Genomic DNA, 144179 nt, shown 5'->3' with positions numbered 1-144179 from the left:
GAGAGAGAGAGGAGAGAGAGAGAGCAGATAGAGAGCGAGGAGAAGATAGAGAGAGAGCAGAGAGAGAGGACGAGATCGAGAGAGAGAGAGAGAGAGAGATAGAAGAGATAGCTAGAAGAGAGAGCAGCGAGGAGCTCCTCTCTCTCTCTCTCTCTCTCCCTCTCTCTCCCGCTCTCTCCCTCTCTCTCTCTCTCTCTCTCTCTCTCTCTCTCTCTCTTCCCCCACCCCCCCCCCCCCCCCCCCTCTTAACCTGGGACCTCTCCTCCATCCCGCAATGATCCCCATTCCGCCCTCTATTCAATCCTCACTGACATCCCCTGGGCTCCCCTCTCCATCTACCCCCCCAATCTATTCATCCTGCGTTGATCACCCTATCCACCTCGCATTGATTCTCCTGCCACCCATCCATCCATCCTACACTAGTCCCCCAATTCATCCTGTACTTACCCTCCTTCCCATCCATCATGCACTTCTCCTCCATTCATCCTGTACTGATCCTCTCATTCATCCTGTAGTGATCTCCCATTCATCTTGCACAGACCCTCCGATCCACACTGTACTGACCACCCACCCCCATTCATCCTGTACTGATTCCCCCATTCGTGAAGAATGGTGGGAGCAGTCTGAAGAAGGGTCTCGACCCGAAACATTGCCTATTATCTTCGATCCATAGATGCTGCCTCACCCGCTGAGTTTCCCCAGCATATTTCTCTACTCCCATTGATCCTGTACGGACCTCCCCATTCATCCTGTACTGACCCCCCCCCCCCCATCCATCCCGTACTGATCCCCCCCATTCAACACCACTGACACCACCCGTGCTCTCCCCTCACAATTTTACATACTCCAACCAACACGTACTAATTCACCTGCCTCAATCCATCCATACCACATCGATTGCCTTCTCAACCCAACTTTCTCTGCAACTTAGTTGCTGAAACCCAGGCAACATTCTAGTAAATCTCCTCTGTACTCTCTCTATTTTGTTGACATCTTTCCTATAATTTGGCAACCAAAATTGTACACCATACTCCAGAATTGACCTCACCAATGACTTGTACAATTTGAACATTACATCCCAACTTCTATACTGAATGCTCTGTTTTATAAAGGCCAGCATACCAAAAACTTTCTTTACCACCCTATCCACATGAGATTCCACCTTCAGGGAACTATGCACAGTTATTCCTAGATCCCTCTGTTCAACTGCCTTCCTCAATTTGCAATCATTTACCATGTATGTCCTATTTTGATTTCTCCTGCCAAGATGTAGCACCTCACACTTATCAGCATTAAACTCCATCTGCCATCTTTCAGCCCACTCTTCCAAATGGCCTAAATCTCTCTGTAGACTTTGAAAATCTACTTCATTATCCACAACACCACCTATCTTACTATCATCTGCATAGTTACTAATCCAATTTACCACACCATCATCCAGATCATTGATGTACATGACAAACAACAGTGGACCCAACATAGATCCCTGAGGCACCCCACCAGTCACCGGCCTCCAACCTGACAAACAGCCATCCACCATTACTCTCTGGCATCTCCCATTCAGCCACTCTTGAATCCATCTTGCTACTCCACCATTAATACCCAACAATTGAACCTTCTTAAACAACTTTCCATGTGGAACCTTGTCAAAGGCCTTACTGAACTCCATATAGACAACACCCACCGCTTTACCCTCATCAATTTCCCTAGTAACCTCTTCAAAAAATTCAAGAAGATTAGTCAAACATGACCTTCCAGGCACAAATCCATGTTGACTGTTCCTAATCAGACCCTGTTTATCCAGATGCTTATATATTTATCTCTAAGTATTCTTTCTGTTAATTTGCCCACCACTGACCTCAAACTAACAGGTCTATAATTGCTAGGTTTACTCTTAGAACCCTTTTTAAACAATGGAAGAACATGCGCAGTACGCCAATCCTCAGGCACCATTCCCGTTTCTAATGACATTTGAAATATTTCTGTCATAGCCCCTGCTATTTCTACACTAACTTCCCTCAATGTCCTAGGGAATATCCTGTCAGGACCTGGAGACTTATCCACTTTTATATTTTTCAAAAGTGTCAGTACTTTCTCTTCTTTGAATCTCAAAGTTTTCATAGCTACTCTACTTGTTTCCCTTACCTCACATTATTCAAAATCCTTCTCCTTGGCGAATACCGAAGAAAATATCTCCCCAATCTCTTTTGGCTCTGCAGATAGCTGTCCACTCTGACTATCTAATGGACCAATTTTATCCCTCGTTATCCTTTTGCTATTAATATAGTTGTAGAAACCCTTTGGATTTACTTTCACCTTACTTGCCAAATCAACTTCTTTTAGCTTTTCTAATTTCTTTAAGATTCTTTTTACATTCTTGATACTCCTCAAGCACCTCATTTACTCCATGCTGCCTATAATTATTGTAGATCTCTCTCTTTTTCAGAACCAAGTGTCCAATTTCCATCGAAAACCATGGCTCTTTCCAATTATTACTATTTCCTTTCAACCGAACAGGGACATAAAGATTCTGCACTCTTAAAATGTCATCTTTAAATGTCCTCCATTTCTCTTCTACATCCTTCCCACAAAACAAAATGTCCCAATTCACTCATTTAAAATCCTTTATACCCATCTGACAGGTAATGTTTAACCTGTCAGATGGGTATAGTCGGTTTTAACAGCTATTATCATAAAATGCCTTTAGAAATTTCCTTGTAACCTGTCTATTTTGTTATGGATAAATTATGTAGGAAGCGAGAATGTTTCTGTACCAATAGCAATAACGACCCATGCTATGGCCATGTCATGGTAATTTTCGGTCCTTCACAGTAAACATGCTTGCATCAATCTGTAGTATGCATGGTTAAGCATATGTTACCATGGCCCAGGATTTATTGACCCAGGTTGATCATACGCTGAATAATCCAACCACATTTTTGTTTGGAAGTGGAAAGAACTAATAGAAATTGCATAAATTGCAATGTGTAAAAAGAGTTGAGATATTGTATTATAATTTTGATGCATGTCATTGTGGTATATATCATGTCTTCATTGGTGAATATGTTTAGTTTGTGACTTTATTTGAAGCAGAAATAATATGTGAATGCTTCATTGAGCATAATTCCGTCTGGTAACTACGCACTTCATCGAAGCACATTATCGTACGTATCATGCAAACTGTCTTAAAGCTGTCTTAAACTCTCCAAGCTGGTAGGGGGCGCTGCTCTGGCAGCAGCCATGTCAGCAGCTTGTCAGTTTTTCAACCTTTTTTTATTTTTTTAGTATGTTTTAAAGTCTGTATTTAATGTTTCTTTGTGTGTCTTATGTGGGGGGTGGTGTGGGGGATAAGGGGGAAACCGCTTCGGTCGCCTCCTCCACGGAGAGGCGAGTTTTTCCAGGTCGCCTCCCCCATGGCCTAACATCAAGGATCGACGCGGCCTTTCCCGGAGACGCGCCCGGGGCTTCAGCGGCGGGCGCAGCCTGGACTCTCGGCGTGGAGCGGGTGAGCCCTCGCTGGAGGGGAGCGCTCCGTTTCGCTGGCCCGGGGCAGCCGGCAGCCTGAAGCCGCGGTCTGCAGAGCTCCAGCTGGTGCGGCGTCTACAGCCCGGGATCTCACGTTGGGGACCCGGGGGAAGAAGAAGCCATCACTGCCGGCCCGCGGCCAACTTCTACCGCGGGGCCGGCATGGACTTACCATCACCCCTGGTGGGGAGCTTCGACCGCCGGGCCCTGCAGTCTACGGTGCTTCTGGCTGCGGCGGGGACTTTAATTTTCGACCGCCGGCCTGCGGCCTACAACAACTTAAAGCCGCGGTCTCCGGTGAGGAAGAGCCGATCCTGGACTGACTCTGGACTCTGGTCCTGACCACGGGGGGGAAATGGAGGAGGACTGGCCAAATTTTGTGCCTTCCACCACAGTGATGAATGTTGTGGTGGATGTTTGTGTTACAGTTTTATTGTGGTTGTGTGTTCTTTATTATTGTATGCTGCAGACAACCCAAATTTCCACCAGCCTGGCTGTGTGGCAATAAATTATATCTAATCTAATCTATCTAATCTAATATCTAAATGACCACCTAAACTCATTTGGCAACCTAAAAAAGCTGCCAATGTTGGCTACAGGGAAAAAAAGTTAAGTGAGAGCCCTGTTCCTTGAAGGTCGCGTCGCAGGTAGATAAGGTGGTCAAAAAGACTTTAGGCACATTGGCCTTCATCAGTCAGAGTATTGAGCATAGAAGTTGGGAGGTCATGTTGTAGTTGTATAAAACGTTGGTGAGACCGCATTTAGAATATTGTTTTCAGTTCTGGGCACCATGTTATAGGAAAGATATTGTCAAGCTCGAAAGGGTTCAGAAAACATTTACAAGGATGTTGCCAGGACTAGAGGGTGTGAGGTATAGGGAGAGGTTGAATAGGCTGGGTCTATATTCCATGGGGTGCAGGAGGATAAGGGGGGGGGTCTTGTAGAGGTGTACAAAATCATGAGGGGAATAGATCACGTAGATGCACAGTCTTTTGCCCAGAGTAGGGGAATCGAGGACCAGAGGACATAGGTTCAAGATGAAGGGGAAAAGATTTTATCCGAGGGATAACATTTTCACACAAAGGGTGGCGGGTGTATGGGACAAGCTGCCAGAGGAGGCTGAGACTATCCCGTAGTTTAAGAGACAGGTTTGGAGGGAGATGGACCTGGCGCAGGCAACTGGAACTAATGTAGCTGGGACATTGTTGGCATGTTGGGCCGAAGGGCCTGTTTCCACACTGTATCAGTCTAGGATTCTAAAAAAGCTTTTGGCACATTGGCCTTCATCGGTAAGACGATGTTGGGAGTTCATGTTGCAGTTATATAAGACGTTGGTGAGGCGACATTTAGAGCATTGTGTTCAGTTCTGGGCAACATGTTATTGGAAAGATGTTGGTAAGTTGAAAAGGGTACAGAGAAGATTTACAAGGATATTGCCAGGACTCGAGGGTCTGAGCTATTGGGAGACGTTGAGCAAGCTGGGACTCTATTCCCAAGAGAGCAGGATGATGAGGGGTGATCTTATAGAGGTGTACAAGATCATGAGAGGAATAGATCGGGCAGACGCACAGAGTCTTTTTCCCAGAGTTGGGGACTCGAGAACTGGAGGGCATTGATTAAAGGTGAAGGATTTGATGGGAATCTGAGGGGTGACATTTTCACACAAAGGATGGTGGCTGTATGGAACGAGCTGCCAGAGATGGAAGTTGAAGCAGGGGTTATCACAATGTTTAAGAAGCAATTGGGCGGGTACATGGATAGGACTGGTATGGAGGAATATGGGCCAAATGCAGGCATTAGAACTAGTATAGATGGGACTTGTTGGTTTGTGTGGACAAGTTGAGCCGAAGGACTTGATTTCGCACACTGTGACCGACTCTATCATTCTATCTTTCCCTGTAAATAAATTCATTTGTCACAGTTTATCCATTGCACAATTAATCGCATTGCTGTTCACTGTTTAAAATGTAATCTATCTTTGAATCAATGGTGATCTCGTAATTGCCACTTTCCATCTCATAATTTGCTTAAATACACCCCATCACAAATCCTTGCACGATACTATCAGTTGCATACTGCCAATTTCTACCTCTGCAGATTATCAGTCAATCAATATGCCTTCAATTACTCGGTTATTTCTTAAAATACCTTTTGCAGTCAAGACATACAATCTGCCTTCCATAACTGATCAACATTGTGCTGAACTGTATGGGGTGTGGTGTGGCCTGGAACTTTGAATATCTGATGTTCTGCCATTAAAATCCAAACCTCCAGCAAGTATCCTACCCCGAGGACTGTAGTTGCTGGTGGTCCAGATTGTGTAGTTCAGTGTACTGACTGAGATATTCATTCTAATCCAAACTCTCCAGACTAGTACAGTGATTATTGTAATTTGAGTAAAGATTATGCATGCACTTACCTTTAATTGTGATCCAATGAAGGATGGCACCTAGAAGCACAATGTTACAGATATGCAGGACAAGTAGCCAATGTTTGATCCTCTTCATAGCTACAGAGAAACAATGAAGAACATTCAGAATGTGAAATCCATGCACACAGTTATCGGAGAAACTATTGCTGGTATTGAAGATGGACTATAATAATAATAATACATTTTATTTATGGGCGCCTTTCAAGAGTCTCAAGGACACCTTACAAAAATTTAGCAGGTAGAGGAAAAACATGTAAGGGGAATGAAATAAATAATAGAGACATGACTAGTACACAAAGTAAAGACAGAATTCAATTAAAAACACAATATGAGGCAAATTAATGCACAGATGAAAAGGGAGGGGGACGTGGGGCTAAGGATAGGCAGAGGTGAAGAGATGGGTCTTGAGGCGGGACTGGAAGATGGTGAGGGACACGGAATTGCGGATCAGTTGGGGGAGGGAGTTCCAGAGCCTGGGAGCTGCCCTGGAGAAGGCTCTGTCCCCAAAACTGCGGAGGTTGGACTTGTGGATGGAGAGGAGACCGGCTGATGTGGATCTGAGGGACCGTGAGGGTTGGTAGGGGGAGAGGAGGTCAGTGAGATATGGGGGGCCAGATGGTGGAGGGCTTTGTAGGTGAGGACCAGGATTTTGTAGGTGATCCGGTGGGAGATGGGAAGCCAGTGAAGTTGTTTGAGGACCAGAGTGATGTGATGCCAGGATTTGGTGAGGGTGATGAGTCGGGCGACTGCGTTCTGGACCAGTTGGAGTCGGTTGATGTAGGTGGAGCTGATGCCAAGGAGAAGTGAGTTGCAATAGTCCAGTCGGGAGGAGATGAATGCATGGATGAGTCTTTCAGCAGCGGGAGGTGTGAGAGAGGGTCTGAGTTTGGCGATGTTGCGGAGATGAAAGAAGGAGGTTTTAATGACATGGCGGATGCGAGGCTCAAGGGAGAGGGTGGAATCAAAGATCACGCCAAGGTTGTGGGCCTGGGGAGATGGGGAGACAGTGGTGCCGTCGATGGTGAGAGTGGGGTTATTGATTTTGCTGAGTGTGGCTTTGGAGCCTATGAGAAGGAATTCTGTCTTATCGCTGTTGAGTTTGACTATGGGTTGGTCAGGCTGCTGAGTCACCGAATGCTTAAATCAGGGGACATCCTGTCATTCCAGAAATTGAGTAGGCACCAGAGCACTGGATGTAAGAGGTTCAGAGAGCTCAGACTCTGGCAGCAAGAAGAGAGACAGGGAAAAAAAACACCATAGGAAAATATTTCCATTTGATATCAACTTCTGGCTGTGGGCATGGAACTAGCAGGCCAGAGCCTACCATGAATCAGGCCAGTGTGTTATGCTCATGATCTAGTGAGGGGTGACTGACATGGTCTTGCTAGTGGTGACAATCACCCAGGGCAGCAACAAGGTTACTGTTCAGCCCTGAAGCATGTTGTGATGTCAAGAATTGGAACATCACTGCCCCCAGATGCTCGCGGGCACTAGGCAATGATCTGGTCCGGGATGGAAACTTTGACCATGGTGCAGGCTGATCTGTCTTCATGCAGGTACACTTAATATTAAAAGAGTAGTTGCCCAGGGAGTCGAGTGGTAAACAGTGACTCAGATGCAAGGAGCCCATCATGCACATCTGCTTTGCCAGGTGTCTCTTGGTTCATTCACTTGTCACTGGTGGGTCCAGCATTTATTGTTCATCTTCAATTCTGCAAGAAGATTGTGGTGAGCTTCCCCACCCATATTCCCACCCTCTTCAATCTCACCCCTGCAAAGGTTATTCCCTCAAATCACTTCCTATGACATTTTCAAATTCCATCCATGTATCCACATTTAAATCACATCACCCTCCTCCCTCTGGCAACACATTCCATATACCCACCACTATGTGTGCCCCTATTAAATCTTTCCCTTCTCACCTTAAACCTGTGACATCTGGTTCTTGATTTTCCTACTCTGGGTAAAGGTTTGTGCATCTACCATATCTATTCTCCGAAGCTAGACACAAAGCTGGAGTAACTCAGCGAGACAGGCAGCATCTCTGAAGAGAAGGAATGAGTGAAGTTTTGGGTCGAGTCCCTTCTTCAGACTGGTTAGGGATTATGGAAACGAAAAATATAGACAGTGATGTAGAGAGATATAAAGAACAATGAATAAAAGATATGCAAAAAAGTAATGATGATAAAGGAAACAGGCCATTGTTTGTTGGGTGAAAACGAGAAGCTAGTGCAAGAAGGGATAGAGAGAGAGAGAGAGAGGGAATGCCGGGGCTACCTGAAGCGAGAAAAATCAATATTCACACCACTGGGCTCTATGCTGCCCAAGCTAAATATGAGATGCTGTTCCTCTAATTTGTGTTTAACCTCACTCTGACAATGGAGGAGATCTAGAACAGAGATTGTGTGGGAATGGGAAGGAGAATTAAAGTGTTTAGCAACTGTGAGATCGGGTAGGTTCAGGCGGCCTGACCAAATGTGTTCAGCGAAACGATCGCCCAGTCTACGTTCGGTCTCGCCGCTGCATAAGAGCCCACATCTTGAACAACGGATACAGTAGATGGTTGGAGGTGTGCAAGTGAACCTCTGCCTAACCTGAAAGGGCTGTCGGGGTCCCTGGACAGAGTCGACAGGTGTTGATTCATCTGGGGAGGGGTGGTTTGGGTGGGAAGGGATGAGTTAACCAGGGAGTTGCGGAGGAAATTGTGTCTGCTGAAGGTGGAAAGGGGTGGAGATGGGAAAATGTGGCTCTTGGCGGGATTCCGTTGGAGGTGGCGGATGTTTTGGAGGACTATGTGTTGTATGCGTCATCTGAAGGGTTGGAAGGCAAGGACTATGAGGACTCAGCCACTGTTGCGACTAGGGTGAGGGGGAGCAAGGGCACAGCATCTAGGAGACACGAGTGAGGGCCTCATCTACAATGGGATAGGGGAACCCCTCACCCTGAAGAATGAGGACATCTCAGATGTCCCATATATTCTCCTCATGATCTTATACATCTCTATAAGATTATCCCTCATCCTCTTACACTTTAAGGAATAAAGTCCTAGCCTGCCCAACCTCTCCCTTTGACTTAGGCCCTCGTGTCTTGGCAACATTCTCGCAAATCTTCCCTGCATTCTTTCCAGTTTAACAATATCTTTCTTTTGTGACTCATTCTGAACAATACTCCAAATGTAGCCTCACCGACATCTTGCTCAAATGTAACATAACATCCCAACTTCTATACCTGATATGTTTATGAAGGAACTGCAGATGCTGGTTTACACCGAAGATGGACACAAATTACCGGAGTAACTCAGTGATGCAGGCAGCATCTTTAGAGAGAAGTAATGGGTGATGTTTTGAGCTGAGACCCTTGAGGACTGATGAAGGCTAATGAGCCGGAAGCCTCCTTGACCGCCCCATCTACTTTAGACAACATACAATAACAGATACCTTTGTTCAATTTAGTCTTCCGGCAGTGCTGAGACAGGCAGGCAATTAAATATGCTGAATAAATCACCAGGTTTGTGATCGAAAGTATAACAATTGTGATATCCAGACGGGGAAAGGCTGCAATTAAAAGTAAATTGAAGTTATGTATCAGCGTATCAGAAATATATGTGCAAAAGCTGACAATTCCCGTAGGAAGTAAACTGCTTCCCTATCTGCTGCTGCGACATGAATGTACCAACTCCTGCAGTCTTATCAACGTGTAACTTAAGGCCTGTATGTTCCCTCCAACATGGGTCAACGAGACTGAATAATTTATGGATGATTCACAGCACCAAATCCAATGTTGTGGATGATACAAAACTTGGGAGGTGTGCCGAATGGAAAGCAGGATAATAAAAGCAGTTAAGATGTAGACAAGCTGCTGGAATAGGCATATCCGTGGCAGATAATTGTAATGTAGCGCAATGTGGAGTCTTACATTATGATAGGAATAATACGATGCAATGAAAACCAGAGTGAATTGGGGAGAACAGCCAGATATGGAATGTACAAGTATAAGATTCATTGGAAGTGGCAGAGCACATTGAAACCACATAGGTTCCAGCGTACATAATTGGAGGCACAGAACACCAGATGAACTAAGTCATGATGAACCTTTGGGAAACAAAATGCTGGAGTTTAGGACAAAAAGAAAGGCTTTGGAAGAGGGAATCAGAGAGATTTACCATAATGATTCCTGGAATGAGATGTCTTGGTAATGTGGACAGATTGGAGAGACCAAGGTTGTTCTTCGAACAGAGGAAGTTGAGAAGTTCCAATGGAGGTATTTAAACAACTGTTATGGACCGAGTAGATAGAGAGGGTAAAGAACAAGAGGACAAAGATTGAGGAATTGTCAGGAGAATCAAAGCTGGTTAGGGTTAGGTCAGCTTTACCAGGGGTCATTGTGGAGATTTATTGAATTGGACCATTTGGAGAGCTGGATAAGTGTCTGGAAAAAATATTGTCGGGCAGTGGGGAAAGGGCAGAGGAGAGGGACTGGCTGGATTTCACAGGCTAGGCCAACATAGACCAGATTGACCAAGTTTGGTTGACTGAATGTGTTGCATTATTTCTCTGAAGTCTAATTTTCCTCGAGCTTTTCTCATCAGCAGTGTTGACAGATTGCTTTCTAAAGCTCACCAATAGCAGATGATGACAACATTTAACCTGTGAATGTCATCCATAAACGAAGCTCACCGTGAATAATCAGTGTGTAATTTTTCTGGATGCGGCTGACGGGATTGGTTGCGACACAGGTGTATGTTCCACAGTCACGTCTTGAAGCTCCTGGAATCACAAGATTCCTGTTCTGATCTATTAGCTGGTGATGCCGGGAGATTTCCCTTCCATCTTTCCACCACTGATACTCGTCAACATTTCCACTGACATTACAGGTGAGCTGGATGGTGGAACCCAGGGAGGTGGAGTTGGTCGATATCAAAGCTTCGGACAGCTTATCTGAAGAGGGAGATGGTGATTAATGAACTGTAATTACTTGCAATGAACAAAACACAAAATATTGCTGTAAATTAGCAGGATTATTTCCAGTTTCAAACTCCCCTTGGAAAATCAAGCTCACTCCCTTCTCTTCCCCCAACCTTTCATCAGGTTCTGCTGCACCATGATGACCCGTAGACTTTGAGATTGACTTCCTCAGCAAGATCTTTCTCTGAGATTCGTGGAGAGATACAGCTCTGAGACAGGCCCTTCAACCCATCATTCATGAGTTTGACATCACTGATGCAGCACCGTTTATTGGTGGAGATTAGTGTTTTGGGAGTGATATGAATAATTACACATTGATTCAGTACAAAAGGAATCTTTGAGAGGTAGCTTTATAATCCACTTGATCTCTGTTCTGGAGCACTCTCCAGGCTCTACCATTTACTGTGCAAGTCCTGGTCTAGAGTCTAAAGACCAATACCTCACACTTGTTAGAATTACATTTAATTTGCCATTCCTTGGCTCATCATCCTAACTGATTTGGATCTTGTTGCAAACTTAGACATCCTTTCTTACTGTCTCGTATAACCCCAATTTTTAAGTAATCTGCAGATATTCTAACAATTTACCACACTGTCTTTGAAATTGCTAATGTTTTTTAACAAGCCACTGTGGCACACCTCTGATCACAGGACTCCAATCAGGTCCAACACAAGTTCATGGGACATCACATCAACTGCCATCTGGTCAGGTTGCAACTTTCTGCACTCAATATTGCCTTCTCCAACTTTAGATAATATGCTTTGTCTTCAAATGCAAGAATCAGTTCCCCTGCCATCCATTTTTGTTCGGTGAACAGTCCAGTTAATCCAACAGGAAACTGTACCTGAACTCCTAGATCCCTCTCCTTTACAACACTCCCCAGGACCCTACCATTCATTGTGAAAATCCTGCCCTGGTTTGACTTCCCAATATATAACACAGCATTATTATCTGCATTAATCTTCATTAGCTATTGTTCAGCCCACTTGCCCAGCTGATTAAAATCTTGCTCTAATTTTGATAACCACTTAATGATCTCCAAGACCACCTACTTTATTGTCAAGTTCAAGTTACATTTATTGTCGCATACACCAATTGGTGCAGTGAAATTTGAGTTACCATGCAGCCACACAAATAAAATAAAATGAACCCAACACTATAGAATTTAACATGAACATCCGCCACAGCGGAATAAATGTTTCCCACTGTGAGGGAAGGCAATAAAGTTCAGTCATCTTCCTCTTGTTCACCCGTGGTCAGGGCCTATTGAACCCTCCGCAGTCGCTGCTACGGGCGGCCCGATGTTCAGGCCCTCTCGCTGAGATGATCGCAGTACCGGTGTCGGAATGGAAGAACACTCTCAGCGGCTTGGAGTTCCGAATCGGCCACTTCTTACCGGAGACCACAGCTTCCGAAATCCACAGGCCAAGCTGGGTAGAGCTCCAACACTGGCGTTCCTCGGCAAAAGATCCCAGGCCTCTGCAATCTTAAAGTCAGCGCCGTCCGCGGCTGTAAGCTCCACAGCCCACAGCTCTACAGTGTTAAAGTTGGCAGGCCGTCCGGCGCTCCAGCACGGTGATCCCCCGTAAAGCATCGCCCGCTCTGCGATGGAATTCAGTGCTGCGCCCCTGGTGAAGCTCTGGCCGGTCTCCGGCAGGAAAGGCCGTTAACCACCTGGAGGGCGGCGGCACCGGGAGCCCGTGGGTCCCTGCTGGGAGACCGCTTTTCGGGGCTTCCGCAACGGCGACTTCTCCCGCCCGAGTTGCGGGGTTGAAGAGCACCTGGAGCGGGGCTTTACATCACCGCCCCGCGCGGCTTGGAATGGCCGCGGGACTTTGCGAGCGCACGCCGGGGGCTCTAACAACAAGATCCGGTGTGCGACCTTGCATCACCCGGCGTGGCTTTAATGGCCGCGGGACAATCGCAATTGCCATCGCCAGCCGGGGGCTTTGACTTTGACTTTGACATCGGGGGGGAGGGGGGAGTGCAGTGGAGAGATAAGTTTTTTTGCCTTCCATCACAGCGATGTGATGGATGTTTGTGTAAACTGTGTTGTGTCTCGGGTCTTTTTTGTTTTGTAATGTATGGCTGCAGAAACGTCATTTCGTTTGAACCTCAAGGGGTCCAAATGACAAATAAATTGTATTGTATTGTAACTTGCTTATCATGCCTTGCACATTGTCATCTGATTGTTGATTTAACCATGAACAGCAATTGGGCCCTGCACCAATCTCTGAGGCACACCACTAGTCACAGGCCTCTAGTTTGATAAACAATCCACCACCACCATTCTCTGCTTCCTTCCATGAATCAAATTCTGTATCCAGGGGCAGCTAGCTCTCTATGGATGCCATACGATCTAACCTTCTAGAGCAGCTTACCATGCAGAACCTTATCAAAGGCCTTTCCCAAGTCCATATAGAAAACATCCACAGTCTCGCTCTTGTCAACCTTGTTACTTCAAAAAATGTAATCAAAGTCGTGAGACACGATCTCGTTAATGTTGACTATCCCTAATCAGCTTCTGTCTATCCAAATGCTAAAATGTTTCATCCACCTAATCCTCTCCAGTAATTCACCTACCACAGATATTGAGTCCACTGGTCTGTAGTTCCCAGGCTTTTCCTTGCAGCTCGTCTTAAATAGTGGCACAACATTAGCCTGTCCTTATCTATAACTATGTTGAAGCTAATAGAATTGTGATTGCTGGTCCCAAAACATTTGATCACTCATACTTCAGTCACTTGCCTTTCCTAAGAGTATGCCAATCTTTGCACACTCCTCGTAGGGCCCTCTATATATTGGCTAAGGAAACTTAGCCAAATACATTTGGTATATTCCACTGTGCCCTTGGAACTATGGCAGTCCCAATATACATTGGGAAAGTTAAAATCCACAACTTTGACCACTGTTTTGCAGTCCTCCAGCATATTTATTCTTCTAATTCCCCTTGACTATTTGGGACCTTTAGTACACACCCAAAGAGGTGATCATCCCCATTTTTTTCCCTCAGCTCCACCTCTACAGCTTCACTGGATGAACCATCAGGAATGTCATCTCAGACAATTGCTGTGCCATTTTCCTTAATCAGTGAAGTAACTCTCCCTCCTGTATCTCACCTGCCACACCTGTACCCTGTTGCCAGTCCTATTCCTTCCTTACCCAGGTTTCCTTAACAGTAATTCCCAGTCACATGTACCATCCATGCAGAGTTCATCCTCCTACCCCCATCAGTTAATTCTACAGTCCTTCCTCACTGCCCACTGTGCTCCTGTCTATCCTACTGAGGGATTGGTTTCATCAAATTTCAGCCCTTCACCTGCCTCACTCCTGCTTTGGATCCCACCTCCTGCCCTCTAGATTCAATGATCCCGATTAGCACTGGCAAACCTTCCTACCAGGCCATTGGTTCCTTCCAGTTCAGGTACAACCCTTTGGTACAGGTCACTTCTGCCCCAGAGGAGATCCCAATGTTCTAAAATTCTGAATCCCTGTCCCTTACACTAACTCCTCAGTCACGCATTCACCTTCCTATTCCTACCCTCAGTAGCACATTTGGTACCTGGACGTGGCGGCGACAGACATGAAGCCGAAGCAAAGAAGTCGAAGCCAAAGAACCGAATGGAAACAAGGCCGAAACGCCAATAAACCGAAAGAGTCCGATGACAAAACGCCCACTAACCGATAGGATGGGACGCCTAAATGCAAACTAACCAAAAGGGCGGGACGCCTAAAAGCAAACTAACCGAAAAGCCACGTCGCCTAAAAGCAAACTTACCGAATGGTCGCTCTGTCGAAACGCAGACTACCCGAAAGGCGGCGTCGCCTACAGGCCAAAGGACCGACTGCCACTCAACAGAAAAGTCCAATAACGGACATGACGTTGTCGGGGGGCGGGACTTGTCAGCGATTGGTCCAGACCCCTGCGTCCATCACATCACTGTGAAGGCATGAACATTGTCCCAAACATCAGCTCCACCCGACCCACAGCCCACGGAGGGTGGCCATGGGAGAGTGGGGGCTGCACATCTTAGGCCGCTTTCAACTTGGTGCTTGGGTTCAGATTGTCCAGTCACCTATGGCTTGTGTGGGAAAATGAACCCCACGCTCCCGTCTCTCCTTCTCTCTCTCCCCTCTCTCTTCCTCTCTCTCCCCTTCTCTCTCCTCCTTCTGTCTCTTCCTCTCCTTTCTCTGCTTTTCCTCTCCCTCTCCTTCTCTCTCTCCTCCGTCTCCACCCGCGGGAGCATCCCACAGTCACTGACCGCGATGCACCGCCATCGGACCCCAACCTCAACATCAGGGTGATGCCCACGCACAAAACAGGAGTTTCCCACTGTGAGGGAAGGCAATGGAAAGCAGGAATATGAAAGCTGTTAAGATGTAGACAAGCTGCTGGAATAGGCATATCCGTGGCAGATAATTGTAATGTAGCGCAATGTGGAGTCTTACATTATGATAGGATTAATAAGATGCAATGAAAACCAGAGTGAATTGGGGAGAACAGCCAGATCTGGAATGTACAAGTATAAGATTCATTGGAAGTGGCAGAGCACATTGAAACCACATAGGTTCCAGCGTACATAATTGGAGGCACAGAACACCAGATGAACTAAGTCATGATGAACCTTTGGGAAACAAAATGCTGGAGATTAGGACAAAAAAAGACTTTGGAAGAGAGAATCAGAGAGATTTACCATAATGATTCCTGGAATGAGATGTCTTGGTTATGTGGACAGATTGGAGAGGCCAAGGTTGTTCTTCGAACAGGGAAGTTGAGTAGGTCCAATGGAGGTATTTAAACATCTATTATGTTGTCTATTATGTTGATGTTCAGGTAGATAGAGAGGGTAAAGAACAGGACAAAGATTGAGGAATTGTCAGAAGAATTAAAGCTGGTTAGGGTTAGGTCAGCAGGGGTCATTGTGGAGATTTATTGAATTGTAACATTTGGAGAGCTGTATAAATATCTGGAAGAAACATTGTCTGGCAGTGGGGAAAGGGCAGAGGAGAGGGACTGGCTGGATTTCACAGGTTAGGCCAGCATAGACCAAACCAAGCTAGGTTTACTGAATGTGTCGCATTATTTCTCTGAAGTCTAATTTTCCTCCAGGTTTTCTCAGCAGCAGTGTTGACAGATTGCTTTCTAAAGTTCACCAATAGCAGATGATGACAACATTTAACCTGTGAATGTCATCCATAAACGAAGCTCACCGTGAATAATTAGTGTGTAATTTTTCTGGATGCGGCTGACGGGATTGGTTGCGACACAGGTGTATGTTCCGCTGTCACGTCTTGAAGCTCCTGGAATCACAAGATTCCTGTGCTGAGCTATTAGCTGGTGATGCCGGGAGATTTCCCTTCCATCTTTCCACCACTGATACTCGTCAACATTTCCACTGACATTACAGGTGAGCTGGATGGTGGAACCCAGGGAGGTGGAGTTTGTCGATATCAAAGCTTCTGACAGCTTATCTGTAGAGGGAGATGGTGATTAATGAACTGTAATTACTTGCAATGAATCAAAACACAAAATGTTGCTGTAAATTAGCAGGATTATTTCCAGTTTCAAACTCCCCTTGGAAAATCAAGCTCACTCCGTCCTCTTCCCCCAACCTTTCATCAGGCTCTGTTGCACCATGATGACCCGTAGACTTTGAGAATGACTTCCTCAGCAAGATCTTTCTCTGAGATTCGTGGAGAGATACAGCTCTGAGACAGGCCCTTCAACCCATCATTCATGAGCTTGACATCACTGATGCAGCACCGTTTATTGGTGGAGATTAGTGTTTTGGGAGTGATATGAATAATTACACATTGATCACTCATACTTCAGTCACTTGCCTTACCTAAGAGTATGCCAATCTTTGCCCACTCCTTGTAGGGCCCTCTATATATTGGCTAAGGAAACTTAGCCAAATACATTTGGCATATTCCACTTTGCACCTGGACTATGGCAGTTAAAAGTTAAAATCCACAACTTTGACCACAGTTTTGCAGTCCCCCAGCATATTTATTCTTCTAATTCCCCTTGACTTTTTGGGACCTTTAGTACACACCCAAAGAGGTGATCATCCCCGTTTTTTTCTTTGACTCCACCTCTACAGCTTCACTGGATGAACCATCAGTAATGTAATCTCAGACGATTGCTGTGACATTTTCCTTAATCAATGAAGTAACTCCCCCTCCTGGATCTCACCTGCCACACCTGTACCCTGTTGCCAGTCCTATTCCTTCCTTACCCAGGTTTCCTTAACAGTAATTCCCAGTCACATGTATTATCCATGCAGAGTTCATCCTCCTACCCCCATCAGTTAATTCTACAGTCCTTCCTCACTGCCCAATGTGCTCCTGTCTATCCTGCTGAGGGATTGCTTTCATCAACCGCCAGCCTTTCACCTGCCTCACTCCTGCTTTGGATCCCAGCTCCTGCCCTCTAGATTCAATGATCTCGATTAGCACTAGCAAACCAGTCTACCAGGCCATTGGTTCCTTCCAGTTCAGGTGCAACCCGTCCCTCTGGTACAGGTCACTTCTGCCCCAGAGGAGATCCCAATGTTCTAAAAATCTTAATCCCTGTCCCTTACACTAACCCGTCAGTCACGCATTCACCTTCCTATTCCTACCTTCACTAGCACATAGCACTAGGACAATCCAGAGATCACTCCCCTAAAGATCCTGTTAGTTCACCTTCTGCCCAATTCCCTGCATCCACTCCAATGGGTGGACCTCATTCCTTTTCCTACCTATCTCATTTGTACCAATGTGCACACAGACATCCAGCTGATCACCCTCCCGCTTGAAAATGTTTTGGAGACACCCTGGGCCCTGTCAACAGGGGGTAACATTACATCCTGGAGTCTCATTTGCTGCTATAGAATCTCCTGCCTCTCCCCCTCACTAACGGGTCTCCTATCAAGATTGCTCTGCCTTACGTCACCCTTCCCGCTGTGCTTCAGAGTCAAGCCCAATGCCTCAGACCCGACTGCTGCTGTTCCTTCACCCTCCCAGTCAGCAGTTTCCAAAGAGATGTGTCTATTGTCAGGGGTAATGACCACAGAGGAATCCAGCACTCTCTGCCTACTCCCTTTACTGGTGATCACACAACTACTTTCTGCCCGAACCCTAGGCGTGACCTCAATGTAACCTCTATCTATGAGCTCAGTTAGCGTTCCCTGGATTTTCTGACTATTTCAGATTCAAACATGGGTGCTAGGAGGCTGCAAGGTAACTTGGATAGGCTGGGTGAGTGGGCAAATGCTTGGCAGATTCAGTATAACATGGATAAATGTGAGGTTATCCACTTTGCTACAGGAAAGTAGACTATTATCTATATGGTGGCCGATTAGGAAAAGGGGAGATGCAACGAGACATGGGTGTCATGGTACACCAATCATTGAAAGTAGGCATGCAGGTGCAGCAGGCAGTGAAGAAAGCGAATGGTATGTTTTCATTCATAGCAAAGGGATTTGAGTATAGGAGCAGGGAGGTTCTACTGCACTACAAACCCACTGACTCACATGGCTATCTGGACTACACGTCTTCCCACCCTGCCCCCTGTAAAGACTCCATCCCGTACTCCCAATTCCTCCGCCTACGCCGCATCTGCTCCCAGGATGAGACGTTCCACACCAGGGCATCGGAAATGTCCTCGTTCTTCAGGGAACGGGGATTCCCCTCCTCCACCATAGATGAGGCTCGCACCTGGGTCTCATCCATACCCCACAACACTGCTCTCTCTCCCCATCCCCGCACTCGCAACAAGGGCAGAGTCCCCCTAGTCCTCACCTTTCACCCCACCAGCCGGCAAATACAACACATAATCCTCCGCCACTTCTGCCACCTCCAACGTGACCCCACCACTCGTCACATCTTCCCATCCCCCCCTATGTCTGCCTTCCGCAAAGACCGCTCCCTCCGCAACTCCCTTGTCAATTCTTCCCTTCCCTCCCGTACCACCCCCTCCCCGGGCACTTTCCGTTGCAACCGCAAGAAATGCAACACCTGTCCCTTCACCTCCCCCCTCGACTCCATTCAAGGACCCAAGCAGTCGTTCCAGGTGCGACAAAGGTTCACCTGCACCTCCTCCAACCTCATCTACTGCATCCGCTGCTCTAGATGTCAGCTGATTTACATCGGGGAGACCAAGCGGAGGTTGGGTGATCGTTTCGCCGAACACCTCCGCTCAGTCCGCAATAACCTACCTGAACTCCCGGTGGCTCAGCACTTCAACTCCCCCTCCCATTCCCAATCCGACCTCTCTGTCCTGGGTCTCCTCCATTGCCAGAGTGATCAACAACGGAAATTGGAGGAACAGCACCTCATATTCCGCCTGGGGAGTCTGCATCCTGGGGGCATGAACATTGAATTCTCCCAGTTTTGCTAGCCCTTGCTGTCTCCTCCCCTTCCTTAACCCTCGGGCTGTCTCCTCCCATCCCACCGCCCTCGGGCTCCTCCTCCTCGCCTTTTCCTTCCTTCTCCCCCCCCCCCTACCCCCTATCAGTCTGAAGAAGGGTTTCGGCCCGAAACGTTGCCTATTTCCTTCGCTCCATAGATGCTGCTGTACCCACTGAGTTTCTCCCGCCTTTTGTGTACCTTCGAGGTTCTACTGCAGTTGTACAGGGTATTGGTGAGACCACACCTGGAGTATTGTGTGCAGTTTTGGTCTCCAAATCTGAGGAAAGACATTCTTGCCATAGAGGGAGTACAGAGAAGGTTCACCAGACTGATTCCTGGGATGTCAGGACTTTCATATGAAGAAAGACTGGATAGACTCGGCTTGTACTCGCTAGAATTTAGAAGATTGAGGGGGGATCTTATAGAATCTTACGAAATTCTTAAGGGGTTGGACAGGCTAGATGCAGGAAGATTGTTCCCGATGTTGGAGAAGTCCAGGACAAGGGGTCACAGTTTAAGGATAAGGGGGAACTCCTTTAGGACCGAGATAAGAAAAACATTTTTTACACAGAGAGTGGTGAATCTCTGGAATTCTCTGCCACAGAAGGTAGTTGAGGCCAGTTCATTGGCTATATTTAAGAGGGAGTTATATGTGGCCCTTGTGGCTAAAGGGATCAGGGGGTATGGAGAGAAGGCAGGTACAGGATACTGAGTTGGATGATCAGCCATGATCATATTGAATGGCGGTGCAGGCTCGAAGGGCCGAATGGCCTACTCCTGCAACTATTTTCTATGTTTCTAAGCATCTGAGATTCTTTTCCAATTTTCACCAACTGCAGGATCTGCCACGTTTATGTGCAATGGATCATTCATTAACATCATCACAAACAAGTGAAACTACTCACCAAAGAGGTACAACTGTATGATTTTCACCACTTGGTCATTGATTGTGAGTCTGTATTCTCCTTGGTCTTCGAGTCCTAATCCGTTTAGCATTAGAGAGGTATTTGAATGAGTATACTGTAATCGGGACTTGAAATTAGCACTTGGTTCCTCCAACCCCACACCTGGGATATGATGCAAAATGGGGATAGCACTTCTGTCGGCAGGGATGAACTCCCAAATAATGTCCGTTTTGCTGTCGTCCGTTTTAACTTTGGGATCCAGTAAAACTGATGAACCCAGAATTCCATCCACGTGTTCCCAATTGACTGAAAGGAAAGTGTAAATATTTAGTGGTGATACACTGAATTGCAGCATCAAGTCAGAAAAACTAGCAACCCAGTACTAATTACATGATCAGATGCATTTTATCCACCAACATGTCCTCCTGGAGACCAGCCGGAAATTTACCAAAACAATACTTACCCTGACTTGAAGGTAGAAACAAAATGCTGGAGTAGCTCAGCGGGACAGACAGCATTTCTGGATAGAAGGAATGGGTATCGTTTCGGGTCGAGACCGTGATTCAGGCTGAAGAAGGGTCTCGACCTGAAGCGTCACACATTCCTTCTCTCCAGAGGTGCTGCCTGTCCCGCTGAGTGATTCCAGCATTTTGTGTCAACCTTCGATTTAAACCAGCATCTGCAGTTCTTTCCTACACTCTGTCTTCACTAAGGAAGACATAAATAATCTGACGGAAATAGCAGGTGACCGCGGGTCAAAGGAGATGGAGGAACTGAGTGAAATCCAGGTTAGTCGGGAAGTGGTGTTGGGTAAATTGAATGGATTAAAGGCCGATAAATCCCCAGGGCCAGATAAGCTGCATCCCAGAGTACTTAAGGAAGTAGCTCCAGAAATAGTGGATGCATTGGTGATAATTTTTCAAAACTCTTTAGATTCTGCAGTAGTTCCTGAGGATTGGAGGGTAGCTAATGTAACCACACTTTTTAAACAGGGAGGGAGAGAGAAAACGCGGAATTACAGACCAGTTAGTCTAACATCGGTAGTGGGGAAACTGCTAGTCAGTTATTAAAGATGGGATAGCAGCACATTTGGAAAGTGGTGAAATCATTGGACAAAGTCAGCATGGATTTACGAAAGGTAAATCATGTCTGACGAATCTTATAGACTTTTTCCAAGGATGTAACTAGTAGAGTGGATAGGGGAGAACCAGTGGATGTGTTGTATCTTGACTTTCAGAAGGCTTTCGACAAGGTCCCACATAAGAGATTAGTATACAAACTTAAAGCACACGGTATTGGGGGTTCAGTATTGATGTGGATAGAGAACTGGCTGGCAAACAGGAAGCAAAGAGTAGAAGTAAACGGGTCCTTTTCACAATGGCAGGCAGTGACTAGTGGGGTACCGCAAGGCTCAGTGCTGGGACCCCAGCTATTTACAATATATATTAATGATTTGGACGAGGGAATTGAATGCAACATCTCCAAGTTTGCGGATGACACTTAGCTGGGGGGCAGTGTTAGCTGTGAGGAGGATGCTAGGAGGCTGCAAGGTGACTTGGATAGGCTGGGTGAGTGGGCAAATGTATGGCAGATGCTTTATAATGTGGATAAATGTGAGGTTATCCACTTTGGTGGCAAAAACAGGAAAGCAGACTATTATCTAAATGGTGGCCGATTAGGAAAAGGGGAGATGCAACGAGACCTGGGTGTCATGGTACACCAGTCATTGAAAGTAGGCATGCAGGTGCAGCAGGCAGTGAAGAAAGCAAATGGTATGTTAGCATTCATAGCAAAAGGATTTGAGTATAGGAGCAGGGAGGTTCTACTGCAGTTGTACAGGGTCTTGGTGAGACCACACCTGGAGTATTGCGTACAGTTTTGGCTGCCAAATTTGAGGAAGGACATTCTTGCCATAGAGGGAGTACAGAGAAGGTTCACCAGACTGATTCCTGGGATGTCAGGACTTTCATATGAAGAAAGACTGGATAGACTCGGCTTATACTCACTAGAATTTAGGAGATTGAGGGGGGATCTTATAGAAACTTACGAAATTCTTAAGGGGTTGGACAGGCTAGATGCAGGAAGATTGTTCCCGATGTTGGGGAATTCCAGGACAAGGGGTCACAGCTTAAGGATAAGGGGGAAATCCTTTAAGACCGAGATGAGAAAAACATTTTTCACACAGAGAGTGGGGAATCTCTGGAACTCTCAAGGGCCACAGAAGGTAGTTGAGGCCAGTTCATTGGCTGTATTTAAGAGGGAGTTAGATGTGGCCCTTGTGGCTAAAGGGATCAGGGGGTATGGAGAGAAGGCAGGTACAGGATGCTGAGTTGGATGATCAGCCATGATCATATTGAATGGCGGTGCAGGCTTGAAGGGCCGAATGGCCTACTCCTGCACCTATTTTCTATGTATCTATGTATCTAACCCTGACTCAGTGGGCAAGATTCTCCCTCATATTCATGCCACACATTTACCTCTGGGATTGCTCAGAGCAGCTCAAAGTGTAACATGTCACGAGGTACAGTGAAAAGCTTTTGGTGTGTTCGAACAACTCAGTGGAATGATAATACATTGAATATAAAGGTGGGGAGTAGTACATCTCCTGTATATTGGCGAGACCAAGCGCAGGCTCGGCGATTGTTTAGCCGAACACCTCCGCTCGGTCCGCATAAACCTACTTGTTCTCCAGGTTGCTCAACACTTGAACTCCCCCTCCCATTGCCACACTGACCTTTCTGTCTTGGGCCTCCTCCATTGTCAAAGTGAGACCCAGCGCCAATTGGAGGAACAGCACCTCATATTTCACTTGGGTAGCTTACACCCCAGCGGCATGAACATTGACTTCTCCAACTGCAAATAGCCCTTGCTTTCCCTCTGTCTCCATCCCCTCCCCCTTTCCAGTTCTCCTACCAGTCTTACTGTCTCTGACTACATTCTATGCCCATTCTCCTGACATCAGTCTGAAGAAGGGTCTCGACTCGAAATGTCACCCATTCCTTCTCTCCAGAGATGTTGCAGCAGTTACTCCAGCATTTTGTGTCTACATACAATACAAGGTTTAACATGAACTGTGGGCCACCAAGCAATGAAGGTCGAACACCAATTTTCCAGCACCGCTAGTTCCAGAACCTTCCCATGTTATCAGTTTTCCCAGATCAGAGGCCACGTAATAATAATTAGATTATTTTTACATAATCCACAAAATAAACCCTTCTCGAGCCTCTACACCTCTGGTCCACTAAATATACTCTTGCACCGTCTGTAAAGCACTATGGGCTGCTAGAAGCTCGAATAAAACAATTAAGTGCAAATTAATTTTAGACCAGTTAACCAGTTGCCTTTGGAAGTCCCAATGCTAGTGGGATTGAGTATAGAAGTTGGGATGTAATGATAAAATTGTACAAGGCATTGGTGAGGCCAAATCTGGAGTATGGGGTACAATTTTGGTCGTCTAATTATAGGAAGGATGTCAACAAAATGGAGAGAGTACAGAGGAAATTTACTAGAATGTTGCCTGGGTTTCAACAACTAAGTTACAGAGAAAGGTTGAACAAGTTAGGGCTTTATTCTTTGGAGCGCAGAAGGTTAAGGGGGGACTTGATAGAGGTCTTTAAAATGATGAGAGGGATAGACAGAGTTGACGTGGATAAGCTTTTCCCACTGAGAGTAGGGAAGATTCAAACAAGGGGACATGACTTCAGAATTAAGGGACAGAAGTTTAGGGGTAACATGAGGGGGAACTTCTTTATTCAGAGAGTGGTGGCTGTGTGGAATGAGCTTCCAGTGAAGGTGGTGGAGGCAGGTTCGTTTTTATAATTTAAAAATAAATTGGGTAGTTATATGGACGGGAAAGGAATGGAGGGTTATGGTCTGAGCGCAGGTAGATGGGACTAGGGGAGAATACGTGTTCGGCACTGACTAGAAGGGTCGAGATGGCCTGTTTCCGTGCTGTAATTGTTATATGGTTATATGGGATTGACGGGGCCAAGTCACCGCTTTCGCAGCTGGACAACCAGGCCAAATCTTGCCATAATTTTTCCAAATCTGTTGAAAATGCAGTAGGCCGGGCATGCCCCTCGCCACTGCTATCCAACAAGGGCCTCCAAGGGCTGTGCAACGGTACTGGAACAGTCCACCCACACTGGCGAGGAGCCAAGATACCAGCCCCCATAGTCGTCCTTGGAAGTCGGCTATGGGAACGGATCTGCCAGCTCCAGCCGAGCCCGAGTTCCAGAGCCCCGACAGTAGGCAACAAATTCAAGTGCGTTCTGGTGATTTTGTCCAGATTAGAGGAGTGGCCGGACCACCAGTTGCCAGAAAATCAATGTTCGACCTACTGACAGATGATCACCGAACGGATGTAAGGAAGTCCCCACCTCTCCTCCCACAAAGACCCACCCTCACCCCAATTCATATAATAAACTGTCCACCTTTTACTGCTTCATCTATTCCCATGACACTGCATCCATTCTGCATCTGCTTATTTGACCAGCATTACCAACTCTCTGCACCGGATCCTCCTACTTCAATTGTTTGAGGGCAGGCGACCGCTTCGAGAGGAGGGGTGGTGAATACAGAACTGAAGGTGTTGCACATTTACCCAGTTGTCCAGTACAGAGAGTTGTGAATTGCTGGTGAATGGACACAGATAACATCTTACGAGACTCTTTCGAGTTGGTGGACTGGTCCATATTCAGGGATTCTGCAGCAAACCTGAATGAGAAAACCGTTGCCGTGAATGACTTCATCAGCAAGAAGACTGCCGGCAATGTCAATCCGAGTGTTCCCCAAACGGAAACCATGGTACATTTGCAGGTTCAGGCCAGGTCCGCTGCTTACAAGTCAAACGATCCAGAACCGCTCTGATCTCAGCAAAGCCATCAAGGATACCAAGAGACTATACCGGGACAAACTTGAGTCCCAGTATAATCACTCGGACACACGGAGAATGTGGCACGGTCTAAATAAGATAAATGGTTGCAAAGCACAGTCTAGCGACATCATTGGTGACAGTGCGACCCTACCCGATGACCTGAATGCTTTCTTTGCTCGCTTTGATCAGAAGGCCAACAGGGCAGTGACACCTGGCCCTTCAGACTCAAGCTTGCCACTCCCCAGGGTGACTGTAGCAGAGGTTAGATCGGCCTTCCTGCGGGTAAACCCACAGAAAGCAACTGGCTCAGTCAGAGTGCCTGGCCGTGTTCTTAGTAGCTGCACGGACCAGCTAGCGGAGATATCCTTAATCTCTCCCTACTCCGTTCTGAAGTACCTACCTGCTTCAAGAAGACCACTACCATACATACCAGTGCCAAAGAAAATCAAGACCTCATGTCTTACTAGAATGTTGCCTGGGTTTCAACACCTAAGTTACAGAGATAGGTTGAATAAGTTAGGTTTTTATTCTCTGGAGCGCAGAAGGTTAAGGGGGGGACTTGATAGAGGTCTTTAAAATGATGAGAGGGATAGACAGAGTTGATGTGGACAAGCTTTTCCCTTTGAGAATAGGGAAGATTCAAACAAGAGGGCATGACTTCAGAATTAAGGGACAGAAGTTTAGGGGTAACATGAGGGGGAACTTCTTTACTCAGAGAGTGGTAGCGGTGTGGAATGAGCTTCCAGTGGAAGTGGTGGCGGCAGGTTTGTTGGTATCATTTAAAAATAAATTGGATAGGCATATGGATGAGAAGGGAATGGAGGGTTATGGTACGAGTGCAGGCAGGTGGGACTAAGGGAAAAAAGTTGTTCGGCACGGACTTGTAGGGCCGAGATGGCCTGTTTCCGTGCTGTAATTGTTATATGGTTATATGGTTATATGTCTCAACGTCTACTGGCAATTTGCCTACCGCCACAACAGGTGCAGTACAATGTCAATGCCCTAGCCTTACAATCATCCCTAGAACACCTGAATAACAGAGACACCTACGTCAGGCTCCTATTCATAGACTGCAGCTCTGCCTTTAATACCATTATACCATCCAAGCTTATCACCAAACTCGCGGGACTTGGTGTCAGCACTCATCTCTGCAATTGGATCCTCAACGTCCTGAACAACAGATCCCAATCAGTGATGACAGGGAACATATCATCCTCTATGATAATCCTCAACACTGGGGCTCCGTACGGATGCGTTCTCAGCCTCCTCCTTTATAGCCGCATATCAAATAATGAGATGGCGTATGGGAAGGAGATCGAGAACCTTGTGTCCTGTTGTCGAGACCACAACCTTTCTCTCAATGTCAGCAGTACAAAGAATCTAGTGTTGGAAGCAAAGCGGTAACACATACCCCAGTTTACATTGACGATGCCGAAGTAGAGAAGATCGAAAACATCAAATTCCTCAGAGTGAATATCACTAACAACTTCTCCCGGACAACCAATATTGAAGCAATGACAAAGAAAGCACACCAACACCTCTACTTCCTTAGAAGGCTTAGGAAGTTTGGCATTTCCCCACAACTCTCACCAACTTCTACAGATGCACCATAGAAAGCATTTTATCAGGATGCATCACAGCTTGGTTTGGGAACAGCTCCACCCAGGATCGTAAGAAATTGCAGCGAATTGTGGACTCAGCCCAGACCATCACACAAACCAACCTTCCTTCTATTGATTCCATTTCCACCTCATGGTGCCTCGACAATGCCAGCAGCATAATCAAGGATGAAGTGGCCATTGCTGCTTCACCCCTCAGGCAAGAGGGTACAGAAGTGTAAAAACGCACACCACCAGATTCAGGGACAGTTTCTTCCCAGCTGTTAGCAGGCAACTGAATAATCCTACCACAACCAGAGAGGAGTGCTGAACTACTATCTACCTCTTTGATGTCCCTCAGACTATCCATGACCGGACTTTGCTGGCTTTACCTTGCACTAAACATTCCCTTACACTTACCATACACAAATTAAATTGATTGTAATCATGTATTGTCTTTCTGCTAACTGGTTGGCACGCAACAAGCAGCTTTTCACTGTACCTCGGTACACGTGACAATAAACTGCACTGTTGGTAAGGAATAAAATCCAATTCTTAGTAATAAATAACATAGGATGTACAATCCTTGTGAGTAAAGTTAAGAAATTGTAAGGGTAAAAAGCATGCCTGTGGAGTCAAAACCCAAAACACCTGACTCTGACTACTTGATTCCCTCAGTACCCGACTCTGATCCTGACCCCTAGGTATAATAAGTTATTTTTGTGATCAAAATTCAATAAGCGAGTTTGGTATTCCGAAAAACACAAGGAATCATGGGATTTGCCAAAGGTCACTCACGATAAACACCCCCCGGCAACCTTGCCGTCACATCGCACAGACCCGTGCCCAATCCACAGCCAGGATCGAACCCGGGCCTCCGGCAACGCAGCGCTGCTGAACCGCCACTGGACAGTCCCCCCCCCCCCCCCCTCCGAGCACCCCATCCCTGTCCGGGGGTGCAGAATACGCCCAAGGTGACCCCGGTGACTGCAAGCCCGGACCGCCACTCCAACGGGCCAGCCCAGTGCTGCCGCCAAACCTCCCCGGTCGCCCCTGGACATGGATGGGACACTCGGGAGGAGACGGGACGCCCCAGCAGCAACTCTGCAGCGCCGGAGACCCGTGCCAGATCCCGACCACGGACGAAAAGCAGGTCTGCACCCACGCAGCAGCACAGCCGCCGAGATGTTTATCGCGAGTGACCCATAATTGCTCACAATACTCCACATGAAGCTTTACCGAGCATAATTATATGATTGTATGTGCTGAAGTTCTCTCTCTCTCACTTTCTCTCTCTCTCTCTCTCTCTCTCTCGCTGCTTTGCAGCAACAGGATTTTATCGGCATGGCAATGTATAAGATTAGACGGCAGATGTTTGGCAGAGGTTGTGCATATTTTAAAGATGTCATCATTTGTGGGGTTGTTGGTGGTGATGGTGTCATTGGCATTTTTTTTTTTTTTTTTTTTCAAGTTCAAGTTCAAGTGAGTTTATTGTCATGTGTCCCTGTAGAGGACAATGAAATTCTTGCTTTGCTTAAGCACACAGAAAATAGTAGGCATTTACTACAAAACAGATAAATGTGTCCATATACCGTGATATAAATATATACACACATGAATAAATAAACTGGTAGTGAAAATAACAGAAAGTGGTTGCTAATAATCAGAGTTTTGTCCGAGCCAGGTTTAATAGCCTGATGGCTGAGGGGAAGTAGCTATTCCTGAACCTGGTTGTTGCAGTCTTCAGGCTCCTGTACCTTCTACCTGAAGGTAGCAGGGAGAAGAGTGTGTGGCCAGGATGGTGTGGGTCTTTGATGATACTGCCAGCCTTATTGAGGCAGCGACTACGATAAATCCCCTCGATGGAAGGAAGGTCAGAGCCGATGATGGACTGGGCAGTGTTTACTACTTTTTGTAATCTTTTCCTCTCCAGGGCGCTCAAATTGCCAAACCAAGCCACGATGCAACCGGTCAGCATGCTCTCGACTGTGCACCTGTAGAAGTTAGAGAGAGTCTTCCTTGACAATCCGACTCTCCGTAATCTTCTCAGGAAGTAGAGGCGCTGATGAGCTTTTTTGATAATTGCGTTAGTGTTCTCGGACCAGGAAAGATCTTCAGAGATGTGCACGCCCAGGAATTTGAAGTTCTTGACCCTTTCAACCATCGACCCGTTGATATAAATGGGGCTGTGGGTCCCCCTCCTACTCCTTCCAAAGTCCACAATCAGTTCCTTGGTTTTGCTGGTGTTGAGGGCCAGGTTATTGCGCTGGCACCATATGGACAGTTGCTCGATCTCTCTTCTGTACTCTGACTCATCCCCATCAGTGATACGCCCCACAATAGTGGTGTCGTCAGCGAACTTGATGATGGAGTTCGCACTGTGGTTCGCTACGCAGTCATGGGTAGCGAACCACAGGATCCACCACTAACTAACAGGATGCAGATTTCACTGCTGAGGTTTAGTGTTATGTAAGGGTGAAAGCTGGAGGCTTCTTCCCCCGATCATCCTTACTGAACTAACTGGGTTTTGTAAAGTTTCCGGTAGTTCAATTCAGTTTTAATTTATGTGTAGGAAGGAACTGCAGATGCTGGTTTAAACTGTAGATACAGTGGTTTGCAAAAGTATTCATACCCCTTGAACTTTTCCACATTTTGTCACGTTACAACCACAAACGTAAATGTATTTTATTGGGATTTTATGTGATAGACCAACACAAAGTGGCGCATAATTGTGAAGTGGAAGGGAAATGATACATGTATTTCAAATTTTTTTACAAATAAAAAACTGAAAAATGAGGCGTGCAAAAGTATTCAGCCTCCTTTACTCTGATACCCGTAAATAAAATCCAGTACAACCAATTGCCTTCAGAAGTCACCTAATTAGTAAATAGAGTCCACTTGTGTGTAATCTAATCTCTGTATAAATACAGCTGTTCTATGAAGGCCTCAGAGGTTTGTTAGAGAACATTAGTGAACAAACAGCATCATGAAGCCCAAGGAACATACCAGACAGGTCAGGGATAAAGTTGTGGAGAAGTTTAAAGCAGGGTTAGGTTATAAAAAAATATCCGAAAATGGAAAGAGTATGGCACAACTGCAAACCTACCAAGACATGGCCGTCCAACTAAACTGACAGGCCGGGCAAGGAGAGTATTGATCAGAGAAGCAGCCAAGAGGCCCATGGTAACTCTGGAGGAGCTGCAGAGATCCACAGCTAAGGTGGGAGAATCTGTCCACAGGACAACTATTAGTCGTGCACTCCACAAATCGGGCCTGTATGGAAGAGTGGCAAGAAGAAAGCCATTGTTGAAAAAAAGCCATAAGAAGTCCCGTTTGCAGTTTGCCACAAGCCATGTGGGGGACACAGCAAACATGTGGAGGAAGGTGCTCTGGTCAGATGAGACCAAAATTGATGTTTTTGGCCTAAATGCAAAATGCTATGTGTGGCGGAAAACTAACACTGCACATCACCCTGAACACACCATCCCCACTGTGAAACATGGTGGTGGCAGCATCATGCTGTGGGGATGCTTTTCTTCAGCAGGGACAGGGAAGCTGGTCAGAGTTGATGGGAAGATGGATGGAGCCAAATACAGGGCAATCTTGGAAGAAAAGCAAAAGACTTGAGACTGGGGCGGAGGTTCACCTTCCAGCAGGACAACGACCCTAAACATACAGCCAGAGCTACAATGAAATGGTTTAGATCAAAGCATATTCATGTGTTAGAATGGCCCAGTCTAAATCCAATTGAGAATCTTTGGCAAGACTTGAAAATTGCTGTTCACAGACTCTCCATCCAATCTGACTGAGCTTGAGCTATTTTGCAAAGAAGAATGGGCAAAAATTTCAGTCTCTAGATGTGCAAAGCTGGTAGAGACATACCCCAAAAGACTTTTGCACGCCACACTTTTCAGTTTTTTATTTGTAAAAAAATTTGAAAACCATGTATCATTTTTCTTCCACTTCACAATTATGCGCCACTTTGTGTTGGTCTATCACATAAAATCCCAATAAAATACATTTACGTTTGTGGTTGTAACGTGACAAAATGTGGAAAAGTTCAAGGGGTATGAAAACATTTGCAAGCCACTGTACAAATTGCTGGAATAACTCAGCGGGACAGGCAGCATCTCTGGATAGAAGGAATGGGTCACGTTTCGGGTCGAGACCCTTCGGGTTGAGACTCCGTTCTCTCCAGAGATGCTGCCTGTCCCGCTGAGTTACTCCAGCATTTTGTGTCTATCTTCAGTTCAGTTTAGTTTATTGTCATGTGTACTGAGGTACAGTGATAAGCTTTTGTTGCGTGCTAACCAATCAGCGGAAAGTCAATACATGATCACAATCGAGCCATTTACAGTGTACGGATACATGATAAGGGGATAATAATAATAATAATAATGGATGGGATTTATATAGCGCCTTTCTAATACTCAAGGCGCTTTACATCGCATTATACATTCACTCCTCAGTCACACTCGGTGGTGGTAAGCTACTTCTGTAGCCACAGCTGCCCTGGGGAAGACTGACGGAAGCGTGGCTGCCATTCTGCGCCTACGGCCCCTCCGACCACCACCAATCACTCACACACATTCACACACAGGCAAAGGTGGGTGAAGTGTCTTGCCCAAGGACACAACGACAGTATGCACTCCAAGCGGGATTCGAACCGGCCACCTTCCGGTCGCCAGCCGAACACTTAGCCCATTGTGCCATCTGTCGTCCCGTAAATATTTTATAACATTTTATGCAAGGTAAAGCCAGCAAAGTCCCATCAAGGATAGTCCGAGGGTCACCAATGAGATAGACAGTAGTTCAGCACTGCTCTCTAGTTGTGGTAGGATGATTCAGTTGCCTGATAACAACTGGGAAGAAACACTCCCTGAATCTGGTGCTGTGTGTGTTTCACACTTCCGCACTTTTTGCCTGATGGGAGAGGGGAGAAGAGGGAGTGGCCAGGATGAGACTCGTCCTTGATTATGCTTCTGGCCTTGCCGAGGCAGCGTGAGGTATAAATTGAGTCAATGGAACGGAGGTTGGTTTGTGTGATGGTCTGGGCTGCGTCCACAATTTGCTGCAATTTCTTAATGCTTGCTGAACTTATTTATTTTTCTGGGGAGAGTTTAGTTTATTGTCATGTGGACAGAGGCATATGATCAGCATGCCTGATTCTGTTCAGTTTAGCTTTATTACCATATATTCATCTTCAGAACATACACAGCATGATTAGCAAGTTTGCAAATGGTATTAAAGTAAAATTGGTTAGTACAGCGTCAGGGGTTATGGGGAGAAGGCAGGAGAATGGGGTTAGGAGGGAGAGATAGATCAGTCATGATTGAATGGCGGTGTAGACTTGATGGGCCGAATGGCCCAAGTCTGCTCCTACTTGTGGGAGAGTCTAGGACTAGAGGTCATAGCCTCATAATTAAAGGACGTTCCTTTATAAATAAGATGAGGTGGAATTTCTTTAGTCAGAGGGTGGTGAATCTGAGGAATTCTTTGCCACAGACGGCGGTTGAGGCCAAGTCAGTGGATGAGGCAGAGATTTACGTAGTCTCTGAAATTTATGTTGAGGTCCGAGTCGGGACTTTTACCGACTCCGATTCCGACTCCAGCAGCACCAAATTTGCTCCGACTCCACGACTCCGGTAAAAAGGCCCTGACGGGAGTTATATACAGGCCTCTGAATAGTAGAATTGAGGATATAAATTGCATGAAATAGATATGGCATGTGAGAAAGGCAATGTTACAGTGGTCTTGGGGGATTTCAATATGCGGTAGACTGGGAAAATTAGGTTGGTACTGGATCCAAAGAGAGGGAAATTGTACTATGCCTCGGCGGCAGAAGTGAGCACTGTCGCTATTGCTGAGAAGATAGTACTTGGGGAAGCTTAATTGATTTTAGTTGGATGTCCCCTGAACCAGATGGACTACACCCCAGGGTTCTGAAAGATGGAGCTGTAGAGAGTGTGGGGGCATTAATGGTGATCTGACAAGAATCACTGGAGTCAGGAATGAAAATTGCAAATATAACTCCACTGTTTAAGAAGGGGAGAGTGGCAAAATAACGGAAATGATTGACCACTAAATCCGACTTCAGTTGTTGGTAAAATTTTAGAGTCAATTATTAAGGATGAGGTATTGGGGTACATGGAAGCTCAAGATAAAATAGACCAAAGTCAGCATGGTTTTATGAAGAGGCGACTGTTGGAGTTTTGTGATGAGGTAACCAGTAGGATAGGTAAAAGAGAGTCAGTGCACCTTTTTGTAGTTAGATTTGCAGAAGGCCTTTGATTGGGTGCTGCATGTGCAGCTGCTAAACCAGACAGGAGCCCACATATTAGAGGCAAAGTACTAGCATGGATTTCACTGGCAGAAGGCAAATAGTGGGAGTAAAGGAGGCCATTTGGGCAGGTTGAGAGAGTGAGCAAAGAAGTGGCAAATGGAATACAACATACCAAAGTGTACGGTCATGCACTTTGGTAGAAGGAATAAAGGTGAAGACTATTCCAAATGGGGAGAGGATTCAGAAATCAGAGAGGCAAAGGGACTTGTGAGTGCTGTTGCAGGATTCCAAAATCTCTATATTACTAAAAATCTATTTTTGTATGTATGTGTGGATGTGTATGTGTGTCATTTTTTGTATCTTCGCCAAAACGCTATGCGATAGCACTGAAGTTTTTGCAGATTCTTACTCACATTTTTCCGGTCATCGCCATAATCAGGTTCTCTTCGGATTTTATGCTATTTCACGTTATTGATGATTAAAGTTTCAAAAAAAGCCAAAACGGCCTTTTAAATCGTCTTTTACAAACACAGATTCTTCAGCCAGCTTCAAGCGATGGCACAATGAGCCCGCAAGGGGAGGAGGGCGGGTACGATGGTGGATGGGGGTGGAGGGGAGCGGAGTCCATGTATACCTGGCTGGAGCAGCACCGAGCCCCGGTGTCTACTCACCAGGAGCGGCCCTAATGCACGGCAATTTACACGGAGAGAGGGATCGTTGCATCCCGGCCCACAGCACGGGGGGAGGGGGAGAAGACGGAGGAAGGGGGGAGAGAGGGATGAGGGAGGGAGAGGGGAGGGAGGGGGGAGAGAGGGGAAGGGAGGGAGGCAGGAAGGGGGGAAAAAGAGAGTGAGGGAGTGGGGAAGAGGGGTGGTGGAGTGCAGGGGGGTAGAAGGCGTTCAGGGTGATGGGCAAGGTGGGATAGAGGGGGAGAGGGACAAGGTGGGTGGATTCGATGGGAGTGGGATTGGCGAGAGACAGACATGACCAGTGAAGAGTGGTGATTGAGGGGCAGTGCCGGTTTTACGTATAAGCTAAACAAGCTATAGCTTAGGGCCCCCACTTTCTAGGGGGCCCCCCAAAGAAAATTGATGGGCCTCGAGGTCTAGGGGGGCCTCCGGCCAAGGCAGAACACCTGCCGTTCAACTCTGGGCGGCCCCCCTCTCTATCTCTCTCTCTCCATCTCCCCCCGCTATCCGTGTCCGGGCCGCCCGGGCTCCGCTCGCTCCTCATCCGCCGGCACGACAGGCCGCCTTGCACATGCGCACAACCACGGCCAGCACATCATCGGCCGCCCTGCGCATGCGCACTGCAACGGCAACTGGTCGGCGCTGGGCACTTTCTCCCTTGCTTTGAATTGTGGGAGATTTGGCCGCCATGGTTGGGGGCCTCACAAGTGGAACAGCTTAGGGCCTCTCTTCATCTAAATCCGGCACTGTTGAGGGGCGATGCGGGATCAGCGGTTCGGGCTCGAAGGTTGGAGACTAGCCGGGTGCAGGGCTGTCTCAATGTGCCGTGAGCCAGTGCACTCCGTGCCGGGGCTGCGGCTCCACTCAGTCCCCACGCTCTCCCCTCGGTGGCGTCTTTGTTATCCCTGCATTGAAACCAACAAGAAAGGATCCCCTGCGCAGTTGAGGGCTATGAGTAAGTGGTGGAATATTGTGCTGGGGGGACGGGTTGCGTTGGGGGATCGGGTGAGTGGTGGAATATTGCGTTGGGGAATGGGTTGCGTTGGACCAGGCCTCCCGTGTGACGGGGGGGGGGGGGTTAGTGTGTGGGAGGGGGTGTTGGTATGTGGGGGTTAATATGTGAGGGGGGTTAGTGTATGTGTGGGGGGGGTCACATCACAACAGGAACCCATCAGCCGTGCCTGCTCAGTTGGGGGCTATGGGTGAGTGGTGTTACATTGCGTTCGGGGACCAGCCCTCCCGTGTGATGCCATGTGCTGCCCCCCCCTCGCGCTAATTACTATTAAAACACAAAGTTAATACACAAATGCTAATACACCAGGATAAGCGCTAAAAAAAAAAGCCCAAAGCCAAAGTAGTATCTAAACTACTTATACACATTAATGCTTAGGGCAAGAACTAACTCCATATGCAATAAGCTATTGACATGTTAATAAGCACATAACAACTGATCATGGTGATGCAAGTATATCTTTGAGATTATCAAGTGGGCACCTCCCTTCACTGGTGTTTTGGTGCACATGACACCCTGGGAAGGCTCAACAACAGACAATAGACAATATGTGCAGGAGAGTAGGCCATTTGGCCCTTCTAGCCAGCACTGCCATTCAATGTGATCATGGCTGATCATCAACAATCAGTACCCCGTTCCTGTCTTCTTCCCATATCCCTTGACATCTATAAGAGCTCCATTTAACTCTATTGAACACATCCAGAGAATCGGCCTCCACTGCTTTCTGAGACACAGAATTCCACAGATTCACAACACACTCCGTTCTAAATGGCCTACCCCTTATTCTAAAACTGTGACCCCTGATTCTCAACTCCCCCAACACCGGGAACATGTTTCCTGCCTCTAGCATGTCCAATGCGTCCACGATTTCTCGAGCCACCTCCTTAAGTACCCTGGGATGCAGACCATCAGGCCCTAGCGATTTATCAGCCTTCAGTCCCATCAGTCTACCCAACATCATTTCCTGCCTGATGTGAATTTCCCTCAGTTCCTCTTCACATACCTGAAGAAGCTTTTACTATCCTCCTTTATATTCTTGGCTAGCTTACGTTCGTACCTCATCTTTTCTAGCCGGATTGCTTTTTTTGTTATCTTCTGTTGCTCTTTCAAAGTCTCCCACTTTGGCTTCCCGCTCATCTTTGCTTTGTTATACTTCTCTTTTATTTTTATACTGTCCTTGACTTCTCTTGTCAGCCACGGTCGCCTCTTACTCCACTTAAAATCGTGGAATGAACTGATCCTGCACCTTCTGTATTATTCCCAGAAATACGTGCTAGGTTCCACCATCATCTCTGCTAGGGACACATCATTAAACAGTTGGTCCACCACAAATATCAACCTCACATAAAACATGGATACACTTACACAGAATACACGTACAAAGAAATACACATACCGCATGTTATACATGTCCTTTCTTCCCCCAACTGACATTGTTTCATCTCCACCAAATCCACCTACTGCCTTAGACATCTCCTTTACAGCCTGATGCAAACTCTAATGTCTGCAAATTCCTAGTTCTCCAAATAGTGACATGTTTGATCACGCTATGAAACCTCCACACCCACCTTTACTGGATGTACATAGCCAGAAATGCTGGAGAAACTCAGCAGGTGAGGCAGCATCTATGGAGCGAAGGAAATAGGCAACGTTTCTGGCCGAACCCCTTCTTCTGGATGTACACCAGCTTTCCACACTCGCTGCATAATACGTCTGTTGCCAAATCTATATATCTAAGCTTTTTCATTTCATCAACCTCATCCACCAAATTCTCCCAAGGCACTGTGAGTTCCATAAAATACACTATCCGTCGACTAACTGATCATAACACTATATATGCCCTCAAACTAGTACTAATTATTTCCTGTGGAAAAACAAGCTTTCCTCCCTCATCTACCTGCATCTCCCCTTACGGGGACAGTGTGGAGAGGGTGTCCAGCTTTAGGTTTCTGGGCACACACATTTCAGAAGACCTCACATGGTCCACCAACACCGCTGCGCTGGTCAAGAAGGCACAGCAACGACTGTTCATCCTGAGAACACTGAAAAGGACTGGTCTGCCCCAACAGCTGCTGTCAACCTTCTACCGCTGCACCACAGAGAGCATACTATCGTATGGCATCTCTGTGTGGTATCTCAGCTGCACGGAGGCGGAGAGGAGAGCTCTTCAGCGCGTCGTCCACAGAGCGCGGAAGATAATTGGGACACAGCTACCAGCCTTGGAGGGCATCTACAATACACCGTGCTTCAGGAAAGCCGTCAGCATCCACAAAGACTCCTCACACCCTTGTAATGGACTGTTCGAACTACTACCTTCTGGCAGACGTTACGAGGTCTTCTACGCCCGCACCTCCAGACTCAGGAACAGCTTCATCCCCAGAGCTATAGCTGCTCTGAACCAGCCCTGCTGAGTGCCCCCCCACCCACCCCCATGAACTGTCTCCCTCGGATGGTCACGTCGCACATCGACCCAGCAGACCTATTTGCACTTTACACTGTTTTACTGTTCATTTTTATAAATCATGTTTCTCTGGGTATCTAAATTTTAGTTGTTTAAGTTATGAGATTGGATGGAAGCTGCATACCAAATCTCCTTGCACCTATGTGCAATGACAATAAATGATATTATTATATTATTATTATTAGCTAGCCTAACTCATACCAATCTAATAACTTTACCTTCCTCTCCCTCACGGACAAAATTAAATGCCACACTCTAAGTCCCGATGCCTACTGAATTCACCTGTGCTCTCCTTTCAATTGCTGCAGCTGTGCACTTCAAGACTTGGTTATGCCGTCAAGTATACTGACCCTGAGAGACTAGTTCTGCATCCTGACAAAATATGCCTGAATGTTGCCACCTCTGAACACAAGGGACACGCCGGGTACTCACCTACCCATTGTTTGAGGTTCTGCAGTGAGGTTCTGGCAGCACTTCATAAATAGCCCTTATAAGTAAACGTACATGACCCGCTCCATGCACCACAAGGCCCTCCAGAGAAATCTCTTCTTTTCTACACTTTCCCAATTCCCACTGTACCTGATTCACCTGAGCCACTACCTTTATACATACCACTGCTTCCTCTGATGAGGTACCCGCTCTCCAATCAATTTCCTCCTCTCTATTGGCCCTGCCTTATTACACGCTGGTTTCCCTGTGCTAAGCTCCACGCCTCCATTCCTTTGCTGCACCTTACCAACAATATCTGTGCCTCAGAGCTGGTTGTGCTTGTAATGCCGGCTTGGTTGCATTTCTTCCCTCTAGTTACATTTGGCACCAGATTACTAAAGTACCCTTGCTCCCTGATAATTGCAGCTCTAAACTCACCGGTTTAGCACACAAACTCCTCTGTTAGGCTGGACAATGTAGAATACCTTTCCCATATAAAATCACATTGTGGAACTTCTAACCATTTCCTAATATATAAACTCTCCCCCTTTTCACCTTATATATTGGCACCTCGTGTACATGGCCACATCAACCTAGGGAATAACTCAAACTCCAAACACCACAACCAACCTGCCTGAAAGCACCGACTTCTCTATCCTGTCTAACCTATCAATAACTTATTTTCAAAGTTGCTGAACCTGTCAGTGTCATACAACTTCCTGCTATACGACCTACCCAAGGTTAATTTGCAAATCGAGTTTAGCAGTAAGAAAACTGCTTGCACATTTAGTATTCATTCCAGGGGACTAGAATATAAAAAGGATATAATGCGGAGTCTTTATAAGGCGCTGGTCAAGCCACACTTGGAATATTGTGAGCAGTTTGGGGCCCCATGACTGAGGAGGGATGTGCTGGCAATGGAGAGGGTCTAGAAGCGGTTTACAAGAATGATCCTGGGGACTGCGTTAAAATATGAGAAGCATTTGTTGGCTGTATTTGCCTGTACTTGCTTGATTTGAAAAGGAAGCTGGGGGGGAGGAGTCAAGTCAAGTTTATTCGTCACAAACACATACGAGATGTGCAGCGAAATGAAAAGTGGCAATGCTCACGCACTTGTGCAAAAAGACAAACAAACAAACAGAATGCAACAGAATCACATATTCTTTTTCACATTATTGTGGGCGGAGGGGGTCTCATTGAACCTTACCAAACAATGAAAAAAGGAAAGTGGACATAGAGTGGACATTTCCAGTTGAGTCAGGCTAGGACCAGTGGGCTCAGCCTCAGAACAATAGATGTACATTTAGCATGGAGATGAGGTGGAAATTCATTAGCCAGATGGTGATGAATCTGTGGAATTCATTGCCACAGACAGTTGTGGAGGCCAAGACCTTGTGTATTCTTAAAACGATGATTGATCAGTTATTGATTAATAGGTTTATGGGGAGAAAGTAGAAAAAATAGATTAGTTATAGACAATAGACAATAGGTGCAGGAGTAGGCCATTCGACCCTTCGAGCCAACACTGCTATTCAATGTGATCATGGCTGGTCATCCCCAATCAGTACCCCATTCCTGCCTTCTCCCCATATCCCCTGACTCTGCTATTTTTAAGAGCCCTATCTAGCTCTCTCTTGAAAGCATCCAGAGAACCTGCCTCCACCGTCTGAGGCAAAGAATTCCACAGACTCACCACTCTCTGTGAGAAAAAGTGTTTCCTCGTCTCTGTTCTAAATGGCTTACTCCTTATTCTTAAACTGTGGCCCCTGGTTCTGGACTCCCCCAACATCGTGAACATGTTTCCTGCCTCTAGCGTGTCCAAACCCTTAACAATCTTATACGTTTCAATGAGACACCCTCTCATCCTTCTAAACTCCAGAGTGTACAAGCCCAGCCGCTCCATTCTCTCAGCATATGACAGTCCCGCCATCCTGAGAATTAACCTTGTAAACCTACGCTGCATTCCCTCAATAGCAAGAATGTCCGTCCTCAAATTAGGGGACCAAAACTGTACACAATACTCCAGGTGTGGTCTCACTAGGGCTCTGTACAGTTATGATTGAACAATCCTTCATTCAGCACCTTAGACCACTCAGCGTGCAGATTCGAATGGCCTCATTCTAAGTTTTATGATCAACCCATCCTGCATTCCTTTGTAGCTGCTACCTCGGCCTTCATCCCGCGGGAAGGACAATTCAGCCAGTCAATCACATTAGGTCACGGGAACCATCTCACTCCCACCTTGACAGATCTGCCGAGATGCGCTGCCCAAACAATGAAAGAATGGGCCAACTGGCCTTGTATTCGCTGGAATTTAGACGGATGAGGGATTTTATAGAAACACGTTAAATTCTTAAGGGGTTGGACAGACTAGATGCAGAAAAAATATTCCCGATGTTGGGGGAGTCCAGGACCAGGGGTCACAGTTTAACAATAAGGTGTAGGCCATTTAGGACTGAGAAGAGGAAAAACGTTTTCACCCAGCGTGTTGTAAATCTGTGGAATTCTCTGCCACAGAAGACAGTGGAGGCCAGTTCACTGGATGTTTTCCAAAGAGAGTCAGATTTAGCTCTTGGGACTAAAGGAGTCAAGGGACATGGGGGAAAGCAGGAACTAGGTATGATTTTGGATGATCAGCCATGATCATATTGAATGGCGGTGCTGGCTCGAAGGGCCGAATGGCCTACTCCTGTACCAATTGTCTATGTTTCTATATTTACAGTAAAATATCGCAAACTACACGGGAAACATTGAACGATTCTAGCGCTGCACCGGGGAACGCAGCGCTTGGATTCACCTTACAACCACCTTCGTTCGGCTTCCTACCTTCTGCATTGAACACGCTGAACAGAGCCGGGAAGAGCAGGAGAGAGTGGAACAGCATGTCCACCTACGGGCACAGAAAGTGCTGGAGAAACTTAGCAAGCAAGTCGGGTCGAGACCTTCTTCAGACTTGTCCCCCACAGAACGGGACTGGCTTATTTTTCTTCAGACATAGAGAAACTTTAACTCTGTTTATCTCATCCTCGAAACGTTTCTTATTTGTTGTCGTATATCCGGAAGTCTCTCCACCCACCCTTCATTCAGCGAATGTTGCAATCGGTGAATCTCTCATTGGTTGGAAATCCCCAAGTCCCGCCCAACCTCCAAATTTGGTTGTAAACACAAAATGCTGGTGTAAATCAGCAGGACAGGCAGCATCTCTGGATAGAAGTTTCGGTGTCGAGACCCTTCTTCGATCTGAATAAAGTAATATCCATTATAATTTTAAAAAATCCTGAAGATAGTCTGATTTAATCTGGACCGGCAATGTGCACAATACAAAAACAACGATTTCGATTACATTTTAAACTACAAATGTTATATGATTAAATATCTTTGAAAAAATACCGCTGAGTTACTCCAGCATTTTGTGTCTGTCTTCGGTGCAAACCAACATCTGCAGTCCCTTCCTACACATTTCGTCCAAACTTCGTTCTCGGACTAACAACACGTTTTTCATTTATATCAATAGAAACTTAAAACTGCTTAACTTGTACTCTAAACTTTATTTATTTAAAACATTCCCCAATCTGCTGTCCTCTTTTGCAATTTGTGCAAATAGACGTTGTTTCTTTAAGGATGAAACACAGCAAATTTATTTAACCAGGGGCGGGGTCGGATCACATTAGAAATTTTCTTTCTCATTCGAATGAAACTGTTCTCTGGTTTATGAAACATAAACTTCAAAGTCTGCCACTGGGTTTCACCCGACCGATTACTTGATATAATTTAGTTGGCTCTGACCTCACTGCCGTTCTTAGTTATATTTTAAACAATAATCTTGGACCCAATCTTCATTTTCTTAAACTGAAAGTAAAATCCAGTCATTACTGTTGAAGTTGGGAGGTTATGTTGCAGTTGTATAAGATGTTGGTGAGACCGCATTTAGAATATCGTGTTCAGTTCTGGGCACCATGTGATAGGAAAGATATTGTCAAGCTTGAAAGGGTTCGGAGAAGAGTTGCCAGGACTAGAGGGTCTGAGAGGTTGAGTAGGCTGGGTCCCTATCCCTTGGCACGCAGGAGGATGAGGGGTGACCTTATAGAGGTCTGTATATAAGATCATGAGAGGAATGGATCTGGTAGATGCACAGAATCTCTTGCCCAGAGTAGGGGAATCGTGGACCTGAGGACATTGGTTCAAGGTGAAGGGGAAAAGATTTTATAGGAACCTGAGGGGTAACTTTTTCACACAAAGGGTGGTGGGTGTATGGAACAAGCTGTCAGAGGAGGAAGTTGAGGCTGGGACTATCCCAACGCTTAAGAAACAGTTAGACAGTTGCATGGATAGGACAAATTTGGAGGGATATGGACCAAACGCAGGCAGGTGGGACTAGTGTAACTGGGACATGTTGGCCGGTGTGGGCCAGTTAGGCCAAAGGGCCTCTTTCCACACTATATCACTCTATGACTATGTGATCTCTGCTCAGTATTGCAGTCCTAATCAACGGGTGGGAAACGAATAGCTTCCCTATCTTCCAATAATGTAGTCTCCACAACTTCCTGGGACAGAGAAATGTGGAGAATTTCCAGAAGAAATATCCACATACCAACATCTTTAATCAACAGATTTAATCAACTCGCCCCTTATCAAGAAACTGCATCACCCAAATGCAATGAGTTAGCCTTGTCCGGAGAAAATTTCAAATTTAGTAGAGGTATCTCTTGGTATGTGTGGGGGGTGATTGGGGGGGGGGGGGGGGTCACCTCCTTGACGGAGAGGTGACTTTTTCCATGTTGCCTCCCTCGCGGCCTAACACCATGGATTGGAGCGGCCTTTCCCGGAGTCGGGCCCAGAGCTTCAGCGGCGGGCGCAGTGAACTCTTGCCGGGGGTCGCCAGAAAGGAGTGCTTCGATCGCTGGCCTGATGACTTTAGCATCCTGGGGCCGTGGGCTGCTGAGCTTCTGGCCGCGGGCACGGCATGGACATACGATCCGGAGCCTGGGATCCGTTGCCAGGGATCACCGGAGAAGAGCTCCGACTGCCGGCCTGCAGCCTATAACATCCTGATGCCACGGTCTCCAGTAGGAAAGTGCCAATTCGGGTACTCCAAGAGTGTGTTTGACCGTGTTGGAGTTTTGATCATCCCAACGAGAGGGCCTGTACATCGGGCCGTCCTTAGCAGCGACTACGGAGGGTTCATGACCCCGACCACGGATGAACAAAGGAGGAGGACTGACTGAACTTTGGTGCCTTCCACCACAGTGAAGAATGCAGTGGTGGATGTTTGTGTTAAATTCTATTGTGTGTTGTAGGTATGTTACAAAACTTACCTTCAGCGGTGCTGTAATTCTGCCACTGGCCGTGTGCGCGATTTTGGTGCATTTGGGGGGGGGGGGGGGCTGGGTTAAAACTGGGTATTTTCCCGACCTGGTCCTGAATTATATTTGTTGGAGTGCAAGATTTTGCTAAAGAATCGTTCCTACGGCCGTTTTGTGTGTATTTTTAAAAAATTCATCCGACAAGTTAATCGCTGGAATGATTTTAAGATCAGCTTCTGAAGCCGTCAATGCCGACAACTGGGACGAATTTTATGCAGGACCAGGTAAAAGAAAGTAGTTTCTTTTTATGTATAAAAGTGTTGCTTAAGATGTATTTAATTCACATTTTACGTTGCAAAACGGTGATTTTCCCCCCCGAAGAACCGGCAGTGTATTTGCTGCAGATATGGAGGTATATATTCACCGCATCTGAACGTTCTAAATGGTCCCTTTCCAGTAAAACCCACTCGCAAGCTGATTTAAATGGCCATTAATTTACAGGTATTAAACATTAAATTCCTTCCATTTTCCTATAAACCCATGACAATGAGATTTAAAAATTATGTTATATTCCGAATTATTGCGTGAATATTATTTGGACACTTAGGCTATTTAAAAATGTTAATCTATTCTAAGAAATGGATGGATGTTTAGATCTAGTAATCGAATTTTGTAATTAGCTACAATTAGATAACTACCTAATTATATGCTTTAATTTCAAGTCATCTAAGTAAGATTGTTTCATATTTGTTTCAGAATGCTTCAATCTATAATAACTGAAAATTTCTTTCAGTTCTCTTAAATTTTAAGAAAGTTATCGGCCGTTAAATGTTCTCGATCACAGCTTTTGTGTTAAGTCAATGAAAAAGCAATAGGGAACAAGATGCTAATTTCCGAGTATGAAAATGGCCATAACATTTTTAATACTGAAGATATGAAAGTGAATTAGGTACATTAAACTTATTTTTATGCTTTATCTGATGGGATAAATTAAAGACTTGATTTTTAAAATCTCAAAATTTTGTAACATTGCTATGTATTGTGTGTTCCTTTTTTTAAAGTGTATCGCTGGCAAACTCATTTCCCTGCACCTTCGGGTGCATGTGACAAATAAAATGACTTTGTCTTTGAATTTAAAGATACAGTGCAGAAATTCAAGATGACACTCACCCGGTTCCATTCTCACCCCTCCAGCAGAAGCAAGGGAGAGATAAGACTTTTTTTCTTTCCATCACTGTGAGGAGGTGCCTGGAGGAGAGTCACTGTGATGGATGTTTGTGTTAAATTGCGTTTAATTGTGTGTCTTGTTGCTTTCTTACTGTCATGTCTGCGGGGCAACAACATTTCGTTCAAACTTGTTTTTGAATAACAAATAAAGAAATGCAATTTTCAAATTCAAATTCGAAATGGCAGGCTTGTCACACGAGGAGAGATTAAGTAGACCAGGCCACCTTCCCAGAGATGAGAAGAATGAGAGGTCATAATCACTGAAACATGCACAATTCTTAGGGGGCTCAAAAGAGTTGCAGAGGGAGAGACTGGCAGGGGAGAAACAGAAAGAAAGACAGACGAGAGACGGGGGGGAGAGAGAGACACACACAAATGCATGAGGGAGTGGGAGAGGGAGAGGGTTCATCACAGATGCTCTAGGGGCTCCACCAGTGACTGCATTCAGAAGAAGCAAATCAATAGATTTCTAAACATTTGGGGCTCTGAGAGAAATTTGGGAAAGGTCAGGAACAAGTATTTGTCAAAGATCAGCTGAATGACAGAGCAGACTCCAGGGCCCACGGGTGTATTCTAGCTGCTCCTTATCATGTTCATATCATGTCCATGGTATCATTAGATAGAGGAAAGACGTGCTGCATCTTAGCTGCAACCTTTCACCAGTGGCAGAAGCCAAGCATCTGAGTAGGAGCCTCATGTCCACTGCAACCCTACCGACTCCCACAGTTACCTGGACTACACTTCCTCCCATCCTGCCCCAACCAAAAACTCTTTCTCCTACTCTCAATTCCTCCATTTCCACCACATCCACTCCCAAGATGTGGTTTTCCATTCCAGGATATTCTCGATGGCCTCTTTCTTTAGTAAACATGGTTTAACCTCACTATCATAGATGGATCCCTCACCCACGTCTCCTCTGCATTCCGTAGTTCTGCTCAGCTCCCCATCCCCCCCAGATGAAACAAGGATAAAGTTTCTCTGGACTTCACATTTCACCCCACCTGCAATACATCAACACATCATCTTCCGACATTTCCATCATCTCCAACATGATCCCACCCTCAGTCATGCCTTCCCATCTTCACCCTTCTGCACAGACCGCTCCCTCCGCAACACTTTGCTTCATTCACCTCTTCCCACCCAAACCACCCCCAGTCCAGATGCGCTGGACATTGTGCAATCCTATCAGTTTGGATAATCATGTCGGTGATGCCTGGGAAGAGCTAATTTTGTGCAACGGAGGTGAGGAAATATTCTTCATCCATAGTGGCCTTCAGTATTGATTTCCTTACGGTAGCGTTTCTTTTTCTGCCGATGTGTTGGGGCCAAGCTGGTGGAGACAGACTGAATTAGGCAATGGTCAGAACAGTAATCAGCGATTTGTGTCATGGTGGGGGTGAGTTGGACATCATTACCATCTCTCGTTCACCATAAGACATAATCCAACAGGTAACAGTGGCCTGATCCAGGATATTGTCTTGGGCTATTGTGCTTATCTCTCTGGTGAACCAGCGTGTTGGTTATGTCAAGCCCATGCCCCAAGCACGAGGTCAGACAGAACCCATTCCCTTCTTTCTGCCTTTTCTGAGCCTGGTGTTGCAGTTCCCAGGGGAATCAGGAGAATGACTCTGTGGGATGTGGGCTATGGTGCTTACCAATGTCAGTGTACTTTCACCAGAGGGAGTGGGGTGGAAGATTGCAACCTTCACGTGGTCCGCCCTGTTTCGACTAATGCAATCAACTCGACGTGCACAAACGGAAGATCAAATAGAACAAGTTGTACTACAACTTTAGACTGTGCACGCCACACAAATGAGGAAGAGCAGAGGGCGGACAGAGGTTCAAGAATGTAGCTTGCTGCCATTGTCCCAGGGGCATTTAGGGATAGGCAATAAATGTTGAACATGCCAGGTGTCTGTGGCCTCTGGGGGAATCACAGAGTCCTCAATGGCCTTGCCTGCGGGAATAGTTTGTGTTGAGGTGTGTGGGGTATGGGGTTGATGGGCTGGTTCTGAGAACTGGGCTGAATGGCCACCTCCTATGTCACAAGGAAATGCAATATTGTCGGTGATGCTGAGCCCAGAATAATAAAAGGAAGTTGAGGACAACGCGCAGACTGGAAGAGGTTCCAGCGGTGCAGTACTGCAGGAGGCAAGCAGTGCCAGAGGTGCTGTCCTGTAGGTCAGCTGTTACATTGTGTCCTGCCTGCCTGCTCTCTGTGTGGATGTAAAGGATTCTATAGGATTATATTGTTAAGGAGCTGTGTAAATCTACCCAGGATCCTCAATGATTGTGTCTCCTCAAGTGAGTTATTAGAAGGTTCCAAGGTTGACCAGTTTCAGCTACAGGATTAGTCTGGACAGGCCGGGGCTGCCATCCTCAGCACAGAGACGTGGCCAGGAGGAAATATGATGTAAGTCCCCAAGATCATGACACATAATGTAGGGTTGACCATTAACAGCGTAGACTCTGAATCAGGTTGAAACGGCAGCGGGAAGTGTTTGAAATGAGAATTTGTTGGGCTGTGGGGAGAGGTCAGGGATGGGACCAGTGTGGATGTTCTTACATGGGACTCAACGGGCCGAATGGACCCGTATCCTGCTGCAACCATTCTGTGTTTAGAAATGTAGAGAAATTGTAGCAGAAGTTAATCATTTAACTGCTTTGGCATTCAGTCCAATCATGACTGATCCTCTCTTTGTGCCATAATACTGCTCCCCTCCATACCCCTTGATGCCTGTTGTGTCCATAAATGTATTCTCCTGAAGCTTATTCAGCAACTGGACCAAGCACAAAGTGAGGGAGGGACTCCATGAGCCAGGCAGAACCAGTGGATGGAATGGACAGTCGACATTTTGTGTCGGCGCCCTTCTTCACACTGATGGAGGGGGGAGAAACATAGAAACTTAGAAAATAGGTGCAGGAATAGGTCATTCGGCCCTTCGAGTCTGCACCGCCATTCAATATGATCATGGCTGATCATCCAACTCAGTATCCTGTACCTGCCTTCTCTCCATACCCCCTGATCCCTTTAGCCTCAAGGCCCACATCTAACTCCCTCTTAAATATAGCCAATGAACTGGCCTCAACTACCTTCTGTGGCAGAGAATTCCACAGATTCACCACTCTCTGTGGGAAAAATGCTTTTCTCATCTCGGTCCTAAAAGACTTCCCCCTTATCCTTAAACTGTGACCCCTTGTTCTGGACTTCCCCAACATCGGGAACAATCTTCCTGCATCTAGCCTGTCCAACCCCTTAAGAATTTTGTATGTTCTATAAGATCCCCCCTTAATCTTCTAAATTCTAGCGAGTACAAGCCAAGTTTATCCAGTCTTTCTTCATATGAAATTCCTGACATCCCAGGAATCAGTCTGGTGAACCTTCTCTGTACTCCCTCTATGGCAAGAATGTCTTTCCTCAGATTAGGAGACCAAAACTGTACGCAATACTCCAGGTGTGGTCTCACCAAGACCCTGTACAACTGCAGTAGAACCTCCCTGCTCCTATACTCAAATCCTCCCCTCCATACCCCTTGATGCCTGTTGTGTTCAAAAATGTATCCTCCTGAAGCTTATTTAGAGAAGAAAGTTTCTGTCAATCAAACCTGCAGTAGAACTCGTGTTTAAGAAGGAACTGCAGATGCTGGAAAATCGAAGGTACACAAAAATGCTGGAGAAACTCAGCCGGTGCAGCAGCATCTATGGAGCGAAGGAAATAGGAAATATTTCCTTCGCTCCATAGATGCTGCAGCACCCGCTGAGCTTCTCCAGCATTTTTGTGTACCTGGAGTAGAACATGTTCAGGTTGTTGGTCAGCTGACGATTGTACAAGGAGTGGGAGGTTTTCATCTTGTAGCTGGTGATTTCTTGTAAGCCCTTCCACACTGAGGATGAGTCATTAGCTGAGAAGTTGCTCCTCAACTTCTCAGAGTACCTTTCCTTGTCAGCTCTTGTCAGCTTGTACTTGGCCTGCCTGTAGATGTCTACATCCTCGCTCCTGTAGGCCTCATCTTTAGGCTGGCTGAGTTCTGCTGTAAATCAAGGCTTGTCGTTGTTGAACCTGATCCGGGTCCTAGTGGGAATGCAACTGTCCTCACAAAAGCTGACATATGAGGTCACGGTGTCTGTATATTCATCAAGGCTTGTGGTTGCTTCCCTGAACACATACCAATCAGTGCAGTCAAAGCACTGGGCCTGTACTTGTGGAATTAAGAAGGATGAGGGAGGACCTCATTGTAACTTACCAAATAGTGAAAAGCCTGGATAGAATGGATGTGGAGAGGATGTTTCCTCTGGTGGAGAGATGTACCTATAGAAAGGAGATGAGGATTACGGTAATTTATTTCGTCTGAGAGTAGTGAACCTGGGGAATTCATTGCCACAGGTGGCTGCTGAGTCCAAGTCATTGGGTATTTTTAAGGTGGAGATGGACAGATTCTTGACTGGTGAGGTTGTGAAGAGTTATGGGGAAATAGCAGGAGAAACAGGTTGAGAGAGAAAGATAGATTGGTCATGATTGCATGTCAGAGTAGATTTGATGGGCTGAATGGCCTGATTGTACTCCTAGAACTTATGCCGAGAGACCAAACCCGTGTAAATCCACAGACAAGGTGACAGTACAAAAATAATACAAGGTCAAAACTAAAAACTTAAATCAAGATGTGTAGCATTTGAGAGAAGTCAGATCAACTGGAATATCAAATAGAACTAAGTCTGATACTGAGAGATGGCTGCAGAATCACAGAGTTGGGGTCGTAAATATTTAAAGCTCTTGATATCTGGGATGGATAGATCCCAAAAGATGGAGGCCTGTCTCTGGTCTGAGGTGAAGAGAGAGGCATGACCTAAATTCAAGAATCCAGAAGTGTTAAGGGTGCAGATGAGAAATAAAACGTGCAACAAATCACTTGTGGAAGTGGCGAGTACCACCTCTCACTGGGACCACATGGTAGGAGAGTTTAAAAACGGATATACAGTAATGGGTGTGTGTCCAAAATGCCGGGCCGTAATCACGAAGGGTTTTACTCTAAATAGTGACTGCAAACATGAAAGAAGAGATCAGTGTTTTCAGGATAGAACCTCAATTTCCCTCAACTAACACACTTCACAGACCTTTCATTGTCAGAGTGAGGCTAAACGGAAATTGGAAAAACAGCATCTCATATTTCGCTTGGGCAGCTGACAGCCCAGTGGTATATTGATTTCTCTCCCCACCGGCATTCCCTCTCTCTCTATCCCTTCCCCACCCAAGTCGCACTAGCTTCTTGTTTTCACCCTACAAATAGCAAAAAATGGCCTGTTTCCTTTATCATCGTTACTTTTTTGCATATATTTCATTCATTGTTCTTTATCTCTCCACATCACCATCTATTTCTCTCGTTTCTCTTATGCATATTATCGTGGTGGGATATGTGCGGACATTTTGTCTGCAAGCTGTGAAATCAGTAGAAGAGATAGTGTTGCTGTGCTTAAGCTGTGCTGTGAATTACGCCGTAGTCACTATGTTTTGCTTGGAATCATTGGGAAGTCGAAACCATTTTGCACATTTTAGGGTTTTTTTTGTAAATGTTGCTGCTTGTTTAACACCATATAACACCATATAACAATTACAGCACGGAAACAGGCCATCTCGGCCCTACAAGTCAGTGCTGAACAATTATTTTCCCTTAGTCCCACCTTCCTGCATTCATACCATAACCATCCATTTCCTTCTCATCCATATCCCTATCCAATTTATTTTTAAATGATACCATCGAACCTGCCTCCACCACTTCCACTGGAAGCTCATTCCACACCGCTACCACTCTCTGAGTAAAGAAGTTCCCCCTCATGTTACCCCTAAACTTCTGTCCCTTAATTCTGAAGTCATGTCCTCTTGTTTGAATCTTCCCTATTCTCAAAGGGAAAAGCTTGTCCACATCAACTCTGTCTATCCCTCTCATCAATTTAAAGACCTCTATCAAGTACACTCTTAACCTTCTGCGCTCCAGAGAATAAAGACCTAACTTATTCAACCTTTCTCTGTAACTTAGTTGTTGAAACCCAGGCAAAATTCTAGTAAATCTCCTCTGTACTCTCTCTATTTTGTTGACTATTGTTGACTTTGTTTACTATCATGTTTAATTGTTTAATTTGTTTAAATTCCATGAAGCTTTCATTGCTTTTGTCTATGTGGTTGTAATAGAAAAATAGGTGCATGAGTAGGCCATTCGGCCCTTTGAACCAGCACCACCATTTAATATGATCATGGTTGATTATCCAAAATCACTACCCCGTTCCTGGTTTTTCCCCATATCCCTTGATGCCTTTAGCCTGAAGAGCTAAATCTAACTCTCTCTTGAAAACATCCAGCGAATTGGCCTCCACTGCCTTCTGTGCCAGAAAATTCCACACATTCACAACTCTCTGGGTGAAGAAGTGTTTCCTCAGTCCTAAATAACCTACCCCTTATTCCTAAACTGTGACCTCTGGTTCTGGACTCCCACAACATCAGGAACATTTTTCCTGCATCCAGCCTGTCCAATCCTTTCTATAGGACCCTCTCTTATCCTTCTAAATTCCAGTGAAGACAACGTGTGTACACTGCAGTGAAGGGAATCAAAGAAAATGCTCGGTTCCCAGATAAGACCGTGCCTTGTCGAAATAATGCTCCTGTCTACACAAATCCTCTTCTTTCCAGGCAAATTTCTAGTAAATTAACCTCAAATTCAATGAAAGGTTATTTTCCTTGTTTTTTTTCAGATTTTGAAAGTATTAAATTTCTGGGTAAATTTGATCACAGATTAGCTCAAATGGATCAAAGTTGGCCCATTTTTAATGCTGTGGTATTTCATTATGAATTAACAACTTTCAAATTTTCTACAGATATATTAATAGCAAAAGGATAACGAGGGATAACATTGGTCCATTAGAGAGTTAGAGTGGACAGCTATCTGCAGAGCCAAAAGAGATGGGGGAGATATTGAACAATTTATTTTCTTCGGTATTCACCAAGGAGAAGGATATTGAATTATGTGAGGTAAGGGAAACAAGTAGAGTAGCTATGGAAAGTATGAGATTCAAAGAAGAGGAAGTATTGACACTTTTGAGAAATATAAAAGTGGATAAGTCTCCAGGTCCGGACAGGATATTCCCTAGGACATTGAGGGAAGTTAGTGTAGAAATAGCAGGGGCTATGAAAGAAATATTTAAATTGTCATTAGAAACGGGAATAGTGCCGGGGGATTGGCGTACAGCGCATGTTGTTCCATTGTTTAAAAAGGGGTCTAAGAGTAAACCTAGCAATTATAGACCTGTTAGTTTGACGTCAGTTGTGGGCAAATTAATGGAAAGGATACTTAGAGATAATATATATAAGCATCTGGATAAACAGGGTCTGATTAGGAACAGTCAACATGGATTTGTGCCTGGAAGGTCATGTTTGACTAATCTTCTTGAATTTTCTGAAGAGGTTACTCGGGAAATTGATGAGGGTAAAGCAGTGGATGTTGTATATATAACCATATAACAATTACAGCACGGAAACAGGCCATCTCGGCCCTACAAGTCCGTGCCGAACAAATTTTTTCCCTTAGTCCCACCTGCCTGCACTCATACCATAACCCTCCATTCCCTTCTCATCCATATGCCTATCCAATTTATTTTTAAATGATACCAACGAACCTGCCACCACCACTTCCACTGGAAGCTCATTCCACACCGCTACCACTCTCTGAGTAAAGAAGTTCCCCCTCATGTTACCCCTAAACTTCTGTCCCTTAATTCTGAAGTCATGTCCTCTTGTTTGAATCTTCCCTATTCTCAAAGGGAAAAGCTTGATCACGTCAACTCTGTCTATCCCTCTCATCATTTTAAAGACCTCTATCAAGTCCCCCCTTAACCTTCTGCGCTCCAGAGAATAAAGACCTAACTTATTCAACCTATCTCTGTAACTTAGTTGTTGAAACCCAGGCAACATTCTAGTAAATCTCCTCTGTGCTCTCTCTATTTTGTTGACATCCTTCCTATAATTGGGCGACCAAAATTGTACACCATACTCCAGATTTGGTCTCACCAATGCCTTGTACAATTTTAACATTACATCCCAGCTTCTATATGGACTTCAGTAAGGCCTTTGACAAGGTTCCTCACGGAAGGTTGGTTAAGAAGGTTCAATTGTTGGGTATTAATGGTGGAGTAGCAAGATGGATTCAACAGTGGCTGAATGGGAGATGCCAGAGAGTAATGGTGGATGGTTGTTTGTCAGGTTGGAGGCCTGTGACTAGTGGGGTGCCACAGGGATCTGTGTTGGGTCCACTGTTGTTTGTCATGTACATCAATGACTGGATGTTGGTGTGGTAAATTGGATTAGTAAGTATGCAGATGATACTAAGATAGGTGGGGTTGTGGATAATGAAGTAGATTTTCAAAGTCTACAGAGAGATTTATGCCAGTTGGAAGAGTGGGCTGAAAGATGGCAGATGGAGTTAATGCTGATAAGTGTGAGGTGCTACATCTTGGCAGGACAAATCAAAATAGGACGTACATGGTAAATGGTAGGGAATTGAAGAATGCAGGTGAACAGAGGGATCTGGGAATAACTTTGCACAGTTCCCTGAAAGTGGAATCTCATGTAGATAGGGTGGTAAAGAAAGCTTTTGGTGTGCTGGCCTTTATAAATCAGAGCATTGAGTATAGAAGTTGGGATGTAATGTTAAAATTGTACAAGGCATTGGTGAGGCCAATTCTGGAGTATGGTGTACAATTTTGGTCGCCTAATTATAGGAAGGATGTCAACAAAATAGAGAGAGTACAGAGGAGATTTACTAGAATGTTGCCTGGGTTTCAGCAACTAAGTTACAGAGAAAGGTTGAACAAGTTAGGGCTTTATTCTTTGGAGCGCAGAAGGTTAAGGGGGGACTTGATAGAGGTCTTTAAAATGATGAGAGGGATAGACAGAGTTGACGTGGATAAGCTTTTCCCACTGAGAGTAGGGAAGATTCAAACAAGGGGACATGACTTGAGAATTAAGGGACAGAAGTTTAGGGGTAACATGATGGGGAACTTCTTTACTCAGAGAGTGGTGGCTGTGTGGAATGAGCTTCCAGTGAAGGTGGTGGAGGCAGGTTCGTGTTTATCATTTAAAAATAAATTGGATAATTATATGGACGGGAAAGGAATTGAGGGTTATAGTCTGAGCGCAGGTATATGGGACTAGGGGAGAATACGTGTTCGGCACGGACTAGAAGGGTCGAGATGGCCTGTTTCCGTGCTGTAATTGGTATATGGTTATATGGTAAATTTGGCCAAGGTTAGTACCCTTATTTATGGAATGCCCTTATCACAATCAGAATCAAAATCAGAATCGCACTTTATTCGCCAAGTATGTTTTGCAACATACGAGGAATTTCATTGGCCAGGTCGGTCATACAATTAAGAGCAACAGATCACTCAAAAACACATTTTAACATGAACATCCACCACAGTGACTTCTACACATTCCTCACTGTGATGGAACGCGAAATAAAGTTCAAGTCCTTCTCTTTGTTCTCCCATGGTTTAGGGGCCTCGAGCCCCCGTTGACGGGATGATCTTGACCGCCATAGCCGGCGGCGTTTGGGCCCTCCACGTCGAGGCGATCAGCTCCTGCATTGGGGGGATGTCAGCTCCCCCGCGCTGGATGATCGAACCTCACGTCGGAGCTGGACGAACCTTCCGCGACATTGGAGCTCCCGACTTGGCCTCTCCCGAGACTGCGAGCTCTTGATGGTAAGTCCGCAGGCGGTGGGAGCGATCCCAGGCAAGGGATCAGCTCCGATGTTAAGTCCGCGCCCTTCGGTGGGGCTCACGGCAGTCCGAGGAGGCCTCCAGCTCAATCGATAGAAGGCCGCAGAACGCCCGGAGAATGTGATGCGAAAATCAATCACATCTCTGGCAAGGTAAGAACCTGAAAAAAAGTTTCCCCCTCCCCCCACATAAGACAGACTTTTAACAAACACTAAATATAAAAAAAGATGAAAAAACAAACAGACCTTCAGCGGAGCTGCCATCGTATTATCCCTAACCATTCTGAAGAAGGGTCTCGACCCGAAACGTCACCCATTCCTTCTCTCCAGAAAAGCTGCCTGTCTCGCTGAGTTCCTCCAGCTCTTTGTGTCTACCTTAGGAGATTCTGGAGGCAGACAGAGAGCACAGGTTTTGAGAACACGACCCGGTACATCATCAGGTCCACATGCTTTCCCAGGGTTCACTCTCCTGAAGAAGCTTCTGACGTCTGCCACGGTGACTGAGATTGCAATACCATGAAGATGCATCAGTGTTCTCCTGATCAAAGCCTTGAGAAAGTTTCTAATACCAGTAGTCGCCAACTGTGCTTTGATGCATTCAAGTGAGAGTTAGAGATATACAGTAGCTCTTGGGGCTAACGGAATCAAGGGATATGGGGATAAAGCAGGAACGGGATATTGATTTTGGATGATCATATTGAATGGCGGTGGTGGCTCGAAGGGCCGAATGGCCTACTCCTGCACCTATTTTCTATCTTTAATAAATTTGCTGCAGTGTTTAACCATTACAGAACAAACGTGCATTTGCACAATATTTCACGCAGCAGGTTGGGGAAATAATTTAAGAATACAAGATAAGCAGTTTACTTTTTAAATATAGATACTAAAAAATAATTGCTGCTGATAATCTGGGGAATAAATAGAAAGAATGCAATAAAGACGGTCAAAATATGGCCCGAGGATGCCACCCTACAACTCCAGGACTGCTTTGATCGCACCGACTGGGACATGTTTGCACAACAGGCAACCTGTGGTACAGCCATAGACTTGGACGAGTGCACATCCACTGTGCTCTCCTACATCAACTGCTGTGTGGAGACTGTCACAGTGGACAAGCAAATAAAGATGTTCCCAAACCGGAAACCGTGGATGAACAAGGAAGTTCAGAATCTGCTAAGGGCACGCAACAATGCCTTTAAATCCAGGGACACTTTTGCCTACAGTGCGGCCAGGTCGAACCTGAACAAAGGTATAAAAAAGGCCAAAGACATTCACAGGCAAAGGGTGGGAGACCACTTCGATACCACGGACACCAGAAGCATGTGGCAGGGTGTCGGGGACAAGAACAGCCCCGCCAGCCCCCACAGTGATATCACACTGGCCAATGAGCTTAACACCTTCTTTGCCCTCTTCGAAACTGGCAACACCACCAGGAGTGGAATAACCCCAGCCATGGCGGAGGGACAGGCCTTAACACTGAGCACTCAGGAGGTACAGTGCGCTCTGCGTAGGATCAATCCACGCAAGGCTGTAGGCCCGGATGGAGTCCAGGAAAGGGTACTAAAGGACTGTGCTGTACAGCTGGCGGAGGTATTCACGAGGATCTTTAACCTGTCTCTATCTCTGGCAACGGTCCCCAAGTGCCTGAAGACAGCTACCATAGTGCCGGTGCCGAAAAAGTCTAAAGTCACCAACCTGAATGACTTCCACACGGTTGCCCTAACTCCAATACCAATGAAGTGCTTTGAAAGGCTGGTCCTCTACCATATTAAATCCAGCATCCCTGCCTCACTGGACTCTAATCAATTTGCATACAGGGCAAATAGATCGACAGAGGATGCCATCTCTCTGGCTCTTCACACTGTCCTGACTCACCTGGACAGACAGGGCACGTACGTGAGGATGCTCTTCGTTGCCTATAGCTCTGCATTCAATATGGTCATCCCCACCAAGCTCACCACCAAACTCCACCAGCTAGGCCTCAGCTCGCCGATATGCGATTGGATCCTGAATTTTCTGACGGAGCGACCGCAGGCAGTGAGACTGGGCCCGCACCTGTCCTCCATTATCACCCTGAGCACAGGCACACCACAGGGCTGTGTACTAAGCCCCATGCTCTACTCCCTCTTCACACACGACTGTGTTCCTGCATTCGACACCAACACCATCGTGAAGTTTGCAGACGACACAACAGTGATTGAGCTGATCACCAACGGTGATGAAACAAAATACAGGGCGGAGGTGCAGAACCTGGCGGACTGGTGCGCACGTAACAACTTGTCACTAAACACCTCCAAGACTAAGGAGCTGATTATCGACTTCAGGAGGTCACAGAAGGGGGAATACGCCCTAATCTCCATCTACGGGGACAGTGAGGAGAGAGTGTCCAGCTTTAAGTTTCTGGGCACTCACATTTCAGAGGACCTCACATGGTCCACCAACACCGCTGCGCTGGTCAAGAAGGCACAGCAACGACTGTTCTTCCTGAGAACACTGAAAAAGACTGGTCTGCCCCAACAGCTGCTGACAACCTTCTACCGCTGCACGGCAGAGAGCATACTATCGTATGGCATCTCTGTGTATGGCATCTCTGTGTGGTATCTCAGCTGCACGGAGGCAGAGAGGAGAGCTCTTCAGCGCGTCGTCCACAGAGCGCAGAGGATCATTGGGACACAGCTACCAGCCTTGGAGGGCATCTACCACACACGGTGCCTCAGGAAGGCCGTCAGCATCCATAAAGACTCCTCACACCCTTATAATGGACTGTTCGAAGTACTTCCCTCCGGCAGACGTTACAAGGCCTTCTACGCCCACACCTCTAGACTCAGGAACAGCTTCTTTCCCAGAGCTATAGCGGCTCTGAACCGGCCCTGCTGAGTGCCCCCCACCCCCACTCCCACGGACTGTCTCCCTCGGATGGTCACGTCGTACACACACATCTGCACTTTAGTCTGTTTTGATTATTTTACTGTTGTAATGTTCTTTGTGCAAACTGGGTTCTCGGGGTATCTAAACCTAAATTTTAGTAGTTACTTAAGTTATGATGTCGGATGGAAGCTGCATACCCAAATCTCGTTGCACTTATGTGCAATGACAATAAAATATATTATTATTATTATTAAATTGGAGGCGTGTAGGAAGGAACTGCAGATGCTGGTTGACACAAAGTGCTTAAGTAACTCAGCGGGTCAGGCAGCACCGCTAGAGAAACGGAATAGGTGACATTTCGGGTCGAGACCATTCTTCAGTAAACTATCGGAAATGTGACATTTGTTACTAGCTGGGGATTTCCAGCAAATGATTCTCACCCAACCAATGTAAAGCTGTGTTTAACCCACGTGATCGCCGATGGTAATATTCATTGGAAAGCGGCGAGGAGGAGTTTCCTCGATCTAGATGAATTCTGTAAAACTTTGTATGTATATGCTGGTTGCAATTGTCTGTTTCTACTGAATAAGAAAGACTTAAAGGATGCGACAAACAGCGTTCTTTTCTGTACAGCTGTGGCGAGTCAGTCCCGTTGGTGGTGAGTTTCCTGCTCTTTGAAGAAGGTCCTGACCCCAAACCAAAGATTTACTCCAAGATCTTTGCCGCAAACCTTGCCCGACTTGCGGGCTTTTTCCAGCACTCTCTGTTTCACTTCCAGCGCCCGAAGAGCATGCTGCTCCACTTTCTCCTGCTCCTGCTGCTGCTGCTGCTGCCGTCTCTGTTCGATGCAAAAGGTAGGAAGCTGGAAGAAGATGGATTTATTGTCGCCGCGTTTCCATTGTAGTTTTCGACGTTTTACTGTCAACGTCTTGACGGTGTGGGAGTCGGCAGATTAGTGACGGTGGGACTGAAGAGGTTCCACTGTTTACGGTGGCGTGAGGCACAGGAGCGGGGAGTGGCGTGTTCCTCTCCGGCCCCAGGGTCTGATGCAACTCGTATGTACAACACAATGTTGTGGAAATAACTAGAAACCGACTGTCTCAACTTGCAGTCAATGTTGACAATGAGCTTGTTGCAGTGAGGGACGACAATGTATATGAATAACGTATATTTTAAAGAGTAATAAAATAACTGGAGACAGCCACAAATTGCTGGAGTAACTCGGCGGGACAGGCGGCATCTCTAGCAAAAAGGAATATGCTCGAGCAAAAGGAATATATGGCGTATCGTGTCGAGACCCTTCTTCAGACAGAGTTAGGGGAAAGGGAAACGAGAGATATAGACGGTGATATAGAACAAATTAATTACAGAGATGCAAAAAAAGTAACGATGATAAAGGAAAGGCGAGGTGAAAACGAGATGCAGACAATGGGACTCGGCAGGGCGAGAGTTAAATTAGTACAACCACTTGGGTGGGGGAGGGAGAAGAGAGAGCGGATGCAAGGGTTACTTGAAGTTTGCGAAATCAATATTTATGCCACTATCCAAGCCAAATATGAGGTGCTGTTCCTCCAATTTGTGTTTGGCCTTATGGGGCTGTCCCACTTAGGAGACTGGAACGGAAACCTCTGGAGACTTTGGGCCCCACCCAAGGTTTCCGTGAGGTTCCCGGAGGTTTTTGTCAGTCTCCCTAATAGTCGAAAGTGGTTTCCACTTCTTCTATGTTCCGGCGATTATTTCAAAAACTACAAAATCGGCCGCGACTAAAAATAGGTTGCCGTTTTAAAAATCGGTAATTTTTTAGTCGAAGCCGGTTGCGATGCTAGTTGCCGGAGGTTGCCGGAGGTTGCCGGAGGTTGCCGGAGGTTGCCGGAGGTTGCCGGAGGTTGCCGGAGGTTGCCGGAGGTTGCCGGAGGTTCAACCGGGAACCGCACATAAACCTTGGTAAGACCTCCCTGGTGAGAAAAGGGTTAAATATTAACATAAGCATGTGAAATTGGTCACACCTGGCCATGCTCAATCATAATTGCAGAGTTTGGAAAAGCCTCCCAGGTTTGTGTTTAAATCATTTAGAACCATGAGAGCAGGGAATCAAATAGTTAGGTGGATTTTACTAAAAGTCCATCTACTGATGTTAGCAGTAGTCCTTGTGCTTCATCAGCCTTTCAAGAAAGGCAGAAGGGAAAGCACAAGGGTGAAGAGGAAGCAGAAGAAGAGGTGTCAGTGGGTGAAGCCCTTCTTGTAAAGAAGGTTAAGGCTTGGCCAATACGATAGCTTAATGAAAGTGCTGCAAGAGGAGGATTTGGCAGCATTTAAAAACTTTCTCTGAATCACACCTGAGCTATTTAATGAGCTGAAGGAAACTGTGGGTCCCCTGCTGAAAAAAAAGGAGACCTATATGAGGAAGCCACTGGAACCAGGACTGCGCCTGGCCATCACACTCCGCTATTTGGCATCAGGGGACTCTTACAAGAGCCTCAGCTACAACTTTCTTGTAGCCCACAACACCATCAGTAAAATTGTACGAGAGACCTGTGAGGCAATCATTGACGTATATGGAGATAATGTGATCGACTGCCCCAGAACACCAAATGATTGGAAGAGAGTGGCGCATGGCTTTGATAAACGGTGGAATTTTAAACATACATGTGGGGCAGTGAATGGCAAACATGTAGCAATCCGGTGTCCACCCAAGGGAGGTTCAAAGTATTACAATTATAAGAATTTTCACTCCAATGTACTGCCAGCCGTGGTGGACGCGGACTACAAATTCCTGTATGTGGATGTGGGCACACCTGGCAGTGTAGCAGATGCCAGGATCTGGAGAGAGAGCCCCCTTGGGCAGTCAATGGAAAATGGAACAGCAGGCATGCCTGATCCCGAACCTCTGCCAGGAGAAGCCAACCTGGACATATTCTACAGTATGGTTGGTGATGATGCCTTTGCACTCAGGCCGTGGATGATGAAGCCATATCCACACAGGAATTTGACTAGGGATCAGAGGATCTTTAATTATAGGCTTTCTAAGGCAAGGAGGGTCGTTGAAAACGCATTTGGAATCCTCTCAAGCAGATTTTGTTGCTTGCTGTATGTGATGGAGCAGGAGCCCAAGAATGTTGAGACGATTGTGTTTGCAGCATGTGTCCTCCACAACCTGATCCGTGTCAGATGTGCAGCAGCAGCATCATCTCCAACCATGGAGGAGGGTGACTTCTTTGACGTCCGCACTGGAAACATAACACCAGGTACTTGGAGGGCAAGAGTTAATGCCGCACCTATGGTACCATTGCAGGGATTGCCAGGTAACACCGGTTCAAGGAGTGGCAAAGAGCAGAGAGAACATCTCTGCTCTTACTACAACTCAGCCCTGGGTAGTGTGCCATGGCAGAACAAAGGTATTTGAGGAACAAAGTCAGCATCACTGCCCAAGCTGTGGTGAAGCACTGCAGGAGGAGACCGCAGTGAAGGAAAGAAAAGTTTTATGTGAAGACAATTGAAATCAAGCTAATTCTGTTTAATTCCAGATGAAGTGACCTTCTCTTCTAATTTGTCAGAAAGACTTATTTGCAGTTGTTTTATCCAAAAACTGTGCTCATCTTAGAAAAATGTAAGAACATTTATTTGTAGATAACATCATGTGGTCTGTTAATATTTTTTCATTATGCAAGCGTTCTATTGCACAGCTTAATTTGAGGTTATCACAGAGAAGAGCTCTTTTGCTTTTACTTACAGCATTATTTCAATGTTTGATGAACCCCTTTTAGCAATTCACTTCCTTTTACTTGTTGTGGTGTTGAGTTTCCCAAGATGTGTGACAATGCCCTTGTATGTTGGAGATTTCAGTGCCTTTTAAGAGATGTGGAAACCATCTAGTGTGCTGCTTGTTTAATTACTGATTCATCAATAGGTGTAATAAAATCCCCTTGCAAATGCAGAGCACTCGTGGCGTTGTGCTTTTTATCACACATTGTAGCACATGTGAGAGGCTGAGAATTCCCTCCCTTATCTGGTGTGCTTCTCAATAATCCGTAAACATTATTCATGATTTTTGAGACTTTTAAAGAGATGAGATGTTCTGCTGCTATTGAAAAAAAATGGTTCCTAGACAACAATGTTGGTTTGAATAAACAATTATTCTTCATTGTTCAAAGTTTACAAAAAGTGATCAACCAAATTATTATCAAAACATTTTTAAACAGGCTTCATAGATTTAACATTTCAAAATTACATGACTTCAGACAAAACACAAACAAGTCTAGGCACCAAGAACAACAAACTTCAACAATCTTTTATCAAACGGTAAACAACCACATCAAACGTTACATTTTCCATTTTCCGAGCATGGCCAGGTGTGACCAATTTCACATGCTTATGTTAATATTTAACCCTTTTCTCACCAGGGAGGTCTTACCAAGGTTTCCGTGCGGTTCCCGGTGGTTCCCGGTTGAACCTCCGACAACCTCCGACAACCACCGGCAACCTCCGGCAACTAGCATCGCAACCGGCTTCAACTAAAAAATTACCGATTTTTAAAACGGCAACCTATTTTTAGTCGCGGCCGGTTTTGTAGTTTTTGAAATAATCGCCGGAACATAGAAGAAGTGGAAACCACTTTCGACTATTAGGGAGACTGACAAAAACCTCCGGGAACCGCACGGAAACCTTGGGTGGGGCCCAAAGTCTCCAGAGGTTTCCGTTCCAGTCTCCTAAGTGGGACAGCCCCATAACTCTGACAATGCAGGCCCAGGATAGGGAGGTCAGTGTGGGAATAGGATTTAAAGTGTATGGCAACCGGGAGATCAGGTAGACCCCTCACGGGCTGATTCTCATTCTAACTTGTTTTCACCTAACCCACAGCTAACAATGGCCTGTTTCCTTTATCATGATTGTTTTTGCATATCTTTCATTCATTTGTTCTGTATCTGTCTATATCACCGTCCATATATCTTTTCCTTTCCCCTGACTCTCAGTCTAAAGGGTCTCGACCTGAAATGTCATCCATTCCTTTTCTCCAGACTGCTGAGTTACTCCAGCTTTTGGGGTCTATCTTCGGTTTAAACCGGCATCTGCAGTTCTTTTGGATAGAGGAATAGGTGATGTTTCGGGTTAAGACCCTTCTTCAGACTCAATCTGAAGAAGGGTCTCTACCCACAGCGTCACCCATTCCTATCCAGAGATGCTGCCTGTCCAGCTGAGTTACTCCAGGATTTTGTGTCTATGGTTTAAACCAGCATCTGCAGTTCTTTCCTACACAAGAAAATAACTAAACTCATCCCACAGTTGGACCAAGTCCACCTCCAGCCTCCTCTCCACAGCTTACCGGTTTAATGGGACTGCGATCATGTGTGGGTCCGAGTCTGCTTGCTCCCGAGAGTGGGGTCAGAGTCTCGTGAGGTGCCATGAGAATTAAATGTGACATTTCAAATTTTGCAGGTGACACAAAGCTGGGTGGGAGGGTGAGCCTCCTTGATTAAACCTGAACTGCATGAGCGAATGGGCAGGTGCAGCGTGATGGGATACACGAGGTAGAAGATGCAAAACACATTGTGGCGGGTCTTTGTGGGACGAGAGGGTGGGCACTAACATACATCCCTGGGAAGTTCGGTGACCATGTATCAGTTGGGAATATGCCTGGTGCCCACAGTTCATGTTACACTTTGACCCAAGGTCAACTCGTGGCAGGAATATGCGGGAGAATCTAGCCCACTAGTGTAAGCATTGTTTTGAAAATGTCAGGCTCTTCAGTAATGGGTAACCTACCTGTGTTTGTAAACAGTGAGGATGGTCTCCAGGACAGGTTGGTGGATGAAATACATTTGATCATGTAATTAGTACTGGGTTGCTAGTTTTTCTCACTTGATGCTGCATTTCAATGTATCACCGCTAAATATTTACGTTTTCCTTTCAGTCAATAGGGAAGAAGTGTATGGAATTCCGGGTTCATCAGTTTTACTGGATCCCAAAATTAAAGTTGACCACAGCAAGAAGGACATTATTTGGGAGTTCATCCCTGCCCGCAGAAGTGCTATCACCATTTTGCATCATATCCGAGGTGTGGAGTTGGTGGAACCAAGTGATCATTTCAAGTCCCGATTACAGTATACTCCTTCTAATGCCTCTTTAATGGTAAAAGGATTAGGACTCGAAGACCAAGGAGAATACAGACTCACAATCAATGACCAAGTGGTGAAAATCATACAGTTGTACCTCTTTGGTGAGTAGTTTCACTTGTTTGTGATGATGTTAATGAATGATCCATTGCACATAAACGTGGCAGATCCTGCAGTTGGTGAAAATTGGAAAAGAATCTCAGATGCTTGAATATCTGAAATGGCCATAAAATCCAGTGAAAGCTAACTGAGGTCATAGATAGAGGTTACATTGAGGTCACGCCTAGGGTTCGGGCAGAAAGTAGATGGATGATCACCAGGAAAGGGAGTAGGTAGAGAGTGCTGGATTCCTCTGTGGCCATTACATGGAAACATAGAAAATAGGTGCAGGAGTAGGCCATTCGGCCCTTCGAGCCTGCACCGCCATTCAATATGATCATGGCTGATCATCCAACTTGGTATCTGTACCTGCCTTCTCTCCATACCCCCTGATCCCTTTAGCCACAAGGGCCACATCTAACTACCTCTTAAATATAGCCAATGAACTGGCCTTAACTACCTTCTGTGGCAGAGAATTCCAGAGATTCACCACTCTGTGTGAAAAATGTTTTCCTCATCTCGGTCCTAAAAGATTTCCCCCTTATCCTTAAACTGTGACCCCTTGTTCTGGACTTCCCCAACATCGGGAACAATCTTCCTGCATCTAGCCTGTCCAACCCCTTAAAAATTTTGTAAGTATCTATAAGATCCCCCCCTAATCTTCTAAATTCTAGCGAGTACAAACCGAGTCTATCCAGTCTTTCTTCATATGAAAGTCCTGACATCCCAGGAATCAGTCTGGTGAATCTTCTCTGTGGCAAGAATGTCTTTCCTCAGATTAGGAGACCAAAACTGTACGCAATACTCCAGGTGTGGTCTCACCAAGACCCTGTACAACTGCAGTAGAACCTCCCTGCTCCTATACGCAAATCCTTTTCAATTACCCCTGACAATAGGCACATCTCTTTGGAAACTGCTGACGGGGAGTGGGAAGGATCAGCAGCAGTCGGGTCTGAGGCGTTGGGCTTGACTCTGAAGGACAGCGGGAAGGGTGACGCAAGGCAGAGCAATCTTGATAGGAGATCCGTTAGTGAGGGGGAGAGGCATGAGATTCTATAGCAGCAAATGAGACTCCAGGATGTAATGTTATTCCCTTACTGTTGTTACTCCCCTCGGACCGAGATGAGAAAAACATTTTTCACACAGAGAGTGGTGAATCTCTGGAATTCTCTGCCACAGAAGGTAGTTGAGGCCAGTTCATTGGCTATATTTAAGGGGGAGTTAGATGAGGCCCTTGTGGCTAAAGGGATCAAGGGGTATGGAGAGAAGGCAGGTACGGGATACTGAGTTGGATGAGCAGCCATGATCATATTGAATGGCGGTGCAGGCTCAAAGGGCCGAATGACCTACTCCTGCACCTATTGTCTATGTTTCTATGACAGGGCCCACGGTGTCTCCAAAACATTTTCAAGCGTGGGGGTGAACAGCTGGAAGTCTGTGTGCACATTGGTACAAATGACATGGGTAGGAAAATGAATGAGGTCCTGCAATTGGAGTGGACACGGGGAATTAGGCAGAAGGTGAACTAACAGGATCTTTAGAGTAGTGATCTCTGGATTGTCCTAGTGAGGGTAGGAATGGAGAGGTGAATGTGTGACTGAGGAGTTCGTGTAAGGGACTGTGATTCAGATTCTTAGACCATTGGTATCACCTCTGGGTGTAAAAGTGACCTGTACCAGAGGGACCTTGTCATGAAGGTCGGTGGGAAGCAGCAGCCAGAAGCAGCGAGGGCGTGTGGCCGGAAGTAGGTGAGTCAGAGGGAAAGAAGATTGAAAAAGAACGCCAAAGGCCCAGGGTAGAGTCATTGATAAATTATCACTAAAGTAGTTGATTAGGTAACAGACAAAGATGCGCAGGTGTTGCGGAGCGGCCTTGTTGAGGTGAAGTGCCTTAGTGAGTAAAGTGTGAGTCTTTGGCTCGAGAGTCTTAGTGCCGTGGTGAGTAAAGTGTGAGTCTTTGGCTCGAGAGTCTTTGGTGAGGAGGGTACACTGAAGAAATGGCAGGTAAGTTGGTGCAGCGTACTTCCTACAGCATGTGGGAAGTCAGGGACACTGCAGGTGCTCCTGGAAACTACACCTGCATAAATTGTGTCTGGGTGCAGCTCCTGAATGAACATGTTGTGGAACTGGAGCAGCAGTTGGATGACCTCCGATCCATCCAGGAAAATGAGTTTCCTGAACAAGACCGACAGTGAGGTTGTCACACCAAGGAGACGGGTATTGCGAAGGTGGGTGACTATGAGAAAGAGGAGTAAACATGGAGTGCAGGAGACCCCGGTGGCTGGACCTACTGAAAACAAATACACCCTCTTGGGGCAGATGACATGGCAAGATTGCGTGGTAGCCAGGGCTGTGATTCCAATCCTGGTGCCAAGGCTCAACAGGGAAGAGTGACGTCAGGCAGAGCCATAGTGGTGGGAGACTCCATCGTCAGAGATGCGGACAGAGATTCTGCGGCAGCAGGCGAGGCTCCGGGATAGTGTGTTGCCTCCCTGGTGCCATGGTCCAGGACGTCTCAGAGCGGCTGCACGACATCCTCAAGAGTGATGGGGAGCAGCCGGAGGTTGTTGTGCATGTTGGCACAAATGATGTAGGTGGGAAGAGGAAGGAGGTTCTGCAACAAGGATTTATGGAATTGGGTGGAAGACTGAAAAGCAGGACCTGCAGGGTAGTGATGTCATAATTTATTCCAGTACCTCGTGAATGTAAGAATAGGAAGATGGGGGAAATTAATGTGTGGCTGAGGAGTTGGTGCAGGGGGCAAGGGTTCAGATTTCTGGATAATTGCAATCTCTTCTGGGGCTGGGGTGATCTGTATAAAGGGGTCCTTCCTCACTCTCTTCCTTTCAGCTGCCTAAACTGGAGGGCGACCAACATCCTTGCGGGAAGGTTTGCCAATGCTACACGGGAGGGTTCAACTAAATTGGACAGAGGCACCTGAGAGGCTAAAAGTTGGTATGGAGGGTGTTGTGGGAAAGGTTAGTGGACAGAATAGGCAGGTGAAAGGCGGAGAGCGAGGAAGGAGGGTTGGTTTAAACTGCAGGAATTTTAGTGCAAGGGGCCTGACGGGTAAGGCAGAAGAGTTTACAGCATGTATGGGTACGAGCGACTGGGACATTGTAGCCATGACTGAAACCTGGTTAAGGGAGGGGCAGGACTGGCAGCTCAATATTCCGGGGTACAGGAGCTTCAGGAGAGACAGGGGTGAGGGGAAAAGAGGAGGGGGGGAGGGGTTGCATTGTTGGCTAAGAAGGATGTCACAGCTGTGTTCAGAGGTGATATTACAGACGGTTCGTCTAGTGAGGCTACATGGGTGGAGCTGAGGAACAAGAAAGTGATGATCACCTTGTTGGGGGGTGTACTACAGACCCCCGAACAGTCAACGGGAATTAGAAGAACAAATGTGCCAGGAGATTACAGACAGCTGCTGGTCAAATAAGGTTGTTGTAGCAGAGGAGTTTAACTTTCTCAATATGGACTGGGAAAATCATAGCGTGAAGGGTTCATATGGGGTGCAATTGCTCAAAAGTGTTCAGAAGAATTTTCTTAAGCAGTATGTAGAGGCCCCCACACGTGAGAGGGCAACGCTGGATCTAGTATTGAGAAATTGGGACGGGCAAGTTAATGAAGTGTGTGAGGAGGAGCCTTTTGGGACCAGTGTCCACAGTTTGATTAGGTTTAAGATAGTTATAGATAGGGACGGAGAGGGTCCACGTGTTAAAATGCTCAACTGGGGCAAGGCCAACTTTGCGGGTATGAGAGAAGGTCTCGCTCAAGTTGACTTGAGCAGTTTATTAGAGGGGAAAGGAACATCGGCCAAGTGGGATGTTTTTAAAAGTGTACTGAAGAAAGCTCAGGATGCGTACATTCCCCATTAGAGTGAAGGGCAAAGCAGGCAAACGTAAGAAAGCTTGGCTGAGGAGAGAAATTGAGACGTTAGTCAACAACAAGAAGGATGCATAGGACAGGTTTCGGCTGTTGGGATCAAGTGCATTCCTGGAGGAGTTTCGGGAACTAAGGAGTAAGGAATTCAGAAGGGCAAAAAAAGGAATTTGGAAGGGCAAAAAGGGGCCAGGAGATGGTTCTAGTGGGTAGCATTAAGGACATTCCCAAAAGATTTAATAAATACATATGGGGGGAAAGAGGTAGGTAAAGAGTGGGACCTCTCAGGAATCAAAGATGGGCAAGGTCCTAAATGAGTATTAAAGACAGTAGGACGGAGGAAATTGGAGCAGTCAGGGTTTACTGACGTGTTTGAGACAAATCTCCAGGGCCTGATCTAATATATTCAAGGACATTGTGTGAAACTAGAAAGGAAATTGCGGGAGCACTGGTTGAAATTTACGAGTCGTCCTTAAATACAGGAGAGGTGCCGGTAGACTGGAGGGTGGCAAATGTTGTACCTCTATTCAAGAAGGGCTGCAGGGAAAATGTTGGGAACTTGGTAAGTTACTGGAGAATATTCTGAGGGATAGGATAAACAGGCATTAAACATCGTGAATCACAAATCTGATTGATTTTTTTGAAGACGTGACCAAAAAGGTTGAGGGCAGAGGTGTAGATGTTGTGTACATGGAGATCGACAAGGTTTTGCATGGTAGGCTGCTCTGGAATGTTAGATCGCATGGGATCCAAGGAGAGATAGCTGAATGGATTGCAAATTGGCTCCATGGAAGGAAGCAGAGGGTGATGGTGGAAGGTTGTTTCTCAGACTGGATGCCTGAGGCACAGTGGTGTGCCTCAAGGTTCGGTGCTGGGCCTGTTACTGTTTGTCATCTTATTCTACATCAATGATTTGGATGAGAACATGCAGGGCACGATTAGCAAGTTTGCTGATGATACAAAAGTTAGTGGTTTTGCAGATAATGAAGATGGCTGTGAACAATTGCAGCAGGATCTGGATCGATTGGCCAGGTGGGCGGAGGAATGGTTGATGGAATTGATTACGGAGAAGTGTGAGTTATTGCATTTTGGGATGTCGAACAAGGGCAGCACCTACACAGTGAATGGTAGGCCTCTGGGCAGTGTTGTAGAGTAGAGGGATCTGGGAGTAAAGGTGCATGGTTCCTTGAAGGTCAAGTCGCAGGTAGATAAGGTGCTCAAAAAGACTTTTGGCACTTTGGCCTTCATCAGTCAGTATTGAGTATAGAAGCTGGGAGCTCATGTTGCAGTTGTGTAAGACCCTGGTGAGACCGCGTTTAGAATATTATGTTCAGTTCTGGGCATCATATAACATATAACAATTACAGCACGGAAACAGGCCATCTCGGCCCTACAAGTCCGTGCCGAACAACTTTTTTTTTTTTCCCTTAGTCCCACCTGCCTGCACTCATACCATAACCCTCCATTCCCTTCTCATCCATATGCCTATCCAATTTATTTTTAAATGATACCAACGAACCTGCCTCCACCACTTCCACTGGGAGCTCATTCCACACCGCTACCACTCTCTGAGTAAAGAAGTTCCCCCTCATGTTACCCCTAAACTTCTGTCCCTTAATTCTGAAGTCATGTCCTCTTGTTTGAATCTTCCCTATTCTCAAAGGGAAAAGCTTGTCCACGTCAACTCTGTCTATCCATCTCATCATTTTAAAGACCTCTATCAAGTCCCCCCTTAACCTTCAGCGCTCCAGAGAATAAAGACCTAACTTATTCAACCTATCTCTGTAACTTAGTTGTTGAAACCCAGGCAACATTCTAGTAAATCTCCTCTGCACTCTCTCTCATGTTATAGGAAAGATATTGTCAAGCTTCCAAGGGTTCAGAAAAGATTTACAAGGATGTTGCCAGGACTAGAGGGTGTGAGCTACAGGGAGAGGTTGAGTAGGCTGGGTGTCTATTCCATGGAGCACAGGAGGATGACAAGGGATCTCTGAGGGCCTGCTTTCAATGCACAGACTGGGACGTACTGATGGAGCCACAGGAATTCATCAGCAGTATGGACATCGGCAGAATACACAACAGACTACATCAACTTCTGCTGGGATGTTGTTGTGCCAGTAAGAACTGTTTGTTGCTTTCCCAACAACAAACCTTGCATTACAAGCAACATCAAGAGCCTCCTAAACGAGAAAAAGGAGGCTTTCAAGGTTGGTGAGCGGGAAAAGATCAAGAGGGTACAGCATGACCTGAAAAGGAGCTTGAAGCAGGCACAAGGAAGCTGGAGAGGAAATTGCAGCACAACAGCATTAAAGTGCTGTGGAGAGGAATGAAGACCATCACTGGCTTCAAGGAGAAGAGAAGCCAGCCGTCAGGAAACGTGGACAAGGCCAATGAGTTTAACCGGTTCTATAACAGGTTTGATCTGGTATCCCCTCCCACCTCCACAGGTGCAGCCTCTCCCCCACCATCACCTCCACGAGGCAGCCCCCCCAACACCACAGCTGCAGCACCTCCTATGCCGGCATCTCCTCAACTGTTCTTCATGGAGGACGAGGTGAGAGCTGAGCTGAGGAGGTTGCGCCCTGGTAAAGCAGCTGGCCCTGATGGTGTATGTCCCAGGCTACTAAAAGACTGTGCGGCTCAGCTGGTGGAGCCTCTCCAGACCATTTTCAACCTGAGTCCCCAGTCAGGGAGGGTACCAGGTCTGTGGAAAACATCATGTCTCGTGCCGGTTCCCAAAGCAGGGCGGCCGACCGAGATCAACGACTACAGACCGGTGGCCCTTACATCCCATATCATGAAAACAATGGAGCGGCTACTCATTCGTCTCCTGAGACCACAAGTCCAGCACGCACTCGACCCACTACAGTTTGCATACCAGGAGAACCTTGGTGTGGATGACGCAGCCCTCTACATGCTGCACCGGATCTACCTCTTTTTGGACGAACCAGGTGGCTACGTGAAGATTATGTTTTTCGTCTTTTCAAGTGCGTTCAACACCATCCAACCGCTGATTTTGAAAGACAAGCTTGAGAAGGTGGGGGTGGATCACCTTTATCTCCTGGATACACAACTACCTGACGGGTCGGCCACAGTTTGTTAAGCTGGGGTACTGTGTTTCCGGGACAGTGGTGTGCAATGTTGGAGCCCCACAGGGAATGGTTCTGGCCCCGTTCCTCTTCACCCTGTATACTGCAGACTTTAAATATAAGTCTGACACATGCCACGTACAGAAATATTCTGACAACACAGCGATTGTGGCATGTGTAAGGAACGGACATGAGGAGGAATACAGGGACTTGACCAGTGCTTTCTGTGGCTGGAGTATAGAGAACTGTCTCATCCTGAGTACAACCAAGACTGAAGAGATGGTTGTTAACTTTGGCAGGTCCAAGCTCTCCCTTCAGCCGGTTAACACTGGTGCAGGGGTGGACATTGAGGTGGCACAGATGTATAAATATCTGGGAGTGCACCTTGATAACAAACTGGACTGGTCTGTCAACACCGATGCCCTCTACAAAAAAGGACAGAGCAGTCTCTTTTTCCTCAGAAGGCTCAGATCCTTCAATGTGTGGAATGAAATGCTGTACTTGTTTTACTGTTGTTGCAAGTCTCACCTTCTACGCTGTTGTCTGCTCGGGTAACAACATAACTGATAAAAACAGCAAGAAGCTGGACAAACTGGAGAAAAGAGCTAGCTCAGTGCTGGGGGGGAGAGTGGACTCTGTGGTGGATGTGCTTGAGAGGTGTATGAGGCGCAAGGTGCAGGTCATCCTCAACAACTCCAGGCATCCCCTCCATGAAACTCTGGAGGGTCAGAGGAGCAGACAGAACAACAACCGGCTCCTCTCCCTGCGCGGTCGAACAGAGCAGTTCAGGAGATTCTTCACCCCTGCGGCCATTAGATTTTATAATACTGACCGTTAAGCTGTATGGGGATGCTTTGCACTTTTAATAGTTAGTTATTTATTGGGTTCTTTTTAAGTATTTATTGCTTTTATGTATTGTCCGTATGTTATGTATTGTCTGCTTTATGTTCTGACTGTGTTGGCTAATTGACATCTGAATTTCCCTGAGGGGATTAATAAAGTATTTATCTATCTATCTATCTCGTGGAGGTATACAGAATCATGAGAGGAATAGATTGGGTGGATGTACAGAGTCATTTGCCCAGAGTAGTGGAATCTAGATCCAGAGGACATAGGTTCAAGGTGATGGGGAAAAGATTTAATAGGAATCAGAGGGGTAACTTGTTCACAAAGAAGGTGGTGGGTATAAGGAACAAGCTTCCAGAAGAGGTAGTTGAGGCTGGGATTGTCCCATTGTTTAAGAAACAGTTAGACAGGTACATGGATAGGACAGGTTTGGAGGGATATGGACCAAGCGCAGGCAGGTGGGACGAGTGTAGCTGGGACACTGTTGGCCGGTGTGGGCAAGTTGGGCCGAACGGCCTGTTTCCACACTGTATCACTCTATGACGGATTGCACCTGAATTGGAGGGACCCAATGGCCTGGTAGGCAGGTTTGCTAGTGCTAATCAAGATCATTGAATCTAGAGGGCAGGAGCTGGGATCCAAAGCAGGAGTGAGGCAGGTGAAAGGCTGGAAGTTGATTAGATTAGATTAGATTATTTAATGACCACACAGTCAAGCTGGTGGAATTCAGGTTCAGTACAGGATGTTACAAGGTAGGCTGATTCCCGTCAAACATAACATAAAACACAACAACATACAATATACAGTACATGCATGGGGAGGATATGTGCTGTTGTCATAGTGTGTTCAGAATTCGGATTGCGTGTGGTTAAAACTGTTTTTAAATAGAGAAGTTTTGGTGGGCAGTGAGCTGTAGCGCCTTCCTGATGGCAGCAGGTGGAAGATGTGGTGAGCTGGGTGGGAGGGATCAGAAATGATTTTCTTCACCCTTGACACGGACCGTTTGTGATTGAGTGATTCTATTAATGGAAGGGGAGTGCTGATGATTATGGATGCTTTGTTGACTATGCGCTGTAATTTATTACGGGAGTGAGTGTCTAAACTGCTGTACCAGACTGTTATTGATGAAAGCAATCCCTCAGCAGGATAGACAGGAGCACAGTGGGCAGTGACGAAGGACTGTAGAATTAACTGATGGGGGTAGGAGGATGAACTCTGCATGGATAATACATGTGACTGGGAATTACTGTTAAGGAAACCTGGGTAAGGAAGGAATAGGACTGGCAACTTAATATTCCAGGGTACAGGTGAGGCAGGTGAGATCCAGGAGGGGGAGTTACTTCATTGATGAAGCAAAATGCCACAGCAATCGTCTAAGATGACATTCCTGGTGGGTCATCCAGCGAAGCTGTAGAGGTGGAGTCAAAGAAAAAACGGGGATGATCACCTCTTTGGGTGTGTACTAAAGGTCCCAAATAGTCAAGGGAAATTAAAAGAATAAATATGCTACGGAACTGCAGGCATCTACAAGACTGTTGTCAAAGTTGGATAACCCCTGGATACAGAATTTGATTCATAGAAGGAAGCAGAGAATGAGAATTTGAGGAAGGACATTCTTGCTATTGAGGGAGTGCAGCGTAGGTTTACAAGGTTAATTCCTGGGATGGCGGGACTGTCATATGCTGAGAGAATGGAGCAGCTGGGCTTGTACACTCTGGAGTTTAGAAGGATAGAAACATAGAAAATAGGTGCAGGAGTAGGAGCCTGCACCATTCAATATGATCATGGCTGATCATCCAACTCAGTATCGTGTACCTGCCTTCTCTCCATACCCCCTGATCCCTTTAGCCACAAGGGCCACATCTAACTCCCTCTTAAATAAACCCAATGAACTGGCCTCAACTACCTTCTGTGGCAGAGAATTCCACAGATTCACCACTCTGTGAAAAATGTTTTTCTCATCTCGGTCCTAAAAGACTTCCCCCTTATCCTTAAACTGTGACCCCGTGTTCTGGACTTTCCCAATACCGGGAACAATCTTCCTGCATCTAGCCTGTCCAACCCCTTAAGAATTTTGTAAGTTTCTACAAGATCCCCCCTCAATCTTCTAAATTCCAGCGAGTACAAACCGAGTCTATCCAGTCTTTCTTCATATGAAAGTCCTGACATCCCAGGAATCAGTCTGGTGAAACTCAGCGGGTGCAGCAGCATCTATGGAGCGAAGGAAGTAGGCGACGTTTCGGGCCGAAACCCTTCTTCAGACTGAGTACCTTCGATCTTCCAGCATCTGCAGTTCCTTCTTGAACACATCAGTCTGGTGAACCTTCTCAGGGGTGAATGGCAAGAATGTCCTTCCTCAGATTAGGAGACCAAAACTGTACGCAATACTCCAGGTGTGGTCTCACCAAGACCATGTACAACTGCAGTAGAACCATCCTGCTCCTAGATGACACTAAAGTAGGTGGTATTTGAGATAATGAAAGTGGTTATCAAAATTGGAGCAGGATCTTAATCAGCTGGGCTAGTGGGCTGAACAATAGCTAATGAAGATTAATAAGTGTGATGTGTTATATATTGGGAAGTCAAACCAGGGCAGGACTTTCACAATGGTCCTGGGGAGTGTTGTAAAGGAGAGGGATCTAGGAGTTTGGTACCGTTTCCTGTTGGATTAACTGGACTGTTCACAGAATAAAAATGGATGGCAGGGGAACTTATTCTTCTTTCGTGTGGCATGCACAGCCTAAAGTTGTTGGACAACTTGTTCTATTTAATCTTCCGTTTGTGCACGTCGAGTTGATTGCATTAGTCGAAACAGGGCGGACCACGTGAAGGTTGCAATCTTCCACCCCGCAGGGGAACTGGTTCTTGCATTTGAAGACAAAGCATATTTAACGTTGGAGAAGTCAATATTGAGTCCAGAAAGTTGCAACCTGACCAGATGGCAGATGATGTAATGTTCCATGAACTTGTGTTGGGCCTTATTGTAACAGTGGGGAAGGTCACAGATGGAGAGGTCAAGCTTCGGGTCACTCCTGCAGACTAGGCGCAGGAGTACCAGAAAGTGATCACTCAAACTCCATTTGGTTTCTCCAGTGTAGAGACTACATTGCAATCGCAGAATGCAATGCATTATATTGAGAGAAACAAGGTGAAAGGACAGGCACGGACATGTTAGGGATAGTCAGCATGGCTTTGTGTGGAAAATCATGCCTCACAGGATTGATGAGGAACACATGGCAGTGGATGTTGTCCACATGGATTTAAGCAAGGCATTTGACCAGATCTCGTGTGCTAGGCATGTCTTGATGGTGAGATTGCATGGAAGCCAAGGTGAGCTAGCCAATTGGATTCAAAATTAGTTTGGAGAAAATTTGAAGTTATGAAACTTGTTTTTCTGATTGGAGTCCTGTGATCAGAGGTGTGCCGCAGTGGTTGATGCCGCGTCCATTGCTGTTGATTATGTCCATTATATATAGAGCCAGGATGTTTAGGCGCTAAAAAGCTCTGAAATAGGCTTACTAAAATTACAACAAAGGAACGAAAAAGCCATTTATTGACAAAATAAAGCATCAAAAAGCATGTTTTTCCACCACCAAAATATGGTTAAAATGATAATATAAAGGTATACTACATTAAATGACCAAAGTTGCCTAGTTCCACATAATTACTCTTTTTTTTTTCCAAATGATCCGGTGTTAAACTATGCCGTCTGTCAGACAGTTACGAAAAACGTCTTTCTACCTCAGATGAGGTCACTGGTGCCGCCCCCGCAGAACACTGCTGCCCGCCCGATTCTGACCGCTGCCACCGAACAACGACCAACCCCGCCCCTCCCCGCCACCCATAGCACTCTTCTTCACGGCGGCCCTGTGATGTCTCGGCTCTGATTATTCGAGGACCTACCCGGTGACAACACAAGGAGCAGCCGTGCTCCCCAACTCAAATCGACTCAATGCGTAATTGACACGTGCTCCGTCCTGCACCGTTCCGTTCCTGCGTGCCGGATAAAATCGAGTGGTGGGCCGGATGTGGCGGGCCAGATGTGGCCCGCAGGCCAGTTTGGAGACCCCTGATCTTGGAGAAGACTGAAGCAGTGGGCAGCGGCACGAACAAATGAAGGACCGACGGTTGCGGCCCCGGTTTCGCCCCGATGGCGGAAATCCTCTTGTTAACACGGCAAAAAGAGGCTGATTTAGGCACACAATCGTGAAAAGGGCATTATCTTACTGAAATCATCAAAAAAGCATGAAGGGGCACATATGGCATTCATGGGAAAATCCTGCCTCTAGTTATATACATTAGCAATTTGGAAAACAATGTAGTAAATTGTTAGAACATTTTTCAGATTACTTCCAAATTGGGGTTATACTAGACAGTAAGGAAGGATGCCTAATTTTGCAACAAGATCCAAATCATTTGCGATGGTGGGCTAAGGAATGGCAAATAAAATGTAACTCGAACAAGTGTGAGGTATTGGTCTTTAGACTCCAGACCAGGACTTGCACAGTAAATAGTAGAGCCTGGAGAGTGCTCCAGAACAGATCTAGGAGTCGTTTACAAAACTACCTCTGAAAGATTAATTTTGTACTGAATCAATGTATAATTACTCATATCACTCCCAAAACATTAATCTCCACCAATAAAAGGTGCTGCATCAGTGATGTCAAACTCATGAATGATGGGCCTGTCTCAGAGCTGTATCTCTCCACGAATCTCAGAGAAAGATCTTGCTGAGGAAGTCATTCTCAAAGTCCACGGGTCATCATGGTGCAGCAGAGCCTGATGAAAGGTTGGGGGAAGAGGAGGGAGTGAGCTTGATTTTCCAAGGAGAGTTTGAGACTGGAAATAATCCTGCTATGTTACTCCAGAATTTTGTGTTTTGTTCATTGCAAGTGAATACAGTTCATTAATCACATTTCCTCCTTTAGATGAGCTGAAAGAAGCTTTGATATCGACCAACTCCACCTCCCTGGGTTCCACCATCCAGCTCACCTGTAATGTTAGTGGAAATGTTGACGAGTATCAGTGGTGGAAAGATGGAGGGGAAATCTCCCGGCATCACCAGCTAATAGATCAGAACAGGAGTCTTGTGATTCCAGGAGCTTCGAGGCGTGACTGTGGAACATACACCTGTGTCGCAACCAATCCTGCCAACTTCATCCAGAAAAATCACACACAGAATATTTACGGTGAGCTTGGTTTATGGATGACATTCAAGAGGTTAATAATGTTGTCATCATCTGCTATTGGTGAGCTTTAGAAAGCAATTTGTCAACACTGCTGATGAGAAAAGCTTGAGGAAAATTAGACTTCAGAGAAATAATGCGACACATTCAGTCAACCTAGTCTATGCTGGCCTAGCCTGTGAAATCCAGCCTGTCCCTCTCCTCTGGCCTTTCCCCACTGCCCGACAATATTTCTTCCAGATACTTATCCAGCTCTCCATATAACATATAACACTTACAGCACGGAAACAGGCCATCTTGGCTTCTAGTCCGTGCCGAACACTTACTCTCACCGAGTCTCATCTACCTGCACTCAGACCATAACCCTCCATTCTTTTAGAAACATAGAAATAGAAACATAGAAATTAGGTGCAGGAGTAGGCCATTTGGCCCATCGAGCCTGCACCGCCATTCAATATGATCATGGCTGATCATCCAACTCAGTATCCCGTACCTGCCTTCTCTCCATACCCTCTGATCCCCTTAGCCACAAGGGCCACATCTAACTCCCTCTTAAATATAGCCAATGAACTGGCCTCAACTACCCTCTGTGGCAGAGAGTTCCAGAGATTCACCACTCTCTGTGTGAAAAAAGTTTTTCTCATCTCGCTTTTAAAGGATTTCCCCCTTATCCTTAAGCTGTGACCCCTTGTCCTGGACTTCCCCAACATCGGGAACAATCTTCCTGCATCTAGCCTGTCCAACCCCTTAAGAATTTTGTAAGTTTCTATAAGATCCCCTCTCAATCTCCTAAATTCTAGAGAGTATAAACCAAGTCTATCCAGTCTTTCTTCATAAGACAGTCCTGACATCCCAGGAATCAGTCTGGTGAACCTTCTCTGCACTCCCTCTATGGCAATAATGTCCTTCCTCAGATTTGGAGACCAAAACTGTACGCAATACTCCAGGTGTGGTCTCACCAAGACCCTGTCCAACTGCAGTAGAACCTCCCTGCTCCTATACTCAAATCCTTTTGCTATGAAAGCTAACATACCATTCGCTTTCTTCACTGCCTGCTGCACCTGCATGCCTACTTTCAATGACTGGTGTACCATGACACCCAGGTCTCGCTGCATCTCCCCTTTTCCTAATCGGCCACCATTTAGATAATAATCTGCTTTCCTGTTTTTGCCACCAAAATGGATAACCTCACATTTATCCACATTATACTGCATCTGCCAAACATTTGCCCACTCACCCAGCCTATCCAAGTCACCTTGCAGTCTCCTAGCATCCTCCTCACAGCTAACACTGCCTCCCAGCTTAGTGTCATCCGCAAACTTGGAGATATTGCCTTCAATTCCCTCATCCAGATCATTAATACATATTGTAAATAGCTGGGGTCCCAGCACTGAGCCTTGCGGTACCCCACTAGTCACTGCCCGCCATTGTGAAAAGGACCCGTTTACTCCTACTCTTTGCTTCCTGTTTGCCAACCAGTTCTCTATCCACATCAATACTGAACCCCCAATACCGTGTGCTTTAAGTTTGTATACTAATCTCTTATGTGGGACCTTGTCGAAAGCCTTCTGGAAGTCCAGATACACCACATCCACTGGTTCTCCCTTATCCACTCTACTAGTTACATCCTCGAAAAATTCTATAAGATTCGTCAGACATGATTTACCTTTCGTAAATCCATGCTGACTTTGTCCAATGATGTCACCACTTTCCAAATGTGCTGCTATCCCATCTTTAATAACTGACTCTAGCAGTTTCCCCACTACCGATGTTAGATTAACTGGTCTGTAATTCCCCGTTTTCTCTCTCCCTCCCTTCTTAAAAAGTGGGGTTACGTTTGCTACCTGCCAATCCTCAGGAACTACTCCAGAATCTAAAGAGTTTTGAAAGATTATTACTAATGCATCCACTATTTCTGGAGCTACTTCCTTAAGTACTCTGGGATGCAGCCTGTTTGGCCCTGGGTATTTATCGGCCTATAATCCATTCAATTTACCCAACACCACTTCCCGACTAACCTGGATTTCACTCAATTCCTCCAACTCCTTTGACCCCTGCTATTTCCGGCAAATTATTTATGTCTTCCTTAGTGAAGACGGAACCAAAGTAGTTATTCAATTGGTCCGCCATATCCTTGTTCCCCATGATCAACTCACCTGTTTCTGACTGCAAGGGACCTACATTTGTTTTAACTAATCTCTTTCTTTCCACATATCTATAAAAACTTTTGCAGTCAGTTTTTATGTTCCCTGCCAGTTTTCTTTCATAATCTATTTTTCATTTCCTAATTAAGCCCTTTGTCCTCCTCTGCTGGTCTCTGAATTTCTCCCAGTCCTCTGGTATGCTGCTTTTCTGGCTAATTTGTACGCATCATCCTTCGCTTTGATACTATCCCTGATTTCCCTTGTTATCCACGGATGCACTACCTTCCCTGATTTATTCTTTTGCCAAACTGGGATGAACAATTTTTGTAGTTCATCCATGCAGTCTTTAAATGTCTTCCATTGCATATTCACCGTCAACCCTTTTAGAATTAATTGCCAGTCAATCTTGGCCAATTCACGTCTCATACCCTCAAAGTTACCTTTCTTTAAGTTCAGAGCCATTGTTTCTGAATTAACAATGTCACTCTCCATCCTAATGAAGAACTCAACCATATTATGGTCACTCTTGCCCAAGGGGGTACGTACAACAAGACTGCTAACTAACCCTTCCTCATTACTCAATACCCAGTCTAAAATAGCCTGCTCTCTCGTTGGTTCCTCTACATGTTGATTTAGAAAACTATCCCACATACATTGCAAGAAATCCTCTTCCTCAGCACCCCTGCCAATTTGATTCACCCAATCTATATGTAGATTGAAGTCACCCATTATAACTGTTTTGCCTTTGTCGCACGCATTTCTAATTTCCTGTTTGATACCATCTCCAACTTCACTACTACTGTTAGGTGGCCTGTAAACAACACCCACCAGCGTTTTCTGCCCCTTAGTGTTTCGCAGCTTTACCCATACCGATTCCACATCCTCCAAACTGATGTCCTTCCTTTCCATTGCGTTAATCTCCTCTCTAACCAGCAACGCTACCCCACCTCCTTTTCCTTTCTCTCTATCCCTCCTGAATATTGAATATCCCTGGATGTTCAGCTCCCAGCCTTGGTCACCCTGGAGCCATGTCTCCGTGATCACAACTATATCATAATCATTAATGGCTATCTGCATGTTCAACTCATCCACGTTATTACGAATGCTCCTTGCATTGAGACACAAAGCCTTCAGGCTTGTTTTTACAACGCTCTTACCCCTTATACAATTATGTTGAAAAGTGGCCCTTTTTGATTTTAGCCCTGGTTTTGTCTGCCTGCCACATTTACTTTTCACTTTGCTACCTATTTCTTCTACCCTCATTTTACACCCCCCTGCCTCTCTGCTCTTGTACCCATCCCCTTGCCACATTAGTTTATATCCTCCCCGACAGCACTAGCAAACACTCCCCCAAGGACATTGGTTCCATTCCAGCCCAGGTGCAAAACCTGTTTGTACTGGTCCCACCTCCCCCAGAACTGGTTCCAATGCCCTAAAAATTTGAATCCATCCCCCATGCACCATTTTTCAAGCCACGTATTCATCTGCAATATCCTCCTATTTCTACTCTGACTGGCCCGTGGTACTGGTAGTAATCCAGAGATTATTACCTTTGAGGTCCTACTTTTAAGTTTATCTCCTAGCTCCCTAAATTCATCTTGTAGGACCTCATCCCTTTTTTTACCTATATCGTTGGTGCCAATATGCACCACGACAACTGGCTGTTCACCCTCCCCCTCCAGAATGTTCTGCAGCCGTTCAGTGACATCCCTGACCCTTGCACCAGGGAGGCAACATACCATCCTGGAGTCTCGTTTGCGGCCGCAGAAACGCCTATCTATTCCCCTTACAATTGAATCCCCTATTACTATTGCCCTTCCACTCTTTCCCCCCCCCTCATGTGCAACAGAGCCACCCATGGTGCCATGAACTTGGCTGCTGCTGCCTTCCCCTGATGAGCCTTCTCCCTCAACAGTATCCAAAATGGTATACCTGTTTAGGAGGGAGATGACCGCAGGGGTCTCCTGTCCATATACCTATCCAATTTATTTTTAAATGAGAAAAACGAACCTGCCTCTGCCACTTCCACTGGAAGCTCATTCCACACAGCTACCACTCTCTGAGTAAAGAAGTTCCCCCTCAAGTTGCCCCTAAATGTTTGTCCCTTAATTCTCAAGTCATGTCCTCTTGTTTGAATCTTCCCTACTCTCAATACTCTCCAAATATTACAATTAAATAAATCTCCACGATGACCCCTGGTAAAGCTGACCTAACCCCAACCAGTTTTGATTATTTTGGCAATCGTCCCCATTCTTTGTTCTCCTTACCCTCTCCATCTACTCAGTCTGTGACAGTTGTGGTTTAAATATCATCATTGAATCTTTTTTCGAAGGATAACAACAATTTGGCCTCTTCAATCTGCCCACATAACCAAGACTTCTCATTCGAGTAATCATTGTGGTAAATCCCTCCCTGATTCCCTCCTCCAAAGCCTTTGTATATGTCCTTTAAAGGTTCATCATGACAATAGACAATAGGTGCAGGAGTTGGCCATTCAGCCCTTTGAGCCAGCACCTCCATTCAATGTGATCATGGCTGATCATCCCCAATTCATACCCCGTTCCTGCCTTCTCCCCATATACCCTGACTCAGCTATTTTTAAGAGCCCTATCTAGCTCTCTCTTGAAAGTATCCAGAGAACCGGCCTTCACCGCCCTCTGAGGCAGAGAATTACACAGAATCACAACTCTCTGTGTGAAAAAGTGTTTCCTCATCTCTGTTCTAAATGGCTTGCCCCTTATTCTTAAACAATGGTTCCTGGTTCTGGACTCCCCCAACATCGGGAACATGTTTCCTGCCTCTAGCGTGCCCAAACCCTTAATAATCTTATATGTTTAAATATTTCTTCCAGATACTTATCCTTCCAAACTCCAGAGTATACAAGCCCAGCTGCTCCATTCTCTCAGCATATGACAGTCCCGGGAATTAACCATGTAGACCCATGCTGCACTCCCTCAATAGCAAGAATGTCCTTCCTCAAATTAGGGGACCAAAACTGCACACAATACTCCAGGTGTGGTTTCACTAAGGCCCTGTTCAACTGCAGAGGACCTCTTTGCTCCTATATTCAACTCTTGTTATGAAGGCTAACATGCCATTTGGTTTCTTCACTGCCTGCTGTACCTGCATGCTTACTTTCAGTGACTGATGAACAAGGACACCCAGATCTCGCTGTACGTCCCCTTTACCCAACTTGACACCATTCAGATAATAATCTGCCTTGCCATTTTTGCCACCAAAGTGGATAACCTCACATTTATCTACATTAAATAGGCTTTCTTCATCTGGTGTTCTGTGCCTCCATTTATATACCCAGGAGCCAGTGTGGTTTCAATGTGCTCTGCCACTTTGAATGAGCTTTGCCCTTGTACACCCAGATCTGGCTGTTCTTCCCAATTCACTCTAGTTTACATTGCATCTTATTCCTACTGCAATGTAAAACTCCACATCCCCCAATATTATAATGATCTTCCATTTCAGCAGCCTGTCTATATATTAACAGCTTTTATTATCCTGCTTTCTATTTAGCATTTCTCCCAAGTTTTATATAATTTGCAACTTTGTATTTGATGCCTTGAATCAACCTGGAGTAATTTAGTCTTGTTGACCCATCTTGGAGAGAACTTGGAGTCAGTTGGTACAGGTCTGAAGTTGCAAGTTGGTATATTCACTTCTCTGCTAGAGATAGGGAGGCAGTTTGCTTTCTGGTGGTCCCGGTGGCGCAGCGGTAGAGTTGCTGCCTTACAGCGAATGCAGCACCGGAGTCCCGGGTTCGATCCCGACTACAGGTGCTGTCTGTACGTAGTTTGTACGTTCTCACCGTGATCTGCGTGGATTTTCTCAGAGATCTTCGGTTTCCTCTCACACTCCAAAGATGTACAGGTTTGTAGGTTAATTGGCTTGGTAAATGTAAAAATTGTCCCTAGTGTGTGTAGGATAGTGTTAATGTCCAGGGATTGCTGGTCGGCGTGGACCCGGTGGGCCGAAGAGCCTGCTTCCGCGCTGCATCTCTAAACTAAACTAATCTATGCGAATTGGCATTTTTCGCAATAATTTTTCTGATACGCTGATGCATTATTCCAATTTACTTTTATTGCAGGATTTCCCCCTCTGGAACTCACAATTATTATTCTGTCGATCATAGACGTGGTGATGTATTCAGCATCTCTAATTACCTGTCTGTATCTTCATTGCTGGAAGACGAAATTGGACAAAGGTATCTGTTATTTTATGGTGTCATAGATGGGGTGATCAAGAAGGCTTTCGTCACATTGGCCTTCATCAGTCCAGTTACTGAGTATGGAAGTTGGGATTCGAGATGTCCTCATTCTTAAGGGAAAGGGGGTTCCCCTCTTCCATTGGAGATGACGCCCTCACACATGTCTCCTCAGTGCCGTGCAGCTATGCTCATGCTCCCCCTCCACCCTTTCAGGGTTAATGTCCAAGTCATATAACCATATAACAATTACAGCACGGAAACAGGCCATCTCGACCCTTCTAGTCCGTGCCGAACTCGTATTCTCCCCTAGTCCCATATACCTGCGCTCAGACCATAACCCTCCATTCCTTTCCCGTCCATATAACTATCCAATTTATTTTTAAATGATAAAAACGAACCTGCCTCCACCACCTTCACTGGAAGCTCATTCCACGCAGCCACCACTCTCTGAGTAAAGAAGTTCCCCCTCATGTTACCCCTAAACTTCTTCCCTGCTCTCAGTGGGAAAAGCTTATCCACGACAACTCTGTCTATCCCTCTCATCATTTTAAAGACCTTAGCCGTTGCACACTGCACATAATCTTGACATTTTCGTCATCTTCAACATGATACCATCACTAGCTACTTCGTTGCATCCCCACCCCATTCTGCTTTCCAGAGACCGTTCCCTCAGCAAACCCCTAGTTGTCATTCCTTCCCACCCAAACCATCCCCTCCCCAGGTACCTTCCCTTGCAACCACAGGAGGTGCAACACCTGTTCTTATACCCCCTCCCTTAACTCTGCCAGGGGACACTGACAGTCCTTTCATGTGAGGCAGCGGTTCTCTTGCACCTCCTCCAACCTCATCTCCAATATCCGTTGCTCCAGGTGGGGACTCTTGTATATCGGCGAGACCAAGCGCACACTCGGCGATCATATCACTCAACACCTTTGCTCGGTCCACCTCAGCCTACGTGATCTCCCGGTTGTCAAGTAGCTCAACTCCCCATCCCATTCCCATACTGACCTGTTTGCCCTGGGTCTCCATGGCCAGAGTGAGGCCAAACATAAATTGGAGGAACAGCACCTCATACTTTGCTTAGGCAGCTTACAACCCAGCAGTATGATGTTTGATTTCTCTAACTTCAAGTAACTCTTGCATCTCCTCTCTCCATCCCTCCCCCACCCTGGTCATAGTACTAGTTGCTTTGTCATCTTGTTGACTTCCACTGTTTGTATAATTTGTTATCACCTGTCCCACTGCCTATTGTGGGCTCCACCTTTCATTGATTATTGGTGCTTTTTGCATATCTTCCATTCTGTTTTCCTTAGTACTGTCTCTATCTGTCGTTCCACTTTCTCTGAAAAAGGGTCTTGACCTGAAGCGTCACTTTTTTTTTCCGACAGAGATGCTGGTTGATGCACTAAATTACTCCAGCATTTTTTGTCTGTCTTCGATTTAAATCAGCATCTGCAGTTGCCCCCTACACACAGAAGTTGGGAGGTTATGTTACAGTTGTGCACAGGAGGATGAGGGGTGATCTTGTGGAGATGTATAGGTCGCGAGGAGAATAAATTCACTAAGTATTTTACCCTGAATAGAGGAATCAAGAATGGGATACAATAGAACTTTAATCATTCCCCAAGGGAAATTGGTCTGCCAACAGTTATAACACTTGAGGAACACGAAAACTTGAAATTAAAATTAAATTAAAAGTGAAAAAAAGAAAAAGACAAGTGACTGTTGGCTGGCTGCCGTTTGCACAGCGCATTATCCGGAATGAACTAACGTAGGCTTATCCCCTGGGCAGAGGATTGTAAAACTAGACTGCCCCCCTCCCTCACAATGGGTCCCCCTTTTTACTCCCACCGTCCCTCACAATGGTCTCCTCTCGCCAAATCCCCGTTGAACCCCCCTCCCATCTTGCGCTCATCGCAATCTGATCATGGGTTTATTGCAAGGCTCCCGCTGCTGCCGAGGATCGTGCAGCTGCCAAGGCCCCACCACCACCTACTTCGAGCGTAGATGTCATACAGTGCCCTCCATAATGTTTGGGACACAGACCCATCATTTATTTATTTGCCTCTGTTGGCATGTCGGTCACAGTGTTCAGCAACTGCGGCTCTGAGTCCGAGCCCTTCACTGGGGAAACAAGGGGTCAAACAGGGATGCATCATCGCACCCACCCTGTTTGTCATCTTCATTGCTGTCATACTTCACCTCATTGATGATGAGCTGCCACAAGGGATCCCAATCCTCTAGAGAACTGACGGTGGGCTCTTCAACCTTAATAGGTTGAAGGCCAAGAGCAAAGTGAGTAACACCGCCATCATGGAGCTTCAGTATGTGGATGACTGCGCCATTGCGGCACAAAGTGCAGAAGACCTCCAGGGCATCCTGAATGCCTCTGCCAAGGCATACAGAGCCATGGGCCTAGCCCCAGGTCCTACATCGACCTCCACCCAACCAGCCATCTGCCCAGCCCACTATAAAAATGGATGACACCATGCTTGAAAACGTTGACCACTTCCCCTACCTTGGCAGCATTCTATCCTCAAAAGCTGACGTTGACTCTGAGGTCAACGATCGCCTGAGTTGTGCCAGCGGAGCCTACGCCAGACTCGGGAAAAGTGTCTTTGAAGACTGAAACCTAAAGACTCAAACAAAACTGCTGGTCTACAGAGCTGTTGTCCTCTCCACCCTGCTGTATGGAGCAGAGTCATGGACCACCTACAACCGGCACCTGAGAGCCCTAGAACAATACCATCAAAGATCCTTACGAAAGATTCTGAGGATCAGCTGGGAGGACAAACACACCAACATCAGCTTTTTGGAGGAAGCCAACATGACCAGCATCACCACCACAATAATGCAACACCAACTAATACCACCAGGGGCGCTGGGAAGATGGCCAGCCCTGCCGGCAGTTCGTTCGTTTTTTCATCTTTTGTTATTTTTAGCGTCTGTTAAGAGTTTGTTTGAATGTACTTCGGTTTGTTTTATGTGGGGGGAGGGGGGGGATAGGGGGAAACTTTTTTTCAAGTTCTTACCTTCCCGGAGATGTGATTGATTTTCGGATCACATTCTCCGGGCTCTGCGGCCTACCATCGCTGGAGCTGGAAGCCGCCTCGGACTGTCGTGAGCCCCATCACGGGGCGCGGACCTACCACCTTGCCTTGGATCGCTCGCATCACGGCTTGCGGACTTACCATCAAGGCTCACAGTCTCGGGAGAGGCTAGGCAGGAGCTCGAACGCCGCAGAAGGTTCGTCCAGCCCCGACGCGAGATTCGATCGCCCGGCGCGGAGGAGCTGATGTGGGTGCTAATTGCCTCGATGTGGGGGGCCAAACGCCGCCGGCTACGGGAGTCGAGACCGTTCCGTCAACGGAGGGCTCGAGACCCCCGACCGAGGAGGAACAAAAGGAAGGACTCAAACTTTATTTTGCCTTCCATCACAGTGAGTCCGCTGTGCCCATGTTGTACCAAGGTGTGTGGATCGCAGATCGGCCTCCACAGACATCTGCAGACAACCCTATGGAGAGGAGAGGACAATCATACTCGTTTCGAGTTACTGCCGATGATGATGACGAGAACCATCATTTATTTATTTACCTACTTCACAATTTGAGATTTGTAATAGAAATTACATTTTGTTAAAGTGCACATTGTCAAATTTTACTAAACACCATTTCTACACATTTTGGCTTCACCATGTAGAAATTGCAGCAGTGTTTATACATAGTCCCCCCATTTCAGAGCATCATAATGTTTGGGACACAGCAATGTCATGTAAATGAACGTAGTCGTGTTGCTGGATGTCTGCTCTGATGATGCCCTGCCAGGCCCGTATTGCAGGCTTCAGCATCCATAATGCCCAGGCCATAACACCCCCACCACCGTGCTTCACAGATGAGGTGGTATGCTTTGGATCTTGGGCAGTTCCTTCTCTCCTCCATATTTTGCTCTTGCCATCACTCTGATATAAATCAATCTTCGTTTAATCTGTCCACAGAACCTTTTTCCAGCACTGTGGTTGCTCTTTTAAGTACTTCTTGGTAAACTGTAACCTGGCTGTCCTATTTTTTGTGGCAAACCAGTGGTTTGCATCTTGCAGTGTAGCCTCTGTATTTCGATTCATGAAGTCTTCTGTGAAGTGGTCATTGACAAATCCACACCTGAAAGGTGTTTCTGATCTGTCGGACAGATGTTTGGGGATTTTCCTTTATTATAGAGAGAATTCTTCTGTCATCAGCTGTGGAGGTCTTCCTTGGTCTGCCAGTCGCTTTGTAATTAGTAAGCTCACCAGTGCTCTCTTTCTTCTTAATGATGTTGCAAACAGTTGATTTTGGTAATCCTAAGGTTTGGCTGATGCCTCTTACTATTTTATTCTTGTTTCTCAGTCTAATAATGGCTTTGTTGACTTTCATTGGCACAACTTTGATCATCATGTTGGTAAACAGCAATAGAAGTTTTCAAAGGTGATGGAAAGACTGAAGGAAAGACTAGGTGCTGAGAGCTCTCTTATACCTGCATTAAGGAGACATTTAAACACACCTGAGCAATTACAAACACCTGTGAAGCCATGTGTCCCAAACATTATGGTGCCCTGAAATAGGGGGGACTTTGTATAAACACGGCTGTAACTTCTACAAGGTGAAATCAAAATGTATAAAAATGGCCTTTATTAAAATCTGACAATGTGCCCTTGAACCACATGTGATTTTTTTTCTATTACAAATCTCCAATTGTGGAGTATAGAGGCAAATAAATAACTGATGGGTCTTTGTCCCAAACATTATGAGGGCACTGTAGGTTTAAGGGGAGAAGCGAAAGATTTAATAGGAATCTGAAGGGCAACTGTTTCTCACAGATCGTGGTGGCATATAGAATATGTTGCCACAGGGGTTAGTTGAGGCAGGTACTAAAATTACATTTAAAATACATGGATAGGTACATGGACAGGAAAGATTTAGAGGGAAACTAGACCAAGTTGGGTCCCTGTCACACAGGGGGACTGGTCCCCCAATGCAACCCATTCGCCAAAGCAATATTCCACCACTCTTTTGATTAGAAAAATATATATATACTGAGGGGGAGAGAGCGAAGTTGTTGTGCTACTGAGGGAGAGAGAGTGGGGAGGAGAGAGGGGGGGGGGGGGGAAGAGAGAGGGAAGAAGAGGAGAGTTGGACAGGGAGGGACAGGGAGAGAGAAAGAGGGAAGAGAGAGAGGGGAGGGGAGGAGACAAGAGTGTAGTGGAGGGGAGAGGAGGACAGGAGAGGAGAGGGCAGGAGAGGAGAGGACAGGACTGGAGAAGAGAGGGAAGAGGAGGAGAAGGGAGGACAGGAGAGGAGAGGAAGAGGAGAGGGCAGGAGAGGAGAGGAAGAGGAGAGGGGAGGAGAGGAGAGGACAGGAGAGGAAGAGGAGAGGGCAGGAGAGGAGAGGACAGGAGAGGAGAGGAAGAGGGCAGGAGAGGAGAGGACAGGAGAGGAGAGGAAGAGGGCAGGAGAGGAGAGGACAGGAGAGGAGAGGAAGAGGAGAGGGCAGGAGAGGAGAGGACAGGAGAGGAGAGGAAGAGGAGAGGGCAGGAGAGGAGAGGACAGGAGAGGAAGAGGAGAGGGCAGGAGAGGAGAGGACAGGAGAGGAAGAGGAGAGGGCAGGACAGGAGAGGAAGAGGAGAGGGCAGGAGAGGAGAGGAAGAGGGCAGGAGAGGAGAGGACAGGAGAGGAGAGGAAGAGGAGAGGGCAGGAGAGGAGAGGACAGGAGAGGAGAGGAAGAGGAGAGGGCAGGAGAGGAGAGGACAGGAGAGGAGAGGAAGAGGAGAGGGCAGGAGAGGAGAGGACAGGAGAGGAAGAGGAGAGGGCAGGAGAGGAGAGGACAGGAGAGGGAAGAGGAGGAGAGGGGAGGGGTGTTCCACTGTGATGTCATTGTGGCAGTTGGCGGGCAGCTTGAGATCCCATTGTGATTGGTGCACAGTAAGAGACATTGTGACATCATCAGTGGATGCTCTCAGAAAGCGGTTTTGGCTTTTTTTGAAACTTTAAATCATGAATAAGTTTTGAAATTTAGCATGAAATCTGTAGTGAACCTGATTACGACGTGGAGGGGAAAAACATGAGTAGGATGTGTGAAAATGGGAAGACTGGTGCCCAGCGTTTGGAAGAAAATAGGAATTAACCAGACTCTCTCTCTCACACTGAAGAGTTTTAGTAATATAGATAGATGGGCCAAATGTGGGCAGATGGGACTAATGTAGATGGGGCATCTTTGGCAGCATAGGTAAGTTAGCCTGAAGGGCCTATTTGCATGCCATGTGGCTTGGGCTCTGTGTACACTTATAATTGTATAAATATAGGCACTAGTTGACATTGGGCACAAGACGGAAAGATAAGGCTCTTAAAGATAGCGGAGTCATGGGGATATGGGGAGAAGGCAGGAACGGGGTACTGATTGGGGATGATCAGCCATGATCACATTGAATGGCAGTGCTGGCTCGAAGGCACCTATTTGTCTATTGTGGCAATGAACAGGGGTAGTGCTTTGAGGATCAGATGAGCAGCAAGCAACATTGGGGAGACTGGTCCAGTAGTGAAGGGAAGGAGGGAAACACCAGAGGCAGATGGTCTTGGTCACAATTTTCCTGGGTTCAGCGGGGGCAAGGAGTGAATTGGACATTGTCATTGCACTTGCAACCTTTTGTTTACCACTTTAATAACAACAGGCTCTGTAACAGCTTGTTAATTTTCAGTGATTTGTGGACAAGGACTTCTGGGTGACTCTGAAAAACAACAACTTTTAATTTTGTTATCAATTATTTAGTTATTTTCCTCAGTGGATGTTGAAGTAGCACAAAATATCTAATGGGAGGATATCCCTGCCCTTGCTACTAGTGTCTGTGAGTTCTGAACCTCTTCTGAACAGTGCTCTAGTGTCCATTCCATTTCTGGGCAAATTGCATGCCCTAGTATTTGGGGCATTTGGTGACACAGCAGCCTGACTGACCCAGGGTCCATCTTCTTAACGGGAACTCTTTTTCTGCTACTTATGTTCAACCATGTGTGGATTTCGCGTTTTGAATGTCTTTCATTGTTTCTCCACAGCTCTGAAGAGGAGTAAATGTTGGTTGCAGGACACATTTCAGATCACATTTAAAGGTACGTGCATTAATAATCTTTGGTCAGACACCGATGATCGCAGTAGTAAATTCTTGGCATCACACAGGCATCGAGGTCAAACAACAAGGTCAGTGTTGAACTGTGGGAGATTATTGTCACCACTGGCAAACTAGGTCAGTTGCAGCTCGCAGGATCACGAGGGTAACACAGTGGTCTTGCCTCCTCTGCTGCACCATACATGGGGAAACTGCAGCATACCTGCCATTTCCATGTCCATAGCTAGATGTTGTGATTGCATAAATATGAAATGGAAGGATTTCCCTATGGTGTGTTTTTTTTGTCTATGCCCTTGCTGCCAGAATCTCGTCCATCCGGTGTCCACTCTATTTCAGGCATGATTGGGTCTCCTTGTTCTTGGGGTGATATCTTTGTTACTGGGAACTGTTTCTCTGATACCTGTGAACCATGTGCGTGGATTTCACATTGTGAATGTTCTTCATTGTTTCTCCGTAGATATGAAGAAGATCAGACGTTGGTTACCTGACCTGCGTATCTGTAACATTGTGTCTCTTGTTGCCATCCTTTGCTGGATCACAATTCAAGGTATCCGCGTACATAATCCTTACTCAGATGGTAATAATCACTGTGGTAGGTTGGATTGGAATGAGTATCCCGGTAGGTACACCAAGCTACACCAGCATCTACAGTCCTTGGCCCCGCATCCAGGGGCAGGGAAATCTGCTGGATGTTTGGATTTTAATGGCAGATGTCAAGGATTCAGTTCAGAGTTGTTGACCACACCCAGCACAGTTCAGCACAATGTTGATCAGTTATGGAAAGCAAATTATATTTCTTGACTGCAGAAGACATTTTAAGAAATACCCGTGTCCTTAGAATTTAAGGCATATTATTTGAAGGCTCATCTACAGAATGCTCTGATGCGATTGATGGTCTCTTGCAAGGAAATGTGTTGGGAGTGTAATCAAATGATGGGATGAAGAGTGGCATTAGAAATTCACCATGGATGCAAAGACAGATTGCAGTGTAACCAGTGAAGTGCTATGGGATTGATTGGTAGTGCAAATGAATTTCACTGCAGGGAAATATGTATAATTTGTCCTTAAAGACAGAACAGTGTAGTTTTTAAATGGTGAAAAGCAGTGAGGGTTCAATAATTCTGAAGGGAGTGGAGGATCTGCGTTTATTGATCATTAAAATGTCATTGATGGCTACAGAAAGTCATCACCCTAGTCCACGGAATGCTGGTCTTTAAACCCCAAGCACTGAGTACAGGGCTACAAGTAATGCTGCACCATCCTGGTTAGACCACAACTGGAGGATGGAGAGCGGTTTTAGGCCCTGCAGTGAGAATTATGTAATTTGTACTTCAAGGGATGCCAGTGTAGATTTACAAAATGTTCAATTACAAGCAGTGAGTACTGGAAGCAGGGCTGTGTTTCCTGGAGTTCAGACAGACAGTGGGTGATGTGATGGAAGTTGAGATATTCATGCTGACTATACAGTTAGAAATTATTTCTGTTGGTTAAGGTATGTGGGACAGAGAACCTTGTCTGGATCAATTGAAGAGCACGGTTCTGTTTGAATAATTTGTAATCACTTTCCTGGAGTGGATGACTTGATGGATGCCACTTTTTAATCCATCACCTGAGTCTAATGGTTCAGGTTGGTGACCTTTTATCAGATGGGGTGAAGATAGAAATCAATTTTGACTTGCAGAGATGAGTCAAAAGATTGTAGAAACAAGCTCTGTACAGGGTAGAGACCAGGAGAGATTTCTGAGTTCCCGCCACTGGTCTCCCCATGGCTAGTGGGAAAAGGGGAAGTACAACGGGATCTAGGGGTCCTTGTACATCAGTCTATGAAAGTAAGCATGCAGGTACAGCAGGCAGTGAAGAAAGCAAATATAACAAGGGGAATCGAATATAGGAGCAAAGAGGTCCTTCTGCAGTTGTACAGAGCCCTAGAGAGACCACGCCTGGAGTATTGTGTGCAGTTTTGGTCTCCTAATTTGAGGAAGGACATTATTGCTATTGAGGGAGTGCAGCGTAGTAATAAGGTTAATTCCCAGGATGGCCGGACTGTCATATGCTGAGAGAATGGAGCAGCTGGGCTTGTACACTCTGGAGTTTAGAAGGATGAGAGGGATTGAAACGTATAAGATTGTTAAGGGCTTGGACACGCTAGAGGCAGGAAACATGTTCCCGATGTTGGGGGAGTCCAGGGGCCACTGTTTAAGAATAAGGTGTAAGCCATTTAGAACGGAGACTTTTTCCTCACAGAGTGGTGAGTCTGTGGAATTCCCTGCCTCAGGGAATTCCCTGGAGGCAGGTTCTCTGGATACTTTCAAGAGAGAGCTAGATAGGGCTCTTAAAAATAGCGGAGTTAGGGGATATGGGGAGAAGGCAGGAATGGGGTACTGATTGGGGACGATCAGCCCTGATCACATTGAATGGCGGTGCTGGCTCGAAGGGCCGAATGGCCTACTCCTGCACCTATTGTCTATACTGCTAAGGCAATCTAGATGGTGTAGTGCCAGTAATATGTTTGTGGCTGCAGGAGTCAGTACTTTAGAAGCTATCCTAAGACACCACATGTATAAATTCATTTGCAGGATAAATGACTCAAAAAATGTGCTTATTGTGGCCTTGACAAACATAAGGGTTAGCACTACACGCTACGAATCCCAGTTGTGGAGACACTGGTATCGTTGTCTCGTTGTAGGACATTGATCATCTTTTAATCTGGATTTTTAACTTGAGTATTGTGGGTTTTTGTTAGATATAAATTATGATGTTTTTATGTGATATACCATGATTTTATATATATTTATGATATTTGATATGCAATGCATTTTTAATGTAATGTTGCCCCTTGTCTGGACCTTGAGTGCGTAATAAAGTTTATTATCATTGTAATTATTATTATTATAGTCTATAGTGAACGCTTCACCCCTGCACCGTGACGTCTGTCACTCAGCATTTATAATAAATATTTTTTATTGAAGGAAAGATACAATACAGCTGACATAATGCATTACATTTCCCTCCATTTGTTTTTTATATATAACAACAAAGTTACCCTCACCCACCCTCCCTGAACACCCCTTGGCAGCTGATGTGTCCACAATTCAACATATCACAAATACAAATGCACATTTTGACAGCAATACCTCTAAATTCTTCCAAGGCGCAGGCCCATACATGCCCACATGTCAGATGGTTCCAAATTCACTCATTCATCATGCATCAACCGTCCTGTGAGGTAATCGACATTTGTGTCAACAAAAATAAGTAAATAAATAAAAGTAAAACATAAATAAAGGCAGATCCTCAGCTACAATCAAGTGCCCTCAGTCAGTGGGTAGTTTTTTAGACTCTCAAAGTATGACAAAAAAGTTTCCCATTTCGAATAAAAGTTTTTCACAGACCCCCTTGGTGTAAATTTGATCTTTTCTAGTTTTAGAAAAAAACATTACGTCCTCCAGCCAAGCTGCAGCAGATGGAGGAGTAGTAGATTTCCAGACCAGCAAAATTCTCCTACGGGCCAAAAGCGATATGAATGCAATGATGTCAGACTGGTTTGCATTTAAACTGGGAATAACTAGGAATGCATCTAGGAATAACTGTGCACAGTTCCCTGAAAGTGGAATCTCATGTAGATAGGGTGGTAAAGAAAGCTTTTGGTGTGCTGGCCTTTATAAATCAGAGCATTGAGTATAGAAGTTGGGATGTAATGTTAAAATTGTACAAGGCATTGGTGAGGCCAATTCTGGAGTATGGTGTACAATTTTGGTCGCCTAATTATAGGAAGGATGTCAACAAAATAGAGAGCGTACAGAGGAGATTTACTAGAATGTTGCCTGGGTTTCAGCAACTAAGTTACAGAGAAAGGTTGAACAAGTTAGGGCTTTATTCTTTGGAGGGCAGAAGGTTAAGGGGGGACTTGATAGAGGTCTTTAAAATGATGAGAGAGATAGACAGAGTTGAGGTGGATAAGCTTTTCCCACTGAGAGTAGGGAAGATTCAAACAAGGGGACATGACTTGAGAATTAAGGGACAGAAGTTTAGGGGTAACATGAGGGGGAACTTCTTTACTCAGAGAGTGGTGGCTGTGTGGAATGAGCTTCCAGTGAAGGTGGCGGAGGCAGGTTTGTTTTTATCATTTAAAAATAAATTGGATAGTTATATGGACGGGAAAGGAATGGAGGGTTATGGTCTGAGCGCAGGTATATGGGACTAGGGGAGAATACGTGTTCGGCACGGACTAGAAGGGTCGAGATGGCCTGTTTCCGTGCTGTAATTGTTATATGGTTATATGGTTAAACCCAAAGTTTCATCTGCTACACAGAATACAGCTACAAGCGGGCAAAGCCTCACTATCACCCCCAAGGACTTCACTGATGGTTTTAAAAACCACTGCCCAGTAATCACCAAGTTTGGGGCAAGACCAGAATGCATGAGCTAGATTGGCTGGAGAGAAGGAGCACCTGTCACAGCCAGCGTCTGTCCCCGGATATATGTCAGCAAGCCTGGATTTGCTTAAATGAACCCTGTGTAAAACTTTGAATTGTCTGAGCCCCAATCTAGCACATGATGACGAGGAACAAACTCTTTTCAGTGCTTCTGTCCAGCATTCCTCAGATAGATCTATACCAAGATCATCCTCCCACCTAGCTTTAACTTTGTTCAGGTTTTGATCTCCTAAAGACACCAGTTGAGAATATAATAGAGATCAGTCCTTTATTTGCAAAGGTAAGAGTGAGTTTATCCAACACTGTGACAGGCGGGAGATCAGGAAAAGAAGGAAATTTTCTCATGGCAAAGTGGTGGATCTGAAGATATTTAAAGAAATGATTATGTGGGAGGCCATGTTTTCTGTACAGGTTATCAAAACTATCATATATGTTGTCGGTGTATAAATTCGTAATGCACACAAGACCATTCAAACCCCATTGTCTAAAGGTTGAGTCAAGTGTAGAGGGGGGGGGGAATAAATGGTTACTGTGAATGGGACCCAGAACTGAAGCTGATGTGAACTTATAATGGCAGCGAAATTGATTAAAACATTTTGAGGATGGATAGTATGACAGGATTGGATGTAAATCGAGAGGGTTTCAATGGCAGGGAGGAATATACTAAAGCAGGGAGAGACGAGGAGTAACAAGACGGTGAATCAAGCAGACACCAGTCTGTATCTGGTCGGTGGAGCCAGAATAATATATTTTGGATATTGGATGCCGAGTAAGGCCCAGTCCACCTACTTCACGACCTCTTTGGAGAGTGCACTTATGAGCCCTTGGAACCTTGTTACCCCATATAAAGGAGGTTATAGATTGGTTAAATGAGTTAAAAAATGACTTGGATAAGAAGACTAGCAAGCACTGGAACAAATAAAGAAATCTGGGAAGTACAGTCATCTTCACTGACTGCACTCTCCCAACCATAGTGAGAGGCAGACTACGCCATCTCTCAAAGTCAGCCTTCATTTGGCTAACTTGAGGCGTATAGTTAGCTGCAAACAGGGATCCAAACTTCTGAGTCCCTCACCATCTTCCAGTCCCGCCTCAAGACCCATCTCTTCACCTCTGCATACCCTTAGTCCCATGTCCCCCTCCCCTTTGCATCTCTGTCTTACTGCTCTATTTTGTTTTGTTCTTGACTCACCATGTAAAGCGACCTTGAGTCCTTGAAAAGCGCTATACAAATAAAATGTATTATTATTATTATGTGAAAAAGCAGGTAATGCGTATTCCTAGATATACAAAACCATCTTGAGATAAAAGAAAAGGCAAGGATTCCTGTCGGATCTGTAGGGCTAGGACGATGGGAAAGCATTAGCTTTTTTGGAGGTTTAGTTTATTACAGAAAAATAGAAAATAGGTGCAGGAGGAGGCTGTGGATCATGGCTGATCGTCCCCTATCAATAACCAGTGCCTGCCTTCTCCCCATATCCCTTGACTCCACTAGCCCCAAGAGCTCTATCTAACTCTCTCTTAAATCCATCCAGTGACTTGGCCTCCACTGCCCTCTGTGGCAGGGAATTCCATGAATTCACAACTCTCTGGGTGAAAAACTTTTCTCTCACCTCAGTCTTAAATGACCTCCCCTTTATTCTAAGACTGTGGCCCCTGGTTCTGGACTCGTCCAACATAATAATAATAATAATATATTTTATTGTCATTGCACATAAGCACAACGAGATTTGGTATGCAGCTTCCATCTCATAAATAACTAATAAAAATTAACCAATAAAAACTAACATTGGGAACATTTTTCATGCATCTAGCTTGTCCAGTCCTTTTATAATTTTATATGTATCTATAAGATCCCCCCTCATCTTTCTAAACTCCAGTGAATACAAGCCTAGTCTTTTCAATCTTTCCTCATATAACAGTCCCGCCATCCCAGGGATCAATCTCGTGAACCTACGCTGCACTGCCTCAATCACAACCATAACCATATAACCATATAACAAGGATGGCCTTCCTCAAGTTAGGAGACCAAAACTGTACACAATACTCTAGATGTGGTCTCACCAGAGCCCTATACAACTGCAGAAGAACCTCTTTACTCCTATACTGAAATCCTCTTGTTATGAAGGCCAACATTCCATTAGCTTTCTTCACTGCCTGCTGTACCTGCAAGCCAACCGGTGACCGGTGTACAAGGACACTCAGGTCTCGCTGCACCTCCCCCTTACCTAACCTAACCCCATTGAGATAATAATCTGCCCCCTTGTTTTTGCTGCCAAAGTGGATAACCTCACATTTATCTATATTATACTGCATCTGCCCACTCACTCAACCTGTCCAGGTCACCTTGCAACCTCCTAACATCCTCTTCACAGTTCACACTGCCACCCAGCTTTGTGTCATCCGCAAACTTGTTAGTGTTGCTCCTAATTCCCTCTTCCAAATCATTAATATATATGGTAAACAGTTGCTGCAACACCGAGCCTTGCGGCACTCCACTCGCCACTGCCTGCCATTCTGAAAAGGACCCTTCACTCCTACTCTTTGCTTCCGGTCTGCCAACCAATTTTCTATCCATGTCAATACCCTACCCCCAATACCATGTGCTCTAATTTTAGGCACCAGTCTCCCGTGCGGGACCTTATCAAAGGCTTTCTGGAAGTCTCGATACACTACATCCACTGGCACCCCTTCATACATTTTCCTTGTCACATCCTCAAAAAATTCCAGAAGATTAGTCAAGCATGATTTCCCTTTTTATAAATCCATGTTGATTGGACTAATCATTTGACTGCTATCCAAATGCCCCATTATTACCTCTTTAATAATTGACTCCAGCATCTTTCCCACCAACGAAGTCAGGCTAACTGGTCTGTAATTCCCCGTTTTCTCTCTCGCTCCTTTCTTGAAAAGTGGGATAACATTAGCTATCCTCCAATCCACAGGAACTGATCCTGAGTCTATTGAACATTGGAAAATGATCACCATTGCATCCGCTATTTCTAGATCCACCTCCCTGAGGACCCTGGGATGCAGACCATCAGGCCCAGGGGATTTATCATCCTTCAGTCCCATTAGCCCACCTAATACTATTTCTCGCCTAATGAAAATTTCTTTCAGTTCCTCTACCCCCTTAGATCCTCTGTCCTCCAGTACATCTGGGAGATTGTTTGCGTCTTCCTTAGTGAAGACAGATCTGAAGTATCTATTCAACTCATCTGCCGTTTCCTTGTTCCCCATAATAATTTCACCCGTGTCTGCCTTCAAGGGACCCACATTTGACGTTGCTACTCTTTTTCCCTTAACATATCTAAAGAAGCTTTTACTGTCCTTCTTTATATTCCTTGCCAGCTTCCCTTCGTACTTCATCTTTTCAGCCCATATTGCCCGTTTTGTTTCCTTCTGTTGTCCTATGAAAGTTTCCCAATCCTCTGGCTCTTTGCTATGTTATACATCTTTTCTTTTAGTTTTATTCTATCCCTAACTTCTCTTGTCAGCCACGGTTGCCTCCTACTCCCCTTAGAATCTTTCTTCCTCTTTGGAATGAAATAATCCTGCGTCTATTTCCAGAGAAAGTTCCAAACTGATCTAACAAGGACACAATTGCAGGGCCGCTAGCTGTAGGGTTACTGACATAAAGCAGGTCGTCATCGGCGTATAGAGACACACGATGTTCCATGTTTCCTCTCCTAATGCCCTGGAATAATGTGTTAATCATCATTTGATTAACATGTCAGACTGACACACACAGAATGGGTCAGCAATGATTTCAGTACAAGTCTACGCACGCTCACACACCTGTTTCCTATCATGGGTTAGTTTCCCAGACTCCTCAACCCCAACACTGAGAACCACATAGGTTCTAGTGGGACCTTCCTCTCGGGGAACCAGCTCTTCCATGGTCCAGGTCAATAGACAATAGGTGTAGGAGTAGGCCATTCGGCCCTTCGAGCCAGCACCGCCCAGAATCAATATAAAAAGCATGTATTCCAATGTTGGGAGTGGGATTATTGCATTTTACATGTTTCATTTCCTGTTAATAACTATGTGAAATGCTGACCTTCAGTGGTGGATCTTTACTCCAGGTGTTAACCGTGTACTGGTGGCAGGTTTATGCAGTGTGTTGGTCCAGCTTCTGGCTTTGATTCTACCATTCGCTGTTCAGAAGTTACCTGAAGTTGAAAAGATCGGTAAGGAGCAGATCATTAATTGATTTTAACATTTCTAATGTTATCAATGAAACACAATCTCTAATCCTCATCATCTGTACTTGATAGGATGTAGGAATTTGATGGTATATGGATTGCAGGTCATTGTGATGGCCATCTCAATCTATTCCTTAACAATGGTGATTCATCAAAACAGTGAGTTTGCCTGGAGCTTTTCATTACTGTTTGTTACGCTGTAAGCTTCTGATGATCAGTATTTCCTGTCTCCCACAATGAGCCTGAGGTAATGTTGATGTCACATCTATTTGCAGAAACAGATGTGTGGATGACATTAAGGAGTTTTATTCTCATGTTGGTTGCCTCTGCACCCAGTAACGCAGGTGTATCCATGGAACCACGTACCATCCTCAACAGAGGCCTCGCCCTCGTAGTCTGTCCTCAACAGAGGCCTCGTATTCGTACCCCTCCACCCCCACCTCAACCAGTTCTGGGTCCGCCGTGATGTAGACCTTTTCTTCTGTCGCCTCTGTGCCTTTATCTATGGGAAGGAGTCACCACCCAGTGATGACCCCTTCTCCAGTCTCCACCGGTTTGCCCCATCTTGCACTCCCCAGAATGGCCTTCTACCCTCTCTAGACCTCTTTATTTCCAACTGATGACATGACATCAACCGTCTCAACTTTTCCACTCTCCTTAGTGGTGAATCTCTGGAATTCTCTGCCACAGAATGTAGTTGAGGCCAGTTCATTGGCTATATTTAAGAGGGAGTTAGATGTGGCCCTTGTGGCTAAAGGGATCAGGGGGTATGGAGATAAGGCAGGTACAGGATACCGAGTTGGATGATCAGCCATGATCATATTGAATGGCGGTGCAGGCTCGAAGGGCCAAATGGCCTACTCCTGCACCTATGTTCTATGTTTCTACTCTAACCTCACCCCCTCTGAACATACAACCCTCCACTCACTCTGCAGCAACCCCGACATTATCACCAAACCTGTCCACAAGAGAGGTGCCATGGCAGTCTAGCGCGCTGAGGCCAAGCGACAACTCTCAGACACCTCCTCCTACTTATCCTTGGACCATGATCCCACAGACGAGCACCAGGCCTTAATTTCAAACACCATTACTGATTTCATAACTTCTGGCTGTCTGCCTGCCACAGCCTCCAAAATTATCGTTTCACAGCCCCGCACTCTCGCCAAAATCCAAAAACACAACTACCCATTCTTGTCCCACAGAAATGATTTCCACGTACCTCAACTCCATCCTATCCCCCCCGGTCCAAGATACCTCACATGCCCTTTGTCTCTTTAATGACTTCCCCTTTCTGAGCCCCACTCCCTCATCTTTACTATGGACGTTCAGTCACTCAACACCTCCATCCCCCACCAGGAAGGTCTTAAAGCACTCCGTTTCTTCCTCGACCACAGAACCATCCTTATGCGTATGGTGTGCACAGCCAAAAGTTGTAGGACAACTTGTTCTCTTTGATAGTAAGATTAAACGAGAACTTACCAGTTTGAAGTTTGATCTTTATTTTATGAGGAGTTACGTCGAGGGACTACGTGAAGAAGGCTGTCCAGGCGCACGCGCATCAAACTTCAAAGCAGCGGCGTGAAATCACAGATGATCTACTCCGAAGCATAATAGTAAGCTACGTGATACAAACTTAACTTACCTTTGATCTTATTAGGGTGGGAGCAGAGGGCACGTAGTCCCTCGATGCAACTCCTCATAAAATAAAGATCAAACTTCAAACTGGTAAGTTCTCGTTTAATCTTACTATTTTACTTCGGAGTCACGAGTGTGACTACGTGAAGATTTTAAAGCTTCTGTGATTTCAGGCCATAGATTGAGTTCCGGCGTATCACTGCATTTTGCTTGACTATGAGTGAACACAGTTAATAACATGCAAACCATCATACATGTTTAATTAATTCATGGTTTATATTATGATAAACATTATGTGTCCCAATTTAATCACTAGGGACATCTTATACTGAATTCAAACCAGTACCATCAAATACACCAGGGTCTGCAATTTCTTTGTGCGAATACCTGTGAAACATCCTTTCACTTGCCCATCCTGCGGCTATGAGGATATGGTCTATTGGCACGTCCAAATCCTTGGCCACCAATGTAGCCGGTGGAATGACATTTAAATTTGTCAGTATCAATTCCTGCATCCAATAGCACCTTCTTCAGCCATCTTGAAATTGTTTGTGGTGTCACTTTTTTGTGTGTATTTTTATGGCTGATGAATAATGCAGATTCTACACCTCTCAGATGTTTGGTAGTTTCAATGTAGTATTTTAAATATGTAACTACACAAAGTCTTTGATCTGAAGGATATGCTGAAAAACCAATTCACACCCCGAGACTCCTGGTCTGCTCTGTTTTGGCAGGTCATAGACATAGAATGTAATTTCCTCTGATTTAATTCCCATTCTGTCTATCCTTAACTTGTGTAATGTTTGTACTCTTTGGGCTGAGACTAAAGCCATTAACATGACTACTTTCATCGTAATTTTGTCTAACGACAAATTTGAGATGGGATCCCCGTCCCTAAGTAGCGATAGCATATCCCTCACATTCCAGATTTCCGTATATCTCGGTCTGGGAGGTTTAGCATTAAAGATGCCTTTCATGTATCAACAAATCAAAGGGTGTGATCCTAGAACTTCACGTTCCGATGGTCTTGATAAATATGCTGACAAAGCACTCCTTGCTGTATTGATCGCACTATAGCTTAAGTTATCATCAAAATGCAATTTTGACACAAATTCTATAACATCTGCAGTGTCGTAAGAAAATATTTTTTGTTGAACAAAAACTGTTCCCATTTCTTAATGTAAGAGATGTACTGCTTCTGGGTACTATCCCTGCATGATCCTATAATTACATCCATAGAGCGATCTGATAGTCTTCTTCCAACATATGGTATTTTTAGAATCTGCAAATCAATAAATCAATATGATCATGTAAAGGATGAAATCCACCAGTTACAGGGTGCACAAGTAGGTGTTCTTGTCTAAAGACATTCATAATTAGTTCAGTCACCATTTTTAACACCAATGGATACCATGTTTGTGTGGGCCATCTGGAACCACCAACAATCATGAAGCATAATCTTGTTTGATCTTCTGTAGACACCTACTGATCAGACAAAAAAGGAGGAAATGCATACCAAAACATTCCACCCCAATTTAACGCAAACGCATCTACCCCTTGTCGCACCTGGATCTGGCTCCCATAAAACACTATTTGCCAATCTGTCACATGCCTCTGACTTGATTCCACCCATGTGATTGACATGTGCCACTGCCGTAGTGTTGTCAATTTTAACCTGTACATGCAATTCAAGATAATTAATGCAATATGTCTCGTGCAAAGGTTCTTCCTCTGCATTCCATCTATCTCCACAGCTTGAGTTGGCATCCACAGCTCCCCATCCCAGTGCACTTGCATCTGTTTGTAAAATGGTAGCTGGTGATTCAATCATCATTTTCCTGTAGGAACAATCCACATTTTTAATCCACCATTTTATATCCTCAATTGCTGTGCTCGGTAATTGCATAGGTCTATCAAATGTCCAGCATGTCTTTTTAATGCTGCAATTTTAGCTCTCTGCAATTGCTGATAGTGCAGTGGCCCCAGCTGGACAGCTGGAAACAAAGCAATTAATTTACCCAGCAGACTAGCCACTTGCCTGATTGATGGTTGTTTGCCTGCAATCAGTTCCTTACAACCCTCAATCAATTGCAGGTTATTTTCCTTGAGTAAGTTCACTGTCATATGGTGTGAATTAATAGTGAACCCCAAGTAATCAATTATTTTGTTAGGTATCAGTCTTGATATCTCTGAATGAATGACAAATCCCATTCTTTCAAATGTGAGCTTTACTTTTAAAACTGAAGCTGTTGCCATGGCTTCAGTATCTCCCACAATTAGAATGTCATCCAAATAAGCCATTATCAAATGGCCTTGAGCTCTTAACAATGCTAAAATTGACTTCAACGGTTTTGTAAACAATCTGGGGGCGGACGTCAATTCATTTGGTAATGCTTTAAACTGCCACTTTGAGACATAGACAAATTTCAAATATCTGCGATGTTGCACATGCACCGCAACAGAATAATGCATCTTGGAGATCTATGCTTGCCATATAGCATTCTGTTGAAATTAATTGCAAAGCATTAGTAAAAGTCTCCATTTTGAAATGTTTATACTGTACAAAAGAGTTAAGACTTATGAGGTCCAAAATGATTTTAGTACCCCCATCCTTTTTTGTTCTAGAGAAAATGCTAGATACAAACTGATGGTTTTGATAAGTTGTTTTCTCTATTACCCCTTTTTTACTCAAAATCTCAATTTCTATTTGAATTCTTCTCATCTCTTCTTTAGAGAAGGAATATATTCTTTTTGGAGTATGTTGTGTGGGGGGATTTTCATTCTGGTAAAATTCAATTCTAAACCCCATAATACTGCACAGTATATATGCATCAGATGTTATTAGTTTCCATTCTTTTAAAAAGAATTGTAACCTACCCCCAACTTGTAAGTAGGATACATCTGATATGTTTCTTTCAGAACCAGAGCCACCTATCTCAGAGTTTACTGGTGTCACTTTTTGTACCTTGCCCCTTGTGGAAATACCATGTCCTCCACGTCCTGGGGTTGTATATCCATATCTTGTATGTGAGTACGAGCGACTTGTTCCTTCACCAGTTCCCCTTCAGTATGGATATTGCCTTCTAGCTGTGCTGCCAAACATCGGTGGTTTCATCATCCCGATGGTTTTTGATTCTTCGTTGAGAACCTTTAATTTTTTGGAAAGCTCTTCTCCAAAGAGTAAATTTGGCAATTGTATATTAGATGGTTTACAGAGCCCTGCAAACTTAGGATGTATGTTAGGTCTTATCACAGTTTTACAAATAGTTTATTTCAAAATGTGGATTACACATCATTCCCATTACATCCTGTTGTGCCATTGTCACATTTCCTTCTTCCAGATCTTTGGCAAATGCCGTAATACTTGACCCAATCAATCTTAATACCCGCTGTAATCTCATTTCTTGAGCTCTTACTGCAATGCCCATATACTTCCACACTTCTTTGTTAACAGCTGGCACTCCTGGCAGAGCACAGTTCTGCGGGATTTCATATTTGTTCATAACTTCTGATTGATGGGAAAGCAGGTAATTTATACTCTCTGCTATTTCCTCTGGAAGAGGTGGTCCCTTGTGTCTGGGACTATAGAACTTTTGGCCCAGCCCTGGCATTTTTCCCTCAACTGGTTCATTATCAGGGTATTCTGGATATTCCTCCTCATAATGGGTTTCACCTGGATATTCATCATCAGGTATTTCATGCGATGGCTCTATTATAGGCCGACGCTTTTTTGTCCCTCTTTGAGGTACATTAAGTTCTTCTATTGAGCTGTATATTGGCAGCCCACTTTTGGGTGCTGCTCCATATTCTGGGTCTCCTGTAGACCAACGTCTGTATTGTCTTTCAGACATTTCTGGTGCTGCCTCCCTGTCGCGTCAGCCCACATATTCATTCATCAGGCATTTCGGTCGCTGACTCAAATCTGAGCCAACGTTTCCCTTCTGGGTGTTCTGGGTTTCCCTTCTGGGTGTTCCATGCGATTACTCTTTGAGCCCGCGTTTTTATACTCTTTCTGGAGTTTGCCTTTATAAATCATTTCACCCATGAGGAATTCCAGTTAAGAAAATCTGTCTGTAACAATCTCTGGTTCAGAGTCATCCGAGTCTACTTTTTGCTTTGCTCCCTGCAGGAGTTTCAACGGGACTTTTTCCTCCCGGTTGAGAAATACTCGGTTTATCTCCCAACTTTTATTCGGGCGCCCGCTACTCTCAGATATATTGTCGTCTTGAGTGCTTACTGCAGTGCGCCCCTCCCACCTTTCTCCATAAACTAAGACTTGCCTGTCTCTGCACACAGTCTCCGGAGACAAGCAGCCTGAAAGTGAAAGTAGAAAATACTTACATTCAGGTTTTCTTTCACTCACCGCTTGGAGGAGGTCCTCCTCCTACCGCGGTCGCAGCGCAATGCTTCTGACGAGATGACGCACATGCGCCTGGACGGCCTTCTTCACGTAGTCACTCACGTGACTCCGAAGTAAAATCTTATTTGATTGTGCAAGCCAGGTTGATTGCATTCGTCGAAATAGGCCCTATCTCCGTTACATGGATGACTGCATTGGTGCTACCTCCTGCACCCATGCAGATCTCATGGACTTCATCAACTACACCACCAATTTCCATCCTGCACTAAAAATTTACTTGGACCATCTCCGACACCTCCCTCCCCTTTCTTGATCTCTGCCTCCATCACAGGAAATGGACTATCAACTGACGTTGATTAAAAAAACCCACTTCTTCCCACCCTGTTTCCTGCAAAGGCTATCCCCAACACCTAATTCCTCCATCTATGTCACGTCTGCGCCCAAGATGAGGTGTTCCATACCAGGCCATCCAAGATGTCCTCATTCTTTCGGGAACGGAGGTTCCCCTCTCCCATCATAGATGAGGCCCTCTGTATCCCGCAGCTCTGCCCTTGCTCCCCCATCCCATATTCGCAACAGAGACAGAGTCCCCCTACTCCTTACCTTCCACACATCAGCCGTCGCATACAACACATAATCCTCTGAAATCTCCGCCACCTCCAACGGTATCTCATCACGAGCTACATTTCCCCATCTCCACTCCTTTCCGCCTTCTCCGCAACTCTCTCGTAGACTCATTCCTTCCCACCCAAACCACCTCCTCCCCAGGTACCTTCCCCTGCAACCGCAGATGATACAACACCTGTCCCTATACCTCCTCCCTCGACTGTGTCCAGTCCTTTCAGCTTAGGCAGAGGTTCATTTGTACCTCCTCCAACTTCATCTACTGTATCCATTGTTCAAGATGGACTTCAGCGAGACCAAACGTAGACTGGGCGAACATTTCGTTGAACACCTTCGCTTAGCCTGCCTGAACCTACCTGATCTCCCGGTTGCTGACCAATTTAATTCTCCTTCCCATTCCCATAGAGACCTTTCTGTCCTAAGTCTCTTCCATTGTCAGAGTGAGGCTGAATGCAAATCGGAGGAACAGCATCTCATATTTCACTTGGGAAGCTTACAGCCCAGTGGTATATTGATTTCTCTCACTTCAGGAAGCCCCAGCATTCCCTCTCTCTCTCCCACACGTCACACTAGCTTCTCGTTTTCACTTTGGCCTGTTTCTTTTGTTATCGTTACTTTTTTGCATGTCTTTTATTCATTGTTCTTTATCTTTCTACATCAGTCTATATCTCTCGTTTCCCTTATCCCTACCCAGTCTGAAGAAGTGTCTCCACCCGAAACATCATTCATTCTTTCTCTCCAGAGATGCTGCCTGTGATGAGAACTGTGTCCCGTTGTCACTTACCACAGTGCTGGGAATTCAGTATCTTGAGAAGTGGTTCTTGACTTTAACCATATAACCATATAACAATTACAGCACGGAAACAGGCCATCTCGGCCCTACAAGTCCGTGCCGAACAACTTTTTTCCCTTAGTCCCACCTGCCTGCACTCATACCATAACCCCTCCATTCCCTTCTCATCCATATGCCTATCCAATTTATTTTTAAATAATACCAATGAACCTGCCTCCACCACTTCCACTGGAAGCTCATTCCACACCGCTACCACTCTCTGAGTAAAGAAGTTCCTCCTCATGTTACCCCTAAACTTCTGAAGTCATGTCCTCTTGTTTGAATCTTCCCTATTCTCAAAGGGAAAAGCTTGTCCACATCAACTCTGTCTATCCCTCTCATCATTTTAAAGACCTCTATCAAGTCCCCCCTTAACCTTCTGCGCTCCAGAGAATAAAGACCTAACTTATTCAACCTTTCTCTGTAACTTAGTTGTTGAAACCCAGGCAACATTCTAGTAAATCTCCTCTGTACTCTCTCTATTTTGTTGACATCCTTCCTATAATTGGGCGACCAAAATTGTACACCATACTCCAGATTTGGTCTCACCAATGCCTTGTACAATTTTAACATTACATAGAAACATAGAAATTAGGTGCAGGAGTAGGCCATTCGGCCCTTCGAGCCTGCACCGCCATTCAATATGATCATGGCTGATCATCCAACTCAGTATCCCGTACCTGCCTTCTCTCCATACCCTCTGATCCCCTTAGCCACAAGGGCCATATCTAACTCCCTCTTAAATATAGCCAATGAACTGGCCTCGACCACCCTCTGTGGCAGAGAGTTCCAGAGATTCACCACTCTCTGTGTGAAAAATGTTCTTCTCATCTCGGTTTTAAAGGATTTCCCCCTTATCCTTAAGCTGTGACCCCTTGTCATGGACTTCCCCAACATCGGGCGCAATCTTCCTGCATCTAGCCTGTCCAACCCCTTAAGAATTTTGTACGTTTCTATAAGATCCCCTCTCAATCTCCTAAATTCTGATTTATAAAGGCTAGCATACCAAAAGCTTTCTTTACCACCCTATCTATATGAGATTCCACCTTCAAGGAACTATGCACGGTTATTCCCAGATCCCTCTGTTCAACTGTATTCTTCAATTCCCTACCATTTACCATGTACGTCCTATTTTGATTTGTCCTGCCAAGGTGTAGCACCTCACATTTATCAGCATTAAACTCCATCTGCCATCTTTCAGCCCATTCTTCCAAATGGCCTAAATCACTCTGTAGACTTTGGAAATCCTCTTCATTATCCACATTATCTTGGTATCATCTGCATACTTACTAATCCAATTTACCACACCTTCATCCAGATCATTGATGTACATGACAAACAACAAAGGACCCAACACAGATCCCTGAGGCACCCCACTAGTCACCTGCCTCCAACCCGACAAACAGCCATCCACCATTACCCTCTGGCTTCTCCCATTCAGCCACTGTTGAATCCATCTTGCTACTCCTGCATTTATACCCAACAGTTGAACCTTCTTAACCAACCTTCCATGAGGAACCTTGTCAAAGGCCTTACTAAAGTCCATATAGACAACATCCACTGCTTTACCCTCGTCAATTTCCCTAGTAACCTCTTCAAAAAATTCAAGATTAGTCAAACATGACCTTCCAGGCACAAATCCATGTCGACTGTTCCTAATCAGACCCTGTTTATCCAGATGCTTATATATATTATCTCTAAGTATCTTTTCCATTAATTTGCCCACCACTGAAGTCAAACTAACAGGTCTATAATTGCTAGGTTTACTCTTAGAACCCTTTTTAAACAATGGAACAACAATGACTGTACTGCGGCTCAGGTCGTATAGTCTGTCTATTTTCCAGAAATTAGATAGTCTACTGTGATTAAATAATGCTTTCTCTCAAGTTCGAACAGATCGGTTCCCACATTCTCCCATGGGCGATCTGGGAGGTCATAGGGCATGAGAGTTTCTTTCTGATTCTGTTGTTCGTACGTCCTGCAGGCTTCACTATTTGAAATGAACTGCTTCACATTGGAGTTTATTCCAGGCCAGAAAATGCATTCTCTAGCATGTCTGAGAGTTCCTTCTACTCCTAGGTGAGAGTTGTAGAACGTCTCCTTCATATCTTTGCGTGGAGTGATAGGCAACTCTCTCTGCTCTGAATACTAGGCCGTCTTGCACACTCAACTCATCTCTGACGTTGATGTACAGTTGTGCTGCTTCTGGGACTTCCGCTTTGTGATCTGGCCATCCATTTTGTATTACTTTCGTAATGGTCTGTAGTGTTTCGTCTTCCCTGGTATGGGCTTGAATGCGTCGGGTGAGTCCAGAACTGTGGCCCCTGGTTCTGGACTCGCCCAACATCGGGAACATGTTTCCTGCCTCTAGTGTGTCCAAGCCCTTAACAAGCTTATAGGTTTCAATGAGATGCCCTCTCATCCCTCTAAACTCCAGTGTACAAGCACAGCTTCTCCATTATCTCAGCATATGACAGTCCCGCCATCCCGGGAATTAACCTTGTAAACCAACGCTGCACTCCCTCAATAGCAAGAATGTCCTTCCTCAAATTAGGGGACCAAAACTGCACACAATACTCCAGGTGTGGTCTCACTAGGACTCTGTACAACTGCAGAAGGACCTCTTCGCTCCTATATTCGATTCCTCTTGTTATAAAGGCCAACATGCCATTCGCTTTCTTCACTGCCTGCTGTACCTGCATGCTTACTTTCATAGACTGATGTACAAGGACCCCCAGATCCCGTTGTACTCCCGTTGTCGCTCTCAACGATCACTCTCTGTCCGTAGGTGTACTGATGAAAGCACTCGAGGGTAAACACTATTGCTAGTGACCCCTTCTCAATCTGAGCATATCTCTGCTCGGTTGGCGTCAATGCTCGACTCATGTAGGACAGTGGTTGTCCTTTCTGCGTAAGTGTTGCACCTAGACCTGCCTTGCTTGCATCAAATTGTATGGTCAGCTGTTCATCTGGTGTGTAGTACGCCAGGATAGATGCCGTTGTCAACAGCTCCTTGATCTTTGACATTGCCGTGCCATGTTCTGATGACCATTCCCACTATGCATCCTTGTGGGTCAATCTCCTCAAATGCTCGAATATGTCCGACAACATTGGCAAGAATCTTGCCAAGTAGTTTATACTACCTTGTAATTTTGGATTTCTGTTGTATTGGTTGGGTTGGGCATCTCTAGGATAACCTGGATCTTCTACAGATCCAATTTCAGGCCACAATCTGTAACTACATGTCCTAGAAATGTGATGCAAGCAGTTTTCACTACCAACTTCTTCCAGTTCAAGGAAGAAGTTCTTGCAGTCTTGTATCGTGATTCCTTTCTGCATCTTCTCTGATGTACCCTACTCGGAATAGGATGATGTTATCTGCACACATCCCACTCCCTTTAATGTTTCTAGGGCTTGTTGCAGCTTCTTCTGGAAGATCTCTGCACTTACTTCCAGTCCAAATGGCAACCTCCTCCAGCGATATCTCCCAAAGGGGGTGTTCATGGTCGTTAGGAAACTACTCTCCCCATCTTGTTCGCAGCGGAGGTATCCTGACTTCAGATCGAATTTGGAGAAAATCTTTGCCTTGGACAGCTCAGGGAGTACGTTCTCTTTGACTGGTGGTCTGTGGATCTCCCTTTTCAGGACTTTGTTGAGGAGTCTAGGATCTATGCAGAACCTCAATGCTGTGCTGTCCTTTTCCTCTGCAACGACCAGCCTGCTACACCGACTTTAATCAAGATGTTCTGCTCGACCAGCTTCATGAGACCATTCTTGACCTTCCCTTTCATGGCTACGGGTACCGGCTTTGCACTTCTGTCTGCATTACCAACTTGACCTTGCCTGGTAGTCTCCCCGGCCTTTTGTCATCAAAGACATAATTGTAGCTCTTGAGTAATGAGTCAGCCTCGCTTGCAGCATTCAGGCTCTTGAAATTCTCGTAGTGAACCGTGATAAGTTTCATCTGTTGTGCAGATCAGGAGCGGTGTGAGCCAGTCTTCCTCTACCACTATGAAGTGAACACGGTACTTCTTGTTGTTATTCTTGTTCCGGAGTACAACTTTCGTCCTACCTTCTGCCAGCAGGTTGGATCTGTTGTACATCTTTAAGACGATTTTCACTCTTCTAATGTCCTCTTTGTTGGGTACAAGATCCGTGAGAACTGGCACCAGAGTCAATCTGAAACTTGATGGCTTCTGTGCCGACCTGCATCTCAGCGAATAGGCCTGAAGAGGAATTGTTTCCGGCTGCATTGACTTCAATGCAACTCAGACTCTGCGTCGGAAATGGACGGTGTGTCAGATGGCTCTACGCTCTTGTGCCAGCCCCGTTTCTGCGTGCTCTCCTCCCTCTGTTTGCAGCAGCAGGTGAAGTGGTTTTGTCGTCCGCATCTGTTGCAGTACTTCCCATACGCTGGGCATTCCTCCTTCCTGCCCTTGTGTATCCACGCACAGAACTTACACTTGACCGGTCCCTGATTCTACCTCTGCGAAGGAAAATCAACCTTCTTTTCCCTCTGTTTGAATCGTTCCACCTTGTGTATTGCCGGCTCTTTGCCGATGACCTGCGTTCTTGTCGCTGTTGCTTTCGAGGATCGACATATGTCCACAGTATCCTGCAGTGTCAGATTCCTCCTCTGAAGGAGTGTCTTCCTAGATAACTGGTCTGCAATACCAACGACGATGCGACCTCGAATGAGGCTTTCTTTCAGGTAATCGCATAAGTTGCATGTCTTAGCAAGCTCCTTCAGCTCTGTAACATATAATTCAAGGCTTTCCCCTGGTTGCTGGTCTCGTTTATTGAAAAAGAATCTTTCATACGTTTCATTCGTCTCTCCTATGATGATGGTCTTGTCGATGATGACTCGTATCCGTCTCATCTGCAACCGTTTCGAACGTCAGGGTTTTGAAGATTTGCAGTCCTTCCGGTCTAACAGTATGCAGGAATACTTATTTTTTGAAACGGTTTCTCCTTTTTATCCAGTTCTGTTATCACTGCAAAATTTTCGTACATTTGTTTAAACATTTTCCACTCTTCTACCCGGTTCTCTTTGAGCTTTAGATTGGGTGGTAGAGCCACGTGGAAAGATGGACTGGCCTGTGCCATTTTGCAATATCAGTGTATCCTCTAGCTCTTAAGGGCTTATGTATCGTTTAGCTATAAGCAAAACGCGCGACTGCGTAATTTGCTTAATATTCTTTAATACCTTCTACAGGTGCACAACCTTTTATCCGAAAGCCTTGGGACCAGACACTTTTCGTAATTCAGAATTTGTCGGTCTGCGGAATGGAATTTTTTTAGCGTAGATTTTAATGGCTGGCTCAGTGGTAGAGTGCTCGGCTCATATCCGCAAGGTCGCGAGTTTGCGCCTTGATCCCGGCAGTTACTCGAAGAGTTTGAGTCTTCAATGTAGTTTTTTCTTGCAGAATAAATGTTTGTATGAAATGCAGTGTAGGAGAGGTGTACTGACTGTGTGGGCAGAACTTTGGAAGTGATTGCCCACCAGTCTAAAAAGCCGCTGTGTCTCCCTGTCCCTGGGATAGCAGGGGGCGATCAAACAGCACAATACCCCCCTCCCCCTCCAACTCCAGAGGAATCCGCTCCCCGATGGGCCGCTACGGCGACAAGTGGCAGTTTGCCCACAGCCCGAGCTGCGCCCCCTCATCCGTCACCCCAAGAACAAGACGTACCTTGCACACCATCAGCTTCTGCCCCTACGTGTTCCTCTGGAGTTGGAGCGGGGCTGGGCTGGAGTTGCTGCTGGCTGTGGGTCTCTGGGATCTCCGTGCTTGCTGTGGGCCTGGGGGTCGGTGTCCCGTTGGTCCTGACGTCTCCGGCCACCCCCCTGGACTGGAGCTGAGACTGGGAACTGTACCGCCCTTGCCCCCTTCCTCTACAACTGCAAACAACCCCACTCTCCTGCAAGGGCGGTACAGTTCCCGGAGGATGGCAGGTGGCCGGAGACGTCAGGACCAACAGGAACCCGCTCCCCGAGCCACTGGCCGGACGCCTCTTCCTTGGCTTTAGATCCAGCCCGCTGCTCAGGCGCTAGCGGGCTGGGCTCGGCACGGTGTTGGGATAGCGGTGCGCCGGGTAAGCGGTCCTACCGCCTTGTTACTGCCCCCCCCCCCCCCAGATGGACGCTCTTCCGTGGAGTCGAGCGGGGGACAGGTCTGTTCTGTTGCTGCCCCCCCCCCCCCCCCCCAGATGGACGCTCCTCCGTGGAGTCGAGCGGGGGACACGTTTGTTGTAGAGCCTTTCTTCTCTGCCGGACAGCAGAAAGTTCCCTGTGAAAGAAAAAGCCTCTACGACGCCCCGAGCTGCGCCCCGTCATCCGCAACCCAGGTTCCTCTGTAGTTGGAGCGGGGCTGGGCTGCTGTTGGCTGTGGGTCTCTGGGATCTCCGTGCTTGCAGTGGGCCTGGGGGTCGGTGTCCCGATGAGGGGGCGCAGCTCGGGGAACGGCTTCTGCTGGTCCTGACGTCTCCGGCCGGTTTGCAGTTTTCCTCTGGAGTTGGAACGGGGCTGGGCTGCTGCTGGCTGTGGGTCTCTGGGATCTCCGAGCTTGCGGTGGGCCTGGTGGTCGATGTCCAATTGGTCCTGATGTCTCCGGTGACTGGCACGGTCCTGCTAGCATCGCCGACGTGAAGACAGTGCAAAGCCCCCGCGCCGGTGCAATGGGCTGGAGAGGGGAGGGAAGGGGTCACACACATGGCCGGGAAGCAGAGGGGTGTAGGTGGGTTGAAACTGACTCACGATACACTGTGTATCGTGACCGTGGGAACTTTTTAACTCAGCGGGCAGGCAGCAGCAGATTGTCAATTATTAACCCTCCCGCGCAATATACCCTCACCTTCTCTTTTATGAATGGGGATTTAGTTCCCCTTTCTTCGAGGACCAACCGGAGGTTCCGCTGTCACCTCTGCAGGCCGCCCTCGGTGAACGTTTTCAAGGACCTTTCTTCAAGGACCGAAAAAATGGCCGCTATTCGGAGGTTTTCGTTATTTGGATGTTCGGATAAAAGGTTGTGCACCTGTACTATTGAAAATATTTTCAAAACAAAACACTTTTTTTCTGTTTCCATACAGCTTGTGCTATCTTTAAGCAGTCTCCCACAGCACGCATTCAACCCTAGACCCCCACAGCACTGTGGGCGCACTGGCCTGCATACCATTCCGCTCATGCATGCTAGTCAGGTCGCTGAGTGTTGAAACTGATTCCTGAAAGCTTTTCAAAGCATTTATGCTAATCATCATAGCGTCCATTTGATCCACAAATCTTCACTTTCACCGCTGCCACCATGTTTTGATTTGTGTCTGCTTACGATATAAGTAAAATTAGCACATATTAGACGGAGAAAGATGGCTCCACATGCACTCGTGTTGGGATCAAAAGCATGAATGATTTATTTCCCAGTTAAAGGTCACTGACAATCAAAGATTTGCCCAATTTTATCAAAAATTATACACATCCAAAACATCAACAGAAAGCAGAAAAATTACAAACTTTCTGGACAACTGTAAACTTCCAACACTTAATCCGCTGGAACAAGAGGAATTAGGAGCACAGATTTCAATTAAATAAATAGAAGAGACAATCAATTCACTGAAGAACGGTAAAACACCAGGACCAGACGGGTCTAGTAACGAAATTTATAAAAGATTTTACGAGGCAATTTCCCCACGTTTATACAATCTTTATACATATACATTTAAAGAACAGACATTACCACAAACACTAGCTGAATCAACTATCACACTATACCCCAAAAAAATAAAGATCTATAAGACCCAGGATCATACAGAGCAATCGCCCTGTTAAATACAGATCAGAAAATACTAGCAAAAACTTTGGCAAGAAGATTAAGTAAATACGTTAATAAATTGATACATTCGGATCAAACGTGGTTTATACCCAAGAGACATTTGTTTAATAATTTGAGGCGCCTTTAAAATAATGTACTCAGACAGAACTAAAGAAGAAGACTTATCAATTATTGCATTAGATGCAGAAAAAGCATTTGACCAAGTAGAATGGAAGTATCTTTTCACGGTACTGCAAAAATTTTGGATGGGAGAACATTTTATTTCATGGATAAAATTATTATATGATAAGCCGACTGCCAGAATACTGACTAACCATATACAGGTGCACAACCTTTTATCCGAAAGCCTTGGGACCAGACACTTGTCGGATTTCGGAATTTTTCGGATTTCCGAATGGAAGATTTTTAGCGTAGATTAGGTAGGTAGCGCGGGCGGCTTGAAAAGTCTGGAGCGGCTGCCTCCTCCCCGGAGACCGGGGAATCATTGCATAAATGTTAGTCAGTTAGTTTGGAGGGATTTTATGTGGTGGGGGGGGTGAAGGGGGAAACTTTAATTCTTAGTCCCCTACCTGGTCGGAGAGGCGGGGAGCGGGCAATGCCTTACCGGGTCGCCGTGCAGTAAGCTCCGGAGCGCTGTGGCCGCCGACTCCCAACATCGCGGAGCTGGGGGCTGCGGGCGTCCGGCCGCGGTTGGAGCTCCGACCCCGGCAACTCCAAATCCAGCGCGGCCCGCGGCCGGACGCCCGCAGCCTCAGTGCCGCGATGTTGGGAGTCGGCGGCGTCGCAGCGCTGGGATACCAGCGGGGAGCGGGCAATGCCTTACCGGGTCGCCGTGCGGTAAGCTCCGGAGCGCTGTGGCCGCCGACTCCCAACATCGCGGAGCTGGGGGCTGCGGGCGTCCGGCCGCGGTTGGAGCTCCGACCCCGGCGCTCCAAATCCAGCGCGGCCCGCGGCCGGACACCCGCAGCCTCAGTGCCGCGATGTTGGGAGTCGGCGGCGTCGCAGCGCTGGGATACCAGCGGGGAGCGGGCAATGCCTTACCAGGTCGCCGTGCGGTAAGCTCCGGAGCGCTGTGGCCGCCGACACACGTCGGCGGCCACAGCGGTGCTGGGGCTGCGGGCGTCCGGCCGCGGGCCGCGCTGGATTTGGAGCGCCGCGCAGCCAGGGGTAGAGTTGCCGGGGTCGGAGCTACAACCGGCGCCGCCCGCGGCCGGACGCCCGCAGCCCCAGCTGGGAGTCGGCGGCCCAGCGCTCCGGAGCTTACTGCACGGCGACCTGGTAAGGCATTGACCGCTCCCCGCCTCTCCGACCAGGTAGGGGACTAAGAATTAAAGTTTCCCCCTTCACATAAAAGCCCTCCAAACTAACTGACTAACATTTAAGCAATGATTTACAGATGTTTAAGTGTCTCCCCGGTCTCTGGGGAGGAGGCAGCCGCTACAGTAGTACAGACCTGGGTTGACCGTGGGTCGTTTTGGGTCAAGTTTGGCGCCAAACGCGAGCTTTGGTGTGCAGACGACATCCTGGAAAAAATGGCCGGTTTTCGGAGTTTTTCGGTTTCCGGAACTCCGGATAAAAGGTTGTGCACCTGTACTCCTAAATTTCAGCTCTCCAGGGGCAATAGACAGGGATGTGCATTATCACCCGTTATTTCCCCTTGCGATTGAACCTCTAGCGGAAAGTATAAGAGTACATCCAAACATTTACGACTATAATATTAAATAGTCCAATAATAAAATATCATTATATGCAGATGATGTATTATTATATATCACCAATTCCCAAGTTAGCATTCCAAATATATTAAATCTTATAGAGGAATTCTGTTCCTTTTCAGGATATATAATAAACTGGAACAAAAGTGAAATTATGGCAATAAAACCTCAAGAGCCGACACACCTTTTAAAATTCCCTTTCAGAATTGTTACGGAAAAATTTAAATATCTGGGTGTTCAGGTAACCAGAAAATATACTTCTCTATTCAACGCAAACTTCCCGCCATTAGTTACTAAATTAAACGCTTTTATTCAATTTTGGAAAACACTTCCGATGTCTCCAGTAGGCAGAATAAGTGCTATAAAAATTAACTTCCTCCCACAAATTCTCTATTTATTTCAATCAATACCGATATACCTACTGTAGATGGGTTATGCATGCAACCTATAACGTAGTTACCTCATCACCACTAACCACGCCCCATCATATTAGTATAACTGTAGTATCCTCCCTTTGTTCCTCCCACTAGGTCCCAGTACGCCTGAAGGCTGGATGCAGTCAGTGCTGGGACGTGTGTGCCATGTGCTATAATAAACTACCAGTAAAGGTTACAGTGTGTCAGCAATCACTCCTTTACATGGCGTCAGAAGTTTAAAACTCGCGTTTCCCGTTTACCGGTTTTCATTTATTTTGTCCCCGTTAGTGCCCAGTGTTGGGTTTCCCTTGACATGGCATCCTCATGCCGAAAGCCATCTCCCCTTGTCTTCGACGCTGACATTGCGGAGCGATGGTCGACTTTTGTGATGGACTACACTCACTACGTCAATATTGCGCACCAGAACGACCCAGCCGCGGTCAAAGCATCACTCTTGCTCAACCTGGCCGGTCCCGACGCAATGAAGAGAGCTCAAGCCTTTGTCTACGAACCAGCAGTCCTGGATGACAACGAGCAGCCGGTCGAGCCAGCTGAATCGGCCGACGACCCGGTATGTCTTTTGCGCAAATTCGCGGAGATATGTGACCTGCCCTCCAACCGTATACTGGAGCGGGCCAGGTTCTTCTCACGCAAGCAACAGCCGGATGAACCTGTTGAGTGCTTCATCGCCAACCTGCGGCACCTTGCCCAGCGGTGCCGATTTGAAACCATGCGCGACCAGCTCACCAGAGACATTCTCGTCACTGGCATGATTGATCAGAAGCTACGTGCCGACCTGCTGCAACGGCCTGACCTAACCCTGACTCAGGCAATGCATGCGTGCCGCATTGCCGAAGTGGTCACCCCTCCTCATGGACAGAGGGGGTCCGACACCCGAGCCATAAATCTAACTGGTGTTGCTGGACAACGTCGTATGAGGGACAACTTTCGCGCTCCACCGCGGCCCGTTCGTACATCCCGGGACCCGAGATCTAAAAAGTGTCCAAACTGCAATTACGTGCACTCCACAGAATCACAGTGCCCAGCCCTTGGGAAGACCTGCAATTTCTGCGGGAGAAGGAACCATTTTGCAGCTGCCTGCCGGTCCCGTGGGAAAGTGCCCTCAGCTCCCAGACAACTCCTAAACAACCTTCTGCAAGTTGATAGCGAGATGGATTCTCAGTCCTCTGTTGACGCTGCCCCCGACTCTGAGCTCAGCTTTTCCACGGGAGATGTAAGTATTTACACTCTCCTCCACAGCCGATCTCGCCTCCCTGATCCTTCTGTGAATATAACTGTAAACAACAAGTCCTTCTCTGCTAAGCTGGACACGGGAGCGAAAGTGAACGTAATGTCAACAAAGCTGTTCCACCAGATAAGGAAGACTGAGCTGCTGATTGCAGATCGCTCTGTTTTGCGTGCCTATGGGGGAGAGGAACTAACACCTGTGGGGAGGGCGACCTTCCACTGCGTGCTGCAGAAATCTTCCCAGGACCTGTCTTTCTTTATTCTGGACAGTGACTGCGTGACGTTGCTGAGCAACCAGGCATGCCAGGATCTTGGTCTGGTGTCGTTTGACCGCACGGTCCACGAGGTGCAAGCTGTGATGGATCCACTATCCGAGTACCCAGACTTGTTTGACGACAAGTTGGGGAAGCTGCCGTTGGTGTACAAGATCGTGACTGACCCATCTGTGGTGCCTGTGATCCGTCCACCCCATAGAGTGTCGTTCGCCATGAAGGGCAAGGTGGAGAGTATGCTGAAAGACATGGTCAACATGGGAGTGCTGGAGGCTGTCAGCGATCCAACCGAATGGGTCTCCACCATGGTCGCCACGTTGAAGAAAGGAAAAAATGAGATACGGGTATGCATCAACCCCAAGGACTTGAATATGGCGATTAAACGGCCCCACTACCCCATGAGGACTGTCGAAGATGTTGCCGCCCAGGTGGGACAAGCCACAGTGTTCTCAGTCCTCGATGCCAGAAGTTCGTTCTGGCAGATACCCCTGGACAAACGCTCCACGGACCTGACCACGTTCAGCACGCCCTTCGGCAGGTTTAAGTTTTTGCGGATGCCGTTCGGCATCAACTCCGCCAGCGAGGTATTTCAGCGTTCTATGGAACAATTGTTTGCAGGTCTGCCCTGCGCGATCATTGTGGACGACATTCTGGTCTATGGGAGGGATGTGGCCGAACATGACCGCAACCTCCGACGGATTTTGGACCGTGCTCGGCAGATAAATTTGAAGCTTAATCGGTCAAAGTGCAAGTTCCGGGTGCCTGAGGTCACATACGTTGGCCACATTTTCACGGCCCAAGGGTTAAAGCCAGACCCGCAAAAGACCAGCGCCATCTCAGAGCTGCCCGCCCCGACAGACGTTGTCAGTCTGCAGCGTTTCCTGGGTATGGTGAATTACCTGGGGATGTTTATCCCCGACCTCAGTGAAATGAGCGCACCCCTGAGACAGCTCACTAAAAAGGACATTGCCTGGGCATGGTTTCCACACCACCAGCAGGCGTTCGACCTGCTAAAGACGAGGCTGGTCAGCACACCTACCCTGAAGTTCTTTGAACTACTGCGCCCGATCGTGGTCACTTGCGACGCCTCTCGATTTGGACTGGGTGCTGCCTGCCTGCAACCCCACGCTGATGACGCTGCTGCCCATCTCCTATGCCTCTAGGACCATGACGGACACAGAGCAGCGCTATGCTCAGATAGAGAAGGAGCTGCTGGCGGTGGTTTTCGCGTGTTCGAAGTTTAAGGATTTCCTATTTGGCACCAGGTTCACCGTTGAGACGGATCACCAGCCACTGGTAACGATACTGAACAAACCTATACACTGCGCCCCTGCCAGGCTCCAGCGGATGATGCTGCAGCTACAGCGCTTTGACTTTAAAATCATATATAAGAGGGGCACCGAGATGCATGTGGCTGATGCACTGTCCCGGGCCCCCCGGACCTCCTGCGACCGGCACCCCTTCGAGCAGTCGGACTTACAGGTACTGAACGTTAACTTCGTCCCTTCCCAGCAACTACAGTGCTTGGTTGCACATACTGCAAACGATCCCGACCTGCAGCAGCTTGCTGCTGTCATCAAGCGCGGGTGGCCCACCAAACGGAATTCGTTGCCTGCCAGCGTCCACCCCTATTTTTTAGTCCGCGATGAGTTGGTCCTCCAGGACGGCATTATTATCAAAGGACACAAAGTTGTAGTCCCTGCTTCGCTGCATGGCTTGTATTTCGACGCCGCCCACATGGGGCATCCCGGGGCAGATGCCACTATCTCACATGCCCAGGAACAGTACTACTGGCCGGCCATGGCTAAGTACATCCAGGCCAGGGTGGATTCCTTTCCGGACTGTAACTCTCTTGCCCCGCATCAGCAAAGACAGCCGCTTTTGCAGCAGCCTGCCCCTGACATGCCCTGGTCCTCTCTGGCTGCCGATATTTTCGACTGGCGCGGGAGGCAATACCTTGTGCTAGTAGACTCTTACTCGAATTGGTTCGAGGTGGATCTCCTCCCTGCCATCACCTCCGAGATGGTGATCAGCAAGCTTCGCCGTCACTTTGCCACGTTTGGTTCCCCTGTCCGGCTGCAGACAAACAACGGTCGCCAGTTCACCAGCGCCGAATTTCGAGCGTTTGCTGCAAAGTGGAACTTTAATCATTTCACCAGCAGCCCGGAGTACCCTCAGAGCAACGGTCTAGCTGAACGGGCAGTCCGCAGCGCAAAGCACCTGCTTGAACAGACCCGCCTCTCGAACGGGGATTTCTATCAGGGTCTCCTGAATCTTCGGAACATTTCCAGAGACAGTACCATGGGATCCCCTGCCCAGCGACTCATGTCCCGTGTTGTCCGCCCTCCGATGCCTATTGCCCAGCAGTCCCTGATGTCCAAAGTCCGGCAGCCTGCTGATGTCAAACAACGTATTGCCCAGAAGCACGAGATCCAGCGCCGCTCGCACGACAAATCCTGCCGCCCCCTATCCCCACTGATGCCTGGACAGGTCGTCCGTTTGCAGACGCCCACCGGCTATTCCCGACTTGCCACCGTTGTCGGGTTTGACAGCGCGCCACGGTCCTATCTCGTGGATTTCGAAGGGACTGTATACCGACGCAGCCGCCAGCACCTGTTGGCGGTTAACGAGCCCAAACCACCTCCTGCGGTTCCGTATACCCCTCCATCGCGTGTCGAGCCTTCCTCCACTAATGTACCATCTGCTCCCTGCATGCCACGGTCGATCCTTTTGCCTCGGGTACCCCCCCCCTGCTCCTCCCGGTTTTGCTCCCCAGGCTCTGTTGTCCCCTGCAAGGTCTTCTCTCTCTCCCACTTCCACTCGTTCTACCCCTACTGTTTCACCTGGCTCACCTGTGCCTCTCCGTTCCCCCTCCAAGCTGGGTTCTCCACCCACCTTCTCTCCCCCTCCTGTTTCTGTTCCTGTCCCTCCTCCTATTCTTTCAGGTGGGGAGGGTGAAGGTGCTGTGCGCACTCGCTCGGGTCGGATTGTAAAACCTCCGGCTCGCTACGGAGAGTATGCTTAGCTTTGCAGGTTCTGTATAATAAACCTGCCACTGTTGTAACTTGTTTAAATTGTAAGGGGAAGGATGTAGATGGGTTATGCATGCAACCTATAACGTAGTTACCTCATCACCACTAACCACGCCCCATCATATTAGTATAACTGTAGTATCCTCCCTTTGTTCCTCCCACCAGGTCCCAGTACGCCTGAAGGCTGGATGCAGTCAGTGCTGGGACGTGTGTGCCATGTGCTATAATAAACTACCAGTAAATGTTACAGTGTGTCAGCAATCACTCCTTTACACCTACTTAAAAAAAAAAATTTTAACTCTTGATTCTCAGATTACAAATTTTATCTGGGATTATAAAACACATAGAATTCATAAACGACACCTATGTAAACCCAAAGAAACGGGCGGATTGGCTCTCCCCAATTTCTTATACTATTAGGCAACGAATATTAAAAATGTAATTTACTGGCTGGATAACGCTTGCCAACAGGTAGACTGGTTAATAATGGAGAGAGAGGATTGCTCGCCTTTTAATATAGGCGCGATTCTTCTCTCCCCAACAAAGCTGAAGAACACACTATATGATAAAAATCGGATTATTCACATCACTTTACGAATCTGGAGACAAGTAAAATCAACTTTTAAACTAAGAAACTTATCTCTTCTCTCACCAATAGCTAATAACCCTTTGTTTAAGCCACCTATTATAGATAAAACGTTTACTTATTGGGAAAGACTAGGAATTAAAAAACTTGGAGATCTCTATGAGATGGGAACTCTTCTGTCATTTCAGGAACTACAGTCGAAATACCACCTGAAAGGTAATCAATATTTCAGATATCTTCAAGTTCGAGACTATTTGAAAATATATACCCATGACTACCAAACTGCTGCCAGATATATTAGACGAACGTATGAATAGAAACTCAGTCAAACAATTTAACATCATATTTGTACAACACCCTTCTAAATATAGAAATTCCATCGTCAGACGCAATTAGAAGAGACTGGGAAGAGGAACTAGGTCTAAAAATTCCAAAAGGCAGAAAATCTTTTATATATACATAACTGTTCGATTAATGTTAGACACACTTTAATTCAATTTAAAACACTGCAGACTCTACTATTCAAAGACTAAACCGAATAAGATATTTTCAAATGTATCTCCTATTTGTGAAATATGTCTTCTTCAAGAAGCAACCATAACACATTCCTTCGCCTCTTGCATAAAACTACGTAACTTTTGGAAAGGAATTTTTGAAATTTTCTCAAAAACATTAAAAACAAAACTGGACTCTCACATGGAACTGATTATTCTCGGAACATCAGAAGCCTGCCCTGAGCTATCAATATTTCAAAAACGTTCCTTAATTATGGCCTGATAATGGCGAAAAAACTAATACTTAAATTCTGGAAAAATACATCTGCCCCAACTCTTAAAATGTGGATTACAAACATGTCTGAGACGCTACATCTTGAAAATATGAGACTTGTCTTAGCAGAAAAACCAAAGCAATTTTCAAAGATTCACCATTCATTGATTTATTACAAGGATAGTATGGTGCAACACAATTTTGGAATTAAATCGAATTACGGGTTGGGTGATGGGTGATGGGTGGGGAGAGATACGTAGCAGGTACATCATCACTTTTTGCTTTCCTTTCGGTTTTTGTCTTTTTATTTCTTTACGTTTTTCTTATTTATTTTACTTACTCATTGGCTACACCAATTTGGTAGTCTAGGGGTTCTATTCTTGCACATTCACTTTCTCTCTCTCTTGCTTTTTCTCTGTTCTTTTCTCATCTTTAGCTAAAAATTAAAATTGAAGCTGTACAATAAATGTATTATGTCGTATGCCGCGGTTTATACTTTTGTACACTGCTTCTAATAAAAATAAATTTAAAAAAAGGTCACTGACTGAGTTACATAATTATATGCATGAGTCTGAGAATGTGCAAGAATGAGTACAGCTCATATGCATAAATTCCATGGATATTGTCACAACATACGTCAAACAGCAGAGACAGATCTCTATATCAGGAAAAAATACAAGGGCATCCTGAATGGATTTCACAGTGAAGATCTTGCCTAATCATTGTCTGAAGAGTTATCAGGGTAGTCAAGGGAAAAGAAACATATTCTGAAGGCCAGTAAAGTGAGAAATGGTATCTGCTGATTGACTAAGATCAGAAAATGTAGAGGGGAAAAGAGAGGAGAGAATAGAATGGAACGATGGGGATTGCGAGAGCAGGGGAGCAACCAATATGAAGCAATCCACGTATATTACATGGGATGGAATAGGGTTACATCTGACTGGATGGGCAAATAAACAGCAGGGAGGGCAAATATTGGCAGATGGGGGTCAAGGCAGGGAAACTGATTTTGTCCATTTTGGTAGGAACTATACAGAGGTCTCCTGTTACCAAAAGTAATGCAAGGTTAATTTTGGAGTGGAAAACACTAATCACTAAAATCGCTAGAAAGAAAGCCATCTGAACACTGATGTATATTTCTAGTGGTAGATTTATACAGTGGGAAGATGGTGTTGAACCAGTTTATAAATCTGGATATCCTGTACCTCCAGTATATACCCTGTTAATGTGTGTAGAGAATAAACATGGCTTTGTGATCGGATGAACTCAGTGACAGTCCTACTTCAGGTCCTTGCTGCTCTGTGCAAATTGTATGTAGGCTGTTTTGGACAGTGCCGTAGAGTCATAGTCTTGCAGTGTAGAAACAGGCCCTTCGGCCCAACTTGCCCACACCGGCCAATATGTTCCAGCTACACTAGTCCCATCTTCCTGCGTTTGGCCGAAATCCCTCTGAACCAATCTTTTCCATATACCTGTCTAAATGCATGGAGAACATTGCGATAGCACCTGCCCCAACGACCTCCTCTGGCAGCCCGCTCCATACACCTACCACTCTTTACGTGAAAAAGTTATCCCCCAGATTCTTATTAAACCTTTTCCCCCTCACCTAAACCTATGTCCTCTGGTTCTCCATTCCCCTACTATGTGCAAGAGACTCCCAGATCTATTCCTCTCATGATTTTATACACCTCTAAGATCACCCTTCATCCTCCTGCACTCCAAGGAATAGAACTCTAGCTTGTTCAACCTTTCCCCATAGACCAGGCCCTCAAGTCCTGGCAACATCTTTGTACAGTACTGCTGGCTGTTTTACTGTGTTGCAGATGTGGAGACTGTTATTCCATTACAGATGTGGTGTTGGGTTTACTCAGTGGCTTCACTTTGCACATTCCTAGGTTGTGACAGCAGCCTTACAACATGGGGAATATTTTTCACTTCAAGGATCGGGTGTGTGGTGATCTTCATCTTGCATAGTGTGTTCCTTCACTGTAAGTATTAAAATTATCTAAGCAGTGCCATCTCTTTCCGGAGAATGCAGTCAGTTAAACGGTTTATTCGTGTCACTCAGTCGCTTCAGTTTATGAAAGGGAGCAGTTGTCTAATCTGCAGCACATTACCAATCTGTTGCTCACTGGCTACTGGCATTTGGAAACAGCTCTGGCCTGAATTTTGCTGGGCCTCGTTGGAAGTTCTACATGGAGCTGCCTGAATTTCACTGCAACATCCTGATGGCTTTTGGGACTCTTGGAAAGCACAAACTTCCTGGCTGAGTCTGTAGTTTCTCACTCTGGTGACCCAGTCTGTGTTTGGTTTCTGAAGTAGAGCAGACCACATTATGAATACAGAATGCAGTACACTCGATTATCTGTGGAATTCTCTGCCTCAGAGGGCAGTGGAGGCAGGTTCTCTGGATGCTTTCAAGAGAGAGCTAGAAAGGGCTCTTAAAATTAGCAGAGTCAGGGGATATGGGGAGAAGGCAGGAACGGGGTACTGATTGGGGATGATCAGCCATGATCGCATTGAATGGTGGTGTTGGCTCGAAGGGCCGAATGGCCTACTCCTGCACCTATTGTCTATTGATTGGAAAAAAGTGTAAAAGATTGCATCATTAAGTTACCTGAAAGGACAGTTTGACTTTCTGGTTTGTGGAAAGGAACAATGAAGTGGCAGTTGTTGCAAATAGGTCATAAGTGATACGAGCAGAATTGGGCCATTTGGCCCATCAATCCTGCTTCACTATTCAATCATGGCTGATCTATCTCTCCCGCCTAACATCATTCTCCTGTCATCTCCCGAATGTCATTGACACTCATTGTCATTGACCCGATGGGAAGTGTCACATGATGAGTGTCAGGAGGTCATGTGGCAGCAGCTCAATAGGATTTTTGTTTGCCTGTATTTGGAGTATTGCGTGCAGTCCTGGTCGGCCAATTACAGGTAGGATGTGGAGGCTTTGGAGAGGTTTGCCACAATGCTGCCTGGATTTTCTTCGGCTACAAGCAGCCATTGAATACACTTGGAAGGTACACAAAAAAGCTGGAGAAACTCAGCGGTTGTAGCAGCATCTATGGAGCGAAGGAAATAGGCAACGTTTCGGACCGAAACCCTTCTTCAGACTTGAATAGACTTGGATTGTTTTCACTGGAAAGTTGGAGGTTGAGGGGAGACCTGATAGAAAGACAGATTTACGATGCATCAACTTACGATATTTTTACTTTACGATGGTGCAAAGGCTCAGCATCGAGCCGCATGACTTCTGGTCATGGTATCGCATTGTATTAAATGCGTTTTCGACTTGCGATATTTTCAATTTACGATGGGTTTATCGGAACGTAACCCCATTGTAGGTCGAGGAGCAGCTGTTTCTAAAATTGAGTAGATAGGATAGACAGTCTGAATTATTTTCAAGGATGTAAATATCCAACACATAGTTACAAGGTGAGAGGGGGAACTTTTTTTTTTTTAAACAGTGACAGGGGCCTGAAACATATTGCCAGGTGTGATGGTGGAGGCTGATATGAAAGTGATGTTTAAGAGGCTATTGGTTTGCCACCTGGAAGTGGGGTGAATTGAGTGATGGGGATCATCTACAGGCAGATGAGATCAGTTTAACTTGGCCTCAGGTTCGGCACTAACATTGTCGGCCAAAGTCCTGTGCTTTGTTCTAAGATGGAGTGGACTGAGTTCCAAAGAGAATGATCTCTGAAATATAATGGGAGGGGAGGAAATGGGTATTTGGTGGAATAAACATGTTGAAACCTGGAGAAACTGCAAAGGATGAACTGTTGAAAACAATGTGTTTGGGTGCAATCTGGAGCGCAGAAGGTTAAGGGGGGACGATAGAGGTCTTTAAAATGATGAGAGGGATAGACAGTTGATGTGGACAAGCTTTTCCCATTGAGAGTAGGGAAGATTCAAACAAGAGGACATGACTTCAGAATTAAGGGACAGAAGTTTAGGGGTAACATGAGGGGGAACTTCTTTACTCAGAGAGTGGTAGCTGTGTGGAATGAGCTTCCAGTGGAAGTGGTGGAGGCAGGTGCGATTTTATCATTTAAAAATAAATTGGATAGGTATATGGATGGGAAAGGAATGGAGGGTTATGGTCTGAGTGCAGGTAGATGGGACTAGGGGAAAATAATTGTTCGGCACGGACTTGTAGGGCCGAGATGGCCTGTTTCCGTGCTGTAATTGTGATATGGTTAATGTGAGTACAAGGGACATTGTGCTCTGTCTAGGAGCAGGGGGTAAACGCTGAGGTGTGGGCGGCAGATGATGTGTGAAATGGCTTGGTTCACCTGTGGCTAAAATGACTTGCATTGATGATTAAGCCCTTTCACACTGTCTGATCCTGGAATTACCAAATCGGATAATCAGAGGGACCATCGACACTGACTCAACTGTAGAAAACACACTGAAAAAAGAGTAAAATATGAGTTTAGTCCATTGTAACATTTTAAAGTCCTGTGATGAGATAAGTATCCTCTGACAATATTGTGCCATGTCAACGATTTATTTTATTCATTCCAGGCAAAAGCAAAGATACAAGCGGGAACATCGACACTGATAAAGGACAGCAGGTATTTTGATAATGAAGTCCTGTAGTTTTGTTTTAAAGCTGCTCATTTTGAGTTCTGAACTAACAGACTCGTATCCAGGTACGAGCACGAATCATTCTACTGTGTTCTTACTGTTGCTCTCTGACACTGACAACCCAATCCAGAGGGAATCCTAGCTTAGAGTAATTTCTCTGGTGCACATTGTCTTTCGCTGTTTCAGAACCTGTGCTCAGGCACATTCCCATTTATAGAAATTTGCTAACTGTAATATTTTATCCAAGTTGTGCCTGATTCTGTTTTCTGATTCCATCTCCCTCTATGAATCATATTACTGTTGATTACCTGGAATTTACCACTGCATGTAACAAATGCACTCTTTATTTTAGGATATTACAGAATTGGAACAATTGAAAACGACCATACCAGATGATCCTGTATACCTGTCACCCAATTGAGAATGGGCACGACAGCCATCATTTTCAGATGTATTCTCAGCTCAAAGCCTTGTAGCAAGACTTCTGAGGATCAATGCCTCGGCACACAAGGCTTCATGCAAACTAAATGTGTTAAGGTCTCCTCTAAGTTCAGACAATGTCTCACACATCTGTGGACTACTTTAACAGTGGAAGTTACAATCACAACCTGATTTAGGTCACATGGCTGTCACTACTAATCCTCAGATTGTGTTTGGATAGACTACAACTCAACAATATGAACACTGTATTCTCGAATATCAAGCAATAATCTCCCCCTATATCTCCCTTTCCCACCCTTGCATTCCAGTTGCGCCTAATTTTCTCAACAGAGGCAACTCTGCTAATTTCCCTTCCTCCCAATGCTCATCTCCCATTTCTGAATTCCGTGATGTTTTTTATCCTCTTTCCATCTTTCACCATGATCTTCCATCTGGCTTCAATCATGGAGCAGGACAGCACGGAAATGGGGCCCTTCAGCCCACTTAGTCCATGTCAACCAACTTAGCATTCTCAGCTACTCCCATTTGTCTACACTTACCTGATATCCCTCTAAACCCTTCCTATCAATGTACCTCTTTAAAAGTCATAATTGTATATGATTCCTCTGGCAGCTCATTACATATACGCAATATGCGGAGTGAAAAAGTGCCCTTGAGGTCCCTAACCCTAGTTTTAGAATCCTCTACCAGGGCTCGAAATTAACGGTTGCCCGGGTGCCAATGGCAACCTACAGTCCCGCCGGGCAACATGAAAGCCATGCCATTTTGCCCAGCTTGGCAAGCACCTCTCGGTTAATCTTGAGCGGGCCCCCTCTCTATCTCTCGCTCTCTGTCACTCTCTATCTCCGCCCGCCATTGTGTCCGGCTTGGCATGGCCGGCTTATACATACGCACTGCCACGGCTTTCACATCCTCCTCCTGCACATGCGCACAACCACGGCCAGCACATCATCGGCCGTGGTTGTGTGCATGTGCCACCCTGCACATGCGCACTGCCATGGCAACTGGTCGGCGTCGGCCACTTTCTCCCTCCCTTTGCATTGTGGGAGATCTTGCCGCCATTGCTGTCGGGTCGCCGCCTCACCGCGACCACTGAAAACCAACGCAGAATTACTCCCTGGAGCTGGAGTAACTTCCTGGAGCAACTGTTGCTTCTTGGTTTCTTGCTCCTCCAAAAATATTCCAAATGGAATTTAAACAGGAGTGGACCCTCCACCACCAAATTCCAAACTCAGAAAAATAACAGGCTATTGCATTTTATCTGTTTATTTATTATGTATATATATATGGTCTATGGTATATAGACTAACTGAACTTTTATCTCCTGTTCTGTATTATATTTACATATTCTGTTGTGCTGCATCAAGCAAGAATTTCATTGTCCTATCTGGGACACATAACAATAACTGGACTTGGACTTAAGCAAAAAATGGTTCTTGGGGAAAAAAAGAGCTACCTTAAATTTAGTTGCGTCTGGTTGGGTACCTATGGTAAGGTGAAGACTATTCCATGCTTTAAGTGTGCGGGGGAACTCCATGGAGCAGCCAGCATCTCTGGATAGAAGAAATTAGGTGACGTTTCGGGTAGAGACCCTTCTTTAGATTTCCTCTGGTTTTAGTGTTTTTAGTTTAATTTAAAGATACAGCATGGAAACAGGCCCTTCGGCCCACCTAGTCCACGCCGAACACCGATCATCCGTACACTAGTTCTATCCCACACATTAGCGACGTAAGTCAAGAACCAAGAGTGTTTTATTCTCTCACGTCCCAGTTAGAACAATGAAATCCTTACTTGCAGCAGCACAACAGAATATGTAAACACAGTACTCTGTAAACAATGTTATAAATGAGAAAACAAAACTCCATACAGACAGCACCCATATTCAGGATCAAGTCCGGGTCTCTGGCAATTTTAGGCAGCAAATTTATAGCCAATGTACTGCCCCAATAGCCTTGAACTGAATTAAAACATACAGTAGCTGTAAAGGGGGACATAGCGTCACTTAGAGATTTAAGACTGAAAATAGATAGTTTCTTTTTTTTTTAGTAACCAAAGTTATCAACGTATAATTTTTTGTGTGTTGGAAAATAAAATATAGTGGCACAGCTGGTGGACTTGCTGCCTCACACGCCAGAGATCTGTGTTCGATCCTGTTCTCTGTCTGTGTTGAATTTGCATTCTCCCTGCAAGCGTGTGGGTTTCCTCCCACATCCCAAAGATGCATTGGCTTTGTAGGTTAACTTGTCTCTGTAAAATTGCCCCTAATGTGCAGGGAGTGGGTGAGGAAAGTGGGATAATAGAACTGGTGTGAATGGGTAGACAAAAATGTTGGAGAAACTCAGCATCTATGGAGCGAAGGAAATAGGCGACGTTTCGGGTCGAGACCCTTCTTCAGACTGATGTGAGGGTGCAGGGGGGGCGGGAAGAAGAAAGGAAGAGGCGGAGACAGTGGGCTGAGGGAGACCTGGGAAGCAGAAGAGAAAGCAGGGACTACCTGAAATTGGAGAAGCCAATGTTCATACCGCTGGGGTGTAAACTATCCAAGCAAAATATGAGGTGCTGTTCCTCCAATTTGCGGTGGGACTCACTCTGGCCATGGAGGAGGCCCAGGACAGAGAGGTCGGATTTGGAATGGAAGGGGGAGTTGAAGTGCTGAGCCACCGGGAGATCAGGTTGGTTATTGCAAGTTGAGTGGAGGTGTTGAGTGAAGCGATCGCCAAGCCAGCGTTTGGTCTCACCGAGGTTGATCATACGCTGAATAATAGTAAGATTAAACGAGAACTTACCAGTTCGAAGTTTGATCGTTATTTTATGAGGAGTACGTTGAGGGAATACGTGAAGGACCCCGCCAGGACGCATGCGTGTCATTCTTCAAAGCAGCGGTGTGAAATCACAGTTAACTGTAATGATTGAACATAGTAAGATTAGAGAATAAAATACCAGTTGAGTATATGATCAAGGGTGGGAGCGGAGGGCACGTATTCCCTCAACGTACTCCTCATAAAATAACGATCAAACTTCGAACTGGTAAGTTCTCGTTTAATCTTACTATTTTACTTCGGAGTCACGTGAGTGACTACGTGAAGATTTCAAAGCTCTGTGATTTCATGCCGTGGAAACGAGTCCATGCATCACATCTGCCTTAATTGACTGTGGGAGGAATTGTGTTAACATGTTTAGACATGAATCCAACATTGAAATCCATGATAAATTGTTAACAACAAATTATAGCCCATATTTATGGGGTGAAATTATATTACAGAACTTAAAATTGGCTCTGCAAGTTCCAGTTTAACTACTGGTTTGTGGTAGAATAGTTGGAACATTTTCCCCTGATCTATCCTGCTGTCTCGAAGATTTGGTTCATTGGTACATCCAACTCCATAGCTGCCGATGTAGTTGCAGCCCTGGTGGAATAAGATTTGAATATGTTAGTATCCACCCCGGCTGTTGTTAAAACCTGTTTCAGCCATCTGGAAATAGTTTGAACCGACACTTTTTTGTGGGTTTGTTTGTGGCTGATTAGTAGTGCCATCTCATAGCCTCAGATGTTTTTGGTGTTCTCCATATAGAACAATAATTGTCTTATTATACAGAGACGATATCTGTAGGGTAATCCCTAAATTCTATTTTGTGGCCTGATGATCCCGGTCTGTTCTGTTTGACTAATTCGTAATATGAAACGTTATATTCCTGTTGAAGAAGTCATATAGTCCAGCCTTAACTTATGTACGACTGTACTCTTAGTGCCGTGACCAAAGCCATCAGCATGACTGTTTTGTGCGTCAGTCTTTGCAGGGACAGAACTGTTGCTGGAGACCAATTCCTTAGCAACGTTAGGGCAATACTCATATCCCATTTAGAGAGTACCTGGTTCTTGGGGGATTGATATTAAAAATTCCCCTCATACGTTTGGTTACCAGCGGTGAGTCTCAACAGAATGACGCTCTGATCCTCGCCATAGATATGTTGAAAGGGCACTTCTGGCGCAGTTAATGGCACTGTAACTGAGCCCCTCATCATAATGGAGGCCTGCCAGGAATTCGAGAACAGACGTTATGTTCATCAAACTGTGTTGTTTCTGCGACAATATATCTCCCATTTCCTGATGTATACCAGATATAGTTTTTTGGTGGACTGTCTGTGGCCCGCTGAGATAATGTTCAATGTTCGGTCCGCCAGTCCCAGTTGCAGTAGAGGTTTCTTTAGACTCTACAAATTGATAGGTTTGTTGTTTTTGACATGGATGGGTTCCCCTGTTACGGGATGAACCAATAATCTGGTTGTTTCAGGATGGTGATGCATGGTTAAAACCCATGTTGAGTATCACAGGGAACCATGGTTAAGTAGGCCAATCAGCACTATCAATTAACAGACGCTGAGTCTTGTTGTATTTTTCGTAATACCCGACTGATGATGCAGAGGAGAGAATGCATAGATAAACAATTGCCCCCTCAATGCAGTGAAAAGCATCTGTCCCTGCTGTCCCAGGATCTGGTTCCCAAGAAACACAGTTTGGTAACTGGTGATTAAGTCTTATTTTATTGAATTTGCGTGACCTGATGTCTGTCACTGAATTCTGGATTACCTGGTAGGTAAGTAGCTGATATTCCAATATTTCTCTGGATACACCATTACCAAATTGTATTAGTCAGATTGTCACTCTGTAGTCTAACATGCTGGTGATTTATCCCAGAGCAGTATGACTTTAGGCCATAGAACGTACCCCGCATTTCCAGGTAGTTTATGCCCAGTGTCTGTGATAATGATGCCTCCTGTGCCTTCATCTACCTCCACAGATGGAGATGGAAATTGGTAGTACCCCAACCAAGCGCACTGGCATCAGTTTGTAGCACCACTAAGGGTTTGCTGATAACGATAGGGTTGGAACAATGCCGAATGTTATCCCTCCACCATTTTAATTTCCATAAGTTTTGATTGGTGGCTTATTGGTCTGTCGAAATGACCAGTATTAACTTTGAGTGTTTGTATTTTTGCCCTTTGTAGATTTTTGGTAATACAAAGGTCCAAATTGTGTGGCTGGAAAGGCAGACACTATATGCCAATTATACTTGCTACCAATCTGATAGACGGTTCACTGATGTCAGTGGGGTTGTTGCAGGCCTCAGTTAAGACTGTAGCCTTGTCCTATGGTAAAGTCACCGACATGTGAGCTGTCAATAGTGAACCCCAAATAATCCATTATGTTGGTAGGCGTTAGTTTAGATTTAACTGGATCTTTACTCAGAGAGTGGTAGCAGTGTGGAATGAGCTTCCAGTGGAAGTGGTGGCGGCAGGTTCGTTGGTATGATTTAAAAATAAATTGGATAGGCATATGGATGAGAAGGGAATGGAGGGTTATGGTATGAGTGCAGGCAGGTGGGACTAAGGGAAAAAAGTTGTTCGGCACGGACTTGTAGGGCCGAGATGGCCTGTTTCCGTGCTGTAATTGTTATATGGTTATATGGATGGATGATAACCCCAGTTTTCACCCAATTGTATGGTGGCTGTTACAGCTAGTTAGGCCAACTCCAAAGTTATGCCCACAATTAGTATGATAATATGATTATGTATTTGGTAGAGCTCTATACTGCCAGAGCTGCCCCATCCAGTTGAATTTTTTTAAATAACGTTTGTGATCAGTCCGTGTAGGCACTGAATAGTAAGCATCTTTTAGGTTGATGCTAGCCATGGAGTAGCCTTTGGAAATCAGTCCTTTAGCAGTTACCAGTTCCCATTTTGTACTGAATATATAGTACAATGTATTCAATTTGGTCAATTCGATGATGATGCGACTGTCACCATCTATTTTGTTTTGGTAAAGATATGACACAAATTCCAGCCAATCGTGTTGGGTTTACCCATTACCCCTTTTGCACAATTCAATGGTATATCCCTGGATACTGCTTAGGATATAAGTGTCTGTAGTTAATATACACCATGTATCCAAAAGAGTGTAATCTCCCACCAATGTGTGTATTATCCACACTTCCTATAATTTGTAAGGGACCAGACCCACCTACCTCCATTGTTACTAGTGGAAGTTTGCTTCTTCTGTGTGGTCTTTGTGGAGGTTGAGGCGCCGGTGTCTGGGTTTGTTTTTGGGTTGGGGGTTTGCGCATCTTCCAGAAAGGCCGGTCTGGGCTATGGTCTAAAAGACCGCTGTCCTGTATACCTGGCCTTTGAGCTTTCACCAGCTTCTCTTGTTCTTGGCAGGACAAATCAAAATAGGACATACATGGTAAATGGTAGGGAATTGAAGAATGCAGTTGAACAGAGGCATCTGGGAATAACCGTGCATAGTTCCTTGAAGGTGGAATCTCATATAGATAGGGTGATAAAGAAAGCTTTTGGTATGCTAGCCTTTATAAATCAGAGCATTGAGTATAGAAGCTGGGATGTAATGTTAAAATTGTACAAGGCATTGGTGAGACCAAATCTGGAGTATGGTGTACAATTTTGGTCGCCCAATTATAGGAAGGATGTCAACAAAATAGAGAGAGTACAGAGGAGATTTACTAGAATGTTGCCTGGGTTTCAACAACTAAGTTACAGAGAAAGGTTGAATAAGTTAGGTCTTTATTCTCTGGAGCGCAGAAGGTTAAGGGGGGACTTGATAGAGGTCTTTAAAATGATGAGAGGGATAGACAGAGTTGATGTGGACAAGCTTTTCCCTTTGAGAATAGGGAAGATTCAAACAAGAGGACATGACTTCAGAATTAAGGGACAGAAGTTTAGGGGTAACATGAGGGGGAACTTCTTTACTCAGAGAGTGGTAGCGGTGTGGAATGAGCTTCCAGTGGAAGTGGTGGAGGCAGGTTCGTTGGTATCATTTAAAAATAAATTGGATAGGCATATGGATGAGAAGGGAATGGAGGGTTATGGTATGAGTGTAGGCAGGTGGGACTAGGGGAAAATAATTGTTCGGCACGGACTTGTAGGGCCGAGATGGCCTGTTTCCGTGCTGTAATTGTTATATGGGTATATGTTATATATGGGTGCATAAGGGTGCTGTCTTTGGCTGTAGGAGATCCTTAATGTTGTCGCCTTTATGAGCCCCAGGGCTTTCCTAAGTCCTGCTCCGACATGTTTCCAGATGCCATTTCCACGACTGGAACATTCAGGGATGCGCAGTTTCCTGGTCCCAAGTATTTTTGCAGTGGTGTCCATCGTGGTCTGGCTGTATGTATTTGGACACCATGACCAGTAGATATAGCCTTCCTGCACCCCCTACACACTTGTAGTTTTGTTCGTCAAACCCCTCTTCAGGGTCAGCCCAGAATTGACCCCGCAGTACTCCCCTCTGACGAGGGAGATGCACTGTTCAGCCCTACAAGCGGTGCTGCTGTGGGTTTTACATAGTGCCCACAGTGACTAGGCTCCATCTCCCGGAGTCTGTCATGTTGGAACTCTGCTCCATAAGCCGGTCCAACCGGCTCCAGCGCTCACGGTCGCTGGCTGCTCGCGGCTGCTCAAAGTCGGACTGATCAGTCAACGACTCTTTTGGTTTTCTTCTTGCCTTCCCGCCCAGACGCAGTGTTTAATCTGGCCGGTGCGGGGGCGAAGTCGGGCACAGCTGTTCCCTTACGGGTAATTCCTGTGCCGCCAGCCGCTGCTGGCGTCCGCAACTCCGCGGTCTTCCCCCGTCAGCTTTGTCGCAGCTCTGGTCGACTTCTTTGCCTTGTGCATGTTTCCCCCACCTGTAGAACAGTATGGTAACAATAAAGACCGCAGTATCACTTACCTGCAGGTCCAGGCTTAAAACTTGCCATTAAGGGGGGAACGTCCTTCCACCCCTCCTCCTGCCGTTGCCGTTTAGACTTGTCAAAGCCAACGGCTCCGTTCTGTATAGTCTCCCGCCCAGCCATGGTGTTTAATCTGGCCGGTGCGGGAGCGAAGTCGGGCACAGCTGTTCCCTTACGGGTGATTCCTGTGCCGCCTGCCGTTGTTTGCACACCTCTCCATGTTTCCCCACCTGTGAAACAGTATGGGGAGAATAAAGACCGCAGTTTTACTCACCTGCAGGTCCAGGTTTAAACTATCGCTACGGGGGAACGTCGTTCCACCCCGCCTCCTGCCGTTTCGACGGCCCCATTCTGAATAGTCTCCCGCCCAGCCGTGGTGTTCTGGCCGGCGCGGGACCAAAAGTTGGCACAGCTGATCCCACTTACGGGGCTTGTGCCTTCAGCTGCTGCTGGCTCCCGCAACTTCGCAGTCCTCCCCAGCCAGCTTTACTCGCAGCACTTGTGGACACTATTTTGGCCAGCTTTCCCCCCCTGTGTAAAAACAGCGCGGGGACAAAAAACTACCGCAGAGTAAGTCACTTACCTGCAGGTTGTGGTTTCAAACTTACCGCTGCGGGGGAACGCTCCACCCCGCCTGTCGTTTCGCAAGCGTGAAAGCGATATGACACGCATGCGTCCTGGCGGGGTTCTTCACGTAGTCACTCACGTGACTCCAAAGTAAAATCCAACCACATTTTTGTTTGGAAGTGGAAAGAGATAATAGAAATTGCATTAATTGCAATGTGTAAAAAGAGATGAGATACTGTATTGTAATTTTGCTGCATGTCATTGTGGTATATATCATGTCCTGATTGGTGAATATGTTTAGTTTGTGACTTTATTTGAAGCAGAAATAATATGTGAATGCTTCATTGACCTCAATTCCGACTGGTAACTACGCACTTCGTCCGAGCACATTATCGCACGCCATCTTAAATGACCATCTAAACTGTCATTTGGCAACCTAAAAACCTGCCGAGGTTGCCCGGCTGGCAACAGGGAAAAAAGGTAAGTGAGAGCCCTGTCTACCCTGAGCTAAAGACTGAGCATTTGCCTTATCCATGCCTCTCATGATCATCTGCACCTCAACAAAGTACACAGCCACCCATACTACAAAGGAAAAAGATCCCAGCCTATCCAAACTCTCCTGTTTACTCAAGCAGTGCAAGCTCAGCAAACACCGTGGTTACTCCCTTTTGCATCCTTTCCAACTTAATGACATATTTCCTATAGATGGGTGACCAGAGCTGCACACAGTACTCCATGTGCGATCTCACCAATGACCTGTGCAGTTGCATCATGATGTCCTAAATACCATTCCCAATGAAAGAGTGCAACAAATGTCATCATCACACTGTCCACCTTCATTGGCAGCTATAGCATACATGCATCTGTACTCCAGATCTCTGTCCAGCAACATTTCCAGTGCTCAACTATTTACTAAGTCCTGCCCCGGTTTGAAATACCAAGTGCCATTCCTTAGCCCACTTCCCATCTGATCTTGCTGTGCTCCTCCATTTTTCTTCCCTGACACATATATATCCCTTTCATCTCTTGCCTGTTACTATGTCCATCCATCTGCCAATCGCTCCCTCACCTGTATCCACTAGCCACTTGCCAGGTTTTGTCCCACTCCCCCCCCCCCCCCCACTCGTAGCTTGCTTCCTCCACTCCAGTCTGAAGAAGGTTCTCAACCTGAAACGTCTGTTCATTTCCCTCCACAGATGCTGCCTGACCCGCTGAGTTTCTCCTGCACTTTGATTATTGCCACTACTCCTTGTCTCATTCTGTGCATGCCCAACAGTACAAACATAGTACTCTCCAATTCCAAGTAATAACCCCCACTTTATTTGAATGTTATGTAAACTTTAATCCGAGTTAAACATTTAGCACTTTCTAAAATTATGTAAAGTTCAGATAATAAAATCCCACTCCTGGCTTGCCGTGGGTAATAATTCTGCAATGGGATTGACTGCTCTCCAAGCCTGGTGATGTCACAGCTGCTGGAACCTCTTACTGAGCTTTTAGCTGACAGCAGCAGGAGTGGGCAAAGGAGAAACTCTCACCTGGGACCTTGTCCCATTCTTGTGGGGAAGATTCAGGGAGTAGTACTGTCCCATCAGCACTGACTGCACATCCTGTGCTGGTCTCTTTCTTCATTGACGCAATGTCAGGCTGTGTTTGCACTTCTGTAATGTGATGTGGGACTTTGTGCAGCATTAAAGGTGCACAGTAGATGGATGTCGTTGTTGCTGTGTCTCCAACTCATTCCTAAGATCTATTGGGGTTTTTTTTTTAAACTTCTAAACAACAAATCCTCTATTCTGCCACAATATTGCTGTCTTGTATTTCCCTCACATTAGAACCTGACTGTGGATTAATTTGCATTTTCAGTGCTGTATTAATGCAAGGAAGAGCCTTAAAACTAGCCTGGAGGAATCCTTGTTCCATGTATATGTTGAGTGAGAGGCTGCCTGGAGGAATCCCAGAAAGGACTTTTTCATTTATTATATTGTTTACAGATTAGTTTCCACATTCTGTTATGTTACTGCTAGCAGGAATTTCATTTCTGTTTGGGAAAGATACCAAAACACACTTGACTCTTGACTGAGTCGGTTTGAGCAACTTCTCATCAGTCTGCTTGTGGGCCAAGCCAAGGTGGCCTTTCACTAGTCTGGGCATTAGCCTATCCAAGCTTTTGCCTGAGCTGACCACTTGACACTCTTCTGAGGATGTGTGCATGCCTGGTGTCTTCAGAGAGAGTGCAAACACACTCCACTGACTCTCTGGAATACATCAGGAACTAGTGAGTGCAGCAAGGACTGGTGCATTGTGATAAGGATGTAATTTAATCTGCATTTTTAATTAAATGTAAATATTGTAAAATGTTTAAACGTTAAAAATAAAAATGATTGAATTTGGCAGCTACCGAAATAAACTACTGTCTGTGACTCGCAGTACAAGCCCTCTGACAAAAAATAGACAAAGTGCTGGAGTAATGCAGTGGGTCAGGCACCACCCCTGGAGAAAAGAGATAAGTAATGTTTCAGGTTGTGACTGTTCTTCAGGCTGAAAAGAGGTGCTGGGGGGAGAAAGAACTGGAGGCAAGAAAAGACCATGACAAATCAGGACAGGCAACAAGTGACCTCAGGCAGGGTGATGCCTTGGTAGGCAAGGGAAAGTGTAATCTAAAGATCTATATGGTGAACTACGGAACTGCAAAACGAATAGCGCGGGGGGGAGGGGAGTGTTAGAAGTTACTTAAAATTGGGGAATTCAATGTTTATACTGTTGGGTTGTAAGTTACCCAAGCAGAATATGAGGTGCTGTTCCTCATTCTGGCAATGGATGAAGTCCAGGGGACAAAGGTCAGAATAGGAAGGGCAGTTGAAAGGGTTAGCCACCAAGAGAACCCATTGGCCTGACTGAGTGAGCCTAAGTGTTCAACGAAACAGTCCCGACACCTTTGTTTAATCTCGCTGATGTACAGGAACCCACATTGAGAACACTGGATGCAGTAGATGAGGTTAGAGATGGTACATGTGAACCACATTCTCACCTGAGAAGATTGTTGGGGTCCCTGGATGGAGTTGAGGAGTGGGGTAAGGACAGGTGTTGTATCTATTATGGTTGCAGGTAACTGGTGAGGCAGTGGTTTGTGTGGGAAGGGAAGTGAACCAAGGAATTGCAGACGGTGGAAAAGGTGGTCTCTGCAGAAGGTGGAAATGGGTGGAGATGGGAAGACATAATTAGTAGTGGGATTATGCAAGTGGTGACGTAAATGTCAAAGGATAGTGTGTTGGATGCAGAGGCTGGTGGGTGAAGGGTGAGGATCAGGGGAACACTGGCCTTGTTGCATACATAGAACCAAAGTACACAAACAGTAGGTGCCATTAAAGTGCTGAGGTTTACCTGTTCCCAGTGTGGTGAAGAATGGACTTGGGTCTGCTGACACGCAACATCACAGTTAGCTGGATAATGCAGCACTACCCATCCTTCAGACCAACTTGTCTGACCACATCCATCAGGCAGACGTCAGCATGTTTCAGACATCCTGCAGACATTGGGGGAGAAGGACACAATGGATCCTGTGGTATGGTTCCCTGAACAGACTGTCAAGACTATTTGGCACAGCACCTCATTGTAGAACTCACCAACAAGCACCATGGCAGTGAAAGGAACCCTTCCCATCAGAGTTCTCCTGCACAGAATCTTACTCCCAACATGCTGCTCTCATGACAGTGAAGAGGATATGAACCGCAACTCTTTGTAGACTGTGGATTTACAAAGATGGTGAGGAAAAGGATGCAAGAGTCCTTATTGGGGTTTATGGCAAGCAGTTGTTTCAGAGAGGACTCCCTGATCCTCGGGCTGTTCCCAGGGACACACCGAGCACACATCAAATGCTGCTGGAAGATCATCGATGGGTGAGACACGTCCTCTGGTCTGCCCCATAGCTGTTGCTATTCCAGCAAACCTCTCCCACACTTGGTTTGCATCATCCTGGGAGGTGACTGGAGTCTGTGCACACAATGTTTTCCCATCATGTGTAACACTGAATGCAGAGACTGGTCCTCACCAGCGATGCACAGAAACACACGCGCTGTTGATTCTCTTTCCTTGACCTATTTTCACCAACAAGTTTGCAAATGATACAAAAGTGAGTGGTTTTGCAGATAGTGAAGATGGTTGTTTAAAATGGAAGCAGGATCTTGATCAATTGGCCATGTGGTGTGAGGATTGGTTGATGGAATTTAATAGAGAAATGTGAGGTGTTGCATATTGGTAAGTCTAACATGGGCAGGACTTACACAGTGAATGGAAGGACTCTGGGGAGTGTCGTGGAGTGACTCCAAGACTGTGGCACAGAGCCTGGAAAGATGCCAACACCAACATGGCATCACAGACCCCACAATGAAACCACCAGGATTTGACCTCTATCGCAAGCAATGGCTAACCCTGAACAGAATCCGCACCCTCCATGCAAGAACAGCCCATCGCCTGCATAAGCGGGGGATGCCCGACAGCCCTGCTTGCGACTGCGGACATCGAGACCAGACCACACATCGTGAATGACTGCTCACTGAGGTTTTTCCCTGGTGGCATCAAAGCCAACCACACAGAATCTGATGCTGTCCTGGCCTGGATGTCTACCCTTGACCTTCAACTTTATGCTGTGCACGCCATACGCAAGAAGAAGGGAGTGTAGTAGAGCAGAGGGACCTACGAGTGCAGGTTCATGGTTCTTGCAGGTGAAGTCGCAGGTAAATGGGGTGGTCAAAAAGGCTTGTGGCACATTGGCCTTCATCAATCAGAGTATTGAGTATAGAAGTTGGGAGGTTCTGTTGCAGTAGTATAAGACATTGGTGAGACTGCATTTAGAGTATTGTGTTCACTTCTGGGCCCCACGTTACAGGAAAGATGTTGTGAAGTTGGAAAGGGTTTAGAGAAGATTTATGTGGATTTTGCCAGGATTAGAGGGCATGAGCTATAGGGAGAGGGTGAGTAGGCTGGGACTCCATTCGTTGGAGTGCAGGAGGATGAGGGTGATCTTATAGGGGTGTATAAGAAAATAAGAGGAATAGATCAGGTAGATGCAAAGTCTCTTGCCCAGAGTCCATCAATAGAGGACCAGAGGACATTGTAGGTATGTTACAAAACTTCTTGGTTCTTGGTTTCTTGGTCCCCCAAAATATTCCAAATGGAATTTGAACTGGAGGTTTTCTCTCTCCTGCCTTTCCCAAAAAGCGTGAAAACATCAGCTACCCTCCAATCCGCAGGAACTTATCCTGAATCTATGGAACATTGGAAAGTGATCACCAATGCGTCCACGATTTCTAGAGCCACTTCCTTAAGTACCCTGGGATGCAGACCATCAGGCCCTGGGGATTTCTAAGCCTTCAGTACCATCAGTCAACCCAATACCATTTCCTGCCCAATGTGGATTTCCATCAGTTCCTCCATCACCCCAGATCCTCTGGCCACTACTATATCAGGAGTAGTGAGGGGGGGTGGAGAAAGTTGGAAAAGAGAGGTGGGAGTGGTCGCCTTAGATTCCCTTCCCTCTACAGATGCGGCCTGACCCACTGAGTTCCTCCACCGCTTTAGAGGGAATGGGCAGACGATGTTTTGAGTCAGGACCCTTCTTCAGACTGAGTGGAGAGGGTGGGGGAAGGAAGCTGGACCTTCAGCGGTGCTGCAGTTCTGTCACTGCCCATGTGCGCAACTTTGGCGCCTTTGAGAGGGGGGTCGGTTTAAAATGCAGTTTTCTCCAGGCTGTTCTAATCGATGTTCGTCAGCCTGTCTAGTTGCTCAAGAAGAATTGCTCCGACATTCGTTCTCTGGAGCTATTTTTAAACTGCCCAGGATAATTTAATTGCTAGAGTAAATTAAAAATCACCTTCTAAAGCCGTGAACGCTGACAACGGGATGGATCACACGTAGGGGACAAGGCAAGGTACGCCGTTTATTTTTACATAAAAAAGCACTTCATAAAATGCCTTTAATCAAAATTTCACGTTGCGAGAAGGAGACTTGGGACCCATCCGAACCGGCAGTATTTTTCCTGCCAACATGGGGTTTAAATTCACTGCAACCGTTACGTTCCAAACGATCGCATTCCACAAAAACCCACTCGCAAGATGATTTAAATGGCCATTAAGTTACGGGAATTAAAAACTAAATTCCTTCCATTTGGCCTATACATTCATGATAGTGAGATTTAAAAAACATGTTATATTGTGAATTCTTGTGTGAATGTTATTTGGACACCTAGGCTATTTAAAAATGTTAACCTTTTCTTAAGAAATTGATAGATGTTTAGATCTAGTAATTGAATTTTGTAATTAGCTACAATTAGGTAACTAACTAATTATATGCTTTAATTTCAGATCATCCAAGTAAGATTGCTTCATATTTGTTTCAGAATGCTTTAATCTATAATAACTGAGATTTTCGTTCAGTTCTCTTAATTTTTAAGAAAGTTATGGGCTTTTGACTGTTCTGATCACAGCTTTTGAGTTAAGTCAATGGAAAAGCAATAGGGAACAAGATGCTAATTTCAGAGTATGAAAATGGCCATAACCTTTTTAATACTGAAGATATGAAAGTGAATTGGGTGTCAAATTAAACTTTTTTTAATAGTAGTATAGTATAGTATAGTATATCTTTATTGTCATTTTCCTGAGTACTCACATACCCAGAGGAAACAAAAAAACATTGCTCAACCAGTGCCCATTCAGTGTGCAGTAAAAAATAAACAGAAATAAAAATACATATATCATAATAATAATAATAATAAATTTTATATTTAATGGGCGCCTTTCATACAAAATCTCAAGGACACCTTACATAGTAAAACATATAATCAGAATAAAATAAGTAATAAAGACATCACAGAGACACAAATTAAAAACAGAATTCATTCCAAAAACAGAAAATCAAAAACACAGTGTGAAGAGAGAGCAGCGGCAACCAATTCGTGCCAGCGTCCACTCTCCCTTCACGGCAGCCATCTTGGACACAGACTTACAGGATTACATTAGACAAAAAAATCATCCCCCCACAATGGATAGCACTGTGGAGGAAGGCACAATGTCCAGTCCCCATCCCCAGTTCACCCCGAAGTCAGGCCTGTTGAGGCCACCGCAATTGCCTCTACGGAGGCCCGATGTTCCTGGCCGTTCTCACCGGGTGGTCTTGCCCCGGCGTCGGGAGAGTCCTTTCGGCGGCTGGGCCACTTGGAACGGCCGCTTCCTGGTTGGAGCCCGCGGCTGCCGAAGCCGACAAGGCTTCGGCATATCATGAACAAATTATGTTCATGTGATATGTTCATGTGATATGATATGATATGATATGAACGGCATATCATGAACAAATTAAACACTCTACTCTCTACTAAACATCAACAGGCGTTCCGATCGGCAGCGGCACGACAGTGGCTCTGCTGCAGTGTGTCCAGGTTGGTGGTTGGTGCGCGATACTTTGGCAGGGGGCAAAGTCCGTTTATCAGTCTTATAGCCTGCGGGATGAAGCTAAGGAGCATCCTGCTGGTTTTGCAGCTAATGCTCCTGTACCTCTTCCCAGATGGCAGGATGGAGAATATGTGATGCGATGGGTGGTAGGGGTCTTTGATGATGGAGATGGCTCTGCTGATACATCTCTTCCTGTATATGTCCAGCAGGAAAGGGAGTGGAGCACCAATAATCCTGCTGGCGGTCTTCACAATCCTGTCTAGTTGGTGCCGTTCGTACGCCTTGCAGCTCCCGAACCAGGAAGTGATGCCGTAGGTTAATGTGCTCTCGATTGTCCCCCTATAAAAATACTTTATCTGATGGGATAAATTGTAGGTATGTTGCAAAGCCTACCTGAAGCGTCGTTGAAAATCTGCCGCTGCGGGTGTGTGCGATTTTGGCGCCGTTTAGAGGGGGGCGGGTTTAAAACGCGATTTTCTCTAGGCTGTTCAAATCGAAGATGTTCAGCCTAGTTAATTATTAACGAAAAATCGCTGGAAGACCCCGTCGCAAAAGCTATTATTAGTTTTAAAGGCCTCGTATAATAGTTATAGTAGTTTAAAAATCAATCTCTAAACCCGCGACCGCCAGCAACCGCAGGGTCTCATAAAGCAAACCACAGAAGGTATGCTATATATTTTTACATTAAAAAGGGCTTATAAAGATCCCTTTATACAAAGTTTAATATTGCGAGTAGCTCATTTTGGGCCCATTATATCCCGCAGTATTTTTCTGGGCATTTGAGGCACAAATCTACCGCAATGTGAACGTTCTAAACCAGCGCGTTCCACAGGGACCCACTGGAAAGCTGATTTAAAATGGACTTTAATTTACAGCAATTGAACACTGAATTCCTTCCATTTGGTCTATAAATTAATGTAAATGAGATTTAAAAATCATGTTTTATTGTGAATTATTTGTGAATATTATTTGGACATTTAGGCTATTTAAAAATGTTAATCATTTATTAAGAAATGGATAGATGTTTAGATATAGTAATTGAAGTTTGAAATTAGCTACAATTAGGTAACTAACTAATTATATGCTTTAATTTCAGGTCATCCAAGTAAGATTATTTTATATTTGTTTCAGAATGCTTCAATCTATGATAACTGAAAATTTCATTCAGTTCTCTTAATTTTTAAGAAAGTTATGGGCTTTTGACTGTTCACGATCACAACTTTTTTGTTATGTCCATAGAAAATCAATAGGGAACAAGATGCTAATTTCCGAGTATGAAAATGGCCATAACTTTTTAAATACTTGAGATATGAAAGTGAATTAGGTGTCAAATTAAACTTATTTTTATGCTTTATCTGATGGGATAAATTACAGACTTGATTTTTAAAATCTCAAAATTTTGTAACATTGCTATAAATTGCATACTTGATTTTTTTAATCTCAAAATGTTGTAACATTGCTAGACATTGGTTCAAGGTGAAGGGGAGCAGATTTAATAGAAATCTGAGGGGGAATTGTTTCACACAAAGGGTGGTGGGTGTATGGAACAAGATGCCAGGGGAGGTTGTTGAGGCTGGGACCATCCCCACTTTTAAGAAACCGTTTGGTAGACAAAAAAATGTTGAAAGAACTCAACGGGCGAGGCTGCATCTATGTAGCAATGTTACAAAATTTTGAGATTTTAAAAATCAAGTCTGTAATTTATCCCATCAGATAAAGCATAAAAATAAGTTTAATTTGACACCTAATTCACTTTCATATCTCAAGTATTTAAAAAGTTATGGCCATTTTCATACTGGGAAATGAGCATCTTGTTCCCTATTGATTTTCTATGGACATAACAAAAAAGTTGTGATCGTGAACAGTCAAAAGCCCATAACTTTCTTAAAAATTAAGAGAACTGAATGAAATTTTCAGTTATCATAGATTGAAGCATTCTGAAACAAATATAAAATAATCTTACTTGGATGACCTGAAATTAAA

General features: G+C 45.7%; 1 protein-coding gene across 2 annotated transcripts; it reads left to right on the top strand.

Annotated features, from left to right (window-relative positions):
- The first annotated feature begins 57193 nt into the window (after positions 1-57193).
- Positions 57194-127121, top strand: LOC116990216. 2 transcript variants are annotated; one of them, XM_033047760.1, is made up of 11 exons: positions 57195-57583; positions 62638-62943; positions 75683-75943; positions 82184-82300; positions 89383-89436; positions 89911-90000; positions 97975-98079; positions 98167-98253; positions 123301-123393; positions 125936-125985; positions 126351-127121. In XM_033047760.1, exons 1-11 carry the CDS (start codon positions 57520-57522, stop codon positions 126417-126419), a joined length of 1296 nt encoding a protein of 431 aa, XP_032903651.1. In that variant the 5' UTR covers positions 57195-57519; the 3' UTR covers positions 126420-127121. The 2 variants fall into 2 exon arrangements, with proteins under 2 accessions (XP_032903652.1, XP_032903651.1); XM_033047761.1 differs by lacking the exon at positions 98167-98253 and having other exon boundaries at positions 57194-57583.
- Positions 127122-144179: the final 17058 nt, after the last annotated feature.

This window comes from Amblyraja radiata, chromosome 30 (assembly GCF_010909765.2).
Source record: "Amblyraja radiata isolate CabotCenter1 chromosome 30, sAmbRad1.1.pri, whole genome shotgun sequence".
In the NCBI taxonomy this organism is placed as follows: domain Eukaryota; kingdom Metazoa; phylum Chordata; class Chondrichthyes; order Rajiformes; family Rajidae; genus Amblyraja; species Amblyraja radiata.
Note: the sequence above shows the minus strand (reverse complement) of the source record. Positions and strands in the feature narration are given on the sequence as shown.

What these genes read in the sequence shown, in the direction of transcription:
- LOC116990216 (XM_033047760.1), top strand. Translation starts at nt 57,520, where the DNA reads ATGCTGCTCCACTTTCTCCTGCTCCTGCTGCTGCTGCTGCTGCCGTCT. An exon ending in TTGCTGGATCACAATTCAAG is followed by an intron (nt 90,001 to 97,974) that starts GTATCCGCGTAC and finishes TCTTTACTCCAG; the next exon opens with GTGTTAACCGTGTACTGGTG. An exon ending in ACCTGAAGTTGAAAAGATCG is followed by an intron (nt 98,080 to 98,166) that starts GTAAGGAGCAGA and finishes TGTACTTGATAG; the next exon opens with GATGTAGGAATTTGATGGTA.